Here is a 144,179-nt window from a genome sequence, read left to right on the forward strand (position 1 = left end):
GTGACTCGGGTGAAAAAGACACTCAGAGCGAGCAGCGTGGCACAGGACCTGGCGCGTTGAGAGGTTGTTTGGCGCAACTGCAGCAATAGTGTATGAGGACGCATCTGTAGATGGACGCAATTTACTGTCCGAAATTGCATCTTTAGACCTTAAGTTAATTTGGGCAGGGCGACCTTAGACTGCTGCCGCCTGTCGCAGTACTTAATTTGTTCATTTGTATCCTGTCCCCGCTGAGTGATTTGTCAGTGTTTTATAAATAAAGGAAGATTATATATATATATTTAGAAAGCACAGTGGCCTTTAGGTTTTTTTGTTAAGAGCACATTATCAATGCAAATGTATCACTGCTGTGTCAAATTCCTAAACAATACACGACAGTGACCGAGTCTTATGCCTGATGTGCTGGATAAGAATATACACTGAGACTATGGTAGAGAGCTCTCTACTGTTAAAAAACATCAACTGCAATTGAATCCCGTTGCATTACTGGTGGCATTATTTACTCAGATAGACCAGGAAGCACATCGCAGTCAGAATGACATTAACCACTTGCCCTTTGTGGACGGGAGGTTAGAGATTAAAGGGCCAGTTTCCTGTGTGAAAAATGAAACAGTATTTCTCCGACAGCTCGGGGTCTGTCCGCCCGTGGCCCATTGTCCGTCCTGTGTTGTTTTTGCCCTAATGTGTCTATACCTTCGTAACAACTCACCTATTCTGTACAAACAATCCAATTTTAAAGTGCAGATGTGTTGAGGCTGATTTTGTTTTTAAGGAAGCACAGACCCTATTTACGACGTGTAGTTTGTCTTCACCTTGGTGCTTCCCTGTGCATTGTACCCGAATGCTTAAGATTTTGATGGAAAGTGCTGCATGGATGTTACGATTACATATAGTTTAAATTGATTTGCTGAAAACCTTTGTTTGATGAACCTGGGCCTGATTCTAAGTCACACAGTTGTATATGATCATCAGCTGGACAACTCTGACAAGGGATGGGTACGGGATGCCAGCGCTCGGGATCCCAACAGGGTTAGGATACTGACTCTTGTCGGTCGGTATCCTAACCCTCCCTACCCCTAACCCTCCCTCCCCGATGCTGAACCTAACCCCCTCCCCCCCCTAGTGCCTAAACCTAACCTCCCCGTACCCTAAACCTAACCCTCCCCTCTTAGTGCCTAACCCTCTCCCTAGACTAGCGCTAACCCCGCAACTGACCTTCGGGATTCCGGCGGTTGGAACACCGGCGCCAGGATTCCGACAGGAGTTGAAATTCCGGTGCCAGCATTCTGACCGCCGTAATACCCGCGGTCGGTATATTGACCGCATCCCCTCTGACAACACTACAAAAACTCTAATAAGTCTCATGTTCTGGTTTAATCTAGAATTAAGGGAGGAAAGTTTTTTTTATCATTTTGGCATTGCATCTGAATCTCACAGCGCAGTATCAGACCGATATTTTTAGATGTCCAATAGATGAATTAAGAAAAACTTTCGAACTGGGCCTGCGCCTAGGCTTTCGTCGCCTCAACACAATTACCACTAGCTACAATGCTGAATTACTGCATAAAATGTCATTTTAGCTGCTCACATTCTCCTGTCAGTTTCTGTTTTACCTTCTGTGATCTTCTGCTGGGATTAGAAAAGGTGTTCTCCATAAGGAACCAAAGTTAAGTAATACTTTAATATAACTCTGGTATCTATGTAGGGGATTGAACTAGGGGGTATATTTACTAAGCAGTGGTTTTTCAAAGCCCAGGATTTCTGACCATTTTGTCTGCCAAATTTAAACAAGCCTGATTTTGCATTTACTATTATTGTCCTTTTAAATCTGGCGGTCAAAATCAGCAAATATCGTGGGTTTTGAAAATCCACTGCTTAGCAAATATACCCCTAGGTCTGGTGTAGAAAAAAGCAAGACGATTCTTTCAAATTTGTCAGATTTTAGGGTAATCAGAGGCGTCAATTGAATATGCAGAAAATTCTACTCCCAGGGGGTCATCAGTCAGAATGCTTTGCACAACCTGTAACTTTCATCCCCAGTGCCTGCAGTCGTTCTTCTTGTTGAACGGTGGGTAAACTATGATCTATGCACAGTATAACGTTCATCTCCAGGTATTGCATCTAAAAAGCGCAAAAAGATAATTCTGTAAAATATTGCAAGTTCCCATGTGTCAGCTATTTAATACAAAAATTAAACATCTCATCAAAATAGTTCTAGTGTCTGACATGATGTCACTCAATTTCAGAGCAGGGAGTAAACTCGGGTTTATTGGTGTGGGGGGGGGGGGTTATTTATTTTTTTTAATGAAAATTGCAATTATTCATCCACATAGCAGTTTATGAAAGCATATGGCTTTTTCCAGTACGGGGTACAATACTTACGAGAAAGCATTAAAGCAATAACCCTTTCACCGCCACAGGTCTCCGAGACGATCGCGTGTTAATGAAAAGTGCGTGCGTCGCAGTTTTTTTGTGCAGAAATTTGCTAGCTAGTTTTTGGCATTAAAAAAAATGCTTAAAGCGGTAAATATATAGAGATCTGTGAGACTGGTTCTTATTCACAAGCCTAGCCCAATAATAACATGTGACATCATGTTTTAGCTGATCTGTTTTATTGTCACATGCTAATGCTGTGAGCTCACCCTGTTCAATAACACAGACTTTTATTACTTAGACAACTTCCATTTAAAATAAAAAATATATATTTTTTGGACATTATGTACAAGGAAGCATAACGTTATTACACCCACAGAACTGCGACGATATTCTCCAAACCCTTCAAGAAAACTATCACAGCAGAAGTTTACCTAGAGGGGCAAGTTGTTTGCAGAAGGACCGAGCCGACAGACTTACCAAGTGCTTCATTTTTACTTTGTTGAAAATTTAACAAATCATCTCCCAAAAGCATCTGGAAAATTGGCAGCAGGTGTAAATAAAAGCACCAAAGATGAAACAGAATTTTTTTTTCCCCCTATACAACAACTTTTCCATTTAAAAAAAAAATTAAAAATAATCGCAGATGTGGTATTTCCGCCATCGTGAGTGTGTTTCCACTGTAACTTCTGCAGTCTCCCTCCCAAACAGTGTTACTGGGGATCTGTGCCAAAGACACAAAATATTGATACTTTAGGTTGATCTGGTTTTCTTGCCCGTGGTGGGCTGTTTGCGAAATTTCTTTGGGGCCGTCTGTTACGTTTCTGTAGGAGATCGTTTTGTGTCACCGCAATTTTTTTTTTTTTTTTTACATTTATTTTTTGTAAAACATAACAGTTGTATTTTACGTTTCTGGCACGTGTAGTAAGTCTCACCGGTGTAATTTGTGTTGTAAAAAATAAAGCTATTAAAAAAATTAAGATTTCTTAAAAAATATTAAAATACTATATATTTTTTGTAAAACATAACAGTTGTATTTTACGTTTCTGGCACATGTGTAGTAAGTCTCACCGGTGTAATTTGTGTTGTAAAAAATAAAGCTATTAAAAAAATTACGATTTCTTAAAAAATATTAAAATACTATATATTTTTTGTAAAACATAACAGTTGTATTTTACGTTTCTGGCACATGTGTAGTAAGTCTCACCGGTGTAATTTGTGTTGTGAAAAATAAAGCTATTAAAAAAATTACGATTTCTTAAAAAATATTAAAGTACTATATAATTTTTTTTATTTTTTTTTTTTAATATATCACTGTAATCCCGCAAAAGTTTGATGACTTTTCTGGGAAATCACTGGTTTTTACATAGGTTTCCCAACAAAGCACTGCAAGTGGCTTTCACTAAAGAATATTTACTGGTGGTGTTGACACATCTGACGTGAAACACAGACTAGTGATTACTGCGTAACCTTTTCACTCACGACCCAGACAGCAGCGTTACTGATACAGGAGAGAGCACTTGTCATATTCTACATATCAGCAACATTCTATACCATTTCCCACAGATTCCTCCAGTAACTATATATCAGATATTACATGATAATTGTAGGATCAGGAGCAGTCTCTGTCTGCTGGGTCCTGTGAAGCAGAATGAGCCATGCCAGTTGTGGTTAGGCAGCAAGCTGCTCGGGAGATGACAGTGTTAACGCTCGCTGCAAGTCCCTTACACAGTGCTACTTCTTGCATTTATCACCGAGACCTCTACAGAAAGTGCTCACGACTTCATCTCACAGGAAGAAAGCCTATAAACGTCCTAACTGTAAGTGAGAATATGGTACTTATAGACAATGCTTTGGATGGGCTAGTGTTCCAAACCTGTTATTTAATCATTTATAACTGATATATGCCTACTTACAGCTATTATACAGAATGATCCCAGTGCCACAGTGGTTACAAATAACTCATGCGGACGAAGGTGAAGATTTTGGAATATGATGGAAAGCGTTTTATGCATTTGCAGCGACTTTATTTAAGCCATGAATGAATCATACACTCAGTTCATATTAATTAGGAATACAGACCTCCGTAAATAAATTCCACTTTGAGGAACTTTGAATGGCCGAACTTTTCCATGGGTATAAAACACTGCTCATCTGTAGACATGGCATGCTATAAACAATTACAATACACCAGTCATTCAAGGTCTCATCTATAGGTAAAAGTCTGTCTCCCCCCCCCTCCCTCCCCATGACACCTGTTATTTACCCCGCTCCGCAGGAGGAGGGTGAATTCTCTTTTAGAAAAAAAATGGATGTAAATATGCCCGGGACCCGGTGTGGCTTTTTTTCATACGTGGGTAAACATGAATTTTATTATATTTCCTGAAAGCGAATTTTTTTTTTTTTTAAAAAGTAACAAAAATTACCGTAAAACCTGCGAATATACGATAGAAGCAGCAATGTGGCTCCTATGACCTCACACAAACCATCGTGAGTTTTTTTATTTTTTAACTCAATTGCAAATAAATTCATTTCCATGTCAAGATGACGGAAAGTCACCATCCTTTTCTCTAGCTACTTCAAATGGCAAAATACTATATATCTATAAATATATATATATATAATGTATAATATTTATATCACTCTGTTGACGACATGGCTCGGGTCATCCTCCTCTTCTGTATCTCCCCATATGAATCCATTCTTTTTTTTTTTTTCTCCTTTCTCCAAGTTGACTCTTCCCTGTCCCACCTTGCCTGTGAAGTTGTCTCCTGATTGGTGTGCTGTCTCTCCGTTACGTCACTCGGAATGTGACGTCCAGTCTTCCTGTTTCCTCCAGCTGTGTCTTAAAGTAAATCTTGTGGTAGCGCGGAGCCTCAGCTGAGCTGTGCTTGCAGAACTAATACAGTTACAGGCAGGAGAGTAGCAGCACCAGAGCTCTCTCTCTCTCCCTCTCGCTGTCTCCCTGCTTCTCCGCTCTCTGCCTCCTGTTTGTTCTCTATCAGATTCACACACACACACACACACGCATGCAGACACACACACACACACACACACACATACATACATACACTCCGTCCCTTAGTCATTCAGTCACACACACACGCACACACATTCTCCCTCCCTTGTCAAATTGTACTATTCACCAGCAGACAGCTCAGACCAGTGGTTTGTGTCTATTCCCCGGCAAACAGGATCAGTTCACTGGCTTCCACTCAGTAAGTATACCCTTCAGCGCTGGCTTATCCCAGATAACTTCCCACCCGTGTATTTTTTTAAGGATTTTCCTAATCTGAACAATTTCACCGAATGGGAACTTTACAGAAACGCGCACTCACTCATCAGGGAGGTTACCGGAGTAAGTTCAATTGAGGTTTTATTGTTATTTTAATCTCATTTCATATTTTTGTTCTTCTCTGAGGAACACTGAACAGCAATACGTGTTCTATGTAACCCCCACCCCCCCCCCCCCATAATGCAGGAGTTCTATATACTGTATACTATTATCTTGTAGCGTTCTAAACTAGTGATTACAATTCTTTGTTGTCTGTTTTGGCGACTTCTCGCAGTCCATTTGCTTGCTATTTGCATGTATCCCATACTTCCCCTTTTTATTTGTTTGTTCTTTTATATTTTTTTAATACTTTGTTGCTTCCCGGCCAGTGTAAAATCTACCAGGGATTACTTTTGTGGGTTTCCTTTGTAACCATTGTCACATGTCCAGTCTAGATGGAGGAATTATGCGTGAAAGTTGCTCTGAGAGATCCATTGTGAAGCTGGCCTGAAGTTTGCCCAAGAGGCTCGCTCTCCATCACTGCCGCCTGTCAGAGAGCGAGGACCTGCTTTCTTTATATGGGGTTGCGAGAGGTAGGTTAGAATTCCGTATAAGTGATTGCTGCTGGCACTTTCTGCGCTTGAGAAAAAGCGCCGGCCTGCGCTTCAGTGCCGCCGTTAGTGTCCCGAGCACCGGGAAGGGTTAACGACGGCTGGGCTTTGAAGATGCCGGTAAAGAGACGATACACATTTTGAAAAAGTTTGAATGCAAACCTTGGAGCCCGGTTTAGACGGTCTCCAAACCCCGTGGCAGAGCAGCTTACATTCAAAGCCGCACCAGAGATCAACTCAGATCAAGTGCGCTCGGCAGTGAAATAACTGTTTGCAGCTAGTGGGAAGACTTTCCATTCACAGCGAGCACATGCTGGTACGTTCACAGGGAGCTGCTCAGTCCTGAATTTCAAGACGTACACTTCTGTTCTCTTTTAGAACTTTAGCAACAGGAGGAGGCTGCACCCCTCCCCTTATGCAAACTGCCTGGCGAGGGTCATTTGCTGTGTGTGGGGGTGTGTATGCACCCCTGTCTGATTTTTTTTTTCTGTCTTTTTTTTTATTTCTTTTTTATTCCTGCGATTATAGCTGATTATTTTATTTCATTTGGATCTTTGTAAAGTTGTTTTGCCCTGTGAGACTAAAGTCACTTCAAGGCAGCCGATGATTAATTTGCTATGAAAGATTCTTTTTTTTTGTTTTTTCCTTTTTAACCCCACACTCCCACTCCCACCCCTCCTTTCCCCTATCCCCGGTCTGAAAAGCTATTGTAGAACCATAACAAAACGCGCATGGGCAACACAAGACAGGTGCGCTGTGTCAAGAAAGACAGGTGCAGCTTTTCGTTCAGCAGAATCTTACCAGACGACTATTGTTGAGTGGTTTATGAATTTATGGTCAGTTTCAAGATAAGGAGATCCAGGATTCTGCAGGGACGTGCAAATTAGACCTGGTGAGATATTTTGTATCCAGCTTATTTGCATGCTAAGTACCGGCTGCATTATTAATCAGCATATCACACAAAGTCAAGGTGGTGGTGGTGTGGGGGGGGGGGGGTACTATTATTTTCACTTAATTGCAGACTTTTAAGTGAAACCATATGTTGTGTGTTAGGAGCTGTCACTTACCTGCCCATCACTGAAAATTGCAGCTGTCAACAAATATATTGACTATAAAGAGGGCGAGATTGTTGTCTTTACATTATCATCACTACCTTTATGATTGTGTTTGTTATCCTGTCCCCTGCTCTCCGGTTTATTACATATGTACTTAGCATGGTTCTCCTTCATGTACTTCAGATTTATCATTAATAACATTATTGGTTGTTTTTTTCTTTTAAGTTTGTACTACATGTAGGTAAATTAAAATGTGTTATCATAATAGTATTGTGTACAATGTAGTTCAGTTTTGGTACCTCAGTCCCTGAATGTTTTCAGTGTTAACATTTCATCCCTTCTAATTGCTTCCTCCTGTCCTATGTGATGCCTTTAACCTCCATTGCTGACATGTAACACTTAACGTGGTGTATGTGTATATATATATATATATATATATATATATTATGTGTGTATGATTTAGTGGTCGTGTGCTCGTATGCAACACTACAGTATGTTACTGCTGTTGGCCGGAGGAACCATTTCTGTTGTCAGTGTTTTTGGGCATCAGCGACGAGATTTCGCTGTTTCTCAGCTTACCTTGAACTTTTTGGGGACCAGAACTCTATTTGACCCTTTTTAAATAGCAACAGCTTATCTACAGTATGGCAGTTCCACCTTTCTTCTTTTTTTTTTTTAAAGTTCTATGTCCCTTTGCAAATGTAATACTTCTGCTTTTTATTAATCATACATTGAGGAACTTTAGATATAAAGGTGTAAAATATCATGAAGAGAATAGAAGTGCTTGCTTTTATTGTAGTTCTGTGTCCCATCTGACTGCAGCCGTTTATTTTATAAGACTCGGAGAAGTAACCCTTTATATACCTGGAGCACTAGTAAACTGTTCAGCCCTTTAATTCCCCCATTGCTCCTGCCACCCTCCTAGAAATCCTGTATGAAGAAAGTGTGGGGGGTATCCGGCGCCTTAGCCTTTTTGGTGGGTACCCCGGCCTCTCTCACATCACCTAGCTGGAAGTTTTATACATCATTTTTAGTGTTTAGGTATATTAGTGTGCTGCTGCTGTACATACAGGGAATCATTTCTGAATTAAGTCACGAATTCTGAATTGTTTTCAGTGTCAGGTGAAATGTTCACTAGCTATCATGGTCCCGTATTCTCACCTATGGGAAGGCCATGGATTAAGGTTTGTACTTTGTGGTGACATATATTAAATAGCCAGTAGAAAATTCTGAAACATAATATCTTGGTTAGTTAGTTTTTTTTTTTTTTTGTAGGGATTTTTGAAATTTCATGAGAATTAAAGTTATTTTTCACTTACTGCTTCGTATAAATGTATAAGATTCTAAGCGTTCTGAATGGCAGTACAGGACACAGCAATACACTATGCATGTTCGGTTCTATCATTTTCATTTCAAAATGTATGAGATGTGTGAGTGACATTGTCACAAGTGGAGTTGCCACGGGGCTTACTAGCGTCATCATTTGATTTTGGTTTGTTTTTTGCTAGGACTATAGAGTAGACAGTAAGCAGTCGTACTTTAAAACAAAAGTATTTTCGCTTATAAACTTACACCTCTATATGGTATCATTTGAATCACAAATGCCTACCGGAAAATCAGATCCATTATTTTATCAATATTATTTACTATTTACAGTATAGTAGTTACTATTTTCCATTAGTAGCAAAAACTGTTTCCCAAAGTACCTGTTGGATCTGATAAAACCTTTCAAGCACTTATTCTGAGAAATAACTATGTACGTATGTGTATGTGTGTGTGTATGTATATATATATATATATATATATATATATATATAATATATATATAAAATCTCATACACACTCACACGTACATAGTTTATATATGTCTTAACCCCAGTGAATTTGTACATAAAGTTCAAGTTTACCAATCTTCAATCTGACATTTGAGTATTTATTGTTACATTTATTTGCTATACTTAAGTTATAAAAACGCTTTCATCGGCTTTTGAGAGTTTATTTGAAATACTAGATTGTTGTTGGTCTCTATACCAACAAGACATTAAAAAATGTCAAGATATTTTTTTTCTGAATATTTTTGGTAAATAAAATTATTTTAAGCATTCATTAACATATTTATTAAGATCAGAGCCACTGAAGTGTTTTTAAACCTCAAAAGTTACATACATTTTTTTTATCAGACACATCAGCAACTGGGCCAACTGGTCAAAAAAGCTTTACCGTTAAATAGAGAAAAATTCAGAAATTGCCTGTACTCTAATTTTTTTCAAATTTTTCAATTGACTAGCACCATTACATCTTAAATCTTTTGATAGGCCAATATAAAATAATTTGCATGTCACTCAATTGGGTTCTTTAATTGAAAAAATCGATAACTCAAATTACATAAATAAAGATATGGAAAAGAAAAATGAATCTAATTTATATTGTTATATGTAGCATTAGTATTTACCTAGATTTTAATATGGGCTGTTTGGGATGCAATTATTTAACATTCAAAAAAATTTTTTTTTAAATATAATTATTCTTATTAAATGTACGCTGTGGACACTTACAAATAATAAGTACCTAAAATGGGTCAATTATCAACGGCTAACAGCTGCAAAACTAGAACAAAACAAGCTGTTAAAATATCTCATCGGTTTAAACACATTTTTGTTATTAATTACTGTGTTTTTGTTGTTTTTTTTATTTTTTTTGCATTGTTATGTAATTTCCTGAATGGTGTATTTTAAACAATCCACATAACGAAAATATCTTTGATCACTCATTAACTCTGTTTTTCTTTTTGCATTTTTTTTCTATAGTTTTAAACATTGCATGTAAGAGTGTACTTTAAAATTAACGTATATATTGGTGACATTATTGGTGTTCCTTGTATATATACGTATATCAGCATTCAAGGTTTAATATGTATATGTATTTCACTTGTAATTGTTTTCTTGTGATACTCTAGGTGGGCAGTTAGTTACTTCTGGTTAGCATGTTTGATGTCACTTATCTGTCGGTCACTGCAGAAGGCTAAACAAACATCAGGGAAGCATTCTAAAATAGAGTGAAAGTTAGAAACATTCCAGAGTGTAAATAGTTGAATAAATTGTGAAGAGACTCCTTGGACAGATGTAAAGACAATGTTAACGTGATATATAGTTTCTGAGCGCAGAACCCTTGTTTGCATCGTATGCAAATATATACATAGATTATTTATATATATATATATATATATATATATATATATAAAATCTCTGTACAGTATAGTCTTGAGTCTATGCTGCGCCACACCCCACATGATGAAAGTACGGAGTACCATGATTAGGAGATAAACTGTTCAACCCATTTTTCTCTCTATAACTAATTTTTTTGCTTTCAGAAAAAAACTTATGACCTTGGTAAATTTCTATATGGGTTGTAGTTCACTTTTAAAGACACTGTTCCCACTCTTGGTTGGAACTTCATAAAACTACAGGTTGAGTCTCCCATATCCAAATATTCCGAAATACGGAATTATTTTGGCATGACTGAGATAATGAAACCTTTGATTTTTGATTGTTCAATGTACACAAACTTTGTCTAAGGCACAAATTATTAAAAATATTGTATAAAATTACATTCAGGCTGTGTATAAGGTGTATATGAAACATAAATGAATTTCATGTATGTACACAAACTTTTCTTGAGCCACAAAATTATTGAAAATATTGTATAAAATGACCTGCAGGCTGTGTGTATAAGGTGTATATAACACATAAATGCATTCTGTGTGTATATTTGGGTCCCATTACCAAGCTATTTCATTATGATATGCAAATATTCCAAAATACGGAATATTCCGTTATCCAAAATACCCCTGGTCCCGAGCATTTTGGATATGGGAGACTCAACCTGTATAAACAAAACCTATGCCCTCAGCTTTACCGCTGCCTCCGTAGCCTTGTAAGGTGCTTCAGCCGACTGTAAATCCTCATCTTCCTACATATTGAGACATACTGTATGCCTTGGTAATGACGCTCCTGTCATGCTGAAGTGATGCCTATCTGCATGAATAGTCATCCTTTAAAACTAGCCACAGATGTAGTCCTAGGGAGCACGTAGATGTTTTTACAGGTGAACCGAAAGAGATGGGACCGATTCCAAAAAGTCTGCATGCCGCCTTTGGCAAAATACCCTATAATTGTTAGCATGTGCTATGTTAAGCAAATGCATCATTTAATATTAGGTAGACATGGCATGAGGAAACAAATCTATAATTTTTATGTTTTGGGTTTTTTTTTTTTGCTTATCACAGTTGTATCTCTAAGGAATGAGGTGAAACTGCATCCAAGGATTCCCGCTAGTGCCACCTGACCAGTCACTCCAGGTGTTTTGCAGTTATTTTTTCTTACATCTTATTCTTGGGGAAACTTTGACACTTTGGGAGAAGTCTGATCATCGTCCTTTCTCACAGATTGCCCCACGGCTTCTCTCACTGTGCCGCACGTATTGCAGTTTCCAGGCAGCCCACAGGAAACAAGATGCGGTCTTTTACAAAATGATGGACAGAGATGATGTCACTTAGCATCTGTGGCACATTTTAGGGAGAGATCCATGCACACTGGTAGCCTTTCTCATAAACCCATGCACACTGGTAGCCTTTCTCATAATCCCATGCACACTGGTAGCCTTTCTCATAATCCCATGCACACTGGTAGCCTTTCTCATAATCCCATGCACACTGGTAGCCTTTCTCATAAACCCATGCACACTGGTAGCCTTTCTCATAATCCCATGCACACTGGTAGCCTTTCTCATAATCCCATGCACACTGGTAGCCTTTCTCATAAACCCATGCACACTGGTAGCCTTTCTCATAAACCCATGCACAAGGTCTGGGAGGCTATAAAGGGTTTTATATTAACAAGAAGAAAAAAAACATCGTTAACACAGTGCTAATACGTAACTCTTAATTGGTGATGGTATCTTCCTGTTAAATTCTTGACGCCATTTACCTGTACACAGATCGTGTCCCTCGGTCATTAAGCTGAAAAAAAAAAAAAGGAAAATGTTTTTGACACTGTTTTTATATATATATATATATATATATATATATATATATATATATATATAATCACTTTCACACAAACTTAGCAACAGACATTCATTATTGAAGTGTTCGCATTAGGATACTGTGATCAGGAGTAGAATTTTTTAAATTAACAAATTGTTTAGCCCAAAAGGAGGTCTCTCAGGGACAGTTAGTAATTTCGGCTTCTCTCCTTGTAGTTTTTTTCTCACTTTAGCATGCCAAAAAACAAAAACGAAAAAACAACAACTTGGGCACCAAAATCATGTAAACTGCCCAACATAGTAATGACATAGCAAAGCACACGTTTTGTGGCTGTAAAATGTGTAAATATGTCAGCATATAGACAGCGTCTGTAGTATATGTGACATGTAAATGTTTTCCACATGCCTAACCAAGAGCCTGCTGCCATACTTTCATCTTCCCCCTGTAATATCTGAATGTAATCAATTGGTTGCCTATGCCCGGCTTCTTATAATCTAGTATTTCTTTTGGAGATAAACCATATCCTTTTAAAGCATTTGAGCAAAAGAATCATCATTACCAGTGCTTAAGCAATTTTTTATTTTGTGTTCGTGTTTTGTTGTTGTGTGTTTTTTTTTTCTTCTTAAATCTTAATCCATCTTAAACCAGTGAAGCAGAAATATTTAAAAATGTTTCATTTCAAGCAGAGTGCATAATAAATTGCAATAATTGTAATGTGCCATAAATCCCAAAGCCTATGCATTTTGCATTTTATTCAGGATTGAGGTCAGGAAATTTGGAGAAATTTAAAGAAAATGATTCATCAGTCCTTTTGTTCTGTTGGCCAGGGTCCCAGGATTCTCGAGCTGTGCCCAGCTGACAAGCTTTTGAAGATGGCACAATAACAGTCCAGTGATGCCTGACCATGACAGCGCAGCCCTCTTAAGCAGGCAGACCAAGAGAAGAAGAGTTGACATTGGAGTGAAAAGGACTGTAGGGACAGCATCTGCATTTTTTGCTAAGGCCAGAGCATCATTTTTCAGTGCCATGAATCCCCACGGCTCAGAGCAGGACGTTGAGTATTCAGTGGTGCAGCATGCAGATGGGGAGAAGTCAAACGTACTCCGCAAGCTGCTGAAGAGGGCGAACTCTTATGAAGATGCCATGATGTCTTTTCCAGGAGCAACCATAATTTCCCAGCTGTTGAAAAATAACATGAACAAAAATGGTGGCATCGAGCCCAGTTTCCAAGCCAGTGGGCTCTCCAGCACGGGCTCGGAGATACATCAGGAGGACGTGTGTAGCAACTCTTCAAGAGACAGCCCCCAAGAGTGTCTTTCCCCTTTTGGCAGGCCTCCGATGAGCCAGTTTGATATGGATCGGTTGTGTGATGAACACCTGAGAGCAAAGCGTGCCCGGGTTGAAAATATAATTAGAGGTATGAGCCATTCACCAAATGTGGCCATGAGGGGCAATGAAAATGAAAGAGAGGGAGCCCCCAGGTCTATAAGCCCCCGAGAAAGCTATAGAGAGAACAAGCGCAAACAGAAGCTGCCTCAGCAGCAGCAACAGAGTTTCCAGCAGCTGGTTTCAGCTCGGAAAGAGCAGAAGCGAGAAGAGCGCAGGCAGCTGAAGCAGCAGCTGGAGGACATGCAGAAACAGCTGCGCCAGCTGCAGGAAAAGTTCTACCAGATCTACGACAGCACCGATTCCGAGAACAACGAGGATGGCAACCTCTCCGAGGACAGCATGCATTCAGAGATGATAGACGCTAGGGCCCAGGATTCCATGGGCCGGTCAGATAATGAGATGTTTGACTTAGATCCTGGGCAGTTCATTGACCGTGCACGAGCCCTTATCAGGGAGCATGACCTAGCACCAAATAATCAGCATAAAAGAGAAGGACCTAAAGACAAAGATCATTTCCATAGCACTTTCCATCCTGAAGGTAAACATTTGGCAGAAACATTAAAGCAAGAACTGAACACGGCCATGTCCCAGGTGGTGGACACCGTGGTAAAAGTATTTTCTGCTAAGCCCATACGCCAACTTCCTCAGGTCTTCCCACCCATCCAAATTCCTCAGGCAAGATTTGCAATCAGTGGAGAGAACCATAATTTCCACACTGCCAACCAACGTCTGCAGTGCTTTGGCGATGTCATCATTCCAAATCCTCTGGACACATTTGGTGGCATCCAGATGCCCAATTCCACAGACCAAACTGAAGCGTTGCCCTTAGTCGTACGAAAAAATTCAAACGACCAGTCTGCCCTGGGGCCTCCACCTGGCAGCCATCATCCTTCACTACATCAGTCCCCTCTCTCAGCAGCTGCCAGCTTCTCATCCTCTTCTTTCCGTCATCCATTCCCCCTTCCACTTATGGCTTACCCATTTCAAAACCCATTGGGAGCCCCATCAGCCTTTCAAGGAAAAGACCGGTCATCCCCAGAATCCCTAGACTTGACTAGGGAGACCACCAGCTTGAGGACCAAGATGTCATCCCACCACACCACCCATCACCCTTGTTCTCCAGCTCACCCGCCCAGCTCTACAGAAGGCCTTTCACTGTCCTTCATCAAGTCGGAGTGTGGAGACATGCAAGACATGTCTGACATTTCACCGTACTCTGGAAGTGCAATATCCTTTTTAAAGCATTTAGTAATAAGTAAACTTGAAATGTAATTGTCTTTTTTACTACATACATATCCCAGTAATGTTGGTGAGATATTCTTAAGTCTGATATCATATTCAAACAAACAAGCCAAAAAATTCCTGGCCAGAAGTAAAGGAGGGCTTCAATCTCCAGTATCTGATGTAAGAAGCCCACCTTACCTAGCACCGTGTCCTCTCCTGCAAGCAGCTCCAACTGCAGAATGAAGTATTTTGAATGTTACAGAATAAGACAGAAGGGGGCAGCTGATTGGTCAGGCAGTGTCCAGTCGACCAATCGGCTGCCTTCAACACCCCCCACATTCAGAATTCTCCAGGTATGCAGGAGATTGCAGCACAAAGTAAAGCTAGGTCATTAATCCATGAGATGACACTATATGGTGACCATTTCTAGGTGTCATTTATAGCGTAGTTATAATGTCACAGCTGTGACAGCATTACTCATGCACTGTACAATATAGCACCACAATTATAGAGTATGCTAGCTAATAATGTTACAGACATCCCTTAGAGTCCTTTTTTCAACGTAAAAGTAACTAACCTGCTGCCCTGTGTGTTTGATATGGTCAGAGGGTGTTACCTGTATTTGTAATACGCTGGTAACATGCAGTCAGTGTTCCAATATCTCATATGTCAGTACATTTTGGCAACAGCATGTGCTGACATACCAATCAGATACACAGAATGTTATATAAGTGACCATTAACTTCCCTATAGCGGATGTCAGTGTTATTGTCTGAAACGTTTTATGTGAATCTAAAGTGCTGAAAGTTTTGCATTCTGCCCCCTTGGGTAAGTTATATTAATAGAAGCATGTCCGAGTTTTACCATGGCATAAACGGTCATTTAGAAAGGATTTCATTTTTAAGTATACAATACAACTAATTTTATTTATTTGGAAGGTTTAGCCTAATATTAAAAGTACACATAAATATTTGTCTTTTCAGTAGATTTTTGTCAGGCAGGAAATGTATCGTTGTGTATGTTTTTGGTTTATCTGTCATTGAAGAGAATGAGAGTGATCGGGTAATATCTGCGACAGTGAATATCTTTGGTAAGAATGCAAAGTAACATTTTGTAGTGTTTAAGTAATGAGAAGGACGGTTGCTAATCCTGTAAACACTTAGCTATTATATTATTATTATTATTATTATTATTATTATTATTATTATTATTATTATGCATTTGTAAAGAAGCACATTGCTGGACAATGGGGAACATAACAATGGAAAGTGAGGGTATGCAGGCTACCAGTGAGATGAGTGCGGACTGGAGATGAGGGTGCCTTGTTCCGCAGAGCTTACATTCTTCTGGGGGTAGAGTAGAGTGTCACACTTTTTTTAGACGTAGAGAGTAGAGCGTCACACACAGATTTTAGACATTGGTCTGTTTTTTAAATGATTCTACACAAAAGAGATTTTAAAAGCTATCTCCGCTTTCATGGATTCTTTTTAGGAGTTAAAAGTGCACCATGAACCCCTGGATTCTGTTCTACAATTATTACCCCTATGTTTTCTGTATGAGCTTTGCATGTACAGTCTCTAGCAGAGTGTATATAGCACCTAACTGTGCTTAAACTCCTGACATCTGCGGGAGGCCTACTATACTAATCCTCCGTATATGGAGGTGGTTGTGGGGGGGGGTGGGGGGTTCTCCCTCCGCCACATCAATGACTCAATGGTTTTGAATTGGGTGCAAAAAGGTTTCCTTATAGCGTTGCACGAAACCAGTGATGTCGGCAGAATGATGTTGGGGTAGGGGAGGTGGCGTATATTGAGGCCACGCTATGGCTGGCCTACCAAAGATGGCAGCAGCTTCGGCACAGCTCGGTGCTTTGTACACTGTACTAGAGAGTAGATACAAAAAGCACTGTCTATAACATCATTGCTTTGCTTCAATGACAAATATTTTAAAAGACGTACAGATACACAACCATTACAGAATAAGGGTTATAGTGGCACGTTTAACTCCTAAAACAAATAGCGCAACACACCGCACAACAGGAATGCTATGACGTGGGAGGGGGGCAGGTTAAATGCTGTACGCCATGCTCACAGCCAATCAGATGCCACCCTGTAAGGCAGCGAGTGCCCGGTCGGAGCTGTCAAAACCAGAAGTCAAACCTGGCGGCGCCTAGGCGTACATTGCCCGCCATGTGAATGTACATGTAAGTGCTAGCCCTTCTTAGTATCGCTGTTGTTTGTTTGCTACAACACTGGTGCTTTATGGTATAGTGACACAAGTATATTTTCCAGAGACTAAAATAATAGTAATAAAGGAAGGTTCTGAGCATCATGGGGAATGTATCCCACCTACACCATAGCGGCTGAGATGTACGATCCCGGTATTACACCTAAATGCTAATAACTAGGTGCTTTCCATTCCAGTTTGTTCGGTTTTTGGTGTATATTGTGTCAGATATAAAGTAATATTGGATTTGCGGTGCCTGGGGTCTTGGAGTGGATGATTTCCAGTTTACGTTGTGAATGAGCCCCAGAGAGACTTGGTACAGAGCTTCAATGACACTGGCGGGGTCCTCGTGTCTTACATCCTTAATATTTTATTTTCCAAACAAGATGACAGCGGCAGGTGAGAAGTGTTTGCCCTCAGTAGTTTGTCTCGTATTTGTCATATGCACAAAGCAGCTTCCCTCAGCGAGGGACAACTAAACCCTACAAAGAGGAAGTAAGTCAGCAGCTGACGCTCATCCATCGGAAATCTTAGGAAAGGTTAATTATTATAGAAGAAAATAATGCTTGTGTGGGTGCGTGTGTGCGCACGTATGTGTGTGTGAGTGAGTAAAAAGCAAAGATGCAGGTACTGATTTATTCCAACTGCAAAAAGTTCCCTTCTCCAGGCAGAAGTCTGTTCCGCAGGCTCGGTGCAGCTGCCCGCTATGCATGATTAACCTCTGTTGAGCCTTACATAGAAATCTTTTGTCCTTACGTACACAAAGCAAATTATTTTGGAAAGCCACTGAGCACAATTAAACACAAAATTCAGCTGTATATGGCGACGGAATAGTTGCCTAGACAATTGGCTTTTATTTGTTTCCCGATATGATATTTTGCGTTCATGGGCGCTGATATTGTGACTTGATTGCGCCTGATTCTATTTGATATTCTTGTTTTATTCCCTGGGTGCTCCTATGATAGGGAATTCATTTATTTTTAGGGTTTAGTTGCACGTTGTCAGCTACCTGTTGAAAAATCAGTCACATTCAGCAAACGTTACTCTTTTCCATGCAGTTTTCATAACTTGATGTGAATATGTTCCTACAGTATATAGAAGGTTGGACGGTGTGATCCAGGGCCCAGTGGTACATGTCAGTTATATCACTGCTGTAACAAGCTTCATTGCTCAGTTACATATTAGGATTAATGTACGCAGTTCCGTTATTATTGATGCTTTTACTATAATTACTATTATTTATTAATGTAGCGCCACCAGGTTGCATAGTGCTGTACAGAGAATATTTAATCATTTGCCTCAGCCTGTGTCCTGTTGGAGCTTACAGTCTAAATTCCCCAGCGCACAAGTACACACACTGGCATCCATTTTTGTCAGCACCCAGTCGACCTACCATTATATTAGCTGCAAGGGCAGTCTGGTAACATAACATATCATAGTCAGCGTTAGCGCTGAAACAAAATAAGCCACATTTTCTATTGGATGCTGTTATCAGTCCCAGCTCCTTAATAAATGGACACGATGGTACTAAGAGCAGCTTGATAACATAGTTAAATGATAGATATGAGATAGATAGATAGATAGATAGATAAATAGATAGATATGAGATAGCTATCTATCTATCTATCTCATCTATCTCCTATCTATCTATATATCTGTCTCCTATCTATCCATCCATCCATCCATCTCTCATATCTATCTATCTATCTATCTATCTATCTATCTATCTATCTATCTATCTATCTATCTATCTATCTCATATCTAAGTGATAGATAGATATGAGAGAGACAGATATGAGAGATAGATAGATAGATATGAGATAGCTATCTATCTATCTATCTATCTCATCTATCTCCTATCTATCTATATATCTGTCTCCTATCCATCCATCCATCTCTCATATCTATCTATCTATCTATATATCTATCTATCTATCTATCTCATATCTAAGTGATAGATAGATATGAGAGAGATAGATATGAGAGATAGATAGATAGATATGAGATAGCTATCTATCTATCTCCTATCTATCTATATATCTGTCTCCTATCTATCCATCCATCCATCTCTCATATCTATCTATCTATCTATCTATCTATCTATCTATCTATCTATCTATCTATCTATCTATATCTCATATCTAAGTGATAGATAGATATGAGAGAGATAGATATGAGAGATAGATAGATAGCTAGATAGATATGAGATAGCTATCTATCTATCTCATCTATCTCCTATCTATCTATATATATGTCTCCTATCTATCCATCCATCCATCTCTCATATCTATCTATCTATCTATCTATCTATCTATCTCATATCTAAGTGATAGATAGATATGAGAGAGATAGATATGAGAGATAGATAGATAGATAGATATGAGATAGCTATCTATCTATCTATCTATCTATCTATCTCATCTATCTCCTATCTATCTATATATATGTCTCCTATCTATCCATCCATCCATCTCTCATATCTATCTATCTATCTATCTATCTATCTATCTATCTATCTATCTATCTATCTATCTCATATCTAAGTGATAGATAGATATGAGAGAGATAGATATGAGAGATAGATAGATAGATAGATATGAGATAGCTAGCTATCTATCTATCTCATCTATCTATCTATATATCTGTCTCCTATCTATCCATCCATCCATCTCTCATATCTATCTATCTATCTATCTATCTATCTATCTATCTATCTATCTATCTCATATCTAAGTGATAGATAGATATGAGAGAGATAGATATGAGAGATAGATAGATAGATATGAGATAGCTATCTATCTATCTATCTCATCTATCTCCTATCTATCTATATATCTGTCTCCTATCCATCCATCCATCTCTCATATCTATCTATCTATCTATCTATCTATCTATCTATCTATCTATCTATCTATCTCATATCTAAGTGATAGATAGATATGAGAGAGATAGATATGAGAGATAGATAGATATGAGATATGAGATAGCTATCTTATCTATCTATCTCATCTATCTCCTATCTATCTATATATCTGTCTCCTATCTATCCATCCATCCATCTCTCATATCTAACTATCTATCTATCTATCTATCTCATATCTAAGTGATAGATAGATATGAGATAGATAGATATGAGAGATAGATAGATAGATATGAGATAGCTATCTATCTATCTATCTATCTATCTATCTATCTATCTATCTATCTATCTATCTATCTATCTATCTATCTATCTATCTCATCTATCTCCTATCTATCTATATATCTGTCTCCTATCTATCCATCCATCCATCTCTCATATCTATCTATCTATCTATCTATCTATCTCATATCTAAGTGATAGATAGATATGAGAGATAGATAGATAGATAGATATGAGATAGCTATCTATCTATCTCATCTATCTCCTATCTATCTATATATCTGTCTCCTATCTATCCATCCATCTCTCATATCTATCTATCTATCTATCTATCTATCTATCTATCTATCTATCTATCTATCTATCTATCTCATATCTAAGTGATAGATAGATATGAGAGAGATAGATATGAGAGATAGATAGATAGATATGAGATAGCTATCTATCTCATCTATCTCCTATCTATCTATATATCTGTCTCCTATCTATCCATCCATCCATCTCTCATATCTATCTATCTATCTATATATCTATCTATCTATCTCATATCTAAGTGATAGATAGATATGAGAGAGATAGATATGAGAGATAGATAGATAGACAGACAGATAGATAGATAGATAGATAGATAGATAGATAGATAGATAGATAGATATGAGATAGATAGATATTAGATGGATATGAGAGATAGATAGATAGATAAATAAATGCATACATACATAGTTACATAGATGGATAGAAGATGGTAGATAACATAGTGTTTTGTGATACAACCTTGTATTGTAATGACAGCTACACATTAATAATAAATACGGTTTTCTGTCCCACTGAGTGTCATCCTGTATAAAGTACATTATGCTCCGTCCCACATATACTTCAAATAGAGTAATTTACAGGAGTTGCTGAGTTCCGTGTTGCGTTCCTCTCAGCGCCTTGTCCTGCTGCGTAGATGAAGGTCACAGTCTGAGCACACTCACACCACAAATTGGTAAGGTTTCTGTTTTTGATCTTTTCATTGTGTAACAATTGTGTATTTATAAATAAGCCATATGTATTATACTCTGTAGCATAGCGAGACATCGCCAGAACGTCTGTTCTTAGCTGTGCAAATAGAGACTTCCAACTAATGAGACCCCCCCAAATATTTATTGTGTCCCCCAGTTTATCTGAGAATATCTATTTTTGCTTTTTAAATAGCACTACAAATCAGTTTATGTTAATCAGCACAGACGTCGTTGCCACGCTATAATTCACAACGTAATATCTGTGTATAAAGTTCTACCTGTTATAGTCAGTAGTGCATTGAAATATATTTCTCACCTGACTATATAGCGATCATATAATTACCTACACATTAATTATCATTACATCTTTCTCCTATAGCTCCGGCATAATCGGTGGCTGTGTACAATTGGGGTCATGTAACTGTTAGTGCCTGTGAAAATGACATTCAGTGCACTGTTACAATTCTGGATGTGCTGTAACATTGCATATACTAATTAAAGGCAGATGAGTGTAATCCGGCATAGTAATATCAGAAGAAGGGCAGATCACGTCATTGGATTGTGGGGGATAAGCTTGGCAGTTGCAATAGATAATGCAATGCAAGCACTTTGCTCTGGAAAATCAGTTTGCAAATGACAATTGAAAAACAAGGGAATCTGCTAAAAATAAAATCACGTATGTGCAGTATGTATTGCTGTCTACTAGTTCTGCAATCTTACAGAGTTCTATTGTACTTGTGTTATAGATCCGGGGATGGTGTTTAACTTTCCATGTATCGCCTTCAATCATTTATGTCATAGAAACAAGTTACAATTCAGTATTTATTTAATACTGAATTTTATCTTATTTTTATGACATAAATGATCATTGCAGTTCAGTTTTTTTAGCAATGGGAATATAGCCTGGTATACAAGTATTATAGTGGAGGTGTTATACAGGTGATCTTGTTGCAGCAATCGGGGCAGTAGAACACAAAGAATAAATAACCACCTTAGTCTCATTAAAATGAATTGTATGATAACTGAAGACTAAGGGGTCTATGTACTAATAATCGCGTTACTGCCGAGATTATTATCGGTCCAACTCTCAGGGGATATTTTCATTTTTAATGACAATATCCCTGCTATATACAAAGGGGAACGGTTGCGGTAACCGCTGCCTCTGCGAATTATATCCCCAGCATTTAGGAGAAGTATTTCACGGAAGTGAAAGAATTCCCCGGAGGAAGCTGACACTGCGCATACGCACGGTGTCAGCTTCCGGAGCCGGCCTAGGGCTGTGGGGGAGATGGTGTAAACTACCGTGGCTAAACTCTGAAAAGCTTCCCTTCTTGGAGTTTAGTACATAGGGATTAGATCGTAGTGCCCATTGATAATACTGGGGACTGCGATCTGCAGCACTACTTAGCACTTTACCGGATATTTCTGTAAAATCTCATAAAATTATGCAGAAACTTTATATAGTTTATGCATAATTTTATGTAAAAAAAGCCAGCTTGATACATCGGCCCCTTTAGCTGGGTACACACTCGATCAATGTCAGGCCGATTTGCCGTTTTGCATACGCTCAATATGCGCGTGCCCGCAGTCTCTAGCGACGTAGTCAGGTTTGACGTGCTGCACCTCAAACCTAATGATATCTCATGCGGCCTAAAATATATGTCAATGAAGGAATGTAAGCTCTTACGAGCTGGGCCCTCTTCCCTCATGTGTTTTTCCTTCCTTCACTTATATTGTGCCTGATTCAGACCCACTCGCGATGCGGCTGTCCGCTCGCAAGTGGGTCGATGTTCTGGACTGAGCTCCGTCGTGCGCATGCGCCAGACGCGACGAGCGAAGGAAAGTCCTTCGCTCGTTGTGTCTGATCAAAGGGGGCGTGCTGTCGATGTTGATTGACAGCACGCCCCCTTTGGTAGGCGTGCCTCCCGTCAGAAGCCGGCCCACTGACATCACTAGTGATGTCAGTGGGAGTGATTTTGGCTCTGATAGAGCCAAAATCACTCCGGAGCTTGCGGTTGAAAACCTCAACCGCAGGCTCCGGCTCGCAGTTTCGATGGTCGCGATGGTCACGACCATCGCGGCTATCAAAATGCACGCTCGTATAGCCTGTGGGTGGTGACCCACAGCTATACGAGCGTCCAGGAGGACGCTCCATTTTCATGGAGGCCGGCCCTCATTCAGAGCGTGCGCTCTGCTCAGAGCGTACGGCTCTGAATGAGGGCCATTGTTCATTACTCTATACTCCAATGTTTATATACTATATACTTGTGCTGCAATGTCTTGTACTGTATGTCACTATTATCTTGTTCTGTTCAACTGTTTATGTACTGTTTCTGTACATTGTTTATGTACTGTGTAAGGCGCTGCAGAACCCTTGTGGCGCCATATAAATAAAGGATAATAATAATATATTGTTCCACCCTACTGGTGTGTACGCTCAATCCCCGAAATCGTCGGAAAAGTGGGAACAATTATCGGTCGCTCCTGTGTGTATCCAGCTTTAGGGTTATGTTTACTAAAATGTCTTAACAGGAATAGTGGGGGTGTTACCCATGGCAACCAGTCCGTTTCTAGCTATTATTTTCTAGAATGTACAAGATAAATGATAGTTACATTCTGATTGGTTTGGGCATCCCCTCCACTTTTCCTTTTAAGATGTTTTAGTAAATCTAGCCCCAAATTATTTCACTGCTTAAAAATACTTGTTTAAAGTCTTTTTTTTTTATTTATTTATTTATTTTTACATTTTCATGTTTTGAGTTTAATTGCTATAAATCTTTGAATTAGTCCCAAAGCTTTATTTTGCTCATTTATAGAGGTGTGGCTTGGGATCAAATTGAGGAAAGGCGTTGGCTTGTTTAATATCTGCTCCCCTGTCCATCGTACTCACATGTGTGCATGGGGCCAGTGCAGTTATGTCAGTGAGTACATCCAGCCAGCACACCAGTAAATTAATAGAAGCTGTATTATTAGTATTATTAGTAGTAGTAGTATAATTACTAAATTAATGCATCAGAATATAAGCAAATACTCCTCTGTAAGCAGTGACATATAAAGACTAAGGGGCGGCCTGGCCCCCCCATAATTAAGTATCCAACTCACAGCAAGTAGCAGTGGTGGACACAAACCCACTAGAACAATTCAACATAGCTCCAGTGCGGAGGCAGCTGACCCAAAAATCATCCGTCTCTGCGATACCCTACTCTCGTAGCAGTGAAACTTAGCACTGCCTCTGACTCGGCAGTCATAGCGCACCCGCGTAAACTGGGCTTCAGGCAGGGGCACAAAGCCTGGTGGAAGAATGTGGGCAGGAACGCAGGGACCTTTATCATAGGGAAGAAACAGGGGAGCGGGAGCCATCTGAAGGTGGAGAATGTTCCCTCAGTCAAGCTCCAAAAATGTATATTTTCGGAGCTTGATAAATGTAGGTCCCCACACTAGTGTATGGGGACAGATTGGGGCTGAGAGGTAAGCAGGAGATATCTGTGATACTAGTGTATGGGGACAGATTGGGGCTGAGAGGTAAGCAGGAGATATCTATGATACTAGTTATAGGGACAGCAGGACAGATCGGGGCTGAGAGGTAAGCAGGAGATATCTGTGATACTAGTGTATGGGGACAGATTGGGGCTGAGAGGTAAGCAGGAGATATCTGTGATACTAGTGTATGGGAACAGCAGGACAGATCGGGGCTGAGAGGTAAGCAGGAGATATCTATGATACTAGTTATGGGGACAGCAGGACAGATCGGGGCTGAGAGGTAAGCAGGAGATATCTGTGATACTAGTGTATGGGGACAGATAGGGGCTGAGAGGTAAGCAGGAGATATCTGTGATACTAGTGTATGGGGACAGATTGGGGCTGAGAGGTAAGCAGGAGATATCTGTGATACTAGTGTATGGGGACAGATCGGGGGTGAGAGGTAAGCAGGAGATATCTGTGATACTAGTGTATGGGGACAGATTGGGGCTGAGAGGTAAGCAGGAGATATCTGTGATACTAGTGTATGGGAACAGCAGGACAGATCGGGGCTGAGAGGTAAGCAGGAGATATCTATGATACTAGTTATGGGGACAGCAGGACAGATCGGGGCTGAGAGGTAAGCAGGAGATATCTGTGATACTAGTGTATGGGGACAGATTGGGGCTGAGAGGTAAGCAGGAGATATCTGTGATACTAGTGTATGGGGACAGATCGGGGCTGAGAGGTGATAAGGAGATATCTGTGATACTAGTGTATGGGGACAGATTGGGGCTGAGAGGTAAGCAGCAGATATCTGTGATACTAATGTATGGGGACAGATTGGGGCTGAGAGGTAAGCAGGAGATATCTGTGATACTAGTGTATGGGGACAGATCGAGGCTGAGAGGTAAGCAGGAGATATCTGTGATACTAGTGTATGGGGACAGATCGGGGCTGAGAGGTAAGCAGGAGATATCTGTGATACTAGTGTATGGGGACAGATCTGGGCTGAGAGGTAAGCAGGAGATATCTGTGATACTAGTGTATGGGGACAGCAGGACAGATCGGGGCTGAGAGGTAAGCAGGAGATATCTGTGATACTAGTGTATGGGGACAGATCGGGGCTGAGAGGTAAGCAGGAGATATCTGTGATACTAGTGTATGGGGACAGATAGGGGCTGAGAGGTAAGCAGGAGATATCTGTGATACTAGTGTATGGGGACAGCAGGACAGATCGGGGCTGAGAGGTAAGCAGGAGATATCTGTGATACTAGTGTATGGGGACAGATCGGGGCTGAGAGGTAAGCAGGAGATATCTGTGATACTAGTGTATGGGGACAGATAGGGGCTGAGAGGTAAGCAGGAGATATCTGTGATACTAGTGTATGGGGACAGATTGGGGCTGAGAGGTAAGCAGGAGATATCTGTGATACTAGTGTATGGGGACAGATAGGGGCTGAGAGGTAAGCAGGAGATATCTGTGATACTAGTGTATGGGGACAGATTGGGGCTGAGAGGTAAGCAGGAGATATCTGTGATACTAGTGTATGGGGACAGATCGGGGCTGAGAGGTAAGCAGGAGATATCTGTGATACTAGTGTATGGGGACAGCAGGACAGATAGGGGCTGAGAGGTAAGCAGGAGATATCTGTGATACTAGTGTATGGGGACAGATTGGGGCTGAGAGGTAAGCAGGAGATATCTGTGATACTAGTGTATGGGGACAGATTGGGGCTGAGAGGTAAGCAGGAGATATCTGTGATACTAGTGTATGGGGACAGATTGGGGCTGAGAGGTAAGCAGGAGATATCTGTGATACTAGTGTATGGGGACAGATTGGGGCTGAGAGGTAAGCAGGAGATATCTGTGATACTAGTGTATGGGGACAGATTGGGGCTGAGAGGTAAGCAGGAGATATCTGTGATACTAGTGTATGGGGACAGATTGGGGCTGAGAGGTAAGCAGGAGATATCTGTGATACTAGTGTATGGGGACAGATTGGGGCTGAGAGGTAAGCAGGAGATATCTGTGATACTAGTATGGGGACAGATTGGGGCTGAGAGGTAAGCAGGAGATATCTGTGATATCTCCTGCATTAACTCTATAATGAATGGTGCAATCCTTAATTTCTACACAATTAGGTGAACATTTAAATTTTTACCTATATTTGTAGAAATTATGGTGATGAATTATACCAATCTAAAATGTCTCCAATGCTAAAGCCATAGTGACTGGGTCATTTACATAGATCTCAGTGCATGCTGGTCTCCAGAAAAGGGATGCCACCTGTCAGTAATGGACACACTGTAAGCTGGAAGTTAATTCACCTAAAACTTTATTCCCCGACCTCAACAGAATGAACAAACCAGGAGTTTTACTAATATTCCAGAGAGAGGTACTTGGATAGAACCAGATTCCTGCACAAACGTGACGCCATGCCCCCCCCCCCCCCCAGCGCCAGCCTCCTCCCAACACCTCCCGTTCAGCTGACACCTCCCAGAGGTGAGCAGTATAAAGTCTGCAACTGTGGCGTCTGTGTGTCCCAGGTGCGACTTTCTGTCTGTGTATCCCAGGTGTGACTTTTCTGTCTGTGTGTCCCAGGTGTGACTTTCTGTCTGTGTGTCCCAGGTGCGACTTTCTGTCTGTGTATCCCAGGTGTGACTTTTCTGTCTGTGTGTCCCAGGTGTGACTTTCTGTCTGTGTGTCTGAGGTGTGACTTTTCTGTCTGTGTGTCCCCGGTGTGACTTTCTGTCTGTGTGTCTCAGGTGTGACTTTTCTGTCTGTGTGCCCCAGGTGTGACTTTTCTGTCTGTGTGCCCCATGTGTGACTTTCTGTCTGTGTGCCCCAGGTGTGACTTTTCTGTCTGTGTGCCCCATGTGTGAATTTTCTGTCTGTGTGTCCCAGGTGTGACTTTCTGTCTGTGTGCCCCAGGTGTGACTTTTCTGTCTGTGTGTCCCAGGTGTGACTTTTCTGTCTGTGTGTCCCAGGTGTGACTTTCTGTCTGTGTGCCCCAGGTGTGACTTTCTGTCTGTGTGCCTCAGGTGTGACTTTCTGTCTGTGTGCCCCAGGTGTGACTTTCTGTCTGTGTGTCCCAGGCATGACTTTTCTGTCTGTGTGTCCCAGGTGTGACTTTCTGTCTGTGTGTCCCAGGTGTGACTTTCTGTCTGTGTCCCAGGTATGACTTTTCTGTCTGTGTCCCAGGCGTGACTTTTCTGTCTGTGTGTCCCAGATGTGACTTTCTGTCTGTGTATCCCAGGTGTGACTTTCTGTCTGTGTATCCCAGGTGTGACTTTCTGTCTGTGTTTCCCAGGTGTGACTTTCAGTCTGTGTGTCCCAGGTGTGACATTCTGTCTGTGTGTCCCAGGTGTGACTTTTCTGTCTATGTGTCCCAGGTGTGACTTTCTGTCTGTGTCCCAGGTGTGACTTTCTGTCTGTGTGTCTGAGGTGTGACTTTCTGTCTGTGTGTCCCAGGTGTGACTTTCTGTCTGTGTGCCCCAGGTGTGACTTTCTGTCTGTGTGTCCCAGGTGTGACTTTCTGTCTGTGTATCCCAGGTGTGACTTTTCTGTCTGTGTGTCCCAGGTGTGACTTTTCTGTCTGTGTGCCCCAGGTGTGACTTTCTGTCTGTGTGCCCCATGTGTGACTTTTCTGTCTGTGTGTCCCAGGTGTGACTTTCTGTCTGTGTGTTCCAGGTGTGACTTTTCTGTGTGTACCAGGCGTGATTTTCTGTCTGTGTGTCCCAGGTGTGACTTTCTGTCTGTGTGTCCCAGGTGTGACTTTCTGTCTGTGTGTCCCAGGTGTGACTTTGTCTGTGTGTGCCCCAAGTGTGACTTTCTGTCTGTGTGTCCCAGGTGTGACTTTCTGTCTGTGTGCCCCAGGTGTGACTTTCTGTCTGTGTGTCCCAGGTGTGACTTTTCTGTCTGTGTGTCCCAGGTGTGACTTTTCTGTCTGTGTGTCCCCAGGTGTGACTTTTCTGTCTGTGTGTCCCAGGTGTGACTTTTCTGTCTGTGTGTCCCAGGTGTGACTTTCTGTCTGTGTGTCCCAGGTGTGACTTTCTGTCTGTGTGTTCCAGGTGTGACATTCTGTCTGTGTGTCCCAGGTGTGACTTTTCTGTCTGTGTGTCCCAGGTGTGACTTTCTGTCTGTGTGTCCCAGGTGTGACTTTCTGTCTGTGTGTTCCAGGTGTGACATTCTGTCTGTGTTTCCCAGGTGTGACTTTCTGTCTGTGTGCCCCAGGTGTGACATTCTGTCTGTGTGTCCCAGGTGTGACTTTCTGTCTGTGTGCCCCAGGTGTGACTTTCTGTCTGTGTGTCCCAGGTGTGACTTTCTGTCTGTGTGTCCCAGGTGTGACTTTCTGTCTGTGTGTCCCAGGTGTGACATTCTGTCTGTGTGCCCCAGGTGTGACTTTCTGTCTGTGTGTCCCAGGTGTGACTTTCTGTCTGTGTGTCCCAGGCGTGACTTTCTGTCTGTGTGCCCTAGGCGTGACTTTCTGTCTGTGTGTTCCAGGCGTGACTTTCTGTCTGTGTGCCCTAGGCGTGACTTTCTGTCTGTGTGCCCTAGGCGTGACTTTCTGTCTGTGTGTTCCAGGTGTGACTTTCTGTCTGTGTGTCCCAGGTGTGACTTTTCTGTCTGTGTGTCCCCAGGTGTGACTTTCTGTCTGTGTGTCCCAGGTGTGACTTTCTGTCTGTGTGTCCCAGGTGTGACTTTGTCTGTGTGTGCCCCAAGTGTGACATTCTGTCTGTGTGTCCCAGGTGTGACTTTCTGTCTGTGTGTCCCAGGTGTGACTTTTCTGTCTGTGTGTCCCCAGGTCTGACTTTCTGTCTGTGTGCCCCAGGTGTGACTTTTCTGTCTGTGTGTCCCAGGTCTGACTTTTCTGTCTGTGTGTCCCAGGTGTGACTTTTCTGTCTGTGTGTCTCAGGTGTGACTTTTCTGTCTGTGTGTCCCCGGTGTGACTTTCTGTCTGTGTGTCTCAGGTGTGACTTTTCTGTCTGTGTGCCCCAGGTGTGACTTTTCTGTCTGTGTGCCCCAGGTGTGACATTCTGTCTGTGTGTCCCAGGTGTGACTTTTCTGTCTGTGTGCCCCAGGTGTGACTTTCTGTCTGTGTGTCCCAGGTGTGACTTTCTGTCTGTGTGTCCCAGGTGTGACTTTTCTGTCTGTGTGTCCCAGGTGTGACTTTCTGTCTGTGTGTCCCAGGTGTGACTTTCTGTCTGTGTGTCCCAGGTGTGACTTTTCTGTCTGTGTGTCCCAGGTGTGACTTTTCTGTCTGTGTGTCCCAGGTGTGACTTTCTGTCTGTGTGTCCCAGGTGTGACTTTCTGTCTGTGTGTTCCAGGTGTGACATTCTGTCTGTGTGTCCCAGGTGTGACTTTTCTGTCTGTGTGTCCCAGGTGTGACTTTTCTGTCTGTGTGTCCCAGGTGTGACTTTTCTGTCTGTGTGTCCCAGGTGTGACTTTCTGTCTGTGTGTCCCAGGTGTGACTTTCTGTCTGTGTGTTCCAGGTGTGACATTCTGTCTGTGTTTCCCAGGTGTGACTTTCTGTCTGTGTGCCCCAGGTGTGACATTCTGTCTGTGTGTCCCAGGTGTGACTTTCTGTCTGTGTGTCCCAGGTGTGACTTTCTGTCTGTGTGCCCCAGGTGTGACTTTCTGTCTGTGTGTCCCAGGTGTGACTTTCTGTCTGTGTGTCCCAGGTGTGACTTTCTGTCTGTGTGTCCCAGGTGTGACATTCTGTCTGTGTGCCCCAGGTGTGACTTTCTGTCTGTGTGTCCCAGGTGTGACTTTCTGTCTGTGTGTCCCAGGCGTGACTTTCTGTCTGTGTGCCCTAGGCGTGACTTTCTGTCTGTGTGCCCTAGGCGTGACTTTCTGTCTGTGTGTTCCAGGTGTGACTTTCTGTCTGTGTGTCCCAGGTGTGACTTTTCTGTCTGTGTGTCCCAGGTGTGTCTTTTCTGTCTGTGTGTCCCCAGGTGTGACTTTTCTGTCTGTGTGTCCCAGGTGTGACTTTTCTGTCTGTGTGTCCCAGGTGTGACTTTCTGTCTGTGTGTCCCAGGTGTGACTTTCTGTCTGTGTGTTCCAGGTGTGACATTCTGTCTGTGTGTCCCAGGTGTGACTTTTCTGTCTGTGTGTCCCAGGTGTGACTTTCTGTCTGTGTGTCCCAGGTGTGACTTTCTGTCTGTGTGTTCCAGGTGTGACATTCTGTCTGTGTTTCCCAGGTGTGACTTTCTGTCTGTGTGCCCCAGGTGTGACATTCTGTCTGTGTGTCCCAGGTGTGACTTTCTGTCTGTGTGCCCCAGGTGTGACTTTCTGTCTGTGTGTCCCAGGTGTGACTTTCTGTCTGTGTGTCCCAGGTGTGACTTTCTGTCTGTGTGTCCCAGGTGTGACATTCTGTCTGTGTGCCCCAGGTGTGACTTTCTGTCTGTGTGTCCCAGGTGTGACTTTCTGTCTGTGTGTCCCAGGCGTGACTTTCTGTCTGTGTGCCCTAGGCGTGACTTTCTGTCTGTGTGTTCCAGGCGTGACTTTCTGTCTGTGTGCCCTAGGCGTGACTTTCTGTCTGTGTGCCCTAGGCGTGACTTTCTGTCTGTGTGTTCCAGGTGTGACTTTCTGTCTGTGTGTCCCAGGTGTGACTTTTCTGTCTGTGTGTCCCCAGGTGTGACTTTCTGTCTGTGTGTCCCAGGTGTGACTTTCTGTCTGTGTGTCCCAGGTGTGACTTTGTCTGTGTGTGCCCCAAGTGTGACATTCTGTCTGTGTGTCCCAGGTGTGACTTTCTGTCTGTGTGTCCCAGGTGTGACTTTTCTGTCTGTGTGTCCCCAGGTCTGACTTTCTGTCTGTGTGCCCCAGGTGTGACTTTTCTGTCTGTGTGTCCCAGGTCTGACTTTTCTGTCTGTGTGTCCCCAGGTCTGACTTTCTGTCTGTGTGCCCCAGGTGTGACTTTTCTGTCTGTGTGTCCCAGGTGTGACTTTCTGTCTGTGTGTCCCAGGTGTGACTTTCTGTCTGTGTGTCCCAGGTGTGACTTTCTGTCTGTGTGTCCCAGGTGTGACTTTCTGTCTGTGTGTCCCTTGCTAGTGATGTGGGAGAGGTGAGTGGGATCATATATCTGTATTACAGTGTAGGGTCTGCATAGTGGATGCTCCTTGCAGAATCTGAGTGATTTCCCCAATTATCCAGGTGTGGTGATATGGGCCCTAAGATCAGGCCGGAGAAACTGATCGCTGTTTACATCAATCCTAGTTTTTTGGGGGTTTTTTTCTAACAGGAGAATCTGTGCAACATGTGACACCAAATAGGTGTTTTAGGTGAGAAGCAGAATATTGTGTGTCAGGAGCCGTGCCAATCCTCTGACAGCTTTGTCATACAGTATGAATAGAAGATGAGTTTCCACCTGTGCAGATGTCTCTCCTACACACACTACTTCTGTTGTGCTTCAGTTTGGTAAATGCAAATGCCTCGGCTTGAACTGGGCTGTTTTTCTTAAGATGCAAAAAAGATGCATGGCAAGGAAATCAGTGAGAGCAGGACGACAACTGGCGGCTGTTTCTTTTTGCATTTGAATAAAAAACTTAATATTTGATTAAACATATTCATTTGCAAAGATATCTAGCGCGCTGGTAACCCGGGGCAGGCGCACAGGTGCAGTTGAACACACCCTAATGGGGAAGCACAATGACATTAATAAGAAGAGCTTGTACATAAGAGTCCAGGTGACGTCACTTTAACCCCTTCAGCTTATTGCTCTATTCACATGCACTTTGAAAAGCTCTTCAGCAGTAGGCGTTGTATGATCTACAGATATGTCCACATGGGATCGGTATGAAATACCGCCGAACCCACATCCGGTGGTTCAAATCCCGACGCCGGAAGATCGGCAACATTGAAGATCCCGAGAGGGGATTAAGGTAAGTAACACTAACCCTATCCCCCCCTTCCTAATCCTCCCTTATGGTGCCTATCCCTACCCCCCCCCTAGTGCCTAAGCCTAACCTCCCCCCCCTAGTGCCTAACCCCTCACCCCCGTAACTGCCTAAACCTATCCCCCCCCCCCCGTCCCCGCAGCCTAAACCTAAACCTCCCTTAGGGGTGCCTAACCCCCCCCCCTAGTGCCTAAGCCTAACCTCCCCCCCCTAGTGCCTAACCCCTCACCCCCATAACTGCCTAAACCTAACCCCCCAGTTCTTGCAGCCTAACCCTAACCTCCCCCCAGGGGGTCCCTTCCCCTAGCCTGTCCCTAACCCTCACAGGGGGTCCCTAACCTTAAGTCCCCCCGGGAGCCCTTAACATAACCCTCCCCCCCACGGGTGTCCGTGCCCACTGCCCGGCTCACCTCTGTTCGGTATGCCGGGCTCCCGGCGTAAGGATAATGATAGGCGTCGGGATTTTGACGCCTATCATTAGTCCCCTGTCGGGATTGCACAGTTGGGAAGCCGGCGGTCGGCATTTCGACCGTCTGCTTCCTGTCTGCATCCCGTCCACAGACAATTGTCCTCTGTGCGCTGCACGTCGCGTTACACATAAGGGGTGAGTGGCGTGCGACTCAGTAGCGCTGAGCGTCTTTTCGAGCAACTTTTTCCCTTATAATGTGTCTTATTCGAAAAGCGATTCGAAAAGCGATTAGGACGCACAAGCTGCATTTGGCATGCAGACTGTGGTTTTATCTGCATGCGAAATGCTACGTTACAGTGTCAGCGGCTGTGACACTGTATCATAGCGTTTCACATGCAGATACAGCCGCAGTCACACACAGAATATAGGCATGCTGCAGCCGCTGTGGCACTGTATCATAGTGTTTCACATGCAGATACACCCGCAGTCACACACAGAATATACACATGCTGCAGCCGCTGTGACACTGTAACGTAGCGTCTCACATGCAGATACAGCCGCAGTCACACACAGAATATAGGCATGCTGCAGCGGCTGTGACACTGTAACGTAGCGTTTCACTTGCAGATACACCCGCAGTCACACACAGAACATAGGCATACCGCAGCCTCTGTGACACTGTAACGTAGCGTCTCACATGCAGATACACCCGCAGTCACACACAGAATATAGGCATGCTGCAGCCGCTGTGACACTGTAACGTAGCGTCTCACATGCAGATACACCCGCAGTCACACACAGAATATAGGCATGCTGCAGCCGCTGTGACACTGTAACGTAACATCGCACATGCAGATACACCCGCAGTCACACACAGAATATAGACATGCCGCAGCCGCTGTGACACTGTAACGTAGCGTTTCACATGCAGATACACCCGCAGTCACACACAGAATATAGGCATGCTGCAGCGGCTGTGACACTGTAACGTAGCGTCTCACATACAGATACACCCGCAGTCACACACAGAATATAGGCATGCTGCAGACGTTGTGACCCTGTAACGTAGCATCTCACATGCAGATACACACGCTGTGACACTGTAACGTAGCGTGTCACATGCAGATACAGCCGCAGTCACACACAGAATATAGGCATGCTGCAGCCGCTGTGACCCTGTAATGTAGCGTCTCACATGCAGATACACCCGCAGTCACACACAGAATTTAGACATGCTGCAGCCGCTGTGACACTGTAACGTAGCGTCTCACATGCAGGTACAGCCGCAGTCACATACAGAATATAGACATGCTGCAGCCGCTGTGACACTGTAACGTAGCGTCTCACATGCAGATACACCCGCAGTCACACACAGAATATAGGCATGCTGCAGACGTTGTGACCCTGTAACGTAGCATCTCACATGCAGATACACCCGCAGTGACATACAGAATATAGACATGCCGCAGCCGCTGTGACACTGTAATGTAGCGTCTCACATGCAGATACACCCGCAGTCACACACAGAATTTACACATGCTGCAGCCGCTGTGACACTGTAACGTAGCGTTTCACATGCAGATACACCCGCAGTCACACACAGAATATAGGCATGCTGCAGACGATGTGACCCTGTAACGTAGCATCTCACATGCAGATACACACGCAGTGACACTGTAACGTAGCGTGTCACATGCAGATACAGCCGCAGTCACACACAGAATATAGGCATGCTGCAGCCGCTGTGACCCTGTAACGTAGCGTCTCACATGCAGATACAGCCGCAGTCACACACAGAATATAGACATGCTGCAGCCGCTATGACACTGTAATGTAGCGTTTCACATGCAGATACAGCCGCAGTCACACACAGAATATAGGCATGCTGCAGCCGCTGTGACACTGTAACATAGCGTGTCACATGCAGATACACCCGCAGTCACACACAGAATATAGGCATGCTGCAGCCGCTGTGACACTGTAACGTAGCGTCTCACATGCAGATACAGCCACAGTCACACACAGAATATAGGCATGCTGCAGCCACTGTGACACTGTAACGTAGCATTACATATGCAGATACACCCGCAGTCACACACAGAATATAGACATGCTGCAGCCGCTGTGACACTGTAACGTAGCGTTTCACAAGCAGATACACCCGCAGTCACACACAGAATATACACATGCTGCAGCCGCTGTGACACTGTAACGTAGCGTCTCACATGCAGATACAGCCGCAGTCACACACAGAATATAGGCATGCTGCAGCCGCTGTGACACTGTAACGTAGCGTTTCACTTGCAGATACACCCGCAGTCACACACAGAATATAGACATGCCGCAGCCGCTGTGACACTGTAACGTAGCGTTTCACACGCAGATACACCCGCAGTCACACACAGAATATAGGCATGCTGCAGACGTTGTGACCCTGTAACGTAGCATCTCACATGCAGATACACATGCTGTGACACTGTAACGTAGCGTGTCACATGCAGATACAGCCGCAGTCACACACAGAATATAGGCATGCTGCAGCCGCTGTGACCCTGTAATGTAGCGTCTCGCATGCAGATACACCCGCAGTCACACACAGAATTTAGACATGCTACAGCCGCTGTGACACTGTAACATAGCGTCTCACATGCAGATACACCCGCAGTCACACACAGAATATAGGCATGCTGCAGACGTTGTGACACTGTAACGTAGCATCTCACATGCAGATACACACGCAGTGACATACAGAATATAGACATGCCGCAGCCGCTGTGACACTGTAATGTAGCGTCTCACATGCAGATACACCCGCAGTCACACACAGAATATAGGCATGCTGCAGACGTTGTGACCCTGTAACGTAGCATCTCACATGCAGATACACACGCAGTGACATACAGAATATAGACATGCCGCAGCCGCTGTGACACTGTAATGTAGCATCTCACATGCAGATACACCCGCAGTGACATACAGAATATAGACATGCCGCAGCCGCTGTGACACTGTAATGTAGCGTCTCACATGCAGATACACCCGCAGTCACACACAGAATTTAGACATGCTGCAGCCGCTGTGACACTGTAACGTAGCGTTTCACATGCAGATACACCCGCAGTCACACAAAGAATATAGACATGCTGCAGCCGCTGTGACACTGTAACGTAGCGTGTCACATGCAGATACACCCGCAGTCACACACAGAATATAGGCATGCTGCAGACGTTGTGACCCTGTAACGTAGCATCTCACATGCAGATACACACGCAGTGACACTGTAACGTAGCGTCTCACATGCAGATACAGCCGCAGTCACACACAGAATATAGGCATGCTGCAGCCGCTGTGACACTGTAACATAGCGTTTCACATGCAGATACAGCCGCAGTCACACACAGAATATAGACATGCTGCAGCCGCTATGACACTGTAATGTAGCGTTTCACATGCAGATACAGCCGCAGTCACACACAGAATATAGGCATGCTGCAGCCGCTGTGACACTGTAACATAGCGTGTCACATGCAGATACACCCGCAGTCACACACAGAATATAGGCATGCTGCAGCCGCTGTGACACTGTAACGTAGCGTCTCACATGCAGATACAGCCACAGTCACACACAGAATATAGGCATGCTGCAGCCGCTGTGACACTGTAACGTAGCATTACATATGCAGATACCCCCGCAGTCACACACAGAATATAGGCATGCTGCAGCCGCTGTGACACTGTAACGTAGCATTTCACATGCAGATACACCCGCAGTCACACACAGAATATAGACATGCTGCAGCCGCTGTGACACTGTAAAGTAGCGTCTCACATGCAGACACACCCGCAGTCACACACAGAATATAGGCATGCTGCAGCCGCTATGACACTGTAACGTAGCGTCTCACATGCAGATACACCTGCAGTCACACACAGAATTTAGGCATGCTGCAGCCGCTATTACACTGTAACGTAGCGTCTCACATGCAGATACAGCCGCAGTCACACACAGAATATAGGCATGGTGCAGCGGCTGTGACACTGTAACGTAGCGCCTCACATACAGATACACCCGCAGTCACACACAGAATATACACATGCTGCAGCCGCTGTGACACTGTAACGTAGCGTCTCACATGCAGATACAGCCGCAGTCACACACAGAATATAGGCATGCTGCAGCGGCTGTGCCACTGTATCATAGCGTTTCACATGCAGATACAGCCGCAGTCACACACAGAATATAGGCATGCTGCAGCCGCTGTGACACTGTATCATAGTGTTTCACATGCAGATACACCTGCAGTCACACACAGAATTTAGACATGCTGGAGCCGCTGTGACACTGTAACGTAGCGTTTCACATGCAGATACAGCCGCAGTCACACACAGAATATAGGTATGCTGCAGCCGCTGTGACACTGTATCATAGTGTTTCACATGCAGATACACCCGCAGTCACACACAGAATATAGGCATGCTGCAGCCGCTGTGACACTGTAACGTAGCGTTTCACAAGCAGATACACCCGCAGTCACACACAGAATATACACATGCTGCAGCCGCTGTGACACTGTAACGTAGCGTCTCACATGCAGATACAGCCGCAGTCACACACAGAATATAGGCATGCTGCAGCCGCTGTGACACTGTATCATAGTGTTTCACATGCAGATACACCTGCAGTCACACACAGAATATAGGCATGCTGCAGCCACTGTGACACTGTAACGTAGCGTTTCACAAGCAGATACACCCGCAGTCACACACAGAATATACACATGCTGCAGCCGCTGTGACACTGTAACGTAGCGTCTCACATGCAGATACAGCCGCAGTCACACACAGAATATAGGCATGCTGCAGCCGCTGTGACACTGTATCATAGTGTTTCACATGCAGATACACCTGCAGTCACACACAGAATATAGGCATGCTGCAGCCGCTGTGACACTGTAACGTAGCGTTTCACTTGCAGATACACCCGCAGTCACACACAGAACATAGGCATACCGCAGCCGCTGTGACACTGTAACGTAGCGTCTCACATGCAGATACACCCGCAGTCACACACAGAATATAGGCATGCTGCAGCCGCTGTGACACTGTAACGTAGCGTCTCACATGCAGATACACCCGCAGTCACACACAGAATATAGGCATGCTGCAGCCGCTGTGACACTGTAACGTAACATCGCACATGCAGATACACACGCAGTGACATACAGAATATAGACATGCCGCAGCCGCTGTGACACTGTAATGTAGCGTCTCACATGCAGATACACCCGCAGTGACATACAGAATATAGACATGCCGCAGCCGCTGTGACACTGTAATGTAGCGTCTCACATGCAGATACACCCGCAGTCACACACAGAATTTAGAGATGCTGCAGCCGCTGTGACACTGTAACGTAGCGTTTCACATGCAGATACAGCCGCAGTCACACACAGAATATAGACATGCTGCAGCCGCTGTGACACTGTAACGTAGCGTCTCACATGCAGATACACCCGCAGTCACACACAGAATATAGGCATGCTGCAGACGTTGTGACCCTGTAACGTAGCATCTCACATGCAGATACACACGCAGTGACACTGTAACGTAGCGTGTCACATGCAGATACAGCCGCAGTCACACACAGAATATAGGCATGCTGCAGCCGCTGTTACCCTGTAACGTAGCGTCTCACATGCAGATACAGCCGCAGTCACACACAGAATATAGGCATGCTGCAGCCGCTGTGACACTGTAACATAGCGTTTCACATGCAGATACAGCCGCAGTCACACACAGAATATAGACATGCTGCAGCCGCTGTGACACTGTAATGTAGCGTTTCACATGCAGATACAGCCGCAGTCACACACAGAATATAGGCATGCTGCAGCCGCTGTGACACTGTAACATAGCGTGTCACATGCAGATACACCCGCAGTCACACACAGAATATAGACATGCTGCAGCCGCTGTGAAACTGTAACGTAGCGTCTCACATGCAGATACACCCGCAGTCACACACAGAATATAGGCATGCTGCAGACGTTGTGACCCTGTAACGTAGCATCTCACATGCAGATACACATGCAGTGACACTGTAACGTAGCGTGTCACATGCAGATACAGCCGCAGTCACACACAGAATATAGGCATGCTGCAGCCGCTGTTACCCTGTAACCTAGCGTCTCACATGCAGATACAGCCGCAGTCACACACAGAATATAGGCATGCTGCAGCCGCTGTGACACTGTAACATAGCGTTTCACATGCAGATACAGCCGCAGTCACACACAGAATATAGACATGCTGCAGCCGCTGTGACACTGTAATGTAGCGTTTCACATGCAGATACAGCCGCAGTCACACACAGAATATAGGCATGCTGCAGCCGCTGTGACACTGTAACATAGCGTGTCACATGCAGATACACCCGCAGTCACACACAGAATATAGGCATGCTGCAGCCGCTGTGACACTGTAACGTAGCGTCTCACATGCAGATACAGCCGCAGTCACACACAGAATATAGGCATGCTGCAGCCGCTGTGACACTGTAACGTAGCATTACATATGCAGATACCCCCGCAGTCACACACAGAATATAGGCATGCTGCAGCCGCTGTGACACTGTAACGTAGCATTTCACATGCAGATACACCCGCAGTCACACACAGAATATAGACATGCTGCAGCCGCTGTGACACTGTAACGTAGTGTCTCACATGCAGACACACCCGCTGTCACACACAGAATATAGGCATGCTGCAGCCGCTATGACACTGTAACGTAGCGTCTCACATGCAGATACACCTGCAGTCACACACAGAATATAGGCATGCTGCAGCCGCTATGACACTGTAACGTAGCGTCTCACATGCAGATACAGCCGCAGTCACACACAGAATATAGGCATGGTGCAGCGGCTGTGACACTGTAACGTAGCGTCTCACATGCAGATACACCCGCAGTCACACACAGAATATATGCATGCTGCAGCCGTTGTGACACTGTAACATAGCGTCTCACATGCAGGTACAGCCGCAGTCACACACAGAATATAGGCATGCTGCAGCCGCTGTGACACTGTAACGTAGCGTCTCACATGCAGATACACCCGCAGTCACACACAGAATATAGACATGCTGCAGCCGCTGTGACACTGTAACGTAGCGTCTCACATACAGATACACCCACAGTCACACACAGAATATAGGCATGCTGCAGCCGCTGTGACACTGTAACGTAGCGTCTAACATGCAGATACACCCGCTGTCACACACAGAATATAGACATGCTGCAGCCCCTGTGACACTGTAACGTAGCGTCTCACATGCAGATACACCCGCAGTCACACACAGAATATAGACATGCTGCAGCCGCTGTGACACTGTAACGTAGCGTCTCACATGCAGATACACCCGCAGTCACACACAGAATATAGACATGCTGCAGCCGCTGTGACACTGTAACGTAGCGTCTCACATGCAGATACAGCCGCAGTCACACACAGAATATAGGCATGCCGCAGCCGCTGTGACCCTGTAACGTAGCGTCTCACATACAGATACACACGCAGTCACACACAGAATAAAGACATGCCGCAGCCGCTGTGACACTGTAACGTAGCGTCTCACATGCAGATACACCTGCAGTCACACACAGAATATAGGCATGCTGCAGCCACTGTGACAATGTAACGTAGCGTTTCACATGCAGATACACCCGCAGTCACACACAGATTATAGGCATGCAGCCGCTGTGACACTGTAACGTAGCGTCTCACATGCAGATACACCCGCAGTCACACACAGAATATAGGCATGCCACAGCCGCTGTGACACTGTAACGTAGCGTTTCACATGCAGATACACCCGCAGTCACACACAGAATATAGACATGCCGCAGCCGCTGTGACACTGTAACGTAGCGTGTCACATGCAGACACACCCGCTGTCACACACAGAATATAGGCATGCTGCAGCCGCTATGACACTGTAACGTAGCGTCTCACATGCAGATACACCTGCAGTCACACACAGAATATAGGCATGCTGCAGCCGCTATGACACTGTAACGTAGCGTCTCACATGCAGATACAGCCGCAGTCACACACAGAATATAGGCATGGTGCAGCGGCTGTGACACTGTAACGTAGCGTCTCACATGCAGATACACCCGCAGTCACACACAGAATATATGCATGCTGCAGCCGTTGTGACACTGTAACATAGCGTCTCACATGCAGGTACAGCCGCAGTCACACACAGAATATAGGCATGCTGCAGCCGCTGTGACACTGTAACGTAGCGTCTCACATGCAGATACACCCGCAGTCACACACAGAATATAGACATGCTGCAGCCGCTGTGACACTGTAACGTAGCGTCTCACATACAGATACACCCACAGTCACACACAGAATATAGGCATGCTGCAGCCGCTGTGACACTGTAACGTAGCGTCTAACATGCAGATACACCCGCTGTCACACACAGAATATAGACATGCTGCAGCCCCTGTGACACTGTAACGTAGCGTCTCACATGCAGATACACCCGCAGTCACACACAGAATATAGACATGCTGCAGCCGCTGTGACACTGTAACGTAGCGTCTCACATGCAGATACACCCGCAGTCACACACAGAATATAGACATGCTGCAGCCGCTGTGACACTGTAACGTAGCGTCTCACATGCAGATACAGCCGCAGTCACACACAGAATATAGGCATGCCGCAGCCGCTGTGACCCTGTAACGTAGCGTCTCACATACAGATACACACGCAGTCACACACAGAATAAAGACATGCCGCAGCCGCTGTGACACTGTAACGTAGCGTCTCACATGCAGATACACCCGCAGTCACACACAGAATATAGGCATGCTGCAGCCACTGTGACAATGTAACGTAGCGTTTCACATGCAGATACACCCGCAGTCACACACAGATTATAGGCATGCAGCCGCTGTGACACTGTAACGTAGCGTCTCACATGCAGATACACCCGCAGTCACACACAGAATATAGGCATGCCGCAGCCGCTGTGACACTGTAACGTAGCGTTTCACATGCAGATACACCCGCAGTCACACACAGAATATAGACATGCCGCAGCCGCTGTGACACTGTAACGTAGCGTGTCACATGCAGATACACCCGCAGTCACACACAGAATATAGACATGCCGCAGCCGCTGTGACCCTGTAACGTAGCGTCTCACATACAGATACACACGCAGTCACACACAGAATATAGACATGCTGCAGCCGCTGTGACACTGTAACGTAGCGTCTCACATGCAGATACAGCCGCAGTCACACACAGAATATAGGCATGGTGCAGCGGCTGTGACACTGTAACGTAGCGCCTCACATACAGATACACCCGCAGTCACACACAGAATATACGCATGCTGCAGCCGCTGTGACACTGTAACGTAGCGCCTCACATACAGATACACCCGCAGTCACACACAGAATATACACATGCTGCAGCTGCTGTGACACTGTAACGTAGCGTCTTACATGCAGATACAGCCGCAGTCACACACAGAATATAGGCATGCTGCAGCGGCTGTGCCACTGTATCATAGCGTTTCACATGCAGATACAGCCGCAGTCACACACAGAATATAGGCATGCTGCAGCCGCTGTGACACTGTATCATAGTGTTTCACATGCAGATACACCTGCAGTCACACACAGAATTTAGACATGCTGGAGCCGCTGTGACACTGTAACGTAGCGTTTCACATGCAGATACAGCCGCAGTCACACACAGAATATAGGTATGCTGCAGCCGCTGTGACACTGTATCATAGTGTTTCACATGCAGATACACCCGCAGTCACACACAGAATATAGGCATGCTGCAGCCGCTGTGACACTGTAACGTAGCGTTTCACAAGCAGATACACCCGCAGTCACACACAGAATATACACATGCTGCAGCCGCTGTGACACTGTAACGTAGCGTCTCACATGCAGATACAGCCGCAGTCACACACAGAATATAGGCATGCTGCAGCCGCTGTGACACTGTATCATAGTGTTTCACATGCAGATACACCTGCAGTCACACACAGAATATAGGCATGCTGCAGCCACTGTGACACTGTAACGTAGCGTGTCACATGCAGATACAGCCGCAGTCACAAACAGAATATAGGCATGCCGCAGCCGCTGTGACACTGTAACGTAGCGTTTCACTTGCAGATACACCCGCAGTCACACACAGAACATAGGCATACCGCAGCCGCTGTGACACTGTAACGTAGCGTCTCACATGCAGATACACCCGCAGTCACACACAGAATATAGGCATGCTGCAGCCGCTGTGACACTGTAACGTAGCGTCTCACATGCAGATACACCCGCAGTCACACACAGAATATAGGCATGCTGCAGCCGCTGTGACACTGTAACGTAACATCGCACATGCAGATACACACGCAGTGACATACAGAATATAGACATGCCGCAGCCGCTGTGACACTGTAATGTAGCGTCTCACATGCAGATACACCCGCAGTGACATACAGAATATAGACATGCCGCAGCCGCTGTGACACTGTAATGTAGCGTCTCACATGCAGATACACCCGCAGTCACACACAGAATTTAGACATGCTGCAGCCGCTGTGACACTGTAACGTAGCGTTTCACATGCAGATACAGCCGCAGTCACACACAGAATATAGACATGCTGCAGCCGCTGTGACACTGTAACGTAGCGTCTCACATGCAGATACACCCGGAGTCACACACAGAATATAGGCATGCTGCAGACGTTGTGACCCTGTAACGTAGCATCTCACATGCAGATACACACGCAGTGACACTGTAACGTAGCGTGTCACATGCAGATACAGCCGCAGTCACACACAGAATATAGGCATGCTGCAGCCGCTGTTACCCTGTAACGTAGCGTCTCACATGCAGATACAGCCGCAGTCACACACAGAATATAGGCATGCTGCAGCCGCTGTGACACTGTAACATAGCGTTTCACATGCAGATACAGCCGCAGTCACACACAGAATATAGACATGCTGCAGCCGCTGTGACACTGTAATGTAGCGTTTCACATGCAGATACAGCCGCAGTCACACACAGAATATAGGCATGCTGCAGCCGCTGTGACACTGTAACATAGCGTGTCACATGCAGATACACCCGCAGTCACACACAGAATATAGACATGCTGCAGCCGCTGTGAAACTGTAACGTAGCGTCTCACATGCAGATACACCCGCAGTCACACACAGAATATAGGCATGCTGCAGACGTTGTGACCCTGTAACGTAGCATCTCACATGCAGATACACATGCAGTGACACTGTAACGTAGCGTGTCACATGCAGATACAGCCGCAGTCACACACAGAATATAAGCATGCGGCAGCCGCTGTTACCCTGTAACCTAGCGTCTCACATGCAGATACAGCCGCAGTCACACACAGAATATAGGCATGCTGCAGCCGCTGTGACACTGTAACATAGCGTTTCACATGCAGATACAGCCGCAGTCACACACAGAATATAGACATGCTGCAGCCGCTGTGACACTGTAATGTAGCGTTTCACATGCAGATACAGCCGCAGTCACACACAGAATATAGGCATGCTGCAGCCGCTGTGACACTGTAACATAGCGTGTCACATGCAGATACACCCGCAGTCACACACAGAATATAGGCATGCTGCAGCCGCTGTGACACTGTAACGTAGCGTCTCACATGCAGATACAGCCGCAGTAACACACAGAATATAGGCATGCTGCAGCCGCTGTGACACTGTAACGTAGCATTACATATGCAGATACCCCCGCAGTCACACACAGAATATAGGCATGCTGCAGCCGCTGTGACACTGTAACGTAGCATTTCACATGCAGATACACCCGCAGTCACACACAGAATATAGACATGCTGCAGCCGCTGTGACACTGTAACGTAGTGTCTCACATGCAGACACACCCGCTGTCACACACAGAATATAGGCATGCTGCAGCCGCTATGACACTGTAACGTAGCGTCTCACATGCAGATACACCTGCAGTCACACACAGAATATAGGCATGCTGCAGCCGCTATGACACTGTAACGTAGCGTCTCACATGCAGATACAGCCGCAGTCACACACAGAATATAGGCATGGTGCAGCGGCTGTGACACTGTAACGTAGCGTCTCACATGCAGATACACCCGCAGTCACACACAGAATATATGCATGCTGCAGCCGTTGTGACACTGTAACATAGCGTCTCACATGCAGGTACAGCCGCAGTCACACACAGAATATAGGCATGCTGCAGCCGCTGTGACACTGTAACGTAGCGTCTCACATGCAGATACACCCGCAGTCACACACAGAATATAGACATGCTGCAGCCGCTGTGACACTGTAACGTAGCGTCTCACATACAGATACACCCACAGTCACACACAGAATATAGGCATGCTGCAGCCGCTGTGACACTGTAACGTAGCGTCTAACATGCAGATACACCCGCTGTCACACACAGAATATAGACATGCTGCAGCCCCTGTGACACTGTAACGTAGCGTCTCACATGCAGATACACCCGCAGTCACACACAGAATATAGACATGCTGCAGCCGCTGTGACACTGTAACGTAGCGTCTCACATGCAGATACACCCGCAGTCACACACAGAATATAGACATGCTGCAGCCGCTGTGACACTGTAACGTAGCGTCTCACATGCAGATACAGCCGCAGTCACACACAGAATATAGGCATGCCGCAGCCGCTGTGACCCTGTAACGTAGCGTCTCACATACAGATACACACGCAGTCACACACAGAATAAAGACATGCCGCAGCCGCTGTGACACTGTAACGTAGCGTCTCACATGCAGATACACCTGCAGTCACACACAGAATATAGGCATGCTGCAGCCACTGTGACAATGTAACGTAGCGTTTCACATGCAGATACACCCGCAGTCACACACAGATTATAGGCATGCAGCCGCTGTGACACTGTAACGTAGCGTCTCACATGCAGATACACCCGCAGTCACACACAGAATATAGGCATGCCACAGCCGCTGTGACACTGTAACGTAGCGTTTCACATGCAGATACACCCGCAGTCACACACAGAATATAGACATGCCGCAGCCGCTGTGACACTGTAACGTAGCGTGTCACATGCAGACACACCCGCTGTCACACACAGAATATAGGCATGCTGCAGCCGCTATGACACTGTAACGTAGCGTCTCACATGCAGATACACCTGCAGTCACACACAGAATATAGGCATGCTGCAGCCGCTATGACACTGTAACGTAGCGTCTCACATGCAGATACAGCCGCAGTCACACACAGAATATAGGCATGGTGCAGCGGCTGTGACACTGTAACGTAGCGTCTCACATGCAGATACACCCGCAGTCACACACAGAATATATGCATGCTGCAGCCGTTGTGACACTGTAACATAGCGTCTCACATGCAGGTACAGCCGCAGTCACACACAGAATATAGGCATGCTGCAGCCGCTGTGACACTGTAACGTAGCGTCTCACATGCAGATACACCCGCAGTCACACACAGAATATAGACATGCTGCAGCCGCTGTGACACTGTAACGTAGCGTCTCACATACAGATACACCCACAGTCACACACAGAATATAGGCATGCTGCAGCCGCTGTGACACTGTAACGTAGCGTCTAACATGCAGATACACCCGCTGTCACACACAGAATATAGACATGCTGCAGCCCCTGTGACACTGTAACGTAGCGTCTCACATGCAGATACACCCGCAGTCACACACAGAATATAGACATGCTGCAGCCGCTGTGACACTGTAACGTAGCGTCTCACATGCAGATACACCCGCAGTCACACACAGAATATAGACATGCTGCAGCCGCTGTGACACTGTAACGTAGCGTCTCACATGCAGATACAGCCGCAGTCACACACAGAATATAGGCATGCCGCAGCCGCTGTGACCCTGTAACGTAGCGTCTCACATACAGATACACACGCAGTCACACACAGAATAAAGACATGCCGCAGCCGCTGTGACACTGTAACGTAGCGTCTCACATGCAGATACACCCGCAGTCACACACAGAATATAGGCATGCTGCAGCCACTGTGACAATGTAACGTAGCGTTTCACATGCAGATACACCCGCAGTCACACACAGATTATAGGCATGCAGCCGCTGTGACACTGTAACGTAGCGTCTCACATGCAGATACACCCGCAGTCACACACAGAATATAGGCATGCCGCAGCCGCTGTGACACTGTAACGTAGCGTTTCACATGCAGATACACCCGCAGTCACACACAGAATATAGACATGCCGCAGCCGCTGTGACACTGTAACGTAGCGTGTCACATGCAGATACACCCGCAGTCACACACAGAATATAGACATGCCGCAGCCGCTGTGACCCTGTAACGTAGCGTCTCACATACAGATACACACGCAGTCACACACAGAATATAGACATGCTGCAGCCGCTGTGACACTGTAACGTAGCGTCTCACATGCAGATACAGCCGCAGTCACACACAGAATATAGGCATGGTGCAGCGGCTGTGACACTGTAACGTAGCGCCTCACATACAGATACACCCGCAGTCACACACAGAATATACGCATGCTGCAGCCGCTGTGACACTGTAACGTAGCGCCTCACATACAGATACACCCGCAGTCACACACAGAATATACACATGCTGCAGCTGCTGTGACACTGTAACGTAGCGTCTTACATGCAGATACAGCCGCAGTCACACACAGAATATAGGCATGCTGCAGCGGCTGTGCCACTGTATCATAGCGTTTCACATGCAGATACAGCCGCAGTCACACACAGAATATAGGCATGCTGCAGCCGCTGTGACACTGTATCATAGTGTTTCACATGCAGATACACCTGCAGTCACACACAGAATTTAGACATGCTGGAGCCGCTGTGACACTGTAACGTAGCGTTTCACATGCAGATACAGCCGCAGTCACACACAGAATATAGGTATGCTGCAGCCGCTGTGACACTGTATCATAGTGTTTCACATGCAGATACACCCGCAGTCACACACAGAATATAGGCATGCTGCAGCCGCTGTGACACTGTAACGTAGCGTTTCACAAGCAGATACACCCGCAGTCACACACAGAATATACACATGCTGCAGCCGCTGTGACACTGTAACGTAGCGTCTCACATGCAGATACAGCCGCAGTCACACACAGAATATAGGCATGCTGCAGCCGCTGTGACACTGTATCATAGTGTTTCACATGCAGATACACCTGCAGTCACACACAGAATATAGGCATGCTGCAGCCACTGTGACACTGTAACGTAGCGTGTCACATGCAGATACAGCCGCAGTCACAAACAGAATATAGGCATGCCGCAGCCGCTGTGACACTGTAACGTAGCGTTTCACTTGCAGATACACCCGCAGTCACACACAGAACATAGGCATACCGCAGCCGCTGTGACACTGTAACGTAGCGTCTCACATGCAGATACACCCGCAGTCACACACAGAATATAGGCATGCTGCAGCCGCTGTGACACTGTAACGTAGCGTCTCACATGCAGATACACCCGCAGTCACACACAGAATATAGGCATGCTGCAGCCGCTGTGACACTGTAACGTAACATCGCACATGCAGATACACACGCAGTGACATACAGAATATAGACATGCCGCAGCCGCTGTGACACTGTAATGTAGCGTCTCACATGCAGATACACCCGCAGTGACATACAGAATATAGACATGCCGCAGCCGCTGTGACACTGTAATGTAGCGTCTCACATGCAGATACACCCGCAGTCACACACAGAATTTAGACATGCTGCAGCCGCTGTGACACTGTAACGTAGCGTTTCACATGCAGATACAGCCGCAGTCACACACAGAATATAGACATGCTGCAGCCGCTGTGACACTGTAACGTAGCGTCTCACATGCAGATACACCCGGAGTCACACACAGAATATAGGCATGCTGCAGACGTTGTGACCCTGTAACGTAGCATCTCACATGCAGATACACACGCAGTGACACTGTAACGTAGCGTGTCACATGCAGATACAGCCGCAGTCACACACAGAATATAGGCATGCTGCAGCCGCTGTTACCCTGTAACGTAGCGTCTCACATGCAGATACAGCCGCAGTCACACACAGAATATAGGCATGCTGCAGCCGCTGTGACACTGTAACATAGCGTTTCACATGCAGATACAGCCGCAGTCACACACAGAATATAGACATGCTGCAGCCGCTGTGACACTGTAATGTAGCGTTTCACATGCAGATACAGCCGCAGTCACACACAGAATATAGGCATGCTGCAGCCGCTGTGACACTGTAACATAGCGTGTCACATGCAGATACACCCGCAGTCACACACAGAATATAGACATGCTGCAGCCGCTGTGAAACTGTAACGTAGCGTCTCACATGCAGATACACCCGCAGTCACACACAGAATATAGGCATGCTGCAGACGTTGTGACCCTGTAACGTAGCATCTCACATGCAGATACACATGCAGTGACACTGTAACGTAGCGTGTCACATGCAGATACAGCCGCAGTCACACACAGAATATAAGCATGCGGCAGCCGCTGTTACCCTGTAACCTAGCGTCTCACATGCAGATACAGCCGCAGTCACACACAGAATATAGGCATGCTGCAGCCGCTGTGACACTGTAACATAGCGTTTCACATGCAGATACAGCCGCAGTCACACACAGAATATAGACATGCTGCAGCCGCTGTGACACTGTAATGTAGCGTTTCACATGCAGATACAGCCGCAGTCACACACAGAATATAGGCATGCTGCAGCCGCTGTGACACTGTAACATAGCGTGTCACATGCAGATACACCCGCAGTCACACACAGAATATAGGCATGCTGCAGCCGCTGTGACACTGTAACGTAGCGTCTCACATGCAGATACAGCCGCAGTAACACACAGAATATAGGCATGCTGCAGCCGCTGTGACACTGTAACGTAGCATTACATATGCAGATACCCCCGCAGTCACACACAGAATATAGGCATGCTGCAGCCGCTGTGACACTGTAACGTAGCATTTCACATGCAGATACACCCGCAGTCACACACAGAATATAGACATGCTGCAGCCGCTGTGACACTGTAACGTAGTGTCTCACATGCAGACACACCCGCTGTCACACACAGAATATAGGCATGCTGCAGCCGCTATGACACTGTAACGTAGCGTCTCACATGCAGATACACCTGCAGTCACACACAGAATATAGGCATGCTGCAGCCGCTATGACACTGTAACGTAGCGTCTCACATGCAGATACAGCCGCAGTCACACACAGAATATAGGCATGGTGCAGCGGCTGTGACACTGTAACGTAGCGTCTCACATGCAGATACACCCGCAGTCACACACAGAATATATGCATGCTGCAGCCGTTGTGACACTGTAACATAGCGTCTCACATGCAGGTACAGCCGCAGTCACACACAGAATATAGGCATGCTGCAGCCGCTGTGACACTGTAACGTAGCGTCTCACATGCAGATACACCCGCAGTCACACACAGAATATAGACATGCTGCAGCCGCTGTGACACTGTAACGTAGCGTCTCACATACAGATACTCCCACAGTCACACACAGAATATAGGCATGCTGCAGCCGCTGTGACACTGTAACGTAGCGTCTAACATGCAGATACACCCGCTGTCACACACAGAATATAGACATGCTGCAGCCCCTGTGACACTGTAACGTAGCGTCTCACATGCAGATACACCCGCAGTCACACACAGAATATAGACATGCTGCAGCCGCTGTGACACTGTAACGTAGCGTCTCACATGCAGATACACCCGCAGTCACACACAGAATATAGACATGCTGCAGCCGCTGTGACACTGTAACGTAGCGTCTCACATGCAGATACAGCCGCAGTCACACACAGAATATAGGCATGCCGCAGCCGCTGTGACCCTGTAACGTAGCGTCTCACATACAGATACACACGCAGTCACACACAGAATAAAGACATGCCGCAGCCGCTGTGACACTGTAACGTAGCGTCTCACATGCAGATACACCCGCAGTCACACACAGAATATAGGCATGCTGCAGCCACTGTGACAATGTAACGTAGCGTTTCACATGCAGATACACCCGCAGTCACACACAGATTATAGGCATGCAGCCGCTGTGACACTGTAACGTAGCGTCTCACATGCAGATACACCCGCAGTCACACACAGAATATAGGCATGCCGCAGCCGCTGTGACACTGTAACGTAGCGTTTCACATGCAGATACACCCGCAGTCACACACAGAATATAGACATGCCGCAGCCGCTGTGACACTGTAACGTAGCGTGTCACATGCAGACACACCCGCTGTCACACACAGAATATAGGCATGCTGCAGCCGCTATGACACTGTAACGTAGCGTCTCACATGCAGATACACCTGCAGTCACACACAGAATATAGGCATGCTGCAGCCGCTATGACACTGTAATGTAGCGTCTCACATGCAGATACAGCCGCAGTCACACACAGAATATAGGCATGGTGCAGCGGCTGTGACACTGTAACGTAGCGTCTCACATGCAGATACACCCGCAGTCACACACAGAATATATGCATGCTGCAGCCGTTGTGACACTGTAACATAGCGTCTCACATGCAGGTACAGCCGCAGTCACACACAGAATATAGGCATGCTGCAGCCGCTGTGACACTGTAACGTAGCGTCTCACATGCAGATACACCCGCAGTCACACACAGAATATAGACATGCTGCAGCCGCTGTGACACTGTAACGTAGCGTCTCACATACAGATACACCCACAGTCACACACAGAATATAGGCATGCTGCAGCCGCTGTGACACTGTAACGTAGCGTCTAACATGCAGATACACCCGCTGTCACACACAGAATATAGACATGCTGCAGCCCCTGTGACACTGTAACGTAGCGTCTCACATGCAGATACACCCGCAGTCACACACAGAATATAGACATGCTGCAGCCGCTGTGACACTGTAACGTAGCGTCTCACATGCAGATACACCCGCAGTCACACACAGAATATAGACATGCTGCAGCCGCTGTGACACTGTAACGTAGCGTCTCACATGCAGATACAGCCGCAGTCACACACAGAATATAGGCATGCCGCAGCCGCTGTGACCCTGTAACGTAGCGTCTCACATACAGATACACACGCAGTCACACACAGAATAAAGACATGCCGCAGCCGCTGTGACACTGTAACGTAGCGTCTCACATGCAGATACACCCGCAGTCACACACAGAATATAGGCATGCTGCAGCCACTGTGACAATGTAACGTAGCGTTTCACATGCAGATACACCCGCAGTCACACACAGATTATAGGCATGCAGCCGCTGTGACACTGTAACGTAGCGTCTCACATGCAGATACACCCGCAGTCACACACAGAATATAGGCATGCCGCAGCCGCTGTGACACTGTAACGTAGCGTTTCACATGCAGATACACCCGCAGTCACACACAGAATATAGACATGCCGCAGCCGCTGTGACACTGTAACGTAGCGTGTCACATGCAGATACACCCGCAGTCACACACAGAATATAGACATGCCGCAGCCGCTGTGACCCTGTAACGTAGCGTCTCACATACAGATACACACGCAGTCACACACAGAATATAGACATGCTGCAGCCGCTGTGACACTGTAACGTAGCGTCTCACATGCAGATACACCCGCAGTCACACACAGAATATAGGCATGCTGCAGCCGCTGTGACACTGTAACGTAGCGTCTCACATGCAGATACACCCGCAGTCACACACAGAATATAGGCATGCTGCAGCCACTGTGACAATGTAACGTAGCGTTTCACATGCAGATACACCTGCAGTCACACACAGAATATAGGCATGCAGCCGCTGTGACACTGTAACGTAGCGTCTCACATGCAGATACACCCGCAGTCACACACAGAATATAGGCATGCCGCAGCCGCTGTGACACTGTAACGTAGCGTTTCACATGCAGATACACCCGCAGTCACACACAGAATATAGACATGCCGCAGCCGCTGTGACACTGTAACGTAGCGTGTCACATGCAGATACACCCGCAGTCACACACAGAATATAGACATGCCGCAGCCGCTGTGACCCTGTAACGTAGCGTCTCACATACAGATACACACGCAGTCACACACAGAATATAGACATGCTGCAGCCGCTGTGACACTGTAACGTAGCGTCTCACATGCAGATACAGCCGCAGTCACACACAGAATATAGGCATGCTGCAGCCACTGTGACAATGTAACGTAGCGTTTCACATGCAGATACACCTGCAGTCACACACAGAATATAGGCATGCAGCCGCTGTGACACTGTAACGTAGCGTCTCACATGCAGATACACCCGCAGTCACACACAGAATATAGGCATGCTGCAGCCGCTGTGACACTGTAACGTAGCGTCTCACATGCAGATACACCCGCAGTCACACACAGAATATAGGCATGCTGCAGCCGCTGTGACACTGTACCGTAGCGTGTCACGTGCAGATACACCCGCAGTCACACACAGAATATAGACATGCCGCAGCCGCTGTGACACTGTAACGTAGCGTCTCACATGCAGATACACCCGCAGTCACACACAGAATATAGGCATGCTGCAGCCGCTGTGACACTGTAACGTAGCGTCTCACATGCAGATACACCCGCAGTCACACACAGAATATAGGCATGCTGCAGCCGATGTGACACTGTAATGTAGCGTCTCACATGCAGATACACCCGCAGTCACACACAGAATATAGGCATGCTGCAGCCGCTGTGACACTGTAACGTTGCGTCTCACATGCAGATACACCCGCAGTCACACACAGAATATAGACATGCCGCAGCCGCTGTGACACTGTAACGTAGCGTCTCACATGCAGATACACCCGCAGTCACACACAGAATATAGGCATGCTGCAGCCGCTGTGACACTGTAACGTAGCGTCTCACATGCAGATACACCCGCAGTCACACACAGAATATAGGCATGCTGCAGCCGATGTGACACTGTACCGTAGCGTGTCACGTGCAGATACACCCGCAGTCACACACAGAATATAGACATGCCGCAGCCGCTGTGACACTGTAACGTAGCGTCTCACATGCAGATACACCCGCAGTCACACACAGAATATAGGCATGCTGCAGCCGCTGTGACACTGTAACGTAGCATCTCAAATGCAGATACACCCGCAGTCACACACAGAATATAGACATACCGCAGCCGCTGTGACTCTGTAACTTAACGTCTCACATGCAGATACACCCGCAGTCACACACAGAATATAGACATGCTGCAGCCGCTGTGACACTGTAACATAGCGTTTCACATGCAGATACATACAGCTGCATTCACACACAGAATATAGGCATGCTGCAGCCGCTGTGACACTGTAACGTAGCGTCTCACATGCAGATACAGCCGCAGTCACACACAGAATATAGGCATGCTGCAGCCGATGTGACACTGTAACGTAGCGTTTCACTTGCAGATACACCCGCAGTCACACACAGAATATAGGCATGCTGCAGCCGCTGTGACATTGTAATGTAGCGTCTCACATGCAGATACGCCCGCAGTCACACACAGAATATAGACATGCTGCAGCCGCTGTGACACTGTAACGTAGCGTTTCACATGCAGATACACCCGCAGTCACACACAGAATATAGGCATGCTGCAGCCGCTGTGACACTGTAACGTAGCGACTCACATGCAGATACACCCGCAGTCACACACAGAATATAGTCATGCCGCAGCCGCTGTGACACTGTAACGTAGCGTCTCACATGCAGATACACCCGCAGTCACACACAGAATATAGGCATGCTGCAGCCGCTGTGACACTGTAACGTAGCGTCTCACATGCAGATACACCCGCAGTCACACACAGAATATAGGCATGCTGCAGCCGCTGTGACACTGTAACGTAGCGTCTCACATGCAGATACACCCGCAGTCACACACAGAATATAGACATGCTGCAGCCGCTGTGACACTGTAACGTAGCGTCTCACATGCAGATACACCCGCAGTCACACACAGAATATAGACATGCTGCAGCCGCTGTGACACTGTAAAGTAGCGTCTCACATGCAGATACTCCCGCAGTCACACACAGAATATAGACATGCCGCATTATATTCAGTATAAGCTGATTGTGCATCCTATTCACAACGCTTTGCAAATGAGATGCATTTTAAGGGAAAAAAGTGCACGAATAAACGCCTTGCGCTACCGGGTCACGCCATGGCATGGCGCAACTAGAAGGGCTGTTAGATGTGGACACATCTGTATCAGCAATGCATCCTGTCCGGTTACAGAGACCGGTGAATACATTGTATATGTTTTCATGCAATTCATTCATTCATAGTTTTCATTTCACAAGTGGGAGGATCTCTAACATTACTGCTGGGCTTCATGTAATCCATTGGGGTCATGTTGTCCGACTCTTAGAGAAGACACTGGCGCAAGTAAAACAGCTATACTCTGGTCACACCTGTCTCATGCATCATGTGATGACGACACTGTGCTTTACAGAATTAAACTTTCTCTTTGAACAGTAGTAAGAGGAACATAGACCCGTAAGTGTCCTGCGAGCTGGTTCCCTCTGTAATATCATGGATGCTGTTTTCTAGGGCATGTATTTCTTGATGACTAGGGATGAGAGTAAAGTTCCAGCGACCGTGGCAGCACCATGTTCTGGAAGAACCACAGTGCTCCATTATGCCTCAGGTCACCGATGTTTCTGGCAATGTTACACAACATATAATTATTGGGAATACTTCAAAATAAACAGCTTATCTTAAAATAGTGAATCGCACGGGGTCCATAAAAAAATCTATATAGGGTTAGTTCTTTCTGCTGCTAACGTATTTATGGCATTAGATCTTTTAATATTACAGATGTGTCCTTATACATCTTGGCTGCAGTAGCGCTGATAAGCCCCTCTCAGGGCACCAGGTAGTGTGAGACTCGGCTAGCGCCGGGCATCTTTTTTACCGAAAATGTGTCTCAGTCGCAAGCTGACTATGACGCACCAGCAGACTATGCTGATTAATTTGATAAGCAACACTTATATATCTGTGTGCAACTGAGTCTCTGAATCTGTATACGAAGTACTACAATGTAGCGACCGCAGATTTTTTCATTCCAAGTTCCATTGTGCTTCATATACAGACTCCGGAGAACACAGATATACAGGTGTCACATATCACATTACTCAGCGCAGTCTCCCATATACAGACTCAGGAGCACACAGATATACAGATGTCACATATCACATTACTCAGCGCAGTCTCCATATACAGACTCCGGAGCACACAGATATACAGGTGTCACATATCACTTTACTCAGCGCAGTCTCCCATATACAGACTCGGGAGCACACAGATATACAGGTGTCACATATCACATTACTCAGCGAAGTCTCCATATACAGACTCAGGAGCACACAGATATACAGGTGTCACATATCAAATTACTCAGCGCAGACTCCCATATACAGACTCAGGAGCACACAGATATACAGGTGTCACCTATCACATTACTCAGCGCAGTCTCCTATACAGACTCAGGAGCACAGAGATATACAGGTGTCACATATCACGTTAGTCAGCGCAGTCTCCCATATACAGACTCAGGAGCACACAGATATACAGGTGTCACATATCAAATTACTCAGCGCAGTCTCCCATATACAGACTCAGGAGCACACAGATATACAGGTGTCACATATCAAATTACTCAGCGCAGTCTCCCATATACAGACTCAGGAGCACACAGATATACAGGTGTCACATATCACATTACTCAGCACAGTCTCCATATACAGACTCAGGAGCACACAGATATACAGGTGTCACATATCAAATTACTCAGCGCAGTCTCCCATATACACACTCAGGAGCACACAGATATACAGGTGTCACATATCACATTACTCAGCGCAGTCTCCCATATACAGACTCAGGAGCACACAGATATACAGGTGTCACATATCACATTACTCAGCGCAGTCTCCCATATACAGACTCAGGAGCACACAGATATACAGGTGTCACATATCACATTACTCAGCACAGTCTCCCATATACAGACTCAGGACACACAGATATACAGGTGTCACATATCACATTACTCAGCGCAGTCTCCCATATACAGACTCAGGAGCACACAGATATACAGGTGTCACATATCACATTACTCAGCGCAGTCTCATATACAGACTCAGGAGCACACATATTTACAGGTTTCACATATCACATTACTCAGCGGAGTCTCTCATATACAGACTCAGGAGCACACATATTTACAGGTTTCACATATCACATTACTCAGCGCAGTCTCCCATATACTGACTCAGGAGCACACAGATATACAGGTGTCACATATCACATTACTCAGCGCAGTCTCCCATATACAGACTCAGGAGCACACAGATATACAGGTGTCACATATCACATTACTCAGCGCAGTCTCCCGTATACAGACTCAGGAGCACACAGATATACAGGTGTCACATATCACATTACTCAGCGCAGTCTCCATATACAGACTCAGGAGCACACAGATATACAGGTGTCACATATCACATTACTCAGCGCAGTCTCCCATATACAGACTCAGGAGCACACAGATATACAGGTGTCACATATCACATTACTCAGCGCAGTCTCTCATATACAGACTCAGGAGCACACATATTTACAGGTTTCACATATCACATTACTCAGCGCAGTCTCCCATATACTGACTCAGGAGCACACAGATATACAGGTGTCACATATCACATTACTCAGCGCAGTCTCCCATATATACAGACTCAGGAGCACACAGATATACAGGTGTCACATATCACATTACTCAGCGTAGTCTCCCATATAAAGACTCAGGAGCACACAGATATACAGGTGTCACATATCACATTACACAGCGCAGTCTCCCATATACATACTCAGGAGCACACAGATATACTGGTGTCACATATCACATTACTCAGCACAGTCTCCTATATACAGACTCAGGAGCACACAGATATACAGGTGTCACATATCACATTACTCAGCACAGTCTCCTATATACAGACTCAGGAGCACACAGATATACTGGTGTCACATATCACATTACTCAGCACAGTCTCCTATATACAGACTCAGGAGCACACAGATATACAGGTGTCACATATCACATTACTCAGCGCAGTCTCACATATACAGACTCAGGAGCACACAGATATACAGGTGTCACATATCACATTACTCAGCACAGTCTCCCATATACACTCAGGAGCACACAGATATACAGGTGTCACATATCACATTACACAGCGCAGTCTCCCATATACAGACTCCGGAGCACACAGATATACAGGTGTCACATATCACATTACTCAGAGCAGTCTCCCATATACAGACTCAGGAGCACACAGATATACAGGTGTCACATATCACATTACTCAGAGCAGTCTCCCATATACAGACTCAGGAGCACACAGATATACAGGTGTCACATATCACATTACTCAGCGTAGTCTCCCATATACAGACTCAGGAGCACACAGATATACAGGTGTCACATATCACATTACTCAGAGCAGTCTCTCTTATACAGACTCAGGAGCACACAGATATACAGGTGTCACATATCTCATTACTCAGCGCAGCCTCCCATATACAGACTCAGGAGCACACAGATATACAGGTGTCACATATCACATTACTCAGCGCAGTCTCCCATATACAGACACAGGAGCACACAGATATACAGGTGTCACCTATCACATTGCTCAGCGCAGTCTCCCATATACAGACTCAGGAGCACACAGATATACAGGTGTCACACATCACATTACTCAGCGCAGTCTCCCATATATACAGACTCAGGAGCACACAGATATACAGGTGTCACATATCACATTACTCAGCGTAGTCTCCCATATACAGACTCAGGAGCACACAGATATACAGGTGTCACCTATCACATTACTCAGCGCAGTCTCCCATATATACAGACTCAGGAGCACACAGATATACAGGTGTCATATATCACATTACTCAGCGCAGTCTCACATATACAGACTCAGGAGCACACAGATATACAGGTGTCACATATCACATTACTCAGCGCAGTCTCCCATATACAGACTCATGAGCACACATATATACAGGTGTCACATATCACATTACTCAGCGCAGTCTCCATATACAGACTCAGGAGCACACAGATATACAGGTGTCACATATCACATTACTCAGCGCAGTCTCCATATACAGACTCATGAGCACACATATATACAGGTGTCACATATCACATTACTCAGCGCAGTCTCCCATATACAGACTCGGGAGCACACAGATATACAGGTGTCACATATCACATTACTCAGCGCAGTCTCCCATATACAGACTCATGAGCACACAGATATACAGGTGTCACATATCACATTACGCATCGCAGTCTCCTATATACAGACTCAGGAGCACACAGATATACAGGTGTCACATATCATATTACTCAGCGCAGTCTCTCATATACAGACTCAGGAGCACACAGATATACAGGTGTCACATATCACATTACTCAGCGCAGTCTCCCATATACAGACTCAGGACACACAGATATACAGGTGTCACATATCACATTACTCAGCGCAGTCTCCCATATACAGACTCAGGACACACAGATATACAGGTGTCACATATCACATTACTCAGCGCAGTCTCCCATATACACACTCAGGAGCACACAGATATACAGGTGTCACCTATCACATTACTCAGCGCAGTCTCCCATATACAGACTCAGGAGCACACAGATATACAGGTGTCACATATCACATTACTCAGCGCAGTGTCCTATATACAGACTCAGGAGCACACAGATATACAGGTGTCACATATCACATTACTCAGCGCAGTCTCCTATATACAGACTCAGGAGCACACAGATATACAGGTGTCACATATCACATTGCTCAGCGCAGTCTCCCATATACAGACTCAGGAGCACACAGATATACAGGTGTCACATATCACATTACTCAGCGCAGTCTGCTGGTGCGTCCTAGTTACATCACATTGCAGCTTAGATGCTTTTTTGTCAATAAAAAGATGCCCAGCGCTAGCAGAGTAACACAGGACCTGGCGGCTCATGCCAGACCAGTGGCGCTGTGTGGCGTATTGAGGCTAGATGTATGAGGGCACATTTGTATGCCTGATTCTGAGGCACACGCGAAGCCTGATTCACTACCTTATGCTGTTGCGAGTATACATGTAACCAGTGCAGGTGTTTGCGCGCTGCCCCTTGATTTCACACCGACCGCCACAACTGTCATTTTTAGCATCTGCGCTTGTACCAGCCCCACACTAATTGCAGGAAACAGGCCTCGCTTCCCCGTACGCATGGCTCAGAATCGCACGCAGTATACGATACATGCCCACAACACTCCCGCACGTCAGGGTGCTTGCGTGCAATCGCCATGCCACCGCCCAGTTCACGCTCCTATTTCACAGAGAGACAGATCCGGCAAAGTTGCGTCCGACATATACGTGAAAATGCGGAGATTCGCTTCTGCGCATGCGCTGTATGCAAAACTCACCGAATCAGCCACCGCATGAGCAGTTCGAAAGATCACGTGGCCAATCCCTATGGATGGCATTTTGCACATTACGAAGAACACCTAATAAATGTAAGTATAAATAATAACACCTACATGTACCTGTCCAATAGCAAGCACTGATGTGTGTACAGAACAGTAACGAGCATCTGTCCACCCCCAGCCCGCTGTATGCTCTCCAGCCGCGCACACCCCAGAGCCTTACACCCACCTTTTTGTTGCTGTTGTTTAGTTAAGGCAATATTGTACTTTGTAAACACACAACACAAGTCTCAGGTTGTTTGAACACTGCGTTAGGTTCAGCTGCAGTGCACCGTACCTCTGATCTTTTATGTTCCTGAGCAGATGTCTTTCATTAATTTATGGATTTATCATCTTTGCGTTTTTTTTTCTTTCTTTTTTTTTACACCTGGCAGCTGGCTCAAGTTTCAGCAGTTATTGTCTAATTTGCATTGCACATAGAATTGAATATCATCTGTCTTCACAAAGCTGGGGCTATGAGAACCGAGGCAGGCTGCATGAACTCCGGGACTGGAGACTGTTTAAACATCTCGCACACTTGTCCCCTCCCCCGCCCCCTCTCCCTCCTTAACTCCTTAATATTTATTTGTGCTCATTTTCTTCCCTGGCCTTGAATAGGGGCTTAGCTCGTGTTCCCTACAGCTGTGTGTTTACTGAATCTCGTCCATCGTGACTCATTGTGCGTGTGTAAGTATCCTGGATACAGCCGGCGGCCTTCTTGGAAGAGCGGTTGGGTTTTCAGTGCAATGGCTTAAAAGGGAATTATTTCACCAATTGGTCACTTGCAAAATATTCAGTAGACAGCGTCATGATTCGTAAGTAGGCACTGAGAGAGCTCATCATGGCAGCCCAATGACAGTGATGTGATAAGCGTGTGTGTATAAAATATCTGAATTACATTTAAAGATTGCCCCTTTCTCTCCCAACACTGGGCCTGATTCAGAGTTGGGAATAGAGAGAGCGATACCTGGACAAACCATGTTGCAATGCAAGGGTTGTAAATACACATTTTTTTTATTTTTTTTTGCATGTAGGGTAAATACTGGCTGTTTTTACATGTAGCCCACAAATACTGCACAGCTTTATTATTACTCTACAATTTAGATGTCAGTTTGGACACGTCCCTCCCAAATCTAAATCTCCCTGCACATTTTAAATCTGCCCCCCCCCCCCCTGCAGTGCAGCATGGTGTCACCAAGATGATCAGTTCTGAGATCTCTCTCTGGGCCTGATTCAGAGCCGAACGCTCTGACCAGAGCGCTCGCTCTGAATCAGGGCCCTCCTCCATGAAAATGGAGCGGCCTCCTGGCCGCTCGCATAGCTGTGGGTGACCACCCACAGCATATGCGAGCGTCCATGATGATGGTTGCGATGGTCTTGAACATCGCGACCATCGGGCTTGCGACGGAGACCCTGCGGTAGGGTCTCGCTGCCGCAAGCCCTGCAGTGATTTTGGCTCTATCAGAGCCAAAATCACTCCCACTGACATCACTAGTGATGTCAGTGGGGCCGGCTTCAGACGGTAGGCGCCTCCGTCTGGCAGCTACGCCCCTGGCACGCCCACCAAAGGGGGCGTGCTGTCAATCAACATCGACAGCACGCCCCCTTTGGTGCGAGACCCGGAGCGACGGAGAGCCCGTCGCTATCCGGTTCTCGCGCATGCGCACGACGGTGCTCCCTCCCTCGTGCGCATGCGCAGTGGGGGAACATCGACCCGCTTGCGAGCGCCCCCTCTATTCCCAAGTCTGAATCAGGCCCACAGTCCCCAGCGTCCTTTTCATATTCCTGGGCAGTGCTGCTACCTGTGGCTTTACCGAATAATGGTAACATATTATTTTATTTCCTTTCTGTTTTTAAGAACTTACTTACAGGTGTCTGGATAAGAGATTCCATACAAACTAACTGTAATATTGGGCACATTTGTGTTTGCCATTTAATTATACACTATCCTGTGTGCCCAGGCAAAGGCACATTGTTGTGCTGTGAGACACCAGTGGATTCACAAATATACCTTTTGTTTGTATTTGGCCATGTAGAGATTGCATCACAAATCATTTTATTAGAATAAGAGTGATATATATATGTATATATATATGCTATATGTGTGTGTGTGTGTGTATATATATATATATATATATATATATATATGCAGATTTTATTCTAACACAATAATCCCTGGTGTTGGCGTGGTACAGTATTTTGCATATAATCTTACGCCACGTTAAAACATGCAAACACAAAGATCTGTTTGATCCAGAAGTTTTGACTTTCCTGAAAGTCTTATCTGCGAGCAGTAGGTGACAGCTTGCTGCTGTTATTTCATTTATGCATTCTGACAGATGGCACTGGAGAGTATAATGCACTTTTACACTTCTCTATCAGTCTAATGGAGGTAACTGAACGTTTTCTCAATTCTTCTCTTGGCACAAGAAGTGTGTCAGTGACATTACCTCCCCTGTAATGAGTAACCTCTGAGGCAAAACTGACAAAAGTTTATCTCACAAATCCTGCATATTATTTATTACATTCTCATATATTTTTGTGTCATATCAATTGTATCCATTTTTGGAGTAAATTATATATACAGTTTATTATGCATGTGTGTGTGTGTGTAATATATATATGCAGTGTATATATATATATAGACAGATGTTTGTAAGTATACATAGTATATATACAGTATAAGATAGATAGTTATTAGATAGATATAGACAGATATGAGATAGACAGATAGATAGATAGATAGATAGATAGATAGATAGATAGATAGATAGATAGATAGATAGATAGATAGATATGAGAGATAGATAGATGATAGATATGAGATAGATAGATAGATAGATGATAGATAGATATGAGATAGATAGATATGAGAGAGATAGATAGATAGATAGATAGATAGATAGATAGATAGATAGATATGAGATATAGCAATTATTTTTGTACTGATTTTCTGGATAGTGAAATTTCAATGACAATATATGAAACCTGTATATATTATACATTTTCCAGTAAAAATAAAAGGATACATATCTCTGAATTATATGACCTATAGCCCTAAATATATTTATAGGGTACAGTCCTAGAGGTACATAGGCCGCAGAATCTTTGGTGTCCCCACAAAGTCTGCCAAAGAGTTCAGCTTGATCTCATCTCCTTACTGATAGTGTGTAGAAGTAACCAGGGAACGCAGTAGGGAGAGGACCTGCAGTAATTGACCTTGGGGGGGTACATTGATTCTCTGCACATGCATCTTCATCTCTGATAAATTATAAAGTCATTACTTTGCTGAGGCAATAGCCGGGCCCAGTCTGTGGCACAGATGTGCCCTAAGCAGCCCGGCTTACAGCGCTCGCATATTGCCAAGACGTGCTGGAGGGAAATGAGGAGACCTGAAGGGTCGCGGTTAGTCCGGCTAATAGTGATCTATATATATTTTTTTATTTTATTAAGTACAGATGTGTCCACATACATCTTACCTCCGTGCGCTACAAGTCGCATTAAACATAACGCATAAGCGCCGTATGATTTACGTGTGACTTTTTACCTTCAAATGCGAATAGGATGCAGAAGCAGCTTCAGCTGATTAAAATGATATGCGGCATGCCTATATTCTGTGTGCGTATGCGGGTGTACAGTATCTGCATGTGAAACGCTACGTCACAGTGTTACACCTGCAGACACAGTCGCTGACGCTGTGTCGTAGCATTTCGCATGCAGTTACACCCGCAGTCACACACAGAATATAGGCATGCCGCTTATCATTTTAATCAGCTGAAGCTACTTCTGCGTCCTATTTGCATCACTTTAAGAATAAGACGCATTTGAAGGTAAAAAGCCACATGAAAAGACACTCCGCGCTACCGAATCACGCCACGGCATGGCGCAACTAGAAGAGCTGTATAACGTGCTAGGAAGTAAGATGTATGGGGACACATTTGTAGCAGAGAAGCAGCCATGCACAATATTTAATAATATATATTGTTAACTGGGGGAGCAGAATTTAAGGGGATGCGAGTGCCGCTGAGGGGGGCCAGGTGGCAGCAGGTGTGGATTTGAAGCCGTGCACCTGCAGCCCTTGAGAGACACAGTGCCGACCTCTGTCGTCATTCTAATCCTAATGTGGCCACTTGTGATACCGGTCGCGAGCCAATCGGAGCTCGTGGAATAGCAGCTAATCGCCAGAGCTCCAATTGGCTCGCGACAGGTGCCACATTAGAATGACGGCAGTGGGCACTATATTTCTCTAAAGGAAGGACTGTGGGGCAGGCATGCGGCTGCAATTGTACACCTGCTAGGCTTCAGTCGGAGGAGGGGGATGAGGTAAGAGACTGTGGGGTGGGGGCCATAATGGTGTTAGGGGCATTAACTTTGTGTGGCATTATGTATTAGGGGCATTTCTGTTTGTGGCATAATTTATAACGGGCATTACTGTGTGTGGCATAATGTGTAAGGGGCATTACTGTGTGTGGCATAGTGTATAATGGGCATGACTGTGTGTGGCATAATGTGTAAGGGGAATTACTGTGTGGCATTATGTATAAGGAGCATTACTGTGTGTGACATAATGTATAAGCGCCATACTGTATGTGGCAATGTATAAGTGGCACTGTGTGTGGCATTATGAATAAGGGGCATTACTGTGTGTGGCATAATGTACAAGTGGCACTGTGTGTGGCATTATGAATAAGGGGCATTACTATGTGTGACATAATGTATAAGGGTCATTACTGTGTGTGGCAATGTATAAGTGGCACTGTGTGTGGCATTATGAATAAGGGGCATTACTATGTGTGACATAATGTATAAGGCATTACTGTGTGTGGCATTATGTATAAGGGGCATTACTGTGTGGCATAGTGGTGTAAGGGGCATCACTGTACGTGACATAATGGGGGAGGGGGAGCGCCAAATTACTGCCTTGCCCTGGGTAACGAAACTCCTAGTTTCGGCCCTGTATAAACGTGCTGTATATATGTATATGTTTATTTATTTGTTATGATACCAGTAATATAAAATGTATTTGTTTCATACTGCAGTCATGCTAAACAGCCCCTCTCGGTGTGCCAGGTCCCATGTCACTCTGCTTGTGCCGAGCGTCTCTTTAGCATCCTAGTCACAAAACTATGAGACTGAGACGCACCCGGAGACTGCGCTGATTAATGTGATATGCGACACTTGTATATCTTTGTGCGACTGAGTCTTAATCTGTATAGGAGGTGCTACGGTGCAGCAGATGCAGCTTCGTTCCACACCAAGCTCCGCTGTGCTGCGTTTACAGACTCACTCGCACATAGCTATACAAGTGCCACATAACTAAATAATCAGTGCGTGTGAATAAAACGCATAAAAGATGCTTGGCGCAAGCAGAGTCGCACAGCGCCTGGCGTCTCACGCACGTGACATATGGCGTATTGAGGTAAGGTGTAACGGGACGTATCCGTTCCCTGTCTCTGTGCAGTTAATCAGGAAAGTGGACATTTCTTCTGCAACGTACAGTATATATCAGATTTCCCCGCAGGATGTGTGTTAGTAAGCTCACAGTATGTTTCCAGTTATTTAGGGTGATATTATGGTTGTAGATTATAGTAGTTACAGGATTTGTTCTATTAAATGTACCATACAGTGGATGGAGCAATGGTTTATCATGTGATATAATATAATAAATGCAGTTATACCAGGCTGACAGCGGGTATCAGATAAGATATTCCTGGACACGATACAAAGCCCAGGAACAGCGCCCCCAAGTGGCTAAGTAGTTACTGTTGGACAACACACTGCTTTGGAAGTAGGTAATGTTTTGTACCTGTTATAAATGGTTTTCAGATGACTGTCGTTGACACGCTTGTCTATCTTTACAAGACGTTTTCCTTGACTAGCGCAATTCTACATGCAGGAAGGTCTGTCTCCAAATCACTTGAAAAAGGCCAAACTGATGTTTTTCTACACACGCTACCCAAGTTCCAACATGCTGAAAACATACTTCTCGGATGTGAAGGTAAGACCTCATGTAAGTTAGGAGCACTTACTATACTACTTCTGTCAAATAAAAATATATAACAGTTGAACATGGCAACCATACAGATTATTGCTATCATTTATCTAAAATGTTATAAAAAAAATGATTGCTTGAATCTGATTGGTTGGTACAGTATGTGCAAGTTTTAATAACTATACCATAAATCTCAGGCAAAGTAGCTGTCTCTTACTAGCATCTCCCAGTATTACACTATTGGTGATATCATTGTATGTTTTGGGTGGCTTCAAAGATTTTTGTGTATATAAAAAAAAAGCTATGAAGTAATAAAATATTTTATAATTGCGGAGAGTTTGCTACTGCTTGGTAAATATAACACATTACGTTATTGTTTTTAATAATGATTTTAACAATAAATTCTGGTTTGTGCCAATATGATTTAAATATAAACCCATTTGCAATTACTAAAGGCTTTTCAAGCTTACGTCCCAAATCCACAATTGTTTAAGATTTTGACCTAGATTTATAAAACGATACGATATTGCTCCATTAATCCCGTGCTGTTTTGAGGGGCTCATTTATCATATTATATATATATATATATATATATATATATATATATATATACACAGTACTTACAGATGCCTGTTCGCACATTCCAGTCTTCTGCTTAATTTGATAGGTTGAAATTTTGCAGCAAAGGCCGTCATTTTGTGGCCTGAGCCAATGTCAGCGTGTGAATGTCAGCGCAGCCCACAAAATGGCTCCCGATGCCTCCACTGTGTGTGTACAAAATGGCAGGCACCCCTCAAAATTTATTCTGGTGTTCCAGTTGTCCACACACAGTGGAGGCAGCAGCAGCCATTATTTGTGCCCTAGGAACACCTGAATACGTACATTTGTAATACTGTCAATAGATTATTTGGGAAATATAGAGGTAAAGTAGGTTGGGTTAGACGCCCTTCTTGTGCTACTACGCACCTGCTCAAATGAGCTCATTAACGGTTCAGGAGCCCTAAAACGCCAATATTTCCACTATGTAAGTGCATTTTACGGCCGTGAAGGGTATAAATGATATAAAACCACATACATATAAGGGCTACAGTTGTTTGGTAATATCTTGTAAACAGTGTTATATACAGCCCGCAAGCTGCAGAACGCACCTCTCTGCCATTTTAGGCTAACTGCGGCGCCATCCAAAGACTCGTTTAACGGGAATCTTTTGTGCTTAGAAAAACAAGGAAAATGTCTTTGATTTGACAATCTCCTGAAATGTCCCACATATACTTGTAAATCTCATCCGATAACTTCGATTTTATACGTAGCAGCTCCTGAAGCTCTTTATAACGCCAAACCCGGTCCTGTTGTGTTGTTTTTTTTTGTTTTGTTTTCAAATAATAATAATTAATTGTTCAAATTACGCCTCCAGATGGTGTCTCCTTTCCCATCCCTGTTGTACAATGTTACTGCCTATGCTGACAGGCGGGAATAAAACGCCATTGTATCCTCAACGTGTCCAAATAAAGACATGTTTAGCATTCCAAGTCATAATCCTGATACAATCTAAGGAAGCCCTAATAAATGTCTAGAGCCACAGAGCGCTGCGTGAAGGTCCCTCTAATTGTCCCGGGCGCTCAGCTTTCCCATACTTGTGCTGACATCAGCAGTCAGTAGCGTGGCACTTTCCCGTTCTGCAGAGCACAACCACACTCTGACGTTCCCCCCTGCACTCGCTGCTGAGAAAACAAAAGTGTTGATTGTCTCTTATTTACAACTTAATTTGTTGTCGATGTCGTCTACACGGAGCATAAGGAGGATGAACAGAGTGACATATTCAGGGCACATTATTCAAATGAGGCTATGAAAGGCGATGACTTCCAGCTGCATGCCCCCGCAATCTACACAATATCAGGCCCTCCTGTTTTTTTGGGAGTTTTTTTTTTTTTTTATTCATTACTTTTTTTTTTTTTTTTGGGACGCAAGTAATTATTTCTTCCCATTGACTTGAATTTGTGTTAACAACTTTTAAGTTCGGTCGGGTTTTCAATTACGCCTGTGGTATCATTATCTGTCTAGCGCCGTAAACATTCATTTAGCCGTAAGCCAACAGAATTATTCGGTTTGAACACACAAAATTCAGTTGCGACGACTATAAAAAGTGCGAGTGTGGGATTGAGACCTGTAGAGTCTGGCAGAACGTAACCTCTGGTAGTGGACGGATGAAAGATCAGCCCTGTAATGCCCCCAATAATATATGGGATGCCACCTGTCTCTGTTTGATTTCTTAATAGAACAGCAGATGGGTTACATAATTGGAGACGATAGTTCTATGACAGCCATTGAACACTCCTGGAAATCCCCAGCTGAATTGCGCAATTTATCACGATCGGCTGAGGGCTGGGTGGCATCAGGGCACACCTGGGTAGGATGTGAGCCAATCACATGACACATCCATTCCCAGTATGTCCTCTCTGTCATGGTAACCATACAATATAAGATTCTGCATTATTTAACTATTAAAACATGCCTACCTACACTTAGATTAAATGTAATGTTGTGTTCAGATGCTGATCCCATTTTTTCTTTCACCTGCAGAGACCATCAAGTCTCTGGGGCTCATCCACCTAGGCGCTGCTTCCTAGCAATTAGTGTAGCGTGCCCCTGGTACGTTAGTAACCCACCTATTTATCTTTCTTGATATGATTCTGTAGGATTTAAGCCAAAAATCCACCTAGACACATCGATGCGTTTAGTTGGCTTTGCTCATTCGCGGAGTGAGAAATGGCGCGTGTCATTCTTACTCTTCCTGAACTTTGTCTAAATCTAAAAAAAAAAAAAAAAATGTCCTTATCTCTAATAATGCTCTAGAATAAAAAAAATAAAACACCATGTTTATAGACAAGCCTTTAGACCTGTGATGGTAGCCTGATAGACTTGTATGTGGCCCCCTGACATCAGCCATTCGCCCAACCCAAAATGTCCCCACATGCCTCTCAGACCTTCCCCTTGTCTCATATGTTCCCTCCCAGCCCCAGTTGCCACAGAAGGTCTCCCATACCCCAAATATCATCACTTGCCACAAAATAAACCCAGATGGCCACAGATCCAACATGTACTTCAAGGTCTCCTTCACTCCTCACATTTGACTGAGGGCCCCCCATTTACCTCATATGCCACCGAAATTCCACCCCCATTGTGCTTCCACTAACGCCTCAATTTACTAATCTAACGACCACTAATCACGGTGCCTAAGGAACTCTGAATTCTGCTAACTTTGGCCTTGATTCAGAGCCACTCGTAAGCAGCAGCTTGTTCGCTCCGAGCGATGTTTGCCCAACTGCACATGCGTACGGATCGTTATACGCATGTGCGAACCAGTCAGTGCGGCCGAAATTCATGTGCTCGCAAAATAGCGAATGCCTGATAATTTGAGTGACAGAATGAGGCGTATGTGGGTGGTAACGGGGGAAGGTGCTTGAAAACGGGGAGAGGAGATCAGAACGCAGGCGTGCTTAAAGGTCAAAACGGGCATTTTATGGGTGTGCATAATTAAAACAGCAGCGTCATTGACCACGTCACTGGGTTATTTTCTAGCCAGAACTGCTCGCAAGATTGTGGTAGCAAAAACCAACCACAAGAATAGCGAGCAGTTCATACCCTGTTCGATGTACTCGATTAATCTAATAAATAGCGGACATGACGTAGGATACGAGCGGCCAGGGGGCGTAGTTTCCCAAAAAACGACCGCAAGTTTTGTACGCTCGTTCAGACCTAGAGGCGTGAACAGACCGCAAACAGCGAACGGTTCATTTGAATTGCCACCCCTTTTTTCAGGACGAGCGAGCGCAAATAGCGACCGGCTCTGAATCAGGCCCTTTGCTAAAAGTTCCATCAGACAGGAATCACAATCACAGCTCTTCCCCATGGGAGAGTGAGACCACCAACGCAGACCACGCTGCAGCCCCTTCACCTACTCTGATCTTAGATGCGCTGCGCAGTGCGGAGGACGCTACAAGAAGCCTACGCTGCTTTTATGAATCATATACGCAAGAAATATCTTGACATCATAACTGTGGCAGCATCAATTTATTTAAACGAGGCTGGGCCACAGAAGCCTGACATGGACGCAATGATAAAATTATAAAAGGCACTTTTAACTTAAAGCAGATGTCTGCCTTAAAAGCTTTATTAAGTTTGTATACAGCTTAGCAGATATGATAGGGACACGGCCACCTGTCTTTTTCTGTCATCTGTAATCGCTAATTTTATATTACTGCAGAGCTTTAAAAAGAAACAAACACTTCTTCATTTGTGCTCCGCACGCAGGCTTAACCATTAGGGGAAACGCAAAAATCACGGTGACTTTGCAACTCTGCGTCTGTCTTATGTACAGTGTATAATAAGCATTAGCCTTGCACTGTCAGCGAGTATTGTTTGTTATGCAGGCAGATTGCACGGTCAGTTCTTTTGCAGGCATTTTAGGGCAAACCAAATGTGCGTCTTTGCAGAATGGTCCTTTCTTTAGGTAGAAGGAGACGACACAGGTTTACACAGGAGCCCTATAAGGATCATAGATCTCTATGGAGAGTTGTCCACATTAAACCCACACACTGGACCTCATTCAGAGCCGGTCGCACAGAGCGTGCGGTCGGTCTGAATGAGGGGAGGACCTCTTGAATTTTCAAGACGTCCTCCTTTGCGGTGGTAAGGCTGTGGGTTAACACCCACAGCCTTACGACCGCCTAAGGTGATGGTCGCGATGGTCAAGACCATCGCGACCATCGGGGCTTACGACGAGACCCTAGGGTAGGGTCTCCCTTGTCGTAAGCCCCGGAGAGCTTCTGGCTCTGTCTGAGCCGGAAGCTCTCCACTGACATCACTAGTGATGTCAGTGGGGCCGTCCCCAAACGGTAGGCGTTACCATGGGAACGCCCCCGTTTGGGCTGCCACCCCCCCGGCCCGCCTTCCAAACGGGGCGAGCTGTCAATCAACATCGACAGCTCGCCCCCTTTGGATCGAGACCCGCTACGACCGACGCTGTCGGTCGTAGCGGGTCTCACGCATGCGCACGCCGGCGCCGTCGTGTGCATGCTCTGTGGGGGGCCATCGACCCGGTCCGAGCGCATCGGCGCTAACGACCGGGTCTGAATGACCCCCACAGTTAGTACGCATGCACTATTGGGGGTTCACCTGCCTATTTTAACTCCATAGATTTTAAAGTTTATTTCAACCCGTAACGGACACATAATATATATTTACACTCTGTGCACTTTTGTTTAAACAGTCACTCAGTTACTATCCATAAGCTTGTTTAGGAACTGCAAAACAAATCAGACAATGCATTTATAACATATACAGAAGATTCCTTGAAATTAGCGAGTGCCACCCCCTTCATTAATTTCCCACAAAAGGAAATCTCCGTTCTGACGTGGCTGCTAATTTAGGAGCATAAATTACACCCAGAAAGAAAGGCCCCCTATCAGTATACCTCTTCATATGTCACAGAGCTTGGACACAGTATACCGTGGGCATAGCCACAACCCCCATTGGACCTTTTTAGCTATTCTGTAGGGAATGGGTATATAATGCCGGCTGTCGGGGTGCCTCCTGTCAAAATACCAACAGCAGCATCCCGATGGTTGGTATACTTAACCTTCTCCCCCTAACTCTCCCTTTTTATAGCCTAATCCTCCCCGTTAGTGCCTAAACCTGTCTCCCCCCTTAGTGCCTAACCCTACCCCCCCAGTGGTGCCTAACCCTCCCCCCTAGGGGTGCCTAACCCTTGCCCCTTCCCCAAAAACCTAGCCCCCCTACGCTGCCTAAACCTAAAACTCCCTCCCCCCCACCCCCTGCACGGCTAAGGGCGCCGCAGACTTACATCGTTCAGGCTGGCGTCCTTCTGGATTCCGGTATCGGGATTAAGATTGGCGTTGGTATTTTGACGCCTATCTTAAGTCCCATGTCGGACTTTCAGCGTCGGGATTCGGACCGGCGGCATGTCGTCCGCCAGTCTGATAACTACATCCCCTTCTGTAGTACTAGATCACCCAAACCTCCGTCCCGCCTCCTAAGACGCCCTAAAGTTGCTGCAGTGGTGACTCAGCTGCATGAGGCACCAGATCACAGCTTCTATCAACTTCTCCCGAGTCTGGATGTACGAGCCGACCGCCATCAAAATCAGGGCTATGAGGCACCACTGCAGCTGCGACACCTTAACCCGCAAATGTGCCTACCTGCTAAACCTAGGGCAGGGCGCAGGACCTCATTCAGAGTTGGTCGAAGCTGCCGCACGGTCGGACGCCACCGATGTTCGCTATACTGCGCATGCGTAAAGTTCGCAATGCGCGTGCGCAAACTAGCCGCTACGATCAGAAATTTCTCTCTCCTTGAACACAGCCAGGTCGGTAGTTTGAGTGACAGATGGAGGCGTTTGTGGGTGGTAACAGGGGAAGGTGCTTGAAAACGGGGGTGTGGAGATCCGAACGCAGGCGTGCCTAATTATGCGAACAGCGTTTTGTGGGAGTGCATACGGTATATGGGAGTGCATAATTAACAAAGTAGCGTCATGGCACATGTGACATGGGAGGTTTTTACACTGACATGATCGTAGAGCTTAAGAGAGGGTATGGTCAACCTTAAGCTCTACGACCAGTTCCGATGGTTCCCGATGGTCTCGATTAATCCTTATATGCCCGGAGATGACGTGCAATGCGTACGAGAAGGGGGCGTATTTTTTTGTCTTCCGACCGCTTCCTCCCCTTGGTCGGCCAGCTACCGATCCGAACTTAGGGACGCAACTTGCGAGGGAATCATTTGCATATACGGCCCCTTTTCGCGTACGACCGAGCGGCCGCTTCGACCGACTCTGAATGAGGTCCACAGCATTTGCATTCGGGCTGCGCTTGTGTGTTCATAAGTCAACAAATGTTCAAAATAATACTTTAGAAAACATCTGATTGCCGGGCTACATGCAGAATATAGCGTGTTATTTCCAATGATTCGCTTTATCATAGGTATACAGCGTTGTTTCATTTTTTATTTGTTCTTAGTTTCTTCATTGTTGAGTCTCATTTGTGTCCTTGCTTTTCTGTATTTTATTAGGAAGGGTCTTAGGGCCAGATTCAGATTTGAGAATAGAGTAAGTAACTGTGCATCTTAGTAATACCACGCTGCACTGCAATTAGGCTGCAGTAGAAAATGGCAGTAAGATGCTGTTACTATTGGCAATGCCTCCTTTGCACCAGTTTCCATAAATAACCCCAACAGTCATACTGTATGAAGAGAGCAGATCACGGCGCTCATAATTCCATGTTACACAATAAGGCACCTGCTGATTGTACTGTAGGATGACGCTTTCTATTTGTATACAGCAGAACAGTCACATGATACACTTTGCTATCCCCAAAACCTCGCTCCAAATCCATAGTTTCAATATTAGAAGATCATTAAATGAGTCTCCTCCCATTCATTTGCATACTGGTGCCATTGGAGAAATAGGCGAGGTACAACAAAAAAACGGTACCAATTAGCAATTGAAGTGTTTCAGAATCAGATAACAGGCTTTGTATACCTATCTCCTTGTTGTCTTAGGGCCTGATTCAGAGCCGCTCATAAGCGGCCGCTCATTCGTTCCGAGCGATGTTTGCCCAACTGCGCATGCGTACGGATTGTAATACGCATGCGCGAACCAGTAAGTGCGGCCGAAAATCGTTTGTTCGCTAAATAGCGAATGCCTGCTATTTTGAGTGACAGGAGGAGGCGTATGTGGGTGGTAACAGGGGAAGGTGCTTGAAAACGGGGAGTGGAGATCCGAACGCAGGCGTGCTTAAAGGTCAAAACGGGCGTTTTATGGGTGTGCATAATTAATACAGCAGCGTCATTGACCACGTCACTGGGTTATTTTATAGTCAGAACTGCTCACATGATTGTGGTAGGAAAAACCAACCACAAGAATAGCGAGCAGTTCATACGCTGGTCGATGTACTCGATTAATCTAATAAATAGCGGACATGACATAGAATGCGAGCGGCCAGGGGGCGTAGTTATCCAAAAAACGACCGCAAGTTTTGTTCGCTCGTTCAGACATGGAGGCGTGAACAGACCGCAAAGAGCGAATGGTTCACTTGAATAGCCACCCCCTTTTCAAATAGCGTCCGGCTCTGAATCAGGCCCTTAGTGTGGACGTAGGCTACGTGTATAAAAATGCATGTTTTGTAAATATTTGCATGGTAAATCATGGGTGACAGCTGTGGTGGTTAAGTTAGACTTTACGTGTTTCCATCAATGCAATGTAATATAAAATTGGAGGAGAGGGGCTTCTAATTAGACCAGTTTTATGAATGTGCCTGAACAGGCCATGACACGTTATGTCGTTACCTCCACCCTGGAGTTACAGTGAGATGGAACCTAACCACAGGGTTAATATTCATCAATAAATCATTTTCCTTCATCCTCAGGGCCCACACACATAAGTCGCGCAGGCAGGGGGCACTGTAGGTAAATGTAGCCACTCCCACTAAACCGCCATATTGATTTAGGCCAAGTCCCCCGTACATGCGAAAGCATCTTCTGTATAACATATTGTGCTGCACGTGCCTTAAATGCTTCATTAAATCACCCTGACACAAAGCTATAGACACACTCCTATAATTATAATACAAAACACAAATAAATACACATATTGCTCATAAACAACGTTGTATTAAGCCTTTGATGAGGACGCATAGCACACGGATAGCTAAAACGTGAAAGTGGGTGTTTGTACACATTGTGACAAGTCCCTTTTCCCCTGTGACTCCCTCTGTAATGCCCCAGTGACAATTGCTAACTTCAACCTCATTAAATCTTGATAGAAAGGCACCAGGGGGGCCGAGCATAAAGACTCCCTTTATCTTATATCACTCAGCATCTTGCCTTCTCCCAAACCTTCTCTGCCCTCCTCAGCCATACCCCCGGCGTGGAGACGCGCTTTATAACAAGTGCTATAAAATGATGTTTTTCCTATGACATTGTGGTTCTGCTGTATAGAGAATTGTTTCCCGACCCCTAAGTGGTTAATTACCATTAATAAGTGCAAGAACTTGGGGGGTAATTCTGCATTGAGGGCAGATACGTATGTAACAGCCCCATTGTGTAGCGCATATACAGGTTACTCTCAGGCAGGGAAGATTGCCTTAAATCAGATTGTTTGCTGTTAATCTTATCGTGAAAGTATCTCTTCTCAGCTGCGCACATTCCATAAGTCTCTGGGGAAAGGTTGAAACAATTGATGAAGTAATTTGGATAATATGAGTTCCCTGATATTTATTTGCTAGCACAGGTCAGCCGTCACTCAGGTGGATTGCGGACTTCCCACACAGTACTTGCTTGCAAAGCCTAAATATGATATAAAAGTATTATTATAGTGATTAATCTTTAATCTGCAAGCATCTCCTTCAGCACTGCTCAAGATGAGAATGCTACTCTAAAGAGCTTACAATCTAGTGGAAAACAGATCAGAAAGGAGACAGGAGGGAGGCAGTAAGGTGACACAGTGTAAAGCATACAGTATATTGGTTGCTAATGGGGAAATATTCCAGGTGAGTGAGGCTAGTCATCACATGATTAGATTATGGCTTCTATTTTTAAAGACGCAGCGAGAGCAAAGATTTTCTGTCGTCATTATGGCCACAGCTTATTACTACAATGTCACCGGGACCCACCGAGTGATACTCAGCTCCCCGGAAGGTTTTGGCTAACAGTGGTAAAGTTGAAATTACCATTTCACCAGCCATATGCACATGCGTGACCCTGCTTAGAAAGATCATACGATACATGCGCTGGGCACAGGAAGCCCGGACTTGGGCTCCTAGTTCCAACCCCCCCTTCCCCCTCCTAAAAAAAAAAAAACAGTTAAAATAAAAAGTTTTTATATTTAGAAGAAAAATCAGTGGGCTGCCACTGCTATCCTTGGATGGCAAAGTGATAAGAGCGTCCTGCAGGTGTAGCGCCAAGGAGAATATGTAATAGGTAGCGAGCTGCAGGTTTAGCGCCAAGGAGAATATGTAATAGGTAGCGACCTGCAGGTGTAGCGCCAAGGAGAATATGTAATAGGTAGCGACCTGCAGGTTTAGCTCCACGGAGAATATGTAATAGGTAGCGAGCTGCAGGTTTAGCGCCAAGGAGAATATGTAATAGGTAGCGACCTGCAGGTGTAGCGCCAAGGAGAATATGTAATAGGTAGCGAGCTGCAGGTTTAGCGCCGGGGAGAATATATAACAGGTAGCGACCTGCAGGTGTAGCGCCAAGGAGAATATGTAATAGGTAGCGACCTGCAGGTTTAGCGCCAAGGAGAATATATAATAGGTAGCGACTGCAGGTTTAGCGCCAAGGGGAGTATGTAATAGGTAACGAGCTGCAGCTGCTGGAACTCCTGCAAGTCTTCCCATATTTTTAAAGCAGCAATCATTTAAAAAAAATTTAAATGATTGCCACTTTAAAAATACAGGAAGGTTCGCAGGAGTTCCCGCAGCTGCTGCAGTTCGCTACCTACATTATTACATATTCTTCTTGGCACTAAATATACAAAGCACGGCATTTCAAAGACGCCACATTTTCTGCATGTATTGTAGTTAATATCATTGCCCCTCTAAGTCCAGTGACCAAAACCACCGAAAAGGGAAGAGGGGAAGCATTAGAGTTACCTGGGAGGGGTGAGTAAGAGGGTATTAGGGAGGAAGAGGGAAGGAGGACCTGTGCAGGGAGGGCATGTAAGAAGGTGCAACATTGCTGACGGATTTGTAGGTTAAGACTACGGTTACGAACTGTATCCTGTACATGACAGGCATCTAGTGTGCTGACAGATACATTATATCCCCTCTGAAATGTAATATATACTGCAGTTCTGACTCCATTAAAGGGCAAGTAACTGCTTCATATTATGCAGTAATCTACATTCATCCTGAATTCTGCACTTTTCCTTACGTAGGATGTCGCACAAACAACTTTTAACCCACAGAGAAAAAAAAAAGAAGATTCCCTCCAGCACACTTCAGCAATATCAACAAAAATACTTGAATCCTACATGATAATAGAAATTCAGAGGTGTTCGTTAAAGAAGGTGATAGTGAAGTGTAAAGTATAGATGTGTAAAGATAATCAATAAGTGTTAATAAAATAAGGAAGAACTAAAATTACATGAATTATACCCCTTTTACACCAGAGCAAAAACCTGGGTTTTTGCTGGGTCTACCCGGGTCGCAGCTCAGTGTAAAAGGGTCCCTGAAAAATAACCTGGGTCAAGTGACCCAGCAATCCAACCCAGGTAGCTACCAGGGTTGGACCCAGGATGGACCTGGGTAATGGTGCAGTGTAAACGGTTCAACCCGGGTTATCTAACCTGGGTCATGCCTAAAATGAGCTGATTGGTGGTTGTGGGGCATTCACCTCCCACTTTTTATGACCTCACAGGTTTAGCAGGGCAGACCTGAGTTCAGTGTGAACAGCGCTGACCTGGGAGTAACCCAGATCGAAGCTGCAGTGTAAATGGGTCTGACCTGGGTTTTTGGTGGAAAAGAGGTATAATAAACAAATAGAGAGGTGATAAAAAAGTATCTATGTGAATTAAGTGGTGATGCCCTGAAAAAGGCCCAGCCAGAACAACTCCGGGGGCCCCACGCCCAAACGCTCACCCCAAAATAATTATTGCTACCTAATAGTAGCACCCACTCTGGGTCATATAATTACAAATTAATGTACTGTATAATAACAGCACATGTATAAGCCGAGAGCTTACACATCTTTACACATCTATACTTTACACTTCACTTTCACCTTCTTTCCCCTTTACGTGTGATGCCCTGGGGATGGTCCTTGGCTGGAATTTTTTGGGGTGCCTTGCGCCTCGGACGTGAACCCCTTAATGTTAGGGACGCCAGTATAGAGGGGCCTTGACGATGACCTGGCGCTTATTCATATATTTGTAAATGTATGTAACCAATACCTCTGAATCTCTATTATCATGTAGGATACAAGTATTTTTGTTGATATTGCTGCAGTGTTCTGGAGGGAATCTTTCTTTCTCTGTGGCTCAGTGTAAACCCCGCCCTGTACAAGCACCTGTGCTATGTCATTAAGCTGACGTGAGTGACCACCATACTTTTTGTTTGCAACTTTTAACCCCACGTTGAGCGATGGAGAAAGACAGCCGTACCCTGTTTTATCTTTTCCAATCCCGTATAAATGATTGTGTTTTGTCTTTGCAAACTCAGTTTGAGCAAAATATCTTTCATTTTTGAAAACATACACTGACTAAAGTAAACCATACGCTAACATAAAACATTGGCCCTCATTCAGAGCCGTACGCTCTGAGCAGAGCGCACGCTCTGCATGAGGGCCGGGCTCCTTTTTCATGGAGCGTCCTCCTGGACGCTCGTATAGCTGTGGGTCACCACCCACAGGCTATACGAGCGTGCATTTTGATGGCCGCGATGGTCGTGACCATCGCGACCATCGAAATTGCGAGCCGGAGCCTGCGGTTGAGGTTTTCAACCGCAAGCTCCGGAGTGATTTTGGCTCTATCAGAGCCAAAATCACTCCCACTGACATCACTAGTGATGTCAGTGGGCCGGCTTCTGACGGGAGGCGTTCCCGTGGGAACGCCCCCGTCAGGGAGGCACGCCCCCGGCACGCCCACCAAAGGGGGCGTGCTGTCAATCAACATTGACAGCACGCCCCCTTTGATCGGACACAACGAGCGAAGGAAAGTCCTTCGCTCGTCGTGTCTGGCGCATGCGCACGACGGAGCTCCCTCCGTCGTGCGCATGCTCAGTGCAGACCATCGACCCACTTGCGAGCGTACAGCCGCTCGCGAGTGGGTCTGAATCAGGCCCATTGTTCAATATAAACAGGTTATTTGTTCCATTTCCAACTTGGTTTGTTCATCCTACCTTGCCACTTTCACTAATAACATTGCATGGTCTGTCTAGCTCAAACTGATCATGTGCAACAATGCCTTTATACTGCAGTATCTGGGTAGATATATTTGCATTGCCTTTAAGTGTGAAACTGCTCTGTTTCGGTTGCTTTTTGCGCACGCACGCCGCACGTGCGCACTGGGCCACCATCGACCCGCTTGCGAGCGCATAGCGCTTGCGAGCAGGTCTGGATCAGGCCCTGTGTCCGATTGTATAACGGCTTTGGTGAAAAGCACAGAAGGAAGCCAGAGAGTAGGCAAAGGCATATAAGAAAGGGATTTGTAACTTTAGCATCATTTAATCCAGAGTTGTTAGCATCTCCATTATAAAAAAAAAAATGATTATATTATGTCCAACATGCTGATTAGTTTTGACTAATTGAGAAGTTTCCCTTACATTGTGGGTACCTTGTGCCGTGGGAAAGGCTCAGTCACAGTGACTCTTGCGGGGTGGAAACACAGGCTCTGTTTAATTGTGATTCATTTTAACACTGGCGCATTAGTGCACTACAGATGTCTTCGCCTGTCTCTTTAGAACAATTGTTCCTTCTTTCCCTCTCTCTCTGGAAGACAAAAGAGAATAACAAACACTTAGGAAAATGAAAGAAAAATGCTCCATTATTTACACTTCTGCAGAAAGTACAGCGACACACAGCCACTGGCAGAACGCTCTATTGTCACTTAAGTATAAAAAATTGATCATGTCATAATTTATTTTCATCTTTTAGTTCTAAAACAGGGCCCGCAACACAGTAAAAGGGTTGTAAGAACCACGATGAAGGTGGTGACAGCTCGTGTTTAAAATTAAAATACTGTATGTCAAAAAAATCTATAGCTGTGACACACATTTGTAAAACACGCAGCTATCGCTCTGCACTGGCAAAGCATGGTTGTGTGGTACATTACTCACTTTACTTCCCCTCTATTTATATTTCTCTTTATTTTAGATGCTAAGGATATCACAGTGTATTTATTACATTGTGTTTCCAGAAGTGCGGCATATCTGCCCTCTATATAACATGTAGGGGCTCCAATTCAATCAGCCGCGGGTTCTGTGCCCTGGGCTCGCGGGTTAATGCGCATTTTGCAGGATATTTTCATGAAGCTGCCTCCCAGTTCCTTTACAATTCAGTTACAAATAGCAAGTTGTGGATGTCGCACATTAATTAGTGCGCTACCTAAAATTGCCAAATACTGTAAGATAACAGGACAGTGTAGGAGGCTGTTAGCCGCCATAAGCAAAGTATTAGAGGCTGGAAAACGGGTGATTTTTGCAATTTGAATGATGGAAAAATCCTAACCAGCAAGTATATTACAGCAGATTAAAGTGCCTAGAGGAGGGGTGTTCAACATGCAGCGTGCCGACTGCCAACTTCGCTAATTGGGTATGCTAAAACTGTGGAAGGGCGTGCTAGGATCTGTAGTTCCACAGCAACTGGAGGAACGCATGTTGAATATCCCTGGTCTATAGCATTTTGGGGTGCATTAAAATGTATCTCTATAGTGATTTTTTTTTTTTAAGTTGAAAAAAACACTTGGAAATCTCATCTGCAAGTTCAAAACCCCATTTCCCATCACTGCAACACCTAACATACCTGTCCCACATCATTACACCCATATTTCTGCTTTTTAGATGATAAGTGCCACGTTTTTATTGGCCATTGGGACGGGTGTCCTAGGGGGAGGTGCGGTATGATGTGTTGACATGAGAACGACGACATGGTCATACTGTCGACATTGACCATGTTGACACTAATGAAATATAGACATATTAGAATGGCGACATATTGTCCCTAGTGGCCCAGCGGCTTCTTCCGGGTCCTCAGCAGTCATGTGACTGTCACTTCCGGCGGAGTCATCTAACAGAGCAGCGTTCTGGTACTGTCCCCCTATCCCTAATCTATGTAGCCGTCTACGTTGTGGTGTCATCTATTGGCTACCTCCCTTCCTAGGAGTACTGCACTGTGTCCTGACATTTTTGGCCTAACATAAGGATTTTTCCCTTCCTCTCTCTTAGTCTGGACTCTGGAGTAGAAAACTAAAAGCTGCATTACCTCCCATCCAGATACGTGTTAACGCGGATTTGTAATGGAGTCACGGCCGCAGGGTGTTTAGTCCGCGATGAGCAATATATGGCCGACTGGCGTCTATTTAAATCAGCTCCATAAAGTACTGATTGATAAAAACATTATTCCCTGTATCACACAATATTAAAACTGCTTAGGTTGTTCATTCAATTGGCTGCAGACACTTTTTCCCATTGTTACAATCCGCAAATAACAATTTGGACATACTGTACGTCTAATTTGTACTTATAAATGCCCCTATACTGTACAGCTCCTGTTATGCCTGTAGGTTTTCTCAGTGCTGCGTTGCACAGTACAGTAGGTGGCCATGTTATCACTAATTAGCTGGTTATGTTATGTACTGCACACCGGACCTTGGTAATATGTAAGGCTTTTTCCATATTAATATATTTTGTGAGTTTGCACTGAGAAAGCAAGCACTATCAATTGCTGTCATATGTAGTAGTGATTGCATGCATCAACAGATTGGATAAAGTTATTTACTATTATAATGGTGGGTAAGGCTCCCCTACAGACATGTGAGCCTGAATACACAAGGATAATTAAAATGACCTATTTCTGTTTTTAACAATGATTTTATCGGCGTCTTCATATTTTAACGCCTACAAAGCAAAACTAACAGATTGTTTTAGTTTCGTGCCCCTGCAAAGTCTGATGCCCGGACTGGACTCTGAACAAACTCTTCCCCATAACCACTGACACTTGAGATTTAGTTCTTCTAACCCTCTTCTCTCTTTGGTCATTCTCACAAAATTGATTTCTCCTTCCCTGAGTCTGGCTATCTCCCTTCACCCCTGGCCCGCCTTCTTTAATGCTCATCTCCATCTCACACCTTTGATCTAACATCCCCGAAAAGTTGCATTTTGCTCAGAAACCCAGATAACAGCTTTCTGCTGGAAAATGGGGCATCTCGGGTCATCAAAACTTGGTATCTCAACCTTTATGTCACTCTCATAGGGTGTAGTAGGTATTACCGCCGGCCACATGGTTCAAATCCCGACAGCGGCAGCCCGGCAAGGGTGAAGATCCCGATCGCCCCTAAGGTAAGTATCGCTAACCTAATTCCACCCCCTAACCCTAACCCTCCCTTAGGGGTACCTATTCCCCCTTCCCCGCTGCCTAAACCTAAGTACCCCGGGGGGTGCCTAACCCTAACCTCCCCCCCGGGGTGCCTAACCCTAAACCCCCCTTTCCCTAGCCTAAACCTAACCCTCCAAGTGCGGTGCCTAACCCTGTCCCCCCTTGAGCCCTACACCTAGGGCTCTTGGGGGGACTTAGGCGTCGAATTTTCGACACCTGTCATTAGTACCACGCCGGGATAAGAGAGTTTGGAAGTCGGTGGTCGGCATTTAGACCGTCTGCTTCCAGACTACATCCCCCCCTCAAGATATCCAGAAAAAGAGCAATGTAACACACACAAGAGACTGGTGTTACAAGTCTTTCAGCTGTCCCAATTTGTAGCGCTTCCCTACTGCTTCTGCCCATGTTGTATCTGCTCTGTATCCCCCGTCATACCCTGGTTTAACAAAAAAGTTAAATATTTTTCCTTACGGCCTGTTGCTAAATGTTGGCGCGCTCGCTCACTTCTAATCGCCCTCGTTAGGTCATTCACATCCTTTCTGGAGAAGAAAAAAAAGCCTATTTTATTATTATTATTCTTCCCTACAGTTCTCCCAGTCCATGCGAGACAATGTCTTGTAACAATACAGGAGCCTAATCTCCATGTCAAAGCGATTTTCATTCCCCAGTGCACAGGCCGCTATCATTTTGTAATGTTTTGTTTCTTCTTTTTAAAAGAATTAAAAAATAGGGGAGGGTGGGGGGGTGTCCTGTCGTCCTTATCTCAGCGTCTGGAAATTTGGACAGCGTACTTTTTAATGCTCAGATAAAATGGAAAAAGGACTCCCAAGTTCAGCAAGTCGTAATGGGTTTAAGTCCTGCCGCGATCGGCGACCAGAAGATCAGATAACCGGGGTCCTTCAGTTGTCTTTTTAATCAGGTTCCCCGCAAGGCTGGATAGAGACAGAACAGACACACACAGCGAAAATATAATTCTTGGATAGGTTAAGTACATGTTTGAACTCTCACAAGCAGAAGCGATTTGATGATGACTTAATCATTTTCTGGTCAATTATCGGTAAGGACCCTTGCAACTGCACGGCAATTATGTCGCAAGATGGCCTTCTGGGACAGACACCAGTCTCCCTGCTCCTGTTTTCCTCAGATTCCCTGCCACGAATTTTCACTCACTTCATTATCTCGGTTAACATAGAAACAACTTTCTGTGCAGTAATTACAGCCCCAATGCACACTTTAGCTGTCATCTTGATGGAGGTCTGGATGTGCTCATGCCAGTGTCGGATAAGTGTTCTTTGTTGATTTTTGATTAATGTACACGTCTTCCTGGAGCTTAGGGAAAGCGAATGCTTGTGATGACAAAGGGCAGGGGGGTTTACATATCAGATTGCATGATTTAAAGCTACGGGTTTATTAGCTTTGGCTTGGCAAACCAGGGTTTTCGTTTGTTCTTTAAAGGCAAATTCTAGCTAAACTACACGTCACTCCTTTTGTCCAGGAAATTTTTATAATAGTTGCAGATGCATGTGTATGTGGCTGCATGTTACAGCAGATGAAAGGAAGAAGTTTGTCAATGTAACATAAAGTTTACAGATTCAAAAATATTGTAGCCATTAACAGTGTAGTCGTTGCCTAGATACAGCCGAGGCAGCCATTTTGTGGGCTCAGCCATTGTTTGTGAGGGCACAACCTAATCATCAGTGAGGAACTCAGGCATTTTGGGGTAACTTTACTTAAACTTGTTAGAAAGAAATTTGGTGCTGTTGCCCATAAAGTCTAATTAGATTATAGCTATCATTTATCTTGAATGTACTAGATGAATCATAGCAAGAGTCTGATTGGTTACCATGGGGATGCACCTCCACGTTTCCTTCTTTGAAGTTTTCGTAAAGCTACACCTTTAACGTGGCCCATAACCACCAAGGGGGTGTGGCCACACATCGTAGGGGTATGTCCAGCACTTTCAAAGTCCCGGGCCTACCCCAGCCACCTTCCCCTCTCCTAAGAGTACCCCTTCAGTGCCACAGGCGGCATCGGCAGGTTCTTGTTACATCTCTGCGCCAACAGTCTGCTTTGAGGAACAGCAGTGAATGGAAGATATCTCCCAACTTTCCACCCTAGATCGGGACAGTTGGGAAGAATGAATGTGCTCCAACCATTGGTCCTTTCCCCCTAACCTACCTCCGCTGAGCCCCAGACTCCCGAACGCTATCACAACCCATCTGAATGCATGTAAATAAAGTCATTACATTCCACCAGTAAATACTCATGGCCAGACTGGCACATATGAAATGAAGAAAATTATAAAACCTACTGTATAACTATAGTATGATACTCAAAGCATGTCCCCACCTGCATTTCTGTCACCGGGTGCTCAGGCCTAAGCAGCCTTTCCCCAAAGCTAGGCCCGATTCTGTACCTACGCTGTATATATCCTGCGTGTACTGTACTGTTCCACCTAGTTTTCCTGACCTACAGCAATACGGCAATTCTTTTCTCCAAATGTGCCACTAAAGCCCTAGTATTGTATCACTAATTATTACTTGTTTATAGCTCCAACCACACGATCTATCCAGTGTCTTTACATAGGTGTATTTCCCAATATCGCTTTCTAAATCCTCCACCTCCCAATGCCGTGAGCGTGGGATCAATATCTCATGCTGCGCAGCCAGAACGCATCCTTCTTGTAGAAACATTAATCCCTATTGTGTCAAGAACCAAAAACAATATTTCTTTCGGTTTTCGAGGACCACAGTATAGAGCATTTTCACTGTAACTGCCCCTTTGATACATTAGTAATCATATTCAACCTGACATCTAGAAATAGGATGTAACTCGTGCAGGGCAGTATCACAGTGTGGTTGGATAACTGACATAACACTAACTCACTCTGGGGCCTATTCATTAAACCTAAAAATTCTCTAGAGATAATTAGGTTTAGAACTCGCATGGAGTTCTACCTAATTATAGGTGGAATTCATCATTCCACCTCTCCATAAGTATCTATTCCGAAAAGCTGTCATTTTTGCGATGACAGCTTTTCGGGAAATAGATACTTTTCCCTGCCTACACTACCTTATCGCATCTGGAAACAGTGCTGCGCATGCGCTGTTACATCTGTATCATGCGCAGCACTGCCTACAGATGTGGTAAGTTTGTGTATCCCCCCTCTGCTCACCTCCCCCCCCCCCTCCCCGACTTACTTGTCCGCGCAGGAGCCTCCGGCTCCGTCCTGCTGGTCTGTCATGTGGTTTCCCAGCAGACCACATGACAGATTAGAAAAAAAAAGTTTTTTGTTTTTTTTTCTAAACTTTCTTGTGCTCTGCTGGGGAGCACACATGTCCGACCAGCCTCCGGAGCCTGAGGACGGAGCAGAGCACCGGAGGGACTCGTCGGGGGACCTGCACACGCGGATACAGGTAAGTCGATTCTGCTATTCGCCACCTCACAGTGGCGAATATTAACTGCATCAAATTCCGAAAATTCATAATTTTCGGAATTTGATGAATACCACAATTTCCACATCCTCATACTAATGTACTAATGTATGGGGAGTGTGGAAATTAACGCAGGGGAACTTAGCAAGGAGATATCTGTAAATAATAAATAATAATAAATAATGTTATTTAAGGAAAATGTCCTTAAAAACGTTATTTTAGTGTTGATGAATAGGCCCCTCTGTTCTGATCTTAAGAACATCTGTATTTATTGTTAAAATAAGGATACAAAGACTTAAAGGCACATGTCAGGTTAGACAACACTGCGTTGCAGTAGTTATACTTCCTCTGCTTGCATCTATTTGTATTTCTTTATTTCTATAGCTAATTCTATGAATAAATTGTAGCACGTAGCCAGAATGGAAAACGCGTCAGGTTTTTGTGGGACCCACAAAGAGTCCGGATGTAGGATGCTTGATAGGCAGCTGTATAGGGCGCCGACTGCATTTCACCTGGACAGTGTGACGTCTTTTAGGACACAAAAAGAGAAGTCTGCCAAACCCTTCTTTGTTATTTCAATACTTAAATATAGGTTGAGTCTCCCATATCCATAATGCTTGGGACCAGGGGTATTTTGGATAACGGAATATTCCGTATTTTGGAATATTTGCATACCATAATGAGATATCTTGGGAAAGGGACCCCGATATACACACAGAATGCATGTATGTGTTATATACACCTTATACACACAGCCTGCAGGTCATTCTATACACCTTATACACACACAGCCTGTAGCTCATTCTATACACCTTATACACACACAGCCTGTAGCTCATTCTATACACCTTATACACACACACAGCCTGCAGCTCATTCTATACACCTTATACACACAGCCTGCAGGTCATTCTATACCCCTTATACACAGCCTGCAGGTCACTCTATACACCTTATACACACACACAGCCTGCAGGTCATTATATACACCTTATACACACACAGCCTGCAGCTCATTCTATACACCTTATACACACACACAGCCTGCAGCTCATTCTATACACCTTATACACACACACAGCCTGCAGCTCATTCTATACACCTTATACACACACAGCCTGCAGCTCATTCTATACACCTTATACACACACACAGCCTGCAGCTCATTCTATACACCTTATACACACACACAGCCTGCAGCTCATTCTATACACCTTATACAGACACAGCCTGCAGGTCATTTTATACACCTTATATACACACAGCCTGCAGCTCATTCTATACACCTTATACACACACACAGCCTGCAGCTCATTCTATACACCTTATACACACACACAGCCTGCAGCTCATTCTATACACCTTATACAGACACAGCCTGCAGGTCATTTTATACACCTTATATACACACAGCCTGCAGCTCATTCTATACACCTTATACACACAGCCTGCAGGTCATTTTATACACCTTATACACACACACACACACAGCCTGCAGCTCATTCTATACATATTATACACACACACAGCCTGCAGCTCATTCTATACACCTTATACAGACACAGCCTGCAGCTCATTCTATACACCTTATACACACACACAGCCTGCAGCTCATTCTATACACCTTATACACACACACAGCCTGCAGCTCATTCTATACACCTTATACACACACAGCCTGCAGCTCATTCTATACACCTTATACACACACACACACACACAGCCTGCAGCTCATTCTATACACCTTATACACACACACAGCCTGCAGCTCATTCTATACACCTTATACAGACACAGCCTGCAGGTCATTTTATACACCTTATATACACACAGCCTGCAGCTCATTCTATACACCTTATACACACAGCCTGCAGGTCATTTTATACACCTTATACACACACACACACACAGCCTGCAGCTCATTCTATACATATTATACACACACACAGCCTGCAGCTCATTCTATACACCTTATACAGACACAGCCTGCAGGTCATTATATACACCTTATACACACAGCCTGCAGCTCATTCTATACACCTTGTACACACAGCCCGCAGGTCATTATATACACCTTATATACACACACAGCCTGCAGGTCATTATATACACCTTATATACACACACAGCCTGCAGGTCATTATATACACCTTATACACACACAGCCTGCAGGTCATTATATACACCTTATACACACACACACAGCCTGCAGGTCATTTTATACACCTTATACACACAGCCTGCAGGTCATTATATACACCTTATACACACACAGCCTGCAGGTCATTCTATACACCTTATACACACACACAGCCTGCAGGTCATTATATACACCTTATACACACACAGCCTGCAGCTCATTCTATACACTTTATACACACACACAGCCTGCAGGTCACTCTATACACCTTATACACACACAGCCTGCAGCTCATTCTATACACCTTATACACACACAGCCTGTAGCTCATTCTATACACCTTATATATCCACACACAGCCTGCAGCTCATTATATACACCTTATACACACACACAGCCTGCAGCTCATTCTATACACCTTATACACACAGCCTGCAGGTCACTCTATACACCTTATACACACACACAGCCTGCAGCTCATTCTATACACCTTATACACACAGCCTGCAGGTCACTCTATACACCTTATACACACACACAGCCTGCAGGTCATTCTATACCCCTTATACACAGCCTGCAGGTCACTCTATACACCTTATACACACACACAGCCTGCAGGTCATTATATACACCTTATACACACACTGCCTGCAGCTCATACTATACACCTTATACACACACACACAGCCTGCAGCTCATTCTATACACCTTATACATACAGCCTGCAGCTCATTCTATACACCTTATACAGACACAGCCTGCAGGTCATTATATACACCTTATACACACAGCCTGCAGGTCATTATATACACCTTATACACACACAGCCTGCAGGTCATTATATACACCTTATACACACACACAGCCTGCAGGTCATTTTATACACCTTATACACACAGCCTGCAGGTCATTATATACACCTTATACACACACAGCCTGCAGCTCATTCTATACACTTTATACACACACACAGCCTGCAGCTCATTCTATACACCTTATACACACAGCCTGCAGGTCACTCTATACACCTTATACACACAGCCTGCAGGTCACTCTATACACCTTATACACACACACAGCCTGCAGGTCATTCTATACACCTTATACACAGCCTGCAGGTCACTCTATACACCTTATACACACACACAGCCTGCAGGTCATTATATACACCTTATACACACACAGCCTGCAGCTCATTCTATACACCTTATACACACACACACAGCCTGCAGCTCATTCTATACACCTTATACATACAGCCTGCAGCTCATTCTATACACCTTATACATACAGCCTGCAGCTCATTCTATACACCTTATACACACACACACAGCCTGCAGGTCATTCTATACACCTTATACACACAGCCTGCAGCTCATTCTATACACCTTATATATACACAGCCTGTAGCTCATTATATACACCTTATACACACAGCCTGCAGGTCATTCTATACACCTTATACACACAGCCTGCAGGTCATTCTATACACCTTATACACACACAGCCTGCAGCTCATTCTATACACCTTATACACACACAGCCTTCAGGTCATTATATTCACCTTATACACACACACAGCCTGCAGCTCATTCTATACACCTTATACACACACACAGCCTGCAGGTCATTCTATACACCTTATACACACAGCCTGCAGGTCATTCTATACACCTTATACACACAGCCTGCAGGTCATTATATATACCTTATACACACACAGCCTGCAGGTCATTCTATACACCTTATACACACACAGCCTGCAGCTCATTCTATTCACCTTATACACACACAGCCTGCAGCTCATTATATACACCTTATACACACAGCCTGCAGGTCATTTTATACAATATTTTGTATAATTTTGTGGCTCAAACAAAGTTTGTGTACAGAAATGAAATTAATTTATGTTTCATATACATCTTATACACAGCCTGACGGTAATTGTATACATTATTTTTAATAATTTGTACTTTAGACAAAGTTTGTGTACATTGACCCATCAAAAATCAAAGGTTCTAGTTTCTCAGTCATGATAAAATGATTCCGTATTTCAGAGTATTCCGTATTTCAGAATATTTGGATATGGGAGACTCAACCTGTATTCAAGGAGATTTTATATTATTGTAACCAAGTTCGGCGTTCCTTGGCTATGTGCATGGGCTCGCACACCGATGGGCTGAGCACATTAGCTTGCTAATGACTTTGAAGTTGCAAGACACAAAAAATTATATATATATATATATATATATATTTATATATATAGTGGCATGGCATTCTCGATGGAATAAAACCAGATAACTAAGCGAGGTTTATGGGGACTGTGTAATGAGCAAGCATGGCAACAAGAAATTACGTATTAGCGCTGATTCCACTAAAGTTCAGTTGAGATTATTATCTGTGCCAGCAGCGCCATCCCGACACACAGATGCAGCCCAGGCTCCAGTTACCAAATGTTTTCATTGTACGGTAGAGACTGCCTTCTATATAAAGTGCATCTCGAGAGACCCGGCGAGGATGAACATGACTGCCTTTTTAGAGCAGAAGACTGCGCCGCCAACCTTGCCTCTCCTTCGTCCAAACCCAGCTGTACCTTTGTATTATCTCCAGTAACAGAAGGTCTGGATGACACTCTTATTATAGTTTACTTGACTTTAGAGGGATCTACGCTGTAATATTAGCTCAGACAATGCCACATGTGCTTGTCCCTCTCACGGACACTCACTTATAAATGTTATAGGAGTGCATTATTTTCCGTTCCCCTTATGTTAGCCTAAGCCTAAAATGATGGCGGCCAAATGTGTGTCTGCTTTTACCTTTTTGTTCTTAGTACTTTTTGTTTTAATCTCTTTCCATAAATGTTTTTTTTTTTTTTTTTTTGCAAGTATTTTATGAAAGAAGCAATTCCTTTTTGCTGTGATTAATTAATAAGAATCCAAATCACCTACAGAGGGTCACATGTTACAGCGATCTCCACTCGCGGTCAACAGTTTTAGAACGCCCCCATTTTCCCAGCTCTTATTGAAGTGACCCCAGTATAATTTAGCAGTGTATTCTGAAATGAAAGCATAGAACAAATAAACAATTGGAGATAAAAACAATATATAATGTACATTTTTGACACATCAAAGCGGCCGCCTTTTGCAGATATAAACCCGGACACACAGGTGGCATTCTTCCTACAATGGAAATCGAATAGTGTTCTATAAGTTCTTCCCAGCAAATGTGCTGCACCTCTAGGTGGCTTTTCTTTCACCCTTCTGTCAACTTCATCCCAAACCAGCTCTATGGGGTGTAAGTCTGGAGGCTGTGCGGCTATTTCATGATTTTTTAGGAAGGTGGCTCTGACATAGCTTGCAGATGAGTTTTAGGTCATTATCTTGCTGTAGGATGAACCCTTGCCCAACTAGGCGTAGACCATGGTGCTGTAAATTGCTGTGGTAGCCCATTTGGTTCAGGGTGCCAATCACTCTGTGCCACTGACTTGGGATCCAGCAGAAGATCCCCAGCCCATCACGCTCCCTCCGCCATGTTTGGTAGTTGGTGTTACAGGGGTTTATTTGCACAACGTGTCTTGCTATTAAAAGCATTGCCCTTTTACATTGTACCGCTGCAGGATGGTGTACAGCAACCCTGCATGATCAACTTTTTATTCCTCAGTCCAGTGGACCTTCTCAGAGGCGTCCCTCCCCGCAATATCACCCGGTGCGGGGAGGAACGCTGTGTGCACGGCAAAGCCGAGCGCCGCGAGAAAGTGGCCTCACATGCAGGGGGCATGGCCACACATGTAGGGGGCGTGGTCTCGCGGCCCGAACCCCCGTGGTCCCATGTTTCTTACCGGGGGGGGGTGCAGGAGGCGCGGACTGTGTCAGGAGCCGAGTGCTGCACTTAATACTACAGTACAGCACCAGGCTCCTGTCACTGAGGGGGAGTCTGCACCTTGGTGTCACCCCTCGGCGGGTGACACCCAGGTGCGGCCCGCACCCCCATTGTGACGCCACTGGACCTTCTCACAGTCCTCAGTAGCCCATTGGCAGTGCGTCATGGTCCAGGCAGAACAGCTGTATGTTCTTAGCTCATCCTAATTGTTTTTAAAGCTCTAGCAGTTTCCGGCATAGCTTTGTATCATTTCAGGTTATCCATTGGACTCAGACTGCTTAAATGTCAATAAAAACTGGAAAAATGGCGGTCTTCTACAACTTTTGGCCGGCAGTGTACTGTATATGGGGCGGAGATTACATTTATCGGCCTTCCCAATCTACTGGAAATTCCATATTTAGTTTTACTGTGCAATAGTTCTTGATTTTAACAGGAGCTGTTGTTACAGTATCGGCGCACGGATTTAACTCATTTGTCTGAACGACCATTTTTGTCTATTTTCCAGTGTTTGGGAACAAATGGCTGATTGTCATACTGTACATTACCAAGTTATCCTTCTACCCAGCCAGATTGGACAGATAATCTTATAGCGTGTACCTATCTTCAGGATTGCATTGGTTTGTTATCAGGTCGTTCTTCTTTATCAATACAAGGGATTAATTTATGTGTTGGTGGCAGCATGGTTGCACATTGATCAGCACTGCTGCCTAGCAACATTGGAGCCACAAGTTCAATTCCCAACCTGGGCACTATTGATGTGTAGCTGGTATGTTCTCCCCATGTGTGCCTGGGTTTTATACAGGGTGTGTGTCAAAGAATTTAGACTGTAAACTCCAACCAGGGAGGGACTGGTGTGAATTAGAGACATGCACAGCGCTGGGCAATGAATGGCGCCATGTAAATAAACGGTAAAGGTAATATATTATTTTTAATCGGCAGAGCTGAAGGACATTTACAGTAATAATCAGTGTGGAAGTAGCAAGGTCATCTGAATAAACCCAGACCTTTGCAACGTCCCATATAGAGAGGCAGGTTTAGGAGAACTGTGTTATATAAGGAGGAATATGTCACCTATTGCAGATTATTGTACCCTGTATAAAAGTACTCCTTTTGGTGATTTATAATTAGCAATTACGTGTATGCTCTATATTGCTCATGTAATGATCTTGTTCTTGTTACAGTTCAACAGATGTATTACCTCTCAGCTCATCAAGTGGTTCAGCAACTTCCGAGAGTTCTACTACATCCAGATGGAGAAGTACGCCAGGCAAGCTATCAACGACGGGGTAACCAGTACAGAGGAGCTGTCCATCACTCGGGACTGCGAGCTGTACCGGGCCCTGAACATGCACTATAACAAAGCCAACGACTTTGAGGTATGTGCATTATCTGTATAGACCTTTCCCGTGATGTACACGTGTGACCTCTGGGGAACGCTGCCGCTGGGAGCAACTAGCGGTACAAGTCCACAAGTCATATAAAAGCCTGACCTCTACCCAGCTATCTAAACCCGTTACCAGGCGGCAGGGGGGCACAAGGTCAACTCCTCCATTTTTCAGTCACCCAGTGACTGTTACATACATTTTGGTGTTTTTACCACACAACACTTTGCAGTACCTCATTTTCTATTGTTATAACAGTATTGTGTTTTTCATTGTGAAGTGAGTTGATGACATTTTAAAGGGCTGTAATATAATTATATTTTGGCTTATATATATTTTATATATATATATATATATATATATATATATATACGGGCTTCTGGTAAAACAATTATAAAATCTAGTTAACATTTCACAAAGCTATGAAAGCTGTAGATCCTTGCGATTAAGCTGGCAGTGTGGGGGGAGGTTTTTATCCCTATGCCTGACAGTTTTCATGTCTATGGACAGTAGAACAGCGTGTACGCAGCTACATAGCACATGTAAGTGCATCATTAAACATGAATGTTCTAGGAACTATTCTATGCATATGTGTGAATGCTCATTTTGGAAATGTCTGAGTCAATGCACTTTAGGTGGGGGCATTTTTATTTATATATTTAATATGAATTCAGCACAAGGAACATACAGTCAGCTGTTCTCCCCTATGGATGGTAATACAGGGCACCATTAGCTCGGTGATTTTATCAGCTGAGTCACCCCATAATAGCATGTAGGAACCATCCAATTACATGCCATGTAGGGGCGAACTGGCGTTGGGACGGTAGGTTAATACCGGCAGCGACACCCAACTGTACATTGTTCATTTTACCTCACGCACCTCATGTTGGGCTATGTGTGTAGCGTACCTGCCCGTACCTCACGCCTTAACATGCAGTCTTACATTACATATAATTTATTGCCCCCATGTACTTCTTTAAAGGTGGGCAGGTATGTAGGTGTCAGGCCGATGCAGCAGCTTCAGTAATATATTGCTCACCTTTCTTCTATGAGAATATTAAGTGATATGAAGACAACATGTAAGTAATGTAAGGCACCCTTAAACCAAACCCAGGCAGCACCTAAGTATTCAGCGCGCTCCGTAATTGCTCTATACTCTCTTAGTGGGTGTTGTTACCCAGTGTTTCCCACTTGCTGGTCCGAACAGGAGAAAGTTTTGACTAATGTTTGAATTTGCATTTCTTGTGTCCAGGTTTGTTGCAGAGCTGATGAACTTAGGAGGAGGGGTACAGCGTAATTATTCTCATGCCACAATGTTATCATACAATCAGATTGTAAAGATACATACTGACAGGCCTCTCGTAGGGCAATACAGATTTTTGAGGGATAATTTGGAGTGTGATGAAAGCGATCCCTCTGTCGTGGTCCCACTTTCTGCCCCCGACATCATGCTGCTACATTCACAGACAATGAGAGTCCCAGTGCAGAGCATTGTCATGCTGGGGCCACCGTCATGGGGACCCTGAAGCAGCACAGTGTTGAGGACTGAAGGCAGGGCCAAAAAATGGTTCTGCTTGCGGCCTGCTCCAAATTGGACCCCTTTTCTGCAGGGACCCATAAAGCACAGAAGATAGGTGGTCTCAGAGAAGGTAACTCCCCTGGTATGGCATTGCGGAGTATAGGGTGGGTAGGGGACTATTGAAAGACATTATTATATGTGGCAAACTTCAACTACATGAAGCCTATCCAAAGTCTATATTCTATATAAGGAACAGATTTCCAGTGCTAGTATATCTGTCCTTTTATACTTAGCACATGCTGGTTCTATACACTGGAAAATGCCTGCTGGGGTGGTAAAGATCACTTACCCACATGTGGGGGTCGTGTCTGATATAGAAGACAGGCGGACGCAACAAAAATCTTCTCGGTTTCCCCAGCATCACTGTATTTACAATTATTCCCTCACACCTCCTAAATTCTCAGACACATCTACATCTGGCTTATGGCGAATAGTTCACAGCTTCCGTTTTAGCGCTGACTAACTTTGCAATAGGTACCTTGCACGATTCTCCAGTTGGCACCAGGGCAGGATGTAGCAAAGCTGCGCTGGGAATGTTGGATTAGTGTCAGAAACAGTAACACTGCTAGAGGACTTTAAGGACTGCAGCATAGCTTTGTTATTACAGGACTGCAGCATAGCTTTGTTATTACAGGACTGCAGCATAGCTTTGTTATTACAGGACTGCAGCATAGCTTTGTTATTACAGGACTGCAGCATAGCTATGTTATTACAGGACTGCAGCATAACTGTCTTATTACAGGACTGCAGCATAACGTTATTACAGGACTGCAGCATAACGTTATTATTACAGGACTGCAGCATAACGTTGTTATTACAGGACTGCAGCATAACGTTGTTATTACAGGACTGCAGCATAACTGTCTTATTACAGGACTGCAGCATAGCTTTGTTATTACAGGACTGCAGCATAGCTTTGTTATTACAGGACTGCAGCATAGCTTTGTTATTACAGGACTGCAGCATAGCTTTGTTATTACAGGACTGCAGCATAACTGTCTTATTACAGGACTGCAGCATAACTGTCTTATTACAGGACTGCAGCATAGCTTAGTTATTACAGGACTGCAGCATAGCTTTGTTATTACAGGACTGCAGCATAACTGTCTTATTACAGGACAGCAGCATAACGTTATTACAGGACTGCAGCATAACGTTATTATTACAGGACTGCAGCATAACGTTGTTATTACAGGACTGCAGCATAACGTTGTTATTACAGGACTGCAGCATAACTGTCTTATTACAGGACTGCAGCATAGCTTAGTTATTACAGGACTGCAGCATAACGTTGTTATTACAGGACTGCAGCATAGCTTAGTTATTACAGGACTGCAGCATAACGTTGTTATTACAGCACTGCAGCATAGCTTAGTTATTACAGGACTGCAGCATAACTGTCTTATTACAGCACTGCAGCATAGCTTAGTTATTACAGGACTGCAGCATAACTGTCTTATTACAGGACTGCAGCATAGCTTAGTTATTACAGGACTGCAGCATAGCTTAGTTATTACAGGACTGTAGCATAACGTTGTTATTACAGGACTGCAGCATAGCTTAGTTATTACAGGACTGCAGCATAATGTTGTTATTACAGGACTGTAGCATAACTATTATTACAGGACTGCAGCATAGCTTAGTTATTACAGGACTGCAGCATAACTGTCTTATTACAGGACTGCAGCATAGCTTAGTTATTACAGGACTGCAGCATAACGATGTTATTACAGGACTGCAGCATAACCTTGTTATTACAGGACTGTAGCATAACTGTTATTACAGGACTGCAGCATAACCTTGTTATTACAGGACTGCAGCATAACTGTGTTATTACAGGACTGCAGCATAGCTTAGTTATTACAGGACTGCAGCATAACTGTGTTATTACAGGACTGCAGCATAACTGTTATTACAGGACTGCAGCATAGCTTAGTTATTACAGGACTGCAGCATAACGTTGTTATTACAGGACTGCAGCATAACTGTGTTATTACAGGACTGCAGCATAACTGCGTTATTAAAGGACTGCAGCATAACATTGTTATTACAGGACTGCAGCATGACGTTGTTATTACAGGACTGCAGCATAACGTTGTTATTACAGGACTGCAGCATAACTGTGTTATTACAGGACTGCAGCATAACGTTGTTATTACAGGACTGCAGCATAACGATGTTATTAAAGGACTGCAGCATAACGTTGTTATTACAGGACTGTAGCATAACTGTTATTACAGGACTGTAGCATAACTGTGTTATTACAGGACTGCAGCATAACTACGTTATTAAAGGACTGCAGCATAACTGTGTTATTAAAGGACTGCAGCATAACTGTGTTATTACAGGACTGCAACATAACTGCGTTATTAAAGGGAGCCCAACTACATAATGTGCTGCTCATCCCAGTTTGTCCTCTATGGGCCTGATTCAGAAATGGATGCCAATGCGATCGCAGCTGCGATTTCACACGCAACGCAGAAGCGAAAATATGATCACCCGAGTATAAGGACGCACACTGCTGCCTTCTTACATGCGTGTGACGACGCATACCTAAATATCGGTAACTTCGCAGCACATCGGCGGCCATCTTAGACCTGCCGCAACCTTGGGAGCTCTTCAGACACGCAGCGCTGCATATGCACTCGCAGTGGCTAATTTATGCAGGACCATGTAACGGCGTTTAAATGGACAGACACGCCTGCGTTTCTCAGACCACTCCCCCCAAATGCTGACAGCCTGTCACTCACTCTGCGATGGATTCCTATGTGCGCCCGTGACCGCAGTGCTGATACGCATGCGCAATGGCTAACAATCGCTCGATTACGCGTGCGTAATCGCCTTTGCTTCCGTCTCTGAATCAGGCCCTGTGTTGCTGGTGACTAGGACACGGGTAACTGTGTAAAAGTAAATCTACTTTGTGTCTTTAAGAAAGGTCATTAATACCAAATTTCCCCAAATTTCTACAGTAATATTAAACCACTGAGAGCAATAAAACCTGCTTGTATTACTGTGACTAAAAACATATTGATAATAACAACTCTCCTTATGATCTTATATTATCGGCCAGTGTACATGTACCCCGCCTCCTGCGCCCGGCATCGCTCAGCACGTCACTCAGTACATGGAGCTGTCCAGCTGATGCTGAATGTGGCTGTAACCTTCCCCCTTATTGCTACGGTAAAGAATAAAAATCGCCAGCTAGTGATGAAATTGGATACGGAGGGATTTTTTTTTTTTTTCTTTTAGCAAATGGAGCATTTGCCATATTTAGCTGCACCCGTTCCTTCCAGACACAGTTTGCTGATCCCTCAGTGTGATTACCGCCTGAGATGAGGCTGTTTCTGTGAAATCACCGTCCTGCCCTTTATGTGGCTTTCTTACCCCCCAGCCTGCTTTTCAAATCGCCTTGACTTTCACTTGCACTTGTGATATAGGTTAAGTACTGGAGATGATTAAGCAGTGAACTCGCCCTGTCATAAACTGTGTGGCTGACTTGCAGCTCCCAGTAGTGTGCCCTGCATCAGGCACTTAAAAGCAAAGTCACATTGCACGCAGGAGAAGATTTTGGCCTTGTCATTTTAACTGTAGCCTTATGGCCAATGCCCAACGGTGCTTACAGCACCAGAATACAACGGCTCACATTATTCTCTACCGATGACCCAAAATTTCAGACAACCGCTCCTTGCTCACGTTTTTATTTTGATACACAGGGAGGGGGAAAGATGGCAAATAATTCAGCGACAAAGCAAAGTTATCTAGAACAAATTTCTGTATCATCTGTATGCGATGGTTTTCAGATGTAACGTTAAGTGTCTTCACTAGACTGTCTGGACCGGTGCTTATGTGTGGAAAATGTGTCTATCCCTCATTTAGAGGAAGTACAAGTTGTAACAAGGTCTTTGTACGTAAACTTGCAAAAAGGAACATTAAGGAGCGGCCTTAAAGCATGACAAAGGTTTGGGGGGGGGGCAGTTTCTGAGCTGAAGGTGAGGGGGTCAGGGAAATGGCTGACAGGCGCAACGAGCCTTTAAATGTAAATAATTCTGTGTATTTTTTTTATTATTATTATTATAATTATAATACAAAAACTAAGCAGAGTAAAAACCACAGTTGCACCAAAGAACGTGTATATACTGTTTAGAGGAGATGTCGCTGAAGTGTAAAGGGCTGCGTACTTTGTGCAGCTATAGAGCGGATTACAGCCAGACGACAGAGATATCATGTGAACGAGCCATTGCGTCCCGGCATGGGGTTTTAGGGCCTGATTCAGAGTCGCTCGTAAGCGGCCGCTCGTTCGCTCTGAGCGATGTTCGCACAACTGCGCATGCATACGGATTGTAATACGCATGCGCGAACCAGTCAGTGCGGACGAAAATCGTTTGTTTGCAAAATAGCGAATGTCTGCTATTTTGAGTGACAGGAGGAGGCGTATGTGAGTGGTAACAGGGGAAGGTGCTTGAAAACGGGGAGTGGAATTCAGAACGCAGGCGTGCTTAAAGGTCAAAACGGGCGTTTTATGGGTGTGCATAATTAATACAGCAGCGTCATTGACCACGTCACTGGGTTATTTTATAGTCAGAACTACTCGCAAAATAGCGGTTGAAAAAAACCAACCACAAGAATAGCGAGCAGTTCATACGCTGTTCGATGTACTCGATTAATCTAATAAATAGCGGACATGACGTAGGATGCGAGCGGCCAGGGGGCGTATTTTTCAAAATTTCGACCGCAAGTTTTGTTCGCTCGTTCAGACTTAGTGGCGTGAACAGACCGCAAAGTGCGAACGGTTCATTTGAATAGCCACCCCTTTTTTTTAAACCAACGACCGCAAATAGCGAGTTAGCAGACATCCCGGTTCTTTCAGTCCAATCTCACATCCATCCAGCATCTGAAGGTGTATTACGCATCATAATGTAATAGCATCTGTTGTATCACCTGTAGCATTCACCAGAGACCGAAAGTCACACAAAAAAGCTGCAGCCAAGTCCGCGCCTTGCTGGCAGGACCCTCTCCTGCCCATTAATTGTGCCCCTCGAGCTCACCGATCACCGTAATAAAGTGGCCAAAGTGCCCGTCGCCTTTGTTTTACCCTCAGTCATTACCCCCGCTGCCCCCCTCTTGTCCTAATTTGGGTCATCGGCTCCAATCGAAAACCCGCCGAGATACGCTTTAAACGCTGCGTCTCTGTTAGTTCTACTATACCGTGACCCTTTTCTCAACGTCCTTAAAGAAAAAAAAAAGTACAGTGTAATGTTGCTTTGCTCACCTTATTGTTCTTTGTTGGGGTGAACAAAGCATTTCCTACAGTGGCTATAGCACATAATTATACAGCTTTCAGTAGCAGCGTCTTGGCACATATCAGAGTTCAGAAGAGGCTTTGCGGAAAAAGAAAAAACCTATGTTTTGTGGCAGCCTAGGGAGGGTCTCATCTTTCCTTCAGAAAATAGTTCAAGGCTCTTCTGTCAGGCTCCTCTACTTAGAGCTCCCTCTCCTCCTGCTTCATAAAGTTTAAAGGGGATTCAGTGGAGCCCTGTGATCTCTTTCCTTTGAAAGATTGTGCACAGAGCAGTCCTTTGACTTCAAGAGTTCACAGATTCATGTCTTTAGGTATCATGTGTCTGACCTTATCAGTGGCTCTATTTAATGTCGGAGAAAAGTCTAAACTCTTTGTGTGTTGGTCTGTTTTGCATCTGTGAAATAATTTGGTGAAAAGACCGTCCTTTTTAATTCGCCGCAGAGAAGCCATTTCTGACTGTAACCTACCCTGTGGATCTTTTTTGGGAGAGAGGGGAGGGGGGTTCCTCCACCCCTTGTGCCTTCTATACGGACGATTTCACCTTCAGAGTACAATTATGCGATAACAGCACCCCCCCCCCCCACCCTCAATACAAAACAAACCGTTTTCACGTTCCGCCTTCCCACCTCTGTTGGAAGAGTCGGCCTCCTTGGTGCGGGCTTCCTCGCTTTCCTAACAAGCACTGAACGGATCCTGCTACCTAGACGCCCGGGCCGGCCAGCAGTTGGCTTTCTCTCGCTGTGACCTACCCTTAAGGCCCTCGTAATTAATTGTTCTTTAGAGATTAGGAAAGTTCAAAGACAGTGTGTGCGGCGGGTGATGTCTATTGTCTGACATTCATTTCTCCTTCATTCCCGCAAAAAAGGTTATCAAACGGCCCAGTACAGGGCTCATTTCTAACCACTGCTGGTGATCATTAATACAGCGTTCAGTGCACAAATCAATGGATGAGAGGGGTGCAGTGTATGTACAAAGGCAAACAATTGCTGATATGGTGCATTTTAAGCTATCGTAAAACACATTGAGATGCAAAAATCATCACAAAGCTCCCGGCTTTAAGAGGGTAAAAAAAATATTTTGCAGAGAACCCTAAATTATCATTCTTTAGGTGTTATTAAAGCATATCTGGTGCGAAACAGGAGACACTGCGACTTCTTTTACACTCTCCATCCCCTCGCGCCCCTTTGCGCTCGTGCATTGGGTTTGTGCAACGGAATGGAGCCTTCAGCAAAGGAACGCGTTGAATCACGGCGATGTGCAGCTTATTCTCATACGCACTTGTGTCTGATACTTCTCGGAAACGTTTTCTATATGCACACGTGATTTTAAAATGAAGAGAGAAATGATGCAATGCAAATTATATTCATTACTGTTTGGGGTGTAACAAAGCTTTTCACAAAAAGCCTTAATTTGGATACTGTAGCACTTCAAAGGCGCTGTCCCCAATTACCGTCCCTCGAGCTTCGTTTCCTCAGCCTAGTCGCGTCAGTAAGGCTGTAATATGCCAAAGTATTTATGATTTTGGTGTATTTTAAATGTTTAAATAAAAGCAGCATCAACGTCCCTTTACTTTCAAGGGTTGCTAAAGGCACAGGTTCTCAAACTCAGGGCCTGATTCACAGCCGGACGCTCTGACGTAGCGCTCGCTCTGAATCAGGGCCGGCCTTCTGTTTTTTTTATGGAGCGGCCTCCTGGTCACCCACAGCTATAGCGAGCGGCCAGGAAGATGGTCGTGATCGTCAAGACCATCGCGACCATCGGACTTACGACGAGACCCTTGTGGTAGGGCCGAAAGCACTCCCACTGACATCACTTGTGATGTCAGTGGTGCCGGCCCCAGACGGTAGGCGTTCCCATGAGAACGCCTCCGTCTGTGCAGCCACGCCCCCGGCCCGCCCGCCAAAGGGGGCGTGCTGTCACTCAACATCGACAGCACACCCCCTTTTGGTACGAGACCCGGAGCGACGGTTTGCCCGCCGCTATCCAGGTCTCGCGCAAGCGCATGACGGAGTCGTCTCCGTCGTGCGCATGCGCACTGGGCCACCATCGACCCGCTTGCGAGCGTATAGCGCTCGCGAGCGGGTCCTCAGGACCCCAAACAGTACATGTTTTCCAGGTCTCCTCACAGAATCACAAGTGACATAGGGCCTGATTCAGAGCCACTCGTAAGCGGCAGTACGCTCGTTCCGAGCGATGTTCGCACTTATGCGCATGCGTACGGTTTATAATACGCATGCGCGAACCAGTCAGTGCGGCCGAAAAACGTTTGTTCGCTATATAGCGAATGCCTGCTACTTTGAGTGACAGGATGAGGCGTATGTGGGTGGTAACGGGAAGGTGCTTGAAAACGGCGAGTGGAATTAAGAACGCAGGCGTGCTTAAAGGTCAAAACGGGCGTTTTATGGGTGTGCATAATTAAAACAGCAGCGTCATTGACCACGTCACCTGGTTGTTTTATAGTCAGAACTGCTCGCAATATAGTGGTAGGAAAAACCAACCACAAGAATAGCGAGCAGTTCATACGCTGATCGATGTACTCGATTAATCTAATAAATAGCGGACATGACGTAGGATGCGAGCGGCCAGGGGGCGTATTTTTCAAATAAACGTCCGCAAGTTTTGTTCGCTCGTTCAGACATGGAGGCGTCAACACACCGCAAAGAGCGAACGGTTCATTTGAATAGCCACCCCCTTTTTCTGAACGAGCGAGCGCTAATTGCGTCCGGCTCTGAATCAGGCCCATAATTAGCTCCACCTGTGGATCTTTTAAAATGTGCCAGTGAGTAATGAGTACACCTGTTAACTTAATGGGTGACCTGGAAAATGTGACCTATGTGGGGTCCTGAGGACCGAGTTTGAGAACCTCTGCCTTAAAGTATTCAGGGTAAATTTGCTAAGCCGCGTTTTATCAAAGCCGTCAATGATCGGCAGCCTCGGACGATGGATTTAGGACGGTAACTTGATAAACCGGAGGTTACTAAATCTACCCCTCGATAAGGTTTACGTTATTTTTGTTATGAGAGCAATAGACGAGTGCAGTTTACTTTAGTGCGATGTAAAACTAGAGGCTACATAAAGCAGATACACAGGAGTCGCAGATTACAGGGGGCAACTGCGCAAACGGCAAATAAATGTATTGCCTGGTGGGTGCGACCTAAGAGGTGCGCTTACACCTATCCAGGCGCGGTGAACGCAGAATGCGTTGCACATATTTGCAGTGCGTCGTCTGACAGTAAATATTTTTGCCATCTTGAATCCAGTGAAATGAATCTGAGATTAGCATTTTGCACAATTCACAAGTAACTAGACGATATATTGGACGATTTGTCATTTTGAGGCGAATCGAAACGACAAATTACATCCACCTCGTCTAGTGTGTCCGCACTATTGCGCGCTGCCATGAACCCTTCATCGCATCTTCACATCTGACTGCAGTGCAGGCAGACCTCCAGATCTGACAACAGTGCGTCTGGATGAGACGGAGGAACGATATATCAGGCGGTCGTACACCAGAGTGTGTACGGACCGCCCGATATATATTGTGCCGTCGCTGGGCACACACATCGTCTAGCGTGTACCCAGCTTTACATCGGAAAGACTCCTACAGCACTTTACACATCTTGTTTGGTTGTGTTTCTGTTTGTTTGATTCAATGAAATGTGTGTTTCACCAACATATCATGACTGTTTGCATAAACACAATTAAACATTATCCTAAGTGGCGGGACGGAAACGTTCTTTTCATCTAGATCGCATTTGCAAATGGCCATATTGTTTTTATTTGTTTTGACAAATACTAATTACAATTGCTGGAACAAAATCGTGTTTAGCGAAGCCAGTCTGAATGGAACGGTAATTTGAGAAGCCCAGTTGTAAAGTTACAGTAGTTACAGAAAATTAGATTTTTTTTTTTTTTTCTTCCTTGGAATTTTATATGTTGTTTTAAAGATTGTGCTATTATCGTACAGCTGTTGTATTGTTATTTAAACAATCGTTTCCACAACATCATTTCTGTCGCTTTATTAAACAACATAAGCGTGGGTTGCACATGTGGCGAGACGTGTCAGCAGATGGGAGCGTTAAATCTGTTACCGCGAATAAACACACTGATGCCCGCCTATTAACCATACTTGTCTGCTTTTTTTAAAAACATATTTTCAGGGAGATGAGCACGTAGCGCCTAGGTGCGGTGTGTCGTCAAAAGGGGTGTGTCCTCGTCTACCCAAGAGGCATTTCTAGCTCCACCCATCGGCTTATCTAGTCAGCCTAGCGTTGTCTCCAACAGGTAGATCCTATCGTGCTGCAGGCAGCATCCTTACGCCATGTTGTTATAGTGCGTGTCTGACTTAATTTTAGCTCTCTTCCTTTGATTTATATATTTTGTTTCCGCCAGCCCAATGAGTTTAATGCGACTTGTGCGTACGCCAGCACAACTGAGGTTACTGTCACTTACACCCTTAGCAATGTGACCCCCCCCCTCACCCTGCTGTCACTCTCCAGACTGAGACCTGAAGGTGTCAGACAGTTTGCAAGAATCATCAGAGCGTCACGAAAATCAAATTTGGAAATGAGACTGCCGCCTGTGATGAGACGATAGAGAAGTCTGTCTGCATGGCGAGCCTGCGCCGGGCCATAACGTGCGCCCTGCGAAGAGGTTTGTTCTGCTAAACAACAAACACTTCCATCAGCCGCTCATGCAACAGGTTGTCTGTACTTAAGAAGAAACTGTAGATAGTATCGTACGTAGACACAGCTAATACAGTAATGCAAAAAGCTCTCATCAAAAATTAAAGCTATTCTTATGAATCTTTAATCGGAAGCGATGAAAAGGGACACTGGCGAAGCCAAGTGTTTTGTTTCCACCTTCTCGTCAGGGTTGCTCGTCATTGTCTTTCCACTTTCTCAAGCAGACGTTCACTTTGAAACTGACATAAGTCATTTCTTAAACAGACAGGCAGCTGCCCCAATGTGAACACCTAACGTATTCAGCGCTGTCAGGTGACGAGGCCTCTCAGCACTTTTCCAGGCCCTCGCTTATTTCCATCACAATAAGATCATGCTTCCTGCAGGCAATATTTAAATCTTCCAACAGGAGCAAGTCACTTAGACACGAACAATTACATACAAACAAATAAGCTCTTACAATGCAGCGGCTGGCGCACTTGTGCCCTTGACCTCGGTGGCATATATATTTTGCTTTTTTATTTATCTGTCACGGACAGTAAATTCGCTGCCAGTGGACAAAACCGGTATTAAAGTGCGACGGTTTGTTCCTCGTATTTTTCTTCTATACACTTTACTATGCAGTTTGAATCATTGGGCCTCATTCACAGTAGCCTTGATATTAGGAGTTCGACCTACAATCTTAAAGCCTATTTAACACGTTTTAACTTTGGTATTCCAAAAATATAATTGATGTAAGCGAACGGAGACACTCATTTTTCGACAAGCGTTTGCCTTACTTCGTGTAAGTTTCAGCGCTGACGACCAGTAACGCTCTGTAGGGTCCTAGCAGCGTTCTAGGGGAGTGAATCCGTGAGTCCCTGGCGTTCTCTGCTGCAGGGAGACTTTAAGAACACACCGCTAAAAGCGAAGATTAAAATGTTTTGTCTACGCTATTAACACGTGCGCGAGCACTAAAAGTGTTGAGGCATCTGCTTAATGGGTTACCATTTTGTTTGTGAAATCTTAAAAATACTCTTTAAAAACAGAATTCAAAACAAGGTTTTTTTTGGTCATCCAAGTTCAAAAATTATTGGTATATATGGGAAACTGTAGGTCGGCCGAGCTGGAGTCCAATTACTAATATAACAGATAGCAATTTTACAACAAACGCATAAAAATATATAAAGAAGTATTACCGCAAGCAAAGTGAGAATCTAACGTTTGCTGCTTCCAATTAACATCTATCAAAAAATGAGGAAATATAGATGTTTGGGGCCTGATTTTAAGTTGCGCGCTAGTTCAAATGCGCCGGTATCTTGCAATTTTTTTTATTTTTTTTTTACTGTGTAATCATTGCGAGCTGCATACACATGTCTGCAAACTCACGTTCCAGCCAGTGCCGCACACAGCGCCGCTGTTTCTCTGCAGACTGCTAAATGGCTGATTCTGGGTGGGAACTGGACAGCACCAATGCGACACCAGCAGGAGTCATACGTATTCTGTGTAGACGGGGTAGGTGTAAATGCAGATGATAATGGTGCATGGAGTAGTGGGGCGGTGCGATATATGCAGGTGCGCATTGTCACATTCTGTTCGCAGTGGGCGGATGTAGTTGCATTCGGCATTGCGAGCGACTCAAAGTCAGGCCCTTAAATCTAATTTTAGGAACGTAGAATTTGACGGCAGATAAGAACCACTTGGCTCATCTAGTCTGCTCCATTTTTAAAACATATTGTTACCTCAACCCTTATTGATCCTTACTTCTTATGAAGGATATCCTTATGTCTATCCCATGCATGTTTACATTGCTCTACTGTCTTAGGGCCTGATTCAGAGCTGAACGCTCTGACCAGAGCGCTCGCTCTGAATCAGGGCCCTCCTCCATGAAAATGGAGCGGCCCCCTGGCCGCTCGCATAGCTGTGGGTGACCACCCACAGCATATGCGAGCGTCCATGATGATGGTCGCGATGGTCTTGACCATCGCGACCATCGGGCTTGCGACGGAGACCCTGCAGTAGGGTCTCGCTGCCGCAAGTCCTGGAGTGATTTTGGCTCTATCAGAGCCAAAATCACTCCCACTGACATCACTAGTGATGTCAGTGGGGCCGGCTTCAGACGGTAGGCGTTCCCATGGGAACGCCTCCGTCTGGCAGGCACGCCCCCGGCACGCCCACCAAAGGGGGCGTGCTGTCAATCAACATCGACAGCACGCCCCCTTTGGTGCGAGACCCAGAGCGATGGAGAGCCCGTCGCCCGCCAGGTCTCGCGCATGCGCACGACGTAGCTCCCTCCGTCGTGTGCATGCGCAGTGAGGGAACATCGACCCGCTTGCGAGCGTCCTGCGCTCTCGAGCGGGTCTGAATGACCCCGTTAGCTTCTACCACCTCTGATGGGAGCAATTCCACTTGTCCACTACCCTTTCTGTGATGTCATTTTTTCTCAAATTTCCCCTGAACCTACCACCTTCCAGTGTCAGATCATGTCCTCTTGTTCTAATACTTCTCTTTCTTTGAAGAATGTCTTCTTCCTTTACCTTGTTAAAACCCTTTATATAGAGTTAGAGTAACATAACATGGTATAGAGTTAGAGTAACATTTTTTAGGAGTTAAGGTTAGGCCAGGGGTGGGGAACCTTTTTTCTGCCGAGGGCTATTTTGATATATATAACACTATTTGCGGATTCGGTGCAGGCCACAACCCCTCTCCGTTTGATGTCACAAGGGGCGGGGCCACAATCACCGGTGATTACAGCAATGCCTGGAGCATCCTGAGGATGCTCCGGGGAGCTGCAAGGGCAGTGGTGTGACCATCTTAAGCGTCCTAAGGACGCTCCAGGCGGCTCTGCTGCATAGATTCTGGCTGCAGGGGGGGAATTAGGTTTAGGCTACATGGAGGGAGGGGTAGGGTTAGGGTACTTGCTGGCAGGTGTCAGTAACCCTGTCGGAATGCTGGCATTGGGATTCTGACCACCAGGGTACTGAGCGCCGCTATCTCGTACCCAACCCGTTCTTTTCATGAGCCCACTAAGTGTGCCAGCTAAATGCCCTCTAGCCTCCATGCATTGCTTTAGATGCGCCGAGCTGAGCCTCGACTGGACGCATACGCATCTGATCATTACACCACAAATACGATTTTATTGTACTATAGATAAAGGAGGCATTATCAGTAGTGACTGGAGAATCAGATGATATGATGACATCTGAACCAAATGCCTGGTCCTGTGTAACCATTCTCCAGCCCACGTTACAGCCTTTGAGTTAGTAAATCTCTGACATTTCTCTGTCTGTTTTGGGGTATTTATTAGAGCTGGTACAGATGATACTTTGCCATTCTCCTCTCGGGCTGGGAATATGCATTTGGAACGTTAAGGACTTGAATTTATTTTCCCCGTTTTCACCTTGTGTACAGTCTGGTCTGTGACACTGATGGTGATTATGTCATTATTTTTCTCTGGGGTCTTTGGCACATCTGCAGAACTGATGTACATCTTCTTTGTTACACTGGCATACGTCCCATATCACCAATGCTTCATTAGCCTTGGTGACTGCCTTCTTGCCAGACAAGAATGCCCAAATCTCAGCTCCTTTTGTGTGTGCTTGTTCCTTTATTCATCCTTGAATTTCTTGTGCTTTTTTTTTTTTTTTTTTATCTCCTTGTATTTCTAAAGAGCAGATGTCTCTGCCGCCCCCCTCTCCCATATCTCCTGAGTCTCATAGGCAGAAGAAAAGTGACTCTGTAACCCCTGTGGGGCCACGATGACCGAAAGTGACCTTTAGCCCAGGTTTTACCTCGTTGGTAAAAAAAAAAAAAAAAGATAAAATAAATTTACATATTTGGACCGTTATTTTATGTCATAAGGAACCATGTAGCCGAATACCGCAGTTGTGTATCTGGGGTGTAGGGATGGGGGGGGTGTAGAGTCTTTATAAGGTGGACTCAGGTCAGTCTACTGCCCCGTGTTTCTCATGTGGGGGATTATTGCAAAATGAAAACGACCAAAGCTCTCTCCAGTATAACTCTTATCGTATTAAAGGTTGTTTGCGCAGCTTTGTAGTGTGTGTAAGCAGAACGTTTGAAGGCCATATAGCTGCTAAACCTTGGTTGCAACACAGTGACCCCTTTGGAAACCAACTTTATCTGGATGAGAAAAGTCAGTTCTGTTTAACAAACTATCAGTCAGTGTTTATCTAGAAACTGAAATCCAAGTCATACGCTATTGATCTTGTTCGTTTCCAAAGACTGCTACTGAATTTAGAAAACAACCCTGATCATTGGGCTATTGGAGGCTTTGTTAGTTGCATTCTTTTGCTAACCCCAATAAAAGACTTCCTACAAAATAAAACACTTCCTCCAAATGGTGGCTACTAGGTAACATCTGCTACATTTAACCATTTTTTTAAAAACTATGGGCCATTCTTAAATGGCCATGCTGAAGTTCCTATATCTCCCAATGGTCTTATTAAAGATGGCGGCCTCGCCCTGTTTTGGTTAAGTTTTGAGAAAAAAAAACATCTTATTGTACTGACATTTCCAATATCTGAAATAGGGAAACTGTTACTTAATTTCAATATAGGAATTGTATTTCTCTCTGGGACATAATTAATTGCCATAAAGCATCTAATAATGATATAGAATATCATTCATATTTTGGAGAACGTGGAATGGACTGGATACGTGTAGGATAGAGCAGTGGTTCTTATTCTTCAGTGTGTTACGGCAGAAAAAAAGTTTAAGAACCACATACATGATCCAAAATGTTAAATATATGGAAATTAAATGTAATGAACCTTTGTATTGTTGTACCCAAAGCAGGCTATAAAATCGGGAAAGCACACTCTACTCCCCTCCTCTGATGATTGGCCAGAGCGTGTCCTGGAGCGGGGGGGGAGAGCGGGAAAGCACACTCTCCTCCCCGCACTCTGATGATTGGCCAGATCGTGTCCTGGAGTAGGGGGGAGAGCGGGAAAGCACACTCTCCTCCCCTCACTCTGATGATTGGCTAGATCGTGTCCTGGAGCATGGGGGAGAGCGGGAAAGCACACTCTCCTCCCCTCACTTTGATGATTGGCCAGATCGTGTCCTGGAGCAGGGGGGAGAGCGGGAAAGCACACTCTCCTCCCCTCACTCTGATGATTGGCCAGATCGTGTCCTGGAGCATGGGGGAGAGCGGGAAAGCACACTCTCTTCCCCTCACTCTTCCGATTGGTCAGAACGTGTCCTGGAGCGGGGGGGGGCGAGAGCGGGAAAGCACACTCTCCTCCCCACGCTCTGATGATTGGCCAGAGCGTGTTTTGGAGCAGGGGGGAGAGCGGGAAAGCACACTCTCCTCCCCTCACTCTGATGATTGGCCAGAGCGTGTCCTGGAGCAGGGGGGAGAGCGGGAAAGCACACTCTCCTCCCCTCACTCTGATGATTGGCCAGATCGTGTCCTGGAGCATGGGGGAGAGCGGGAAAGCACACTCTCCTCCCCTCACTCTGATGATTGGCCAGAGCGTGTTTTGGAGCAGGGGGGAGAGCGGGAAAGCACAATCTCCTCCCCTCACTCTGATGATTGGCCAGAGCGTGTTTTGGAGCAGGGGGGAGAGCGGGAAAGCACACTCTCCTCCCCTCACTCTGATGATTGGCCAGATCGTGTCCTGGAGCAGGGGGGAGAGCGGGAAAGCACACTCTCCTCCCCTCACTCTGATGATTGGCCAGATCGTGTCCTGGAGCAGGGGGGAGAGCGGGAAATCACACTCTCCTCCCCTCACTCTGATGATTGGCCAGATCGTGTCCTGGAGTAGGGGGGAGAGCGGGAAAGCACACTCTCCTCCCCACGCTCTGATGATTGGCCAGATCGTATCCTGGAGCAGGGGGGAGAGTGGGAAAGCACACTCTCCTCTCCTCACTCTGCCGATTGGTCAGAACGTGTCCTGGAGCGGGGGGGGGGAGAGCGGGAAAGCGCACACTCCTCCCCTCATTCTGTTGATTGGCCAGATCGTGTCATGGAGCAAGGGGGAGAGCGTGAAAGCACACTCTCCTCCCCTCCTCTGATGATTGGCCAGATCGTGTCCTGGAGTGGGGGGGGGGAGCGGGAAAGCACACTCTCTTCCCCTCACTCTGATGATTGGCCAGAGTGTGTTTTGGAGCATGGGGGAGAGCGGGAAAGCACACTCTCCTCCCCTCACTTTGATGATTGGCCAGATCGTGTCCTGGAGCAGGGGGGAGAGCGGGAAAGCACACTCTCCTCCCCTCACTCTGATGATTGGCTAGATCGTGTCCTGGAGCATGGGGGAGAGCGGGAAAGCACACTCTCCTCCCCTCACTTTGATGATTGGCCAGATCGTGTCCTGGAGCAGGGGGGAGAGCGGGAAAGCACACTCTCCTCCCCTCACTCTGATGATTGGCCAGATCGTGTCCTGAAGCATGGGGGAGAGCGGGAAAGCACACTCTCTTCCCCTCACTCTTCCGATTGGTCAGAACGTGTCCTGGAGCGGGGGGGGGGGCGAGAGCGGGAAAGCACACTCTCCTCCCCTCACTCTGATGATTGGCCAGATCGTGTCCTGGAGCATGGGGGAGAGCGGGAAAGCACACTCTCCTCTCCACACTTTGATGATTGGCCAGATCGTGTCCTGGAGCAGGGGGGAGAGCGGGAAAGCACACTCTCCTCCCCTCACTTTGATGATTGGCCAGATCGTGTCCTGGAGCAGGGGGGAGAGCGGGAAAGCACACTCTCCTCCCCTCACTCTGATGATTGGCCAGATCGTGTCCTGGAGCAGGGGGGAGAGCGGGAAAGCACACTCTCCTCCCCTCACTCTGATGATTGGCCAGATCGTGTCCTGGAGCGGGAAAGCACACTCTCTTCCCCTCGCTCTGATGATTGGCCAGAGCGTGTTTTGGAGCATGGGGGAGAGCGGGAAAGCACACTCTCCTCCCCTCACTCTGATGATTGGCCAGAGCGTGTGTTGGAGCATGGGGGAGAGCGGGAAAGCACACTCTCCTCCCCTCACTCTGATGATTGGCCAGATCGTGTCCTGGAGCATGGGGGAGAGCGGGAAAGCACACTCTCCTCCCCTCACTCTGATGATTGGCCAGAGCGTGTGTTGGAGCATGGGGGAGAGCGGGAAAGCACACTCTCCTCCCCTCACTCTGATGATTGGCCAGAGCGTGTCCTGGAGCGGGGGGGGGGGTGCGGGAAAGCACACTCTCTTCCCCTCACTCTGATGATTGGCCAGAGCGTGTGTTGGAGCATGGGGGAGAGCGGGAAAGCACACTCTCTTCCCCTCACTTTGATGATTGGCCAGAGCGTGTGTTGGAGCAGGGGGTTAAAGCACTCTCTCCTCTCCTTGCTCAGCTGTTTGCTTGAAGTGCGTCCTGTAGGACCCATCCTCTTATTTTTTTGTCACACTACTGTCATTGTGTGTGACACACTAAGGGATTGCAATGCAGTTTAAGAACCCCTGGCATAGAATATGGAGAAGTCTCTGTGTTGGAGGGTGTTACGGTCTTGTAGTTTCACAATGCAGCAGTAACTCTTTAGGTGCCAGCAGTAATGCATTTATAGTCATTTGGAAATGTTTAGGTGTTTATCCATGAGGTTTTCATCACAGCGGAGGCGTTTCTTTTCTTTGCGCACCCGCCACTAAACCTTCTGAAGGACATTACTTGATTCAGTCTCTCGGAGCCTAAAATAGCTGAAAGCCGTTTACAGTGACGTAGGTCACAAGGTTACGAGAACCATCTTGTCTCGTGTCAGGTCATGGGGACACATACATATATTTTTGTGAATGTTGGATCAATTTGTGTTTTTATTTTAGTGGCCCTTTAAATAAAAAATCACAAAATGACGTAGGTGTAGACTTGCTTATGGGCAAATTCCAGCGCAATGCGTAACGTGGAGAATATTTTTCAGGACCATTTAGAACATATTCGCTCATCTCTTATGCCAGTTTTTGATTGTTACCCGCGTTTGTTACCTTGATCTAAAAGAGGGGGGAGATTTATCAAATCTTGGAGAGAGATAAAGTGTAGAAGTTTCCCCCACCAACCAATCGGCCTCTGACTGTCATTTTATAGGCTGTGCTAAATAGATGACAGCAGCTGATTGGTTGGCTCCACTTTATCTCTCTCCAAGATTTAATAAAAAAAATAAACCTTGTCACCTTTTGGGCTACTTTCCACATCTACACTAAAGCAAGTGATGCCGGTACTATGAGTTAGTAAAGGAAGAACACTGGCATAGGGATCAATGATCTTCGAACGTTTTGCGGTTGTAGTGCGCGCCCCATTCACTTCTCTTCAAAGCAACTGTATCAGCAAGTCACCAAATCACTTTTATTAACAAACAAAATATGTTACACTAACAACCAATAAGACTGAACGCACGTACTGCAAAATATATTTTACTTTGCATCTGACGTCATTGTTTGTTCCCACTGCCCTTTTGCCTCCTCAGTTTGCCAGCCAGGTCCTCTCCAAGTTTGGTCCAACAGAAGACAACGTGTGCTGCTCTAAAGGGAGAAAGGTTTCTCCTCAGTCAATATTTACAGGGCAAACAGCCGGGGGTAGCACAGTTTGCTGAAGGGAGTCATGTGAACACAAGGGTGAATGAATCCTCGGTGAAGTGCTTGAACTGTTCGTCTCTCTTCCTCAGGTGTCATTTCATCTTACTCTGTGTTTTCCCTTCGGCCTCTCGCTATTTGGGTTTCTTTAGATAATTGCAGCGTGGACTGTAGGCTCTTGTCCTGCTGTGTTAGAGGACCACAACATGTGAAATATACAGATGTCCTAATGAGTATGTGTGTACACTTGCTACATGCGCTCTCACAAAATAATTATTGTTACCATGTATCCTTGCCGACACTATGTGGTAGATGGCTACATTGAGACATATATATGGGCTCATGAGCGGCTTCTAGTGGCCAAATTATAGTGAAAAATACTAGTCATCTACATTCTCGTCTTCACTTTAGGGCAAAGTTTATCTTACACTGAGGAATTTAATTTCCCTTGGCAATAATATATCAATATATGACGCAAAATATATAATTATATAGTTTCATGTGATTTGAATAGAGGTTTGTTTCTCCCACCTGTGCACAGACAGCGATGACTGTTTCTTCCCCATTTTGGCCGGTAGTAATTACTCGGCTCTACGTTAAAATAATAAAGAAAAATTAGTAAAGCGCACGTGAAAATAAGTTTTCAATTTGCTTAATTGGAAAAGGGGCTTCTGTGGTAACGCAAAGCCAACATATTCCCTTAGCCTCCGGCGGCGCAGAACCAGAGTTCAAGGGGAGTTTTTTCGTTGTTTTTTTTTTTTTTCGTTTTGTTTTGTGAATCGGTTGTAAAAACCCATCTGAAATATTCATGCAGAATTGTCTGAGAAGCAGTTTGTGTTTTATTTACTGCTCAGGAGAACAGCCTCAGTGGATTAGTTCTACAATACCCATAACAAAGGCACGACAGCTGATGCATGTGATGTTAGGAGGTGACAAAACAGTTAAAGTATGCTGCTGGCTTCAAGCAAACCAGTCAGCAGATGCAGACAAAAGGATTTGTGACCAGAATAACTCCAAGCCGAGCAGTCAAGAGGATCCAAAATACCAATACCCTTTTCTCCTTCACCTTGTCTTCTCCTTACTGTCAGCATTGTATTGCCCTTTTATAGTAAAGAAACCAATAACTCAGGATTTGCCGGGATCCCGCCACTGGATCCTTACCCCCGTCCTCCGGGTGCTCTAATTAGATGTGGGCTTAACCCCTACGTCATGTATTTAATCAACAAAGGCAAATGGCGTATGGGGGTCACCACCTAGGGTCCCCCTTGAAGGAGAAATGTTTCCTATCTTTTATATAAACAAAGAGGGGACATAAATTCCACGGGAAGATCGGAGTCGTGGTCACCTGGGGGTCAGATGTGCGCAGTAGGCTGATCTTTGACAGAACAGCGCTCTTGTTTTACGTGTATTGTACGCGGGGTTGTCAGCTGGGGAAAGTGGTCGAGGACAGCGCACACTGCGGAAGAAGCCATTTTGAGGACTTTCATGGCAATGCAGCTTCTTAGTCCACTGGAAGCTAGAGACAACCCAAAGGCACTGACCAGTCACCTAACAATTAGTCTAGCCCACAAAATGGCTGCCTCCACTACGCATCTGATGGATGCAAGTGATGGCTTCAGGGCCGTCGTGAAAAATTGTCGTCCCAGGTATATAGGGGAGGGGACCACATGCATGGAAGTGTGGCCACACTGCATATATGTGCCACTGAAGGGGGCATATCCATACTAGGGGGTTGACTGTGACTCTTTCGCGGGTCGGGGCCTCCAGACCCCCCCTCTCTGCACCCCTGGATGGCTTCTCCTCTCTGCACCCCTGGATGGCTTCTCTCTGCACCCCTGGATGGCTTCTCCTCTCTGCACCCCTGGATGGCTTCTCCTCTCTGCACCCCTGGATGGCTTCTCCTCTCTGCACCCCTGGATGGCTTCTCTCCACATAAAGCCATTTTTTGTAATGTAAATTAATATTGAGGGGAAAAAAAGGTTTAGGAAATATGTAAAACCAACCTTTGATAAAGGACTGATACTAATATCTCTCAAAGTATCTTTTACACGTACAGTAGGAACAGGAAACCGACGCTAATGAACTTTTAATTGCCCTATTTGTAATATGCGTTGTTCTATCTAACAGTTATTTCCACCAGTCAGCAGTCAGCATTGATCGTAGTGCAATAGCAGTAAAATCCCTGGTTTATGTGGATAGCAAACCCACGAGGGGTTAATCCTTCCCCATGGCGGAAAGTGCTTGGCGGCCACTCAGAAGATAACAGCCTGCCACCTTTTTGCACTGGGCCGGTGAATCTGAAAGAGCGCACCGAGCCCAGTGAGACGACGCCTGCGTTATGTGATAATACCATAGTGCGGGAAGCTGCAGACAAGCCTGCGCTTATTTTACAAAGTGTTCATACCGAGCCGATGCTCCTTCAGAAAACAGGAGAGGCTGTCTTCCGTTTAACCTTTGTCATTCCCTGCCTATTCTCTGTGACATTCATTCAGCTGCCAGAAGCGCTTGGCAAGGCTGGGGCCGTACACGCGTCCCAGTGACCGCTAACCTTGGTATGTCCTGACACTTATGATGTGTATCTGCAGGACACAGAAGGCAAGCAGGCTGCTATGTCAGGCTTTTATTGTGGGCTGCAGATGCTGGGGGACAGTCAGTTTCATAAAATAAATCAGCCTTGAAGGTAAAGCAACTGAGGAGGAGAGAGGGGGGATCTTGTGCCGCATGATTCAAACAATGCAAAGTCCTGGATGGAAAATACATCCTCACTAAGCTCAGGATCTCTACAACTTTATCTTCAGCCTTTTCCTGGAGGGAACAACTTTTGCTCCACAACAAAGTATCTTTTTAATAAAGTGTCAAACAAAACAACGTAACTAAAACCGTTTTATAAACTTGGGCATTTGGGTGGCTTGCATCAGAGGGTCCCGTAATCCTAGTGACAGACCGTTACCGTAATGTAGATGCTCTAAGTGTTCTGCACGGTGACTGCCAGCCACGCGTTTGGGGAGTAATTACACTTACCGCAGTAAGAGAGAAGGGCGCTCGTAGCTATTTTCTTACATAAGTAATAATAACTCTGTCCAGATGTTGGGTCAGATTGGCACGTCAGCTGCTGTGGAACTACAAGTCTCAGCATGCACTGGCAGCCTTTGTTGACATGGCGTGCTTATACTGTACTTGTAGTTCTGCAAGAGCTGTAGGGTTAGTGTTGCTATGTTCTAGTAGATTAAAGGCCCTGATTCAGAGCCGGACGCTCTGACCAGAGCGCTCGCTCTGAATCAGGGCCCACCTCCATTAATATGGAGCGTCCTCCTGGACGCTCGTATAGCTGTGGGTCACCACCCACAGCATATACGAGCGTGCAAAATGATGGTCGCGATTGTCTTGACCATCGCGACCATCGGAACTGCGAGTGAAAGCCTGCGGTTGGGTTTCTCAACCGCAAGGCCAGGAGTGATTTTGGCTCTATCAGAGCCCAAATCACTCCCACTGACATCACTAGTGATGTCAGTGGGGCCGGCTTCAGACGGTAGGCGTTCCCTTGGGAACGCCTCCGTCTGGCAGGCACGCCCACCAAAGGGGGCGTGCTGTCAGTCACCATCGACAGCACGCCCCCTTTGATGAGACACTCCGAGCGAAGGAAAGTCCCTCCGTCGTGCGCATGCGCAGTGGAGAACATCGACCCACTTGCGAGCGTACTGCCGCTCGCGAGTGGGTCTGAATGACCCCCAAAGTGCGCAATATTTTTCTATGCTAAGTTGCAAAATGGAGTTTGGGTAACAGCGTAATGCATCACGTCTCAGCCCCGTGCTGCCCTTTCCAGCCACTTACGTTATTGGCGTTTGTGTAAGGCGCAGTGCATATTAGCTGTAAACTAAACATGCCTTATTGTTAAATATTCATATGTAACGGGCATCTGTAAAAAGTCCCCTGACAGCAAGTACAATTCCTCACCAGTACCAGTTAGTGCCGTGGATGAAAACCTGTTCAGAACTTATTTGCAAACACCCGCGGGGCAGGATACGACGCCACTAGCAGAGGAACCATCAACTCTTTATTCACTGTATTGATGAAGAGTTTGAAAACGATATTGGGATGGGCGCACTTCGCCTGTGCGTGGATCGTAGCATTCGGGAAGATTCAGGCACTTGTCTCAGCTGGATTTTTTGTGGGGTTGCTTTGGTAGAGGCAGGAGGGATGCAGTTTGTTCATTAAAACTTTTACATTTTGGGGCCCTACATTTTTTTTTTTTACATATTAGATGTAATAATGATGAATTTGATACTCAATAGGCCTATTTAATAAGCTGGATTTACATGTCTGCGATGTTACATCCAATATTGCACAGTTAAGCTGGGCACAGACTATACAATGTATCTCAAAATATATCGTCCCGATGGCAATTGGAACAATATATCAGACATATCGTATAGTATGTACCTCCGATCTGTCAGACCCTACAGTCGTTCATTGCATCATCCTATTCGCTCTCCTGGGCCGATGCAATGAACGGGGTGGTGCACTTACCTGCGGCATGTAACGACTCATTGCGCCATCATACGCTAGATCGCATATTGTGTGCGGCGTATTTGCGCACAGCACTATGGGGTCTATTTACTAAGCCTTGGATGGAGATAAAAGTGAACGGAGATAAAGTACCAGCCAATCAGCTCCTAACTGCCATGTCACAGACTGTGTTTGAAAAATGACAGTTAGGAGCTGATTGGCAGGTACTTTATGTCCGTTGACTGTATCTCCATCCAAGGCTTAGTAAATAGACCCCATTATGTTACTAAGCAAGGCCCTTTCTCACTTACAGTACAATATGACGTATGCCGGGTACACATCGGGCACATCGTCTAGTGTGTACCGGCCTTTATTCTGGTAGTTTGTAAAGGACGATAACGGATGGGTATGTATAAATAATTAACGTCAGGCTATTAAATAGTCCTTCTGTGCTTCCTTCCCCACTGATACAGAGCCTATTGCTGCACATATATGAGCTATTGATCTCCCGGCTCATGTGCATATTAGAGCACAGCAGTACAAGCCCCTCTTTTGCCTCGGTCCCTCCTTCCTAGGATTTCAGCAAAATTATCTGCGCTCATTCTGTAGGGAAATTCTTACAGAGATCTCCAGCCTTCACACGCTTAACTTCCTTCCCTATTCTTTTACAAAGATGAACATTGGGTATTAAAACCTCTATAAATAGCGCTCTTAAATGCAGATGACAATAGCCGGCTGCCATAATTAGAATGTGCAGGTGCTTGGTAAGCCCTGTCCTCGCTAGGAAGAACTGTCTCACTTTCCTTTGAAGAATCAGGGACTGGAAACTAAAAACTTTTACTAATGCCATTGTCTCCTTGTATCAGCAGGTTCCGGAGAGATTCCTGGAAGTGGCGCAGATCACATTACGAGAGTTTTTCAATGCCATCATTGCAGGCAAAGACGTTGATCCTTCCTGGAAGAAGGCCATTTATAAGGTTATCTGCAAGCTGGACAGCGAAGTCCCCGAGGTCTTTCGTTCCCCCAACTGCCTACAGGAGCTGCTGCACGAGTGATAATCCCACTGCTGGTTCTGAATGTACAAAACTGACTTTCCATCGCCCCTTCTGCTCTAACGCCCGTCCCCCCCTGGTTCCGTGTGTGTGTGTGTGTGTGTGTGTGATTTACATTGTGCATTCATGTGTACTTGCAATACACATGCATATAGAATCTGTAATGTAATTTATTTATATCTTTTTCGTTTTAATTCTAAGAAAAAAAAAAGTGATTTGCTATTATATATACATCATCCTTCACTACATGGTTTATTGAGCTGCCCGTTATTATAATATTATTATTAGCCCAGTAAGGAAAGCATCTACACAGAGAGGAGATAGACATGTAAATAGTATTTTAGGGCATTTTCAATGTGACATGCGAAGCAAAATCCTATGTACGTACTGTTATTTTATTTTTGTTTTTGTAATTCTGTGGATTTCTCATTTGCTTTTTTTCTACAAAAAAAAAAAATCAGCTGGTTATGATAAACCTATTTATTACTAGGGTCAGGTTGAAGTGTAGCCGTCACCCACGGCCATTTTGTGTGCGGAACTGCAACCTAGCAGCTCACTCAGTACTAGGGACAACCCCCCGGGATATTATTCACAAAGTGTCTTGGGCCTTAGCAATGTCTCTAGTTTCTAGTGAATGGACAGGCTGAATATTGGCGCACCCACAAAATGTCTGCCTACACTCTGACGTCTACACTTTAACCCAGGACTTCCCGACAGGAAGGAATCCATGTCATCTCATTTAGGGTCTTTCAGGCAGTGTCGGGGTGTGCTTTGAAGTAGGGGTGAGCGGGTTCGGTTTTACTCGGATCTTTTTATTGGCTATCGCCGAACACGTGTTTTGGATAGCGAATGAAATCGAGCCGAAATTGCGGTAAAGTGGCGATAAGAACCGAGTAAAACCGAACCCGCTCACCCCTACTTTGAAGAGTCGTTCTAGTTATATTTGCACATTGTGATGTTTTTTTTTTTTTGATACTTGACCACATGTGCTAGCAGACAAGACAAGCGGCCATCTTATCCTTTTAAAGGACAGTACCACCATTTTGTGTGACAGGAAATTCACCTCATAGCACAAAGCTGCTGGCTACAGTAGTGACACGATGCAGAACATTGTAGAGCCTGAGTTCTGATTTGGGTGAATGTCCTTCTGTCTACAGGTTTAAACACTATGGATGTATTTTGCTCTGTTTTGGACACAAAAATTAACTGGTTTTGGGTGCCGACGCCACACGCACCGATTATGTGATCTCTCCCAGATATAAATATTTAGTGCCAGCCGTGACTGCATGCACCAATCTGCCCCATATAAGGGTCGTGTAAAGCTATGGACAGCAGAACTACCCCTGTCACTGTGAACTACTAGTAATATTCCTGTCATCACTGGAAAGTAAAAAACTTCATATTTTGCTGCTATTCTCCCCCCCCCCTCCCCCTGCTAGACATTTGGGGGGTTAAATCTAGAAAAAAAATAATGTAATAAAATGTGATATATTTTATGCATTAGTTAGTATATGGCTCTTTCCACGTAGAGAGATAATCACGGCATAGAATAAGTGTAGGGTTTCTAAGCTGCACTGAGAGATTGGAGTGTCTTACAGGACATATTTTGGCGCGCTTTGAAAGGCCGCACGTAGCGTTTTATCTGCGGAATGTGGTTTGTTCTTAACATGATTTATCTGTATGTAAAATATTATCCGATATTTTGCTTGTGAACGGGGTGGAGAATTATTTGGTCATCCTGCAGGATTCTGTAAGGTCTGTATGACTTAACAGACTGTTATTGAGGAGAGCGCTTTATTTTACAATATCCTGTACATTCAACTGAAAGTGACAACATATTGTCCCAGGAACCACAGTAAGGAAGCCCCATAGTAAAGGGGACCTCACACCAGATGTAATTTGTCATACAATGCTGGATCATGCCCTTGTTCTAGAGCCGTGCTCCCTAGTGGCCGTGTCATTGGCACTTATTAAGCCCTGTTTTAAAATACCTTGGACTCCCATGTAATTATTAACAGCCTAATCTATTTTGCAAGATCTGGATACAAGTATCCTGTCTTTGGTTCCACAATCTGTTCGGATGTGGAAGGAATAGGCGCCTCGCTGGCAACTCCCACTGTGCTCACACTTTGCTACTTATCACTGAATAAAGTCTAATATATTTCATTGTTATCCTCCTATATTTGTTAGTTGTAACACTAGTCTATACAACAGCAAGTTGTCATTTTTGGGATTTTGCTACTTAGTAACACTTTGGGTTTATAATCATACTTCTGCCTCTGCCCAAACGTTTAATCTAATATCTTAAAGCATAATAAAATATACAACAGCGAAAGGGTTAGGTAACCCCCGATCCATATGACAACGTATATTGTGACGCAGAGAGGGGGCAGGACCAGAGCAGAACGCACAACGCCAAAAGGTAAGAAGTGAGCCAATCACATCTAATCCTGGGACGACGTAATGAATCAGGGACATCCTGCTGTACAGTCCCTTGGCTGCAATGCGGCCGAGCTTTACCTACCACTCTAATGGGTATACCGTTGGTGCCCTATTCGCATTTTTTTTTTTTTTCGTTACATTTGTTATTGCATGCCAATCTGTACACCAGTGATTTACGGTTCTCACCGCTCTTTTATTGCAATTAATTTGGACAGGAAATTTAGTGGCCATTTTCTGTTATTTTTTATATTTTTTTTTACCCTTAAAGTAGAACTTTCTTCCTTATCTTACTACAAGCGGTGGTCTCGTAGACTCCATCAGGAGATGCCATTTTTATTTTTAGAGATAAAAGATGTGCAGTGGAATCCAAGTCATCTGGCATGATGGCGCACAATTCTTCATATGCAGAGAAAGCAGTTTGCTGGCACATGTCATGTGTACCATCATAGATGTGCTGTTTTCCGTCATGGAAGTTGGGCTGTCAAGGCGGGTGCATTGTCAGGTGATATGGGGTGCTATGATCTGTATAAAATATAGCATTTCACACTACATAGGATGTGAAGTGATTTATTCTCTGGGGAGGGAGGAGTAGATTTACTAAAACTTTTTTTTTTTTTTTTAAGAAAAGTGGTAGTTGCAGCCAACCAGATTGTAGCTTTCATTCATCCAGTAAACTCTAGAAAATGATAGCTAGAATCTGATTGCTATGGGCAACACCTACCCATTGATCTATTCTGATACCTGTGATTTATAAGTATGGTCCATACTTATATTATTGTGGGGAAACCAGTTTGTATAGAAAATTTCTAGCATAATTACAAGTTGGAATCCAGAAAGGGGATTCTGTATTTTTAGCTATAGAGGTAAATTGTGACTTTGTGAACTGAAGCACTTTAACTAAATTGTGCACACGGATTGTGAATGGTCAGTGTCGGCTTTACAGCTGTATGACTATTACAGACGTCATCCGCAGAGGGAGGGGTTAAACACTGCAAGTAGCATATTTTGTACCTTTACTAGAATAGAATTTTCTAGAAATACGCCACTTTAAATCGTACCCATCACTTTGCTAGAAATTAGCCCACTTAAATTGTACCCATCGGCCATGCACCGTGGACCCGGCCATTTTATGGGCTGAGCCAGTATTTCACCTGAATGCCGCCCTTTCAACTGTAACATCCCTAAGGCATCAATGTTACTTCCACTCCTAGTGAATTGTCAGGCCGAGGTTACGCAGGGCCTCGTGCCTCTGTGGTTACACTAATTCCCGAACCCCAGGTGAATGGCACTCTCACCAATATTTGCCCACCTGCAAAATGGCTGCCTTTGAGGCATTCGTGACAGAACATTGTATCGTAATCGTTTCAATTTCCCAGGATGACTTTGAAAAGTGAAAATTTATACCTGTCTGGCCACATAGCTAACCTGATCTCTGCAATTTCCCTTAATTCACAGCAAATTCTGCTGAGATATTCTAATATATGAAACCTGATACTGTCAGCACAAAATCTTAAAAATATATATACTGCTGTCTTCAAATTAACCAGGGCAATTCTATGATGCCCTGTGATTATATAAAAGCACTGGCGTGACAATAAGCACACAATGCCGCACATTATACACTGGTGGCAAGACTGTATTTCATTGTAGTGCTATAAAATAACCTGATAATGAGCAATATAATGTTATATTGTCATTCAATGCACTGTTACTCTTAGAAGCACACACATAGTTGGTAAAATTATAGGGATTATAGTTTTTTCCACCTTAATTTAATTAATTATCTTGTATGTATTCCCCAGCATCTACAGTGCCCCCCCTCATTCTTATATTTATTCATTTCAGCTAAGTCTTTATATAATCAGTTGTTCATTTTTCCATTGCTCAGTTTCATGACTCTGCTGTGGTCTCAGCACTGGCTACAAAAGTATCCACAGAGCAGCTCTGCCTGGTATCCCAAGACAGCAAAAATAAACGGCACTGCCTGATTATATAAAGACATTTCTGAAAAACACAGACGGGATGCAGAAAGCACCAGCGATGTATTGGTAAACATTGTAGGAGGGCCTGTGTAAGCCAATAATTACAAGTATTATGATATGCGTGGTTGTTGCGGTGGTCTTAGCACGCGATTGTCTTTATAAAGAAGGCTCCAGTTGGTTTTCTATATAAATGATGTAACACGGAGCTCATCCTGCAGTCTGAGAATCCATTAATACCTGAAGGCTGCTGTGTAATAAATCTCTGGACAGATAAGTTAGACATTTCAGTAACTATAAGGAGATTTACAGCTGAGTTATGGCTCTTTTGCTTGTGTACTTATCAGTGAATGAATGGCTATGAGGTATTAGGTCTATGGGCACAAGGGTTTTCATGGATAAAGTCATTTCAAGGCCATCTGCACCCTGCGGAAGATCATTGCAAATTATTTAAAACCTATTATTTTACATCATAACATTTGTATGTTCTCTTGCTTTGCTCTCAGTGACATAGCAATGTGCCTATTAAACGTGACCACACCAGCAATTATAGGCTCTACAGTTTAGCCGTGTCCTCTTGTGCCTTGCACAGCTTACAGTTTCTTCATGTAGATCTGAGGTAGGAAACCTCTGGCCTTACATCTGTCCTGGAACTAGGTGTCCCCTAGAATATTCCCTGGTAAGGCATTCTGGGACTTGTAGTCTCCCACAATAGCTTGCAAACCAGAAGGCTGCACCAAGTCTGCTATTGATGTTCAGCAGCTGCAATAAGCACTATACTTTTATTGGCTGTTTATTATAATCTATGCATATTTGTATGTGACATGAAGGGGGTTGGTGCATTAAAAAAATATATATAGTTTTTAGGGGGATTAGGATAAAGGGAAAACGTAATTGATAATTATTTGCCTTTTTTTTTTTTTTTCATTTGAGCATTTAAACTTCCTGAATCTGATTTTTTTTTTTTTTTTAATCTGGCGCAAATCTTCTGAAGCTTAAGAAGTTACAGTAGTTGTAAAAGGAAAAAAAGAAGCAATATTTGATAAGATGTGAAATGCTCTTTGTATGCGCACAAATTTATAGAGAGAGCAAACCAGAGATAACAAGCTCTCTCTGTCTCAATCTGTAATATTGCAATGGATTATTTAAATGGATGGTGTCTACGTTGAAAACGCCCCTCCCTCTCCTGTTACTACAATAAAACTTTTAAAAGAATGAAAAGTTGAAGCAATCAGATTCTGGCTGTCATTCACCTAGCACACTCTGAAAAATGATAGCTGGGATCTGATTGGCTGCTCTGGGGAACACCTCTCAATTTTCTCATTTTTCAACCTGTATGTCCTGGTATTTTCGGTGAACTTGTGAGAATATATTTGGATCTAGTTATCATTTTTCCCAAGAGTTGTGCCTCTGAGTATTATGCCTGTGGACTATCTTGTTGATTTTACTTATGCGTGGGTGAATACAATGTATAAAATGGATAGGGTTGTTTTTTTTGGGGGGGGGAGTTTGTTTTTTTAATAAAAGTGTATATATTTGATTATGTACTCTAACAAGGAATTGAAAATAAAGACATTTAAATTTGTTTGTATAAAAATATGCGAAAAAAATAAAGATGAGTTGTAACATGCTTTGTTGAAAATTTAGCATTTTAAAAGCAGCACTATATTTCTGTATGCATAAATAGTAAGGAGTACATAAAGAAAGCAAGTGTTCTATAAATGTGTACTGAATATATGTATATATATATATATACATATACATGGTACATAATTCATATGTAGACATCAAAGCCTGTGACAAGGTGTCTACTAGAGTGACCAACATGCCTTTATGACACTCTAGATAATAAAAGTAGTAAATTCATTGAGAGAAAAAAATAAAACACTTTCACCAGCAACATTGTAAAATACAATTAAAAAATGTTTTATAAAACTGATGCATTATCCTTAAAAACACCTTGAAAAAATAATTTGCTAAATGTATCATAGTCAAGTACAGTATATTAATTGTGTATCTATTGCTACAGTATATTTTATTTCTGCTCCTGGCTGTATATTTAACATCTCGGGTTGATGTAATTTTTGGTTGTTTTTTTTCCCCCTTATTAAAAAAAAAAAAAAGAAAAAAAACTGCATTTGTGAGAATAAAGCAGTTTTATTGCACTTAGCACAATCTCTTTTGACTAAAGTAAATCTTAGTTTTATAAACTAGAACGCACCATTTTTATAGGGGCGTCAGAAGTCGAGTTCTGCAAAGCATTGAGATTTAACCCTCCAGTTGCTCTTGGTTTCTGTACAAATTGTTCATAATTATACTAACGTGGTATTTTATTACCAGTAAGATCCTTTCATCTTAGTCCCTTTTATCTTAGCCAAAACCACTACAATAAAATTGTTTTTAAGTACTGTATATTTTAAACCAACTCTTGATATCAATCGCTTGCTCCCACTGTTTTGATATGATAAAGGAAAAACTCATTACCCAGATGAGTGAAAGGGTGGAACATAAATTAAATTAAATCTGAGTTTATGTGTGTGTGTAAATAATTATAAATTGTGATGAAACACTGCCTTTATATTATTTAGCAATATGTTGTAAATAGCATTATTATGCTCTTTTTGTAATGAAGATCATATAATTTTAAGATAGTATAATGAATGAAGTTTCGTTTTTCTTTTCTAGTTAGAGGCAATTTTTCAACTGTGGATTTTTTTTGTCAAATGTTCTGAAAACTTTGCATAATTTATTGGTTTAATTTATCCTAATTTATTTGATGAAGGTGTACATTTTTTTTTAATGCCAAGGATTTACTGTAATGATATTTGAATACACAATTAAAATAAAATGGCCATTCCATAAATGGAAGAAAAAATTGTTGCAGTAGACAATTGATTTCCAAATTTGATGCTTGGCAGCTACTAAATTTCTGAATAAAATTCAGGTGGTGGTGGGGGGGGGCAGGGTATTATATTTAGTGTGTTTTAAGCTTTTGTATACTCTCCAGACTTTTACCTTTTCGCTTTGTACCACTTAAAAAAATTCAGTAGTTCAATTGCCTTGTGTGCCTTCCATCTTCTCTAAACTGAATGTATGTGCAGTATATATGCAAGCTTGTGCAAAATAAAATATAAATTACAAGCTCATTGTAGTTCATTGTAGTTACTTATACAAATTTTTGTCCACCATAGATGGGGACGTACCGGGAAATGCAAGGGCTATATTTAAATGATGGCCGGCCTACTGTCTAGCACATGATTGCTATAGGTCACATTACTCTTTTCCAGGTAGAGACATTTTCTGAATATTCCCCAATTCTACCTGGAGAAGACCACCAAAAAGCTTCCATGGAAGAACTTCACTTCTTCACATTCTTTTTGCCAGACTCAGACCTGCCATTATAGTTACACATGGTTCCTACAGCACATCTGATTAAAGGGTCATCATGGGAAAACATGATTACACATAATTTACTAGATTGTAGTGTATTCAGTAATAATGGCTGTGATGGATTAAGACTGTCTTTAGGGGGCCGTTCCACCACCGGCAAATAATTATTTTCATGCCTTAAACACCCATTTCCACCAACTTTCATTACGACACTATCTGGTCACATAGGATCGTACGGGATCAACTATACTCTGATAAATCACATAATGCTCCCACATAGACGTATCCCACAGGCTAAATCAATGGTTTGACCCAGAAGTGGATTTGCTCAAGAATCATTGCAGCAAAAAAACAGTTCTGCATGTTGGGTCTTTTATGTTAAACTGACCTGAGATTGTAAAATAAGTCCGGCGTGGATTGGAAATAACATTGGAATCTAATCAGAAACTTCATCAAATGGTGAAGAGAATCTTTAAAAGAACTAATAGACCTCACAGATTGTAACTTACTCATTTGTGAAGACATTGGACATGAGCCCTAGTCCAAACACTTAATATGTACTTTTACTTTTTGCTATTTGTTAAATTATTAATTTAATTACAATAATTGACCTAAAATGTTGTTTAGAAATTGCGCCCACTGTAAAGAAATGAGTCACACACTGACATTCGTAGAAGATACTGTATTTTTATTTCTGTCACATAATTAATTGCCGATTCAGTTGGAGTTTTCCGAAATGTGAAAATGCAGTTTAATAAAGAAATTAGAAATATGGCGATCGGCAACACAATGCAGCTAATATTAGCATAACCTTCAATCCAGAATGCCCTCCGTCTGATGGGTAGAGCGCCATTTTCTAACCAGTAATACAATAGAGGGAGAGGATAGAGGTAGGACGCGTCACACAGAAATTATAGCATTCATTAACAAGAGGTCAAAAGACACATCAATCACTATACATGACATTTCATTGGAGCTTCCCATTTCTAATTCAAATCAAATGAATGGAAGAAATTAAATTGCAAGTGCAAAGTGCCAGATGAACCTCCGGATTTAGCACCTTAAATAGCTACAAGTTTGACGGCATGGCACTTCGCACTTGAAAAGGATCGAGGAGGATCCGAAACGCGTTGTGCTGATACTGCTAAGGGTCCCCCAGGAAGGACTCTTCCAAATGATAGACTCTTAGCTTGGTGGTGTGTAGTAAAACCGGCCTGTAATCTCAGGACCTGGGAACACTACTATGTTTGCTCACACTAGCAGCCTTGAATGGTATGATCCAGGGGGATTCAGTATATATTACTGCATTTTATCATCTTATTATTGCACTGTATGCATTGCATATGGTATTACACTGATGGTATAACATTTATGGAAGCTATATTTTAATTGATATTATGTACAAATAAATTCACCTTTTTAACCTTGAAGGTTTATCGTTTTATGGTATAAAGGTTTATGGGTCAGTGGGAGCTAATGGTGAAATCATAATTGGATCAAAGGTGAACTTCTTTCATAAAGGATCGCATTTATTTCTTTCATAACATCATCTGCATTGTAATCACCCACTAAGTAGGGATTGTCCGAAATTCCCCCCTTAAGGGGGTGAAAAGTGGTCAAATGTTTCTTGACCGAGGTGATTTAGTGACAAAGCAAAACATCCCAGGGGGATGTAGAGAATATGCCGGCGGACGGAATGCCATCCGTCAATATACCGATGCTGGAATCCCACCGCCTGGCAAAATGTAGACGCTGCTATCCCGAAAGGGATCAGGATACCGGTGTCGGCATCTTGACCACCAGAATCCCGAATGAAGGTAGGTATGGGGTAAATATGTGTGTTAGCCCTGGGAAGGGGGGATTAGGTTTAGTGCCCTCAGGGGGAACTCCCCAGGGAGGGTTAGGCTGTGGGGAGGGGCATTAGGGTTAGGCACCCCCCCGGGAGAGTTAGGTTTAGGGTGCTGGAAGGGGAGGTTAGGGTTAGGCACCACTAAGGGAGGGTTAGGAGAGCGTTAGGTTATTTACTGCCACTGTCGGGATTCAGCACCTACACGCTTACAGCTAGTCAGCCGCCGGTATTTCATACCCAAGCCGTCCCAAGTGCTGTGGGACTGTAAGCTCATTGCCTGGGTTGAGTGGTGACTTTAGAGGTGGGGCTGCAGCACAGTCCAATATTCAAATAGGGGAGCCACACCAACTGCCAGTGATGTTTGGGGTGGCAGTTGGTGTGGCTGCTCTATTTGAATATTGCACTGCGCTGCAGCCTCACCTCTGGTGTTTCCACTGCTAAGGACTTTGGCCCTGATTCAGAGCCGGACGCTCTGACCAGAGCGCTCGCTCTGAATCAGGGCCCACCTCCATAATTATGGAGCGTCCTCCTGGACGCTCGTATAGCTGTGGGTCACCACCCACAGCATATACGAGCGTGCAGGATGATGATCGCGACCATCGCCACTGCGAGCCGAAGCCTGCGGTTGAGTTTCTCAACCGCAAGGCCCGGAGTGATTTTGGCTCTATCAGAGCCAAAATCACTCCCACTGACATCACTAGTGATGTCAGTGGGGCCGGCTTCTGACGGTAGACGTTCCCTTGGGAACGCCCCCGTCTGGGAGGCACGCCCACCAAAGGGGGTGTGCTGTCAATCAACATCGACAGCACGCCCCCTTTGATCAGACACAACGAAAGTCCTTCGCTCGTCGCGTCTCGCGCATGCGCACGACGGAGCTCCCTCCGTCGTGCGCCTGCGCAGTGCAGACCATCGACCCACTTGCGAGCGGACAGCCGCTCACGAGTGGGTCTGAATCAGGCCCTTTATTCACTAAGTCCCGGAGAGAGATAAAGTGGACGAAGATAAAGTACCAACCAATCAGCTCCTGACTGTCACTTTACAGGCTGTGTTTGAAAAATGTCGAGCTGATTGGTTGGTACTTTATCTCTCCCCACTTTATCTCTCTCCAAGGCTTAGTGAAAAGACCCCTAGGTTTTTTTTCCATTTGGATACTTCACTTGCTTTGGATGAGAATCATCATCTGAGGGAGGGGGCAGAAGGGGAGAACAGGACAGGTGGAGGAGATGTAGGAGACAGAGAAGTTCTATGCCACTGAGGCAGGAGGCATCCTGGATAACACGCTTTTGTACAAATGTGTTCCTGGTTTTTTTGCTCTTAATGCCAATAAAAATAGTTTGCAAACGAAAACCTTTTACTAAATCTTGATACTAGTATGCTCCTTTACGCCAGAGGCATAAAATAAACTAAGTATATGAACTGTTAAGATGGTATGAAGGAAATTAAAATATCTAAGGTCAGCCCAGGTAAAATCGGGTACATCAGCTAAAACAACTACTGTATATTATCGCAATGTGATCTTAATTCTTTGCTGATAGTTTCTCAGTTTGATACTTCTTAATGAAAATATGGTGGGGAAACAATAAAGTTTATTTCTGGCGTTTTATGGTACGTTTTTATCAAGCAACTTTTTTTTTACAGCATATAATTCAATGTTCATGCAATTACATACCTACACCACTAGGGATGCCTCTTGGAACCCAACAGCTAGCGCTACTGTCACAAGTGTCCTTATTATAGTCGCCACTGAGTCACATGTGCAAGATACATCATGTCAGAAAGGGTTAGTTAGTGAGAGGGGGATAGGACTCCTGATACACCATAATGTAATCAGTGTACACTAGCTATTGTACCTAATGTAGATTTTGCAGGTTTCCATTAAACCTTCTATTGGATTAGCAGCGTTGTGTGTGCAAATCACATTTACTATATAATAATAAGGAAAGTCAATGTGTTCTAAGTCTGGCAGAATATTGTTAGATATTTATTTAAATATATATGTAAGCAGCAAAGTATGGTGGAAAGAAATGGCGGCCAACAATGCACAATAACAACTACCAGCATGCATTGTAGGCAGATACCGCCCACATCAGGGTGGTACAGCCAACTAACCAGTAAACGAAGGTGAGCTCACCCACACTTAAACTATTTCACCTGGATTTGTGGCCTGACCTCCATTCCCCCCTCTTAATAGACAAACCACCAAGCAAAGACCAAAACTCAAGGGGGGAGAGGGTGGGAAGACTGATAACAAAAAGGCTTTGTCCCCCAACCCCTTGATTTAAATAGACAAAAACAGACGTACCCCTAAAGACACCATAGGACAAAGAGGTCTTGTGATGAGCACAAAAGCCTGCCCCCATCCTATAGTTTTAAACAACCTCATTCTTATGTCAATCATTTGGATTCTCTTGTGACCTCATTCATTAGTTACTTCTAATAATTTCTTCCGATATCGATATAGATTCTGATATAGTTGGTTGGATCGATCAATGTAAGCAATACTTTTATTACTATAGTTCCTTTGGTGCAGTCCACCGTGGTATACTGCTGGTAAATTTTTAGTCCTGTACTCGGGGTGTCAAAGTATGTGTCTAGCGGGGCGGCGTACCATATCCCCCAGGTGCACAAACTTACCATCGGCGTCCTTTCTTGGTCATCTCCAGGTAAGCGATGTCCTCTACTCCGTCCTCGTCACGGTCTCCGATCCCCCAGTCTTCTGCTCCGCTAAGGCGACAGCGTGCGTGTGCTTGTAGCGCGCTCACTGGGATGCAGCGTCCTCACCGGTGCTCTGCGAGACTTCTGGGTAGCTGTGCTCTCGCAAGATCACGTAGTTCTCCGGGCTCAGCAGGTGTAATGTGGTGGCTCGACTCGGCGCCGCATGGAAGCTAGAGGAGTAAGACCCAGCAGTGTGTAGGTATAGAGATGTCTATACGTGGTAGTCTCCAACGCATATCGGCTATTCAGCTTCCTCAGGGATTAATGTGCGCCATCTTAAGTGCGGCTATTTATTGTAGTCTGTTGCGACCACCATCTTGGTTGAGGTCTCGTGAGGTCATTCTAGTGTGGCGGCCATCTTTGTAAGGGGCATGTGAAATCATCTGTAAGATGGTATCTTGGAAACTAACATTGGCAAAACACTACTTCAACAATACGTACACACAGAACCAACAGGAGCAGAATAAATATATGCATACAGACCTCAGACCCAAATCCATATTTTATCCCCAACATCTAAAGGGCCATCTCATTAACAGCTTCGAGTCCCTACTTACGAAAGATATCGACCATATACAATGTAACTGTAAAGGCAGATCAATGAACATCACAAAGGCAGAAATAGAATCACAGGAACTAAGTGAGAATAAAAACTTTATCATCAAACCTGCCGACAAAGGCAGGAGTATAGTTATAATGAACACTTCAGACTACAACCAAGAATCACTAAGAATCCTTAGTGACAACACCTACAAACTGCTAGATAGGGACGCCACGACACAATTCCAGAAAACCCTGAGGGACTTACTTAAATCAGGCCACGATACAGGAATTCTGACTAAGAAAGAACACGAATACCTTGATATAGCACACCAGTAATACCGTTTTATTTCCTGCCAAAAGTGCACAAAAATATGGATAACCCGCCAGGACGTCCCATTATATCTGGGATCGATTCAATTTCTGCAAATCTGTCCAGATATATTGATACCTACTTACAACCATATGTAAAGAAACAAAGATCATTCATAAGAGATACTGCAGACATATTGAAAACCCTGCAAGAGGTGGAGTGGTCTATGGCTGTGTACAAGTGATGTCACATCGCTATACACAGTCATAGATCACACACAAGGACTAGAAGCTACAAAACTCTACCTCACACAAGACTGCATCCTACAAATGGAACAAACCAAATTTATCACTGATGCAATTGATTACATACTCCACCACAACTTTTTTTGGTTTAGGGGGAAGTACTACTGCCAGAAAACCGGAACAGCCAGGGGAACTAGATTTTCACCGAATTATGCCAACCTCTTCATGAGTTTTTGGGAAGACAATCACATCTGGTCTGGTCCTATGGCGGCGCTATATAGATGATGTATTCTTCATCTGGGAGGGGGGCGAGGAATCACTAACAGATTTCCTGATACATATCAACAGCAACAACTACAACCTAATATTCACAACAAACTATAGCCACAATAGTGTCAATTTCCTAGACATAACAATATACACAGAAAACCATCAGCTTCACACAAAAACATACAATAAGCCAGTAGACGTGAATAGCTATATTCTATCTAGTAGTGGATACCACCACAATTGGCTTAAGAGTATCCCGATTAGCCAATTCACTAGAATAAGACGTAACTGTACCCAAATACAAGATTACAGAAGACAAGGCCAAAATTTTAAAGGACAATTTCTTGCCAAACAGTATGACGGACAAAACAGTGGAGGAAGCATACCAGAGAATGGAGAACACAGAGAGACAGACATTACTCTCATACAAAAATAAGAACACCAATGAGAATAACCCCTTTAAGACTGCCTTCATCACAAGGTTCAGCAAAGACACCAAACAACTCCAAAAAATCTTAAACAAACATTGGCACATTCTCAAAGAAGATGATATTCTGTCAGATCTTTTACCATCCAGAACACAAATAATATATAAAAAAGCCCCTGACCTAAAACAGCAACTCGTCAAAAATCACATCAAGACCAACCCCTCAAGACAAGCCACTCTAGGGAATACACACATTAAGAAAGGATATTATTTCTGCGGAGAATGCAGGAAACTGCAAAGAGGAACGCATGACCACAAAAAGAACTGAACGTTTTATGTCCAATACCACCAATATGACATATAAAATACAACAACCCATTAGTTGCAACAGTACAGGGGTGATATACACCCTTCCTCATTCAGAAGCCAGGAACATAACCCCACACTCCTTATCCCCCTGCTCTAGATCAATATCACCTCCACACTACATCAACCCTAATAATCTCATTCTCCTCTCGCCTCTTCACTCTGTCCCTCTCTCCTGTTCCCTCTGGAACGCCAGTTTTGTCTAATAAACTGGTCTCCGTTCATGAGCACTTCATCTGCAATGCCTTGATTCTCCTTGCCATCACCAAACCCTGGATTTACCCATCTGACACCACTGCTCCTGCAGCTATCTCCTTTGGGGGCCTCACATTCTCTCACACAGCCTGGCCTGGAGGTTTCCAGGGTGGTGATCTTGGGGTTCTGCTATCCTTGGGTCACTCCTACCAAGTCTTACCTTCTGAGCCCTCCATCTCATTATTTCCATTCGACACTCATGACATTTGCCTCTTCCAACTGCTTCGAGTAGCTGCCTTTTTTGTCTCCCTGGCCGTCGTTCAAAATTCCTCCATCACTTGGCTTCCTGGCTCGTAATCTTCAAATGGGCTCTCAAGACCCATTTCTTCCTTAATGCTTTCCAAAGCTCATCCTAACCCACTACTCTATGCTCCTTCCTCACTATCTAGCCCATCTGTGTCACCCTGTTTGTCTGACCCTCCCCTTAGTATGTAAGCCCTCTTCCCTCAGTGCTTTTTCTTGCCTTACTTTTACTTTCATTTACAATGGCACCTAAAACTTGGTTCTGAAACCCTGCTGCTTATTTAGGTGTTATGCAGCATTGTTTATAAATCATGTACTTGTCCTGCACTGTCTGTACTGTTAATAACTGTTGTTTTGTGTGCGCATTTGTTTCTGTATTTTGTAAGGTGCTGCGGAACCCTTGTGGCGCCATATAAATACAGGATAATAATAATACCTGATTCAATGCCCCTGCAATCTACAGTATGTTGGACGATCTCATGAGAGCGCAGCTACCCAGAAGTCTCGCAGAGTACCGGTGAGGACTCTGCTTCCCAGTCAGCGTGCTACAAGCACACGCACACTGTCGCCTTAGTGGAGCAGAGGATCGGAGACCATGACAAGGACGGAGAAGAGGACATCACTCACATGGAGGTCACCAAGAAAGGACGCTGAGGGTAAGTTTGTGCACCTGGGGGATACGGGACGCCGCCCCTCCAAACACATACTTTAACACAACGCGTACAGGACTATGCATTTACCAGCAATATACCACGGTGGACTGCTGGTGGATTGCACCAGAGGAACTATAGTAATAAGAGTATTGCTTACATTGATCGATCCAACCAACTATACCGGAATCAATACACGCACCCACCACTTGTTACTATTAATAATTAGACCAATACTAAGGAATCCACACTCAACCCCTTCCCACCTACCCCAAATCACCTATTGGATCATAGGGGCACTGTGACCCCAAGTTTTACAATTTAAATAAATAACCCAGTGACCTTTTCATACAATATCATGTTGTGCATTATATTACGTGTAGCGCCGACCTCCAAGACAAACTATATACTAACATAATATAAGAACTGAATGATTATATTAATATAAACAAGTATTTTATTATTCTTTTATCAAATAAATAATATAACAATGTATCTGCATCATGAACAGAATACCAATTAAACCCCTACTTATGTCATTCTCTAATACTAAATACCACTATACGGCATTCCAAAATAGGAATCATATCACCAACATGAATATACATTCTGATGCATAGTAATATGTAAATATACTAAAATACGCAAATTAATTTATTCATGACATCATCGCGGGTAACGGATCCCCGCTGAACAACCAAATTAACCGGCGACATCAGAATTTGAATCTCCACAATATGCGACAGGAGTCTATCAGAGACGGAGAGGGTTGGGGATAACAGATTGACAAATGAGCTTAGACTCATAGGGATAAATACCGGACATGACAAGCACTCTGGTTGCACTGCCTTGAAAAAGCAGCCCCAGGCGAAACGTGCGTCGGTGTTCCCTGTATGCTGCCGGTTACCGCACAATTGTATGCGGGCTATTAGTTCACTGCACCCACGTATGGGACAGAAATATAGATACCCATAAAAAGTGTTTAAGATCCTGACTGACTCTTTAACATTGGCAATTAGAGAAAATACTTTGTGCAATTGGCATATATTCACAATGCCTACGGAGAGTGACTGTGACTCACTGTTAATTAATAGATGAGATACCTTTTTTCACCCCTCAACCAAGGGTTAAGATATTATTATAACCATTTCTAGCAGCGCAACACGCATTTTTGGTTATTCAAGTACCACTGTATAAACAGAGAGTGACTGTGACTCACTGTGAATCATTTTGGATGCTTGTTACTATCTACCGATAAAGAAACAATTGTAGTCATTTCCTAATAGTGCTGTATATGTTTCTGGCTGATCTGGCATAACAGCACAATATATAATTACCAAGTTTATGTGCACATGATCATTATAGATGATGCACGGATTATACTGTAAACACCAATGAATGCACATTGTCTCCAATGAATTGGTACTGTGTAATGTGGATTAAATAATATTAATAGGTATTTTCCTAAGTATCCAGGAGCTGTATTACCGCTTCTTACCCTCTCCTGTACAATTGTGCTCTGCAATTCGGTATAAACCTCTATTCTTCCTAGCCTGCTGTTATTGAAGCCTTCCAGCTGGTTTTCTGCTGTTTGTGACTCTACGTGTGGATCCCAGTTCTCTGTGCCATATTATTCCATATATTTGGCTAATAGGCCTAAGATTGCAAGCCTCTGCGCTGCCAGGTTTGAAAAATTCTCCATAATCTTCCTGGACCCTGTCCTTGTTGTGATGTAGACCTTGGCTGTTTCTGACTGTGCAGTTCCCTCCTGTAGTGTCCACGCCCTCTCCAGTTACTCTGGAACAACTTCTTTAAGCTACTGTATCACTAACTCAGCGAAATGGCTGGCGGATCTCATGGCAAAGACTCATATTGATAATATATCCTTTATTCATCAAGACATGAAAAGGCTAAGGAACAGGATGGGAGAGACAGAGAATCATTTATCTACTATAGAGAATTGCACTTCTTTGGAATCTCAGATGGTCTCATGCCAGCAGAAGCTAAATGACATTGAGGTGCGCCTTTGTCACATTAATGTCTGCTCCAAGTGGATACCCAAGAAGGTTGAGGGTGACACTCCTGAGCAGTTGTTGGAATCCTGGCTGACATACAGTATGTGTTTGGAAAAGACTCCTTTACCTCAAAGTTTGCTTTTGATTGTGTACATCGCATTCCTATTCAGCCTCTTCTGTCTGGTGCTCGACCAAGGACATTCACAGCTTTACTACAAGGATCGTGATGCTATCCTCCGTTTTGACCCTGGGGTGTTCGTGCTCCTTATTGAACTATGTAAAACTCATTTGATTTTTTTTTTGTCCTAAACTATTGGAGATTTTTGAGGCCCTCAGACTTGGGCTCCCTCTCCCCAAGATGGCTGAGGCTCTCATTGTTGTCATTCCAAAACCAGACAAGGATCCTATATATCCTGACTCCTGCCACCCCATCTCATTATTTCCCACTGACATGGAATTTTTGGCAAATATGTTGGCTCTCCGGCTTAATAAGGTTATACTTGGTATCATTCACCATGATCAAACGGGCTTTATGCAAGGCAGATCCAGCACCATTAATCTTAGGTACTGTGGTTGTTTCCCTTGAGGTACCCAGGGCGTTTGACTCGGAGGAGTGAATGTTCCTCTGGGAAGTACTCTCTAGATGTGGGATAGACCCTCACTTTCTGGCCTGGATTAAACTAATATATTCCTGTCCTGCTGCACGGGTTAGTGAATGGTTTTCTTATGGAGTCCTTTATATTGGAAAGAAATGCACACTGTCCCTGTTGTTATTCGCCATTGCTATTGTTTCATTGGCCTGCGCAGTTAGAGCCTCCTCAGTAATTTCCGGGTGGATGATTTTGGCGAGTGAGGAAAAAATCGTCTTATACACTGATGATATGATTTTGTTTTTAACACAAATGGAAAGCTCTCTGCCTGCTCTGCTCAATCTGATTGATAGTTTTGGTTCCTACTCCGGTGTCTGAATTAACTGGAATAAATCTGTTGTTTTTCCTCTTCTCCTCACCGTTGCTAAGCCATCTATCTATAATTTTCCCCTTCGGTGGTGTACACAGTTTAAATATTTTAGCATTCAGTTTGCCTATAACGGACTGGGATTTTTGTGGACCTGGGGTGGAAACAGAAGTGGAAGCAGGAACAGATTTATTGGAAAATTGGTTGTTTTATATGGATATTAGTAGACATGAAAATATACAGATAGTAACTAGAGTCCAAATGTAAATAATTTTAGAACCGGGGTATGTGGATGATAGGTCACTGTAGTGGGAGAGGACAAAGTCAATGTCCAGAAAAGAGGCAGAGATGTTTGAAGTGAAATCCAGAAATGATGCAAATAGGGCTGAATGAGATATCCTGATATCCTGTAGAATGACTTGAATGAGATATCCTGATATGCTGTAGAATGACTGAATGAGGGGTTAACGACAGGTTCAGGACACAGAAATGGGTAACCTGTGGGAGACAGGGCAGTCACCACCGGACTGGAGGCTGTGGTACTGGTCAGAGCGGTGCTGGGAGATCTGTGGTAGCTCACTTAGCTGACAGGAGGCAGAGGTAGCACCGGAGCAGAAACAAGGCTTAGGAGCACAGGGAACTCTCTCACAGCAAGCTGTGGAACACATTGCACTGGCAACTACAGGGAGCTCCAAACCCCCTTAAGTACCCAGCAGCAGAGCGTGAGTGGCTGGGAGAGATCACCTAATGCATCAGGATAGGCTCACTAGGTCACATGCCCTGAGGCAAGATGGCTGCGCCCAGACACCCGCAGAATGGTGATGCTGATAACCTTACCCCTGCCAGCAGGACTCGCAGACATCAGACCTCCGCGCGTACCCAGCGCCAGTCTCCAAGTACCAGCTCCCCCGCCGGAAGGGGCACGCCACAGCATCCACAATGGTAAGCACCACAGGGTCCTGGGGACAGATACCCTATTCGTGACATTGCCCATTCATTCTCCGGCTGAGTTTATCCTGTGAATATTTGAGGACTAAGGGCCTGATTCAATACGGATCTCAACTGCAACACCGAACGCAGATTGGTCGATGGTGCGTATTGCGCATTCTTATGCAGTGCGCGTGTGCAGCGGCTGAATTGCGATCGCATTGCGTTAATGCAGAACACAGGGATCCATCGCATTTGGGGGTGGTGACAGGGGAGTGGTAGGAGAAACGTAGGCGTGCCTGTTCATTTGAACACCGTTGCATGGGCGTGCATAAATTTACCACTGCAAGGGCATATGTAGCTTGTGTACTCACTGCGTGTGACGAGGTTAGCAATTTCTGAGTAAGGTCAGGGCTGCTGTAAATGTGCGTGAGTGGACGATGTTACTCATGAGTGGACGATGTTACTCATGAGGGTGATGATGTTACTCGATGTTACCGATGTGTACGCAGGACTGAGAGGTATTACAGATGTGAGAAAGCAGTAGTGGGTGTCTATGCTGGCTGAGCTGTGGCTGATGTTACAGATGTATACACAGGACTGTGAGGTATTACAGATGTGAGATAGCAGTAGTGGGTGTCTATGCTGGCTGAGCTGTGGCTGATGTTACAGATGTATACACAGGAATGTGAGGTATTACAGATGTGAGATAGCAGTAGTGGGTGTCTCTATGCTGGCTGTGCTGTGGCTGATGTTACAGATATATACACAGGACTGTGAGGTATTACAGATGTGAGGTAGCAGTAGTGGGTGTCTATGCTGGCTGTGCTGTGGCTGATGTTACAGGTGCATACACAGGACTGTGAGGAATTACAGATGTGAGATAGCAGTAGTGGGCGTCTCTATGCTGGCTGTGCTGTGGCTGATGTTACAGATGTATACACGGGAATGTGAGGTATTACAGCTGTGATAAAGCAGTAGTGGGTGTCTCTATGCTGGCTGTGCTGTGGCTGATGTTACAGATGTATACACAGGAGTGTGAGGTATTACAGATGTGAGATAGCAGTAGTGGGGTCTCTATGCTGGCTGTGCTGTGGCTGATGTTACAGATGTATACACAGGACTGTGAGGTATTACAGATGTGAGATAGTAGTAGTGGGCGTCTCTATGCTGGCTGAGCTGTGGCTAATGTTACAGATGTATACACAGGACTGTGAGGTATTACAGATGTGAGATAGCAGTAGTGGGCGTCTCTATGCTGGATGTGCTGTGGCTGATGTTACAGATGTATACACAGGACTGTGAGGTATTACAGATGTGAGATAGCAGTAGTGGGTGTCTCTATGCTGGTTGAGCTGTGGCTAATGTTACAGATGTATACACAGGACTGTGAGGTATTACAGATGTGAGATAACAGTAGTGGGTGTCTCTATGCTGGCTGTGCTGTGGCTGATGTTACAGATGTATACACAGGACTGTGAGGTATTATAGATGTGAGATAGCAGTAGTGGGCGTCTCTATGCTGGCTGAGCTGTGGCTGATGTTACTGATGTATACGCAGGACTGTGAGGTATTACAGATGTGAGATAGCAGTAGTGGGTGTCTCTATGCTGGCTGAGCTGTGGCTGATGTTACAGATGTATACACAGGACTGTGAGGTATTACAGATGTGAGATAGCAGTAGTTGGCGTCTCTATGCTGGCTGTGCTGTGGCTGATGGTACAGATGTATACACAGGACTGTGAGGTATTACAGATGTGAGATAGCAGTAGTGGGTGTCACTATGCTGGCTGAGCTGTGGCTGATGTTACTGATCTATACACAGGACTGTGAGGTATTACAGATGTGAGATAGCAGTAGTGGGTGTCTCTATGCTGGCTGAGCTGTGGCTGATGTTACAGATGTATACACAGGACTGTGAGGTATTACAGATGTGAGATAGCAGTAGTTGGCGTCTCTATGCTGGCTGTGCTGTGGCTGATGGTACAGATGTATACACAGGACTGTGAGGTATTACAGATGTGAGATAGCAGTAGTGGGTGTCTCTATGCTGGCTGAGCTGTGGCTGATGTTACTGATGTATACACAGGACTGTGATGTATTACAGATGTGAGATAGCAGTAGTGGGTGTCTCTATGCTGGCTGTGCTGTGGCTGATGTTACAGATGTATACACAGGACTGTGAGGTATTACAGATGTGAGATAGCAGTAGTGGGTGTCTCTATGCTGGCTGAGCTGTGGCTGATGTTACAGATGTATACACAGGACTGTGAGGTATTACAGATGTGAGATAGCAGTAGTGGGCGTCTCTATGCTGGCTGAGCTGTGGCTGATGTTACAGATGTATACACAGGAGTGTGAGGTATTACAGATGTGAGATAGCAGTAGTGGGTGTCTCTATGCTGGCTGAGCTGTGGCTGATGTTACAGATGTATACAGAGGACTGTGAGGTATTACACATGTGAGATAGCAGTAGTGGGTGTCTCTATGCTGGCTGAGCTGTGGCTGATGTTACAAATGTATACACAGGACTGTGAGGTATTACAGATGTGAGATAGCAGTAGTGGGCGTCTCTATGCTGGCTGAGCTGTGGCTGATGTTACTGATGTATACACAGGACTGTGAGGTATTACAGATGTGAGATAGCAGTAGTGGGCGTCTCTATGCTGGCTGAGCTGTGGCTGATGTTACTGATGTATACACAGGACTGTGAGGTATTACAGATGTGAGATAGCAGTAGTGGGTGTCTCTATGCTGGCTGAGCTGTGGCTGATGTTACAGATGTATACACAGGACTGTGAGGTATTACAGATGTGAGATAGCAGTAGTGGGCGTCTCTATGCTGGCTGAGCTGTGGCTGATGTTACAGATGTATACACAGGACTGTGAGGTATTACAGATGTGAGATAGCAGTAGTTGGCGTCTCTATGCTGGCTGTGCTGTGGCTGATGGTACAGATGTATACACAGGACTGTGAGGTATTACAGATGTGAGATAGCAGTAGTGGGTGTCTCTATGCTGGCTGAGCTGTGGCTGATGTTACTGATCTATACACAGGACTGTGAGGTATTACAGATGTGAGATAGCAGTAGTGGGTGTCTCTATGCTGGCTGAGCTGTGGTTGATGTTACAGATGTATACACAGGACTGTGAGGTATTACAGATGTGAGATAGCAGTAGTTGGCGTCTCTATGCTGGCTGTGCTGTGGCTGATGGTACAGATGTATACACAGGACTGTGAGGTATTACAGATGTGAGATAGCAGTAGTGGGTGTCTCTATGCTGGCTGAGCTGTGGCTGATGTTACTGATGTATACAAAGGACTGTGATGTATTACAGATGTGAGATAGCAGTAGTGGGTGTCTCTATGCTGGCTGTGCTGTGGCTGATGTTACAGATGTATACACAGGACTGTGAGGTATTACAGATGTGAGATAGCAGTAGTGGGTGTCTCTATGCTGGCTGAGCTGTGGCTGATGTTACAGATGTATACACAGGACTGTGAGGTATTACAGATGTGAGATAGCAGTAGTGGGCGTCTCTATGCTGGCTGAGCTGTGGCTGATGTTACAGATGTATACACAGGACTGTGATGTATTACAGATGTGAGATAGCAGTAGTGGGCGTCTCTATGCTGGCTGAGCTGTGGCTGATGTTACAGATGTATACACAGGACTGTGAGGTATTACAGATGTGAGATAGCAGTAGTGGGTGTCTCTATGCTGGCTGAGCTGTGGCTGATGTTACAGATGTATACACAGGACTGTGAGGTATTACAGATGTGAGATAGCAGTAGTGGGCGTCTCTATGCTGGCTGAGCTGTGGCCGATGTTACTGATGTATACACAGGACTGTGAGGTATTACAGATGTGAGATAGCAGTAGTGGGCGTCTCTATGCTGGCTGAGCTGTGGCCGATGTTACAGATGTATACACAGGACTGTGAGGTATTACAGATGTGAGATAGCAGTAGTGGGCGTCTCTATGCTGGCTGAGCTGTGGCTGATGTTACAGATGTATACACAGGACTGTGAGGTATTACAGATGTGAGATAGCAGTAGTTGGCGTCTCTATGCTGGCTGTGCTGTGGCTGATGGTACAGATGTATACACAGGACTGTGAGGTATTACAGATGTGAGATAGCAGTAGTGGGCGTCTCTATGCTGGCTGAGCTGTGGCTGATGTTACTGATGTATACACAGGACTGTGAGGTATTACAGATGTGAGGTAGCAGTAGTGGGCGTCTCTATGCTGGCTGAGCTGTGGCTGATGTTACTGATCTATACACAGGACTGTGAGGTATTACAGATGTGAGATAGCAGTAGTGGGCGTCTCTATGCTGGCTGAGCTGTGGCTGATATTACTGATGTATACACAGGACTGTGAGGTATTACAGATGTGAGATAGCAGTAGTGGGTGTCTCTATGCTGGCTGAGCTGTGACTGATGTTACAGATGTATACACAGGACTGTGAGGTATTACAGATGTGAGATAGCAGTAGTGGGCGTCTCTATGCTGGCTGAGCTGTGGCTGATGTTACAGATGTATACACAGGACTGTGAGGTATTACAGATGTGAGATAGCAGTAGTTGGCGTCTCTATGCGGGCTGTGCTGTGGCTGATGGTACAGATGTATACACAGGACTGTGAGGTATTACAGATGTGAGATAGCAGTAGTTGGCGTCTCTATGCTGGCTGTGCTGTGGCTGATGGTACAGATGTATACACAGGACTGTGAGGTATTACAGATGTGAGATAGCAGTAGTGGGTGTCTCTATGCTGGCTGAGCTGTGGCTGATGTTACTGATCTATACACAGGACTGTGAGGTATTACAGATGTGAGATAGCAGTAGTGGGTGTCTCTATGCTGGCTGAGCTGTGGCTGATGTTACTGATCTATACACAGGACTGTGAGGTATTACAGATGTGAGATAGCAGTAGTGGGTGTCTCTATGCTGGCTGAGCTGTGGCTGATGTTACAGATGTATACACAGGACTGTGAGGTATTACAGATGTGAGATAGCAGTAGTTGGCGTCTCTATGCTGGCTGTGCTGTGGCTGATGGTACAGATGTATACACAGGACTGTGAGGTATTACAGATTTGAGATAGCAGTAGTGGGTGTCTCTATGCTGGCTGAGCTGTGGCT

The 144,179-nt window shown here is 44.8% G+C and overlaps 1 protein-coding gene across 1 annotated transcript; it reads left to right on the plus strand.

Moving 5' to 3' along the window:
• Positions 1 to 7,136: 7,136 nt before the first annotated feature.
• On the plus strand, positions 7,137 to 120,225 carry PROX1 (prospero homeobox 1). Its single transcript, XM_088481047.1, has 5 exons — positions 7,137 to 7,150; positions 13,185 to 14,968; positions 66,758 to 66,876; positions 93,609 to 93,803; positions 119,267 to 120,225. Exons 2-5 carry the CDS (start codon positions 13,252 to 13,254, stop codon positions 119,450 to 119,452), a joined length of 2,217 nt encoding a protein of 738 aa, XP_088337173.1. The 5' UTR covers positions 7,137 to 7,150; positions 13,185 to 13,251; the 3' UTR covers positions 119,453 to 120,225.
• The last annotated feature ends 23,954 nt before the right edge of the window (positions 120,226 to 144,179 follow it).

This window comes from Taudactylus pleione, unplaced genomic scaffold, assembly GCF_031769625.1.
Source record: "Taudactylus pleione unplaced genomic scaffold, aTauple2 ptg000261l, whole genome shotgun sequence".
Lineage (NCBI taxonomy): Eukaryota > Metazoa > Chordata > Amphibia > Anura > Myobatrachidae > Taudactylus > Taudactylus pleione.

Excerpts from the sequence above, each read along its gene's own strand:
- PROX1 (XM_088481047.1), top strand. The coding sequence starts at position 13,252 with ATGCCTGACCATGACAGCGCAGCCCTCTTAAGCAGGCAGACCAAGAGA. Across the intron at positions 14,969-66,757 it reads CATTTCACCGTACTCTGGAA|CGCAATTCTACATGCAGGAA; the intron begins GTGCAATATCCT and ends TTCCTTGACTAG. Across the intron at positions 66,877-93,608 it reads CATACTTCTCGGATGTGAAG|TTCAACAGATGTATTACCTC; the intron begins GTAAGACCTCAT and ends TTCTTGTTACAG.